The sequence below is a fragment of the Hyaena hyaena genome, unplaced genomic scaffold (genome assembly GCF_003009895.1).
Source record: "Hyaena hyaena isolate Hyena2069 unplaced genomic scaffold, ASM300989v1 scaffold_281, whole genome shotgun sequence".
NCBI lineage: Eukaryota > Metazoa > Chordata > Mammalia > Carnivora > Hyaenidae > Hyaena > Hyaena hyaena.
Genome location: NW_024080914.1, coordinates 1761925 through 1905337, shown reverse-complemented (window position 1 = coordinate 1905337; position 143413 = coordinate 1761925). Strand labels below are relative to the sequence as shown.

Here is a 143413-nt window from a genome sequence, read left to right as displayed (position 1 = left end):
AGTAGCAAAAAACCAACACTCACAATCCACCGTCCAGAAAGACAAGCATGCAATCCTTCCATGACGAGCCTTTCAGACCACGTTCCTCACTGGCTAGGGGTTCCTGTAGTCATGGGAAGAGTGGTGTTTTGTCACATATGTTTTCTAATCTAACGTAATATATTGAATCAATCTAATTCAAAGGGTGGAAAACTCTGGACTTCCCTGTGTCTTCTGCCTCCACATCCTATAGGATTTTTTTTTTAAATATGTTTATTTATTTCTAGGAGAGAGAGAGAGAGAGAGAGAGACAGCGTGAGCAGGGGAGGGTCAGAGAGAGAGGGAGTCACAGACTCTGAAACAGGCTCCAGGCTCTGAGCTGGCAGTCAGCACAGAGCCCGACACGGGGCTCTAACCCACGAACCGAGAGATCATGACCTAAGTGAAAGTCGGACGCTTAACCGACTAAGCCACCCAGGCGCCCCCACATCCTATAGGATTTGTAAAATAATCCCATTGTTTCCCAAACTAGGTCTTGGATGGAGAGCAGTGGTCCCTGTGAGGGTCCATGCCAATCAAATGGTGGCGGTTGCCTGTGCTCTGTTTTGCCTCAGCCTGTGGGGACGTAGCTGAGCCACGAGCTCTGTCTGTGCCCAGGGCTCTGAAGAGAGAGGCAGACAAGAGGGCTCAGGCCCTGCAGGCCACTGTCCACGCGATAGCTCCCTCTGTGTTCCCAGGCTCCACTATAAGCCTCACCTCATTTGTCCTCCTCCTTTATGGCTCATATCGAAAGGTACCTGGTTCCTCTGATGTCCAAAGTGTCTGTAACTCGAGCTTTCTAAGTACCACACTTGCGTTGACGTAGAAAGACCTACTCTTAAAATGTCATAATGGATGCCTGGAAATCTGTAATAGCGAGAAGGATTTAAAATTTTAATAACTTAATTGGCCACACTGTATACTGTACAATTCTCAAGAATTCCCAGGGGCGCCTGGGGGGCTCAGTCGGTTAAGCATCCAACTTCAACTCAGGTCATGATCTCACGGTTCAGGAGTTAAAGCCCCGCGTCGGGCTCTGTGCTGGCAACTCAGAGCCTGGAGCCTGTTTCGGATTCTGTGTCTCCCCCTCTCTCTCTGCCCCTCCCTGCTCAGGCTCTCTCTCTCTCAAAAATAAAGAAAGATTTAAAAAATTAATTAAAGAAAAGAATTACCGAAAAAAAAGGAGGTAAGAATATCAAAAAGGAAAATGCCACACCTTGGATTTGTCCTTCAACTGATGGCTATAGATGTTCATGTTCAAATCAGGGCTATTACAGTGATCGAATTGGCCAAACTGAGAAGAAACTGTGGAGAAAACAGAATTTGGACCAAGGTTTCACATATTAAATCTCAATAAAATACGAGCCATCACATCACACCTGTGCATGTTTGGAAACTCTCCTTCCATTAGCATTCACAACATTGGAACTTCTCTTGGTAGAATAGCTCTTGGCTCTAAGAAACCTCTACTACTGAAAGGGTGCTGGTCCCTGATACACCCTAAGCTGACTTGTGTACCTGGTGAGCCTTCTGCTGCTGTCCACCCCCAGTGTTACTGTGTGCTGGAGAGATCTCCCCAAACTGGTTACCCAAGGCTTCTCACCTGAGACTCAGGCAGGCAAGAGGGTGTGGAGGAAAGAGCAGGGACTCTACAACTTTCACATAACTTCACATCCTTCCAGGGGGCGCCTGGGTGGCTCAGTCTGTTAAGCTTCTGACTCTTGGTCTCAGCCCAAGTCTTGATCTCAGAGCGGTGAGTTCAAGCCCCACGTTGGGCTCTGAGCTAGGTGTGAAACCTACTGAAAACCAACAAAACACATCCTTCCAGCCACTAGCTCTGGGCTTTTGGTATATTTCTTAGCTTGAGTCTTATCTGTAAAGAAAGGTGTAATGCCCACTTTGCAGGAATGTTGTGAAGAGGAGTAGGGTAATGTGCCAACATCTCACAGCACAAAGGTAGCCCGCGGTGTGACCCTAATCATGGTCGGTTGTGCCACGTACAGCCAGGGAATACTCATCAGGATCTAATAAACTGTCATTTACTTTTCACTGCAAACGTTGTTTATGGATTTTATGGATTTTTATGGGTTTATGATTTTGACTTTTATGGATTTTGACGGAAAAGTGTCCTTTTCCAGCTTGAAGAGACATTTTAAAATTATTGCTCCGTAAGGCTGCCTCCCGCACTTGGCATCATGTCCATGACCTTCTAGCTCTTCCATGAGATGTGAGCACGACCAGAACAGCACGCAGCACGCTCAGGGAGACACACGGAGGGCCCCTCACTCGGGTCTTAGCTGGAATCTCAGCGGTGCGCATGCGCGATACAGACCCGGGACGCAGGTGCCTTCCATCTCCGGGACCGGCCCTGACTGGCTGCGCCGGCCTTTAGGGACATAAAAAAAAGTATCCCTTTCTTCTTGAATCTTTTTGCTGTTTGTAATCGGGGTCATTTCCCAGACGTTTGGTTGCTCTGATATTAGGACAACTCTAAGACAAAATCTGAAATTACAAGAAAGCCCTCAGGCCTCTCTTTCATGCTTGAAAAGGATGAATCCTTGAACTGCAGGATATAAAAAATTCAAAACTCTGCCCAAATCGTAGGTAAACCACTAAGTCCAGTAACCGAGATCTGGCATCCCTTAATGACCAGTGGGCCAGTATTTTAGATTCTTTGATATCCATCCTCTTCTATGCTTTATAAAGCCCATCTACATACATGTTTTATGCGGTCTCAATAACCAAATGAAATAAGTAATATTTCCCAACACTTCAGTAGTACGAAACCAGAGGCTCTAATTCCAAGGCGAATTCTTTCCCCCTTGACTTTAGTTCCGCTGGCCCGTGCCGTGTTCATCCAGCTCCTCGCCTGCAAGGTTGAGCACAAGTCCACCGTCTGCGAGAGGCTCACCCCGCATGCACACACACAATGTCACAGCCACGGCAAACCTCTTAGAGGTGGGCTCAGTAGAGGGAGAGAGAACCAGTGATTGTCCAGGAAACTGCAATGCCTGGTTCAAACCCCATTCCTGCACTTTGCTGCATCAGCTGTGACCTTGAACAAATCACTTATCTCATGTTTTAATTCCTTACCTGTAAAATGGAAATAATAGTGGAACTTCAGGGTCACACAAATGAATGCATATAAGTCACTTAGATTAGTGCTTGTTGTATGGCTCAAACCCCATTAGCTCACATCACTACATTGGAAAATACATTTTCTATTTCCTAAACGATAGGCACAAGAGCAAAAGACAAATAGAAGACATGTCCCCTCCCTCTGAGGTAGCAATCCATTCCAGAGAGGGACAGCCTTTGTTTTTCTGGGGTGCCTGGGTGGATCAGTTGGTTGAACATTTGACTTCGGCTCAGGTCATGATCTCACGGTTCGTGAGTTCGACCCCCACATCAGGCTCTGTGCTGACAGCTTGGAGCTTGGAGCCTGCTTCAGATTCTGTGTCTCCCTTTCTCTCTGCCCCTCCCCTGCTCACACTCTGTCTCTCAAAAATAAACATTAAAAACATTTTAATTAAAAAAACAAAGACCATCTCCTAATGTTCAGAGCAAAAGTAGAATAAGCATCTTCTATCAAGAATTCGCCTACCTGGGACCCTTGCAGCTTTGTGAGCTCACGTCTGAGGACCTTTTGCACACCCGGTAGTGACTGCATTCTCCTGAGCTCCTCAGCACAGATGCCCGAGTCCCATGAAATAGAAGTTTCTCATATTCAGCCCCCATCTCACCACAGAAGGGATCAACCACATATAGCTTGGGGGTGGGGGTCTACAGCAGAAGAGGGGCCATGGTCCCTCGCCTCGCAGAGCTCTGTGTGCCCTCCAGGGCAGGTGCCCCGACCATATGTGGCTGTTTGAACTTAAAACTGAGTAAGATCAAATCACAGTAAAATTAGCATTTCCTCAGTTATATGAGCCACACTCCAAGTGCTGGACAGCTCTCTCCACTCTCCTTGTTTTCTGCCCTCTTCGCTACAAAAAGGCAAGGACTTTCTCCCTAACACTGGATCGGAAAGGTGCCACATCTTCTTTTCCATTTCTTTCCAATCCTCTCTCTCTCCCAAATTCACCCGCACCGATGCTGAGAGGCTGTGCAGGAGTTTCGGTCATAATCAAAGGAGCTATTTTGGAGCCTCATTAAGCAGAGGCTCTGAAATGCAATCTAATCTAGCTATTATTTCCACCCTGGGCGGGTGAGAGACGGTCCCACCTCGTCCTGAATGCTCTTTTATGTTAAGCAGAGCTAACAGGGAAAACTGACATAGTTGTCTGTTAGTTTTATGATGTTGTTCAGTTTTCTCCAAGCATGATGTGAGGATATGTGACATTTCAGGATGTTTGATGTTAATGTTAAAGATAAAGTTGGGGATTCTGGGCCGAATGTCAGAAGATCTGAAAAGCTCAGGAAGAGAAGATTGTAGGAGCTGCTCAGGGATGGGGAAGTACGGGCTGAGCCACAGTGGCAAAGGGGGGGCTCTCCCAGAATTCAGAGCAGTCTGGCATCAGGGGTGCAGTCATGGGAGCCCGAAGTCCTGCACAGCAGCCACCAGCTACACGGGCAATGGAACCTTCCACATGTGCAGTAGGCAAGCTGAATTTTACACTGTATTTAATATTAATGTAAAAACCTGTACTTGATCTGGGAACTGGAATACTTGACATATGATGGAAATAACTTGAAAATGTAAACTACTTTTCAAACCATACATTTAATGAAATTTGAATATAGATTAAGTATTTCTGATTAAACTTTAGAATCCAACCTTGAGATGGGTTCAAAGAGTGAGATGCACACGATGCTTAGAAGACTTAGTACCAAAATGTGAACTATCATATGAATGATTTTAATGACTGTATGTCAAAGTATTAATATGTTGATATATTGGGTTAAATCAATCACATTATTAAAATTGGCTTCTTTTGTTTCTTTCTACATTGACTTATTTATTAGTGCAGCATGATTGACACACAATGTTACATTAGTCTCAAGGGTACAGCATAGCGATGGCACATCTCTATCCATTATGTCATGTTCCCCAGGAGTGTAGCCACCATCTGACACCATACATTGCTATTACAGCACCACTGACTATGTTCCCTATGCCGTGCCTTCCATCCCTGTGATGTATTCATTCCATAGCTGGAAGCCATACCTCCCACTTCCCTTCCCCTATTTTGCCCTTCTCTTCCCATCCCCCTCCTCTGGCCGCCACCAGTTTGTCCCCTGTACTGATGGGTCTGTTTCTGTTCTTGTCTGCTTGCTTTCTAGATTGCACTGGAGACTGATATCATGCAGTATTTGTCTTTCCCTGACTTATTTCACTCAGCAGAATAGCCCTTACATGTATAAATGGATGTTTCTTTTCACTTTTTAATGTAACTCCTAGAAAACTTAAAAGCTCACATGTGGTGGGGCGCCTGGGTGACTCAGTCAGTTAAGTGTCCAACTTCAGCTCAGGTCATTATCTCAGGGTTCGTGGGTTAGAGCCTCCTATCAGGCTCTGTGCTGACAGCTCAGAGCCTAGATCCTGTTTCATATTCTGTGTCTTCCTCTCTGTCTGCTCCTCCCATGCCTGTGCTCTGTCCCTCTCTCTCTCTCAAAAATAAACATGAAAAAATTTGTTTCAAAGAGCTACACATGCAGTTTGCATTATATTTCTATTGGACGGCAGGCACTTTTCTGGAGCATGCATGGGCCAAGTGGGTTGAAATTCCCTGTCTACCATGTCTACCAATTTCTAGCTGTGAGATGGGTTCCAGTGTGCTTTTTTTTTTTCTAGGAGAGAGAGAGAGACAGCATGAGCAGGGGAGGGTCAGAGAGAGAGGGAGACACAGACTCTGAAATAGGCTCCAGGCTCTGAGCTGGCAGTCAGCACAGAGCCTGATGCGGGGCTCGAACCCACGAATCGCGAGATCATGACCCAAGCGAAAGTCGGATGCTTAACTGACTAAGCCACCCAGGCACCCCAGCTCCAGTGTGCTTTTAAGACCTTTTATGAGAAATGGGCTAATAATCATACTACACAGAGTTGATGTAAGATATAAGTGAATTAACACATGCAGTGCACATAGGATAGTTCACAACACACAGTGCTTTACACCTGGTAACTCTTATTATTATTGTGTGTGTGGTTGTCATGGTTCTGAGAGTAGAAAGACATTGAGAGGGGCCTGCAAAATGTCATAAGAGTCTTCTTCTGTTTCTTGTGAAAATCTTGCATAAAACGTCCATTTGCATCTGGGTGGGAAATGCCCATGACCTCGCTCCCTTGGTGTCCATCCCAGAACCGGACGAAGTCCTCTCACACCCTGGGTTCATGACATACTGTGTGTCTTGTACACTTTCCCAAAGACCGCAGAAGGCACAATAATGCAGAGGTGTCCTGATAGAAGTTAGAAAGGGACCTCAGACAGTGTGGTACTAAACCAGGAGTGTGACGTCACTGTCACTTCACCACTCTGCCATTGAACTAGCCATATATCATACAGGAAGTCATTATTTTCTCTGGCTATTTTTCCACCTGAACTAAAGAGGGATAACAGGAAGTGGTCCGATGAGGGTTCAATTTGACAGTGGGATTGAGAGAGCTCCATAAACCTCATGGCATTATGCTGACATTGATACCTTTTTTTTTCCCTTACTTTTTAGTACCATTTCTGCTGGCTTTCCCTGTCTATTAGATAAAATAAGAGAGTTGCTTCTTTTTTTTTTTTAATATTTTTATTTATTTCTAGGAGAGAGAGAGAGACAGCGTGAGCAGAGGAAGGTCAGAGAGAGAGGGAGACACAGACTCTGAAATAGGCTCCAGGCTCTGGGCTGGCAGTCAGCACAGAGCCCGACGTGGGGCTCGAACCCATGAACCGCGAGATCATGACCCAAGCGAAAGTCAGACGCTCAACTGACTAAGCCACCCAGGCGCCCCTAAGAGAGTTGCTTCTGTGTGGTCATTTCTAGGGATCAGAAAGACCCGCCTCTCTTCCAAATTTCCCCTAAACTGGTCTGTGATAAAATGGCCAGGTCCTAGGCTGTGGAAAAGTTCAGCTCCTCTGGGAAGTAAAAATGAAAAGGTTATCCAGTTTAGAGACAAACTAACAAGTCATCCCCAGCTGGTAACACCTTGGATCTCCACAGATAGACTGTCACCTGGCAAGTCTTTGAACACATAGAACACAGACAACATAAGGTTTCATTCATTCCTTCACTCATTTGTTCAGCAAATATGTGCTAAACCTCACTCTGTGTGAGGCGTTCTGGTATCCTTCTGGGGAATGAAGGTCTCACCCTCATGGAGTTCATTTCCTAGTGGGAAGAGGAACAGTAGACATGAGGTACATGTAAGGCTCTAGTAACTTACTGAGGTAAGAAACACCAGAGCAGAATAGGGGATCAGCGATGTAGGAAGTGAGGGCTGCAATTTTACATTGGGTGGTCAGACTATGTCTAGGACTTAAACAAATTGATTATGCAGATACCCATGGAAGAGTGTTCCAGAAATAGAAACAGCTCCTGTGGAGACTCTGGAGCAGGGGGAGGACATTCAGGAGCTCAAGGAACAATGGGAGCTCAGTGTGGCCACAGCAGAGCAGGAAGCGGGGAAATAATAGGGAATAAGGACAAAGAAGTACATCGGGAGGGGTGGCAGATCATGCAGAGCCTTAGAGGAGGAAGAGACATAATTTCTTGTTGAAACTGGATCCACTTAAGAGTGAAAGAGGGGCTTTAATGATTGCACTGGGATATGGGGCCTCTGGGTGGCTCAGTCGGTTAAGCCTCCGACCTCAGCTCAGGTATGATCTCATGGTTCATCAGTTCAAGCCCCAAGTTGGGCTGTGTGCCCAGAGCCTGGAGCCTGCTTCGGATTCTGTGTCTCCCTCTCTCTCTGTCCCTCCCCTGCTGGTGCTTTCTCTCCACCCCCCTCCCCAAATAAATAAAGATTAAAAGCTTTTTTAAAAATTACACTGGAACAATAGTCACAAACCAGGATGATTGGGTGACCCTACTGATACACCACAGTCTGGCCTCTGGCTTTTAGTTTAAAGCAAGTGGGAAGTCACATGTAAACGAATTTCTCCCTGTGCTCAGAAACCACACCAAATGGTCAGAAAAATCCTCAGGAAATGGTATGTGCAAGAAAGCAGTGTGCCCTCAGGCAGGCCTGGGTAGACTTTAGGTTTTTTAAAAAGCCATTAAAAATGGAGGCTGCTTGGTATTCTGTGTCTCCCTCTTTCACTGTCCCTTCCCCACTCACACTGTCTTTCTCTCTCTAAAAAATAAACATTAAAAAATTTTTTTAAAGGTGGGGCACCCAGTAGCTCAGTCAGTTGAGTGTCTGGCTTTAGTTTAGGTCATGATCTCACAGCTCGTGAGATCCCCATGTCGGGCTCTGTGCTGACAGCTCAGAGCCTGGAGCTGCTTCGGGTCCTGTATCTCCCTCTCTCTCTGCCCCTCCTGCTCCTGCTCTGTTCTCTCTCTCTCTCAAAAATAAACATTAAAAATTTTTAAAATCCATCAAAAATGTAATGCTCCAGTTAATCCCAACTCCAAAGCCAAAAGCTGTTCCTCTGATACAGACTGTGTGCCAAGATGTATGAGTTGGGGGCAGGGCTGACTCTGCCTGACAAGCTCGGCAAGATGGCTCCTCAGAGCAGGAGAGAGAGCCCACAGGACGGCAAGCCTAGAAGAGTGCACTCTTCAGTCCTTCGGGGGAGGAGCTAGAGGGCTGGTTGTGGATGGACGTGGGGAGTCTTGACTTACGGCTCCCTCAACAGGTTCTCCCACCACTGCCAGCTAGTCCACCAGACAAAGACCTACCTTAATGCAATGAATATTAATTTTTTCATTATTAATTTATTTCACAGTATTCTCAGCAATAGTGATACAGTGCAGAAAAAGGCAAACTTGTATTTCAGTAGGAGAAACAAATAAAAATATGTGTCAGGTGGTGATAAGATCAGTGAAAAAATGTCAATGAAGTGAAGTAAAATGAACACGCTTATTAATTACATTCTGGTCATCGGAGCTGCCTCTCTTTTTTGGTCGCTTTGCCCACTTACCTCAGATAGACCTGCAAATACACAAGATCTGCTGGAGACCCCCCCCCCCACCGCCATGGAGAAGAAGGAGGGACACGTATTGCAGCAGCTGCAAAGAATAGAGAATTTCTAGAACCACTGGTGTTTCTCCTCCCAGGATGGCTGTGACCTTGCTAAGTCATGGGCCACGGCTGTGCAGTGACTGGGTCACAGGACAGAGGACATGGTGGTGACTGGGGCTCTCCCTTCAGTCTCTTCATTGATGTCTGACCAGGTGGCTGAGACCAAGATTGTGGCCCTTCCTCCACATAAAACACCCTTCAGAGTCACCCTACGACCCCTTATCCAATGGACGCTTTGGGAACAACAATATGAGTGCCACCAAACTTTCAAGCACCACTCATTCATGAAAGGCCCCAATTCTATGATCTTCCAGCCACCCCCACCACCACACTGTGCCCTTGGTACCAGGGTCTATGGGCCTCAAAGTATCATTAAAAAAAAAAAACAAAAAAACTATGCAGGTTTCCTGATGCAGCCTTCCCAACTTTCCAGTGGATTAAAAAGTTTATGATGAGAAAGCCAAATGTAAAAATCTGCAAAAATCAAACACAATCACAAAGCTCTCATGCTATCAGTCAGCCTATCACCAGAGCGTGAGCCCCTGACCAAAACACCTCGGTAAGAGCAGTCAGAAGCCCTAGTGTATCCCACCCACACCTGCCACCTACAATCAAAACCTTTGGGAGATATTTTGTCCCTCCCCCAATTCCTGCCCCTCCAAATTAGAGAAGTGGTGTCTGCACCAAACAGAAAACTGAAATGAAACCCTTCACTGCATGTGTGTCTGTATTTTAGTGACCAAAATGCCATCGTTTCACATCCACCTCCTTTCTACATACGCTCCAGAACTGCAATGTCTGTAGAGCAACAGGGGAAATGTGGGTGGAGGGGGAGCGGGATGGAACTGGATCCCAGCAGCGTCCCATCCCATGAGTGGGAATTACACACCCTCACTCTAACGCACGCAGCTGGGGAGTCAGTCAGCGCTCTGGCAACAACTTTAGTGGGCATTGTGGTTTTCTTGAAATCCAGCACTCAGCACCTCTAACAAACAGACAGTATTATTTATTTATGTATTTATTTGGGGAGAGAGAGCACAGCAGGGGAGGGGTAGAGAGTGAGGGAGAGACAGAATCCCAAGCAGGCTCCTCACTGTTAGTGCAGAGCCTTATACAGGGCTCAACCTCATGAACCATGAGATCATGACCTGGGCCAAAATCAAGAGGTAGATAGATGCTCAACCAGCTAAGTCACCAGGCCCCCTAATCATTTGTGAATTTTAAAAACCAAAATAAATTTAAAAATAAAGTCAGTGGAATAGGACTCCTCTTAGTTAGAAGAAGCCAAGTTGGTTAACCCTAGCTCATGACAACCACCACAACCAGATAAGGTAGGGCTGGAGACATTCATCTGCTGTTGGTCCTCAGATTCGATGTATGGTTATTCTAACATCAGAGTGGACAGGGAGTGAGGGCAAGGGCAGCCACACCTCCTTAAGAAGATGCCGGGTGTGCAAAGAGTTCTTCTTTTCGAACAAAATTAGAACCCAGCATGAGACCTAATAAAATACAGATATTTCTCGACTTACATTGGGGTTACGTCCTGATGCCCCCGTTGTAAATGGAAAACATCATAAGTTGAAAACGCATTATAACACCTAACCTACTGAACATCACAGCTTAGCCTCACCAACCTTACAAGTGCTCAGAACACTTAGATGAGTCAACAGTTGGGAAAAACCATCCACCATGAAGCCCAGTTTATAATAAAGTGTTGAATATCTCATGTGACTTCACTGCATCCTGTACTGAAAAAGTGGTTATATGGAGATAGAATGGTTGACACTGTGTTGATTGTTGACCCAGGATATCATGTGGCTACCTGGAAGCCACGGCCACTGCCCAGCATCATGAGAGAGTATCTCCAGCACATCGCTAGTCTGGGAAAAGGTCAAAATTCAAAATGCAAAGTTCAGTTTGTACTCAACATATAGTGCTTTTGCACCATCATAAAGTCAGAGACATTATAAGTCAAACCACCATAAGTTGGGAACCATCTGTACCTCAAAGAACAGAACAAGGGGAGAACTTGAAAGGAGACAGAAGTAATGGCTGCACAATGCTGTGAGTGTTTGACATACTATAGATTTACTTACTTCAAAATGGTTAATTTTATGGTGCATGAATTTCACCTCGATCTACAAAAGAGAAATAGCTTGATAAATATGTAGACAAAAAGACTGCCTCTGGAAACAGCTCAGTTGGACTTTAAGAATAATGGCACATCCCCACAGTCTCCGTGACATGAGATTTAGGAAACAAGGATCAGGGAAATGTATGAATACTGATCCTAGGAAGGGATTTATTTTAAAGAAAGTAAAGGGGCTCCTGGGTGGCTCAGTTGGTTAAGCTTCCTGCTTTGGCTCAGGTCATGATTTCATGGTTCTTGGGTTTGAGCCCTGCATTGGGCTCTGGGCTGACAGCTCAGAGCTTGGAGCCTGCTTCATATTCTGTGTCTCCCTCTTTCTCTGCCCCCTCCCCTGCTTGTGCTCTCTCTGTCTCAAAAATAAATAAACCTTTAAAAATAAAAAATAAGTAAGTGTAGAAAAGAAAATATATTAGGAAAACAAATCATAACACCAAATCCAAATATACCAATTATTCCAATGCACATAAATATTGAACTTGCCAGCTCAAGGGGATTGGATTGTAACACAGTCCGGTGATGAAGAGACACACCTAAAGCGAGAAAACACTGAAAGGTTGGAAGGGAGAGAATGAGAAGAGATACATCCTTGCAATAATAACCGGAGACAGCCAGTCTGGCCATGTTCATGTCAGCCACAGAAGACTTGAAGGCAAATAGCATCATTAAGGATAGAGCTTCTGCACAGTAATTAAAGGTTAAAGTTACCAGGGTGCCTAGATGACTCAGCTGGTTCAGCATCCGACTTCAGCTCAGGTCATGATCTCACAGTTTATGTCCAAGTCCCATGGTGGGCTCTGTGGTGACAGCTGGGAGCCTGTAGCCTGCTTCGGATTCTGTGTCTCCCTCTTTCTCTTCCCCTCCCCCACACATGTGTGCTCTCTCTCTCTCTCAAAAGTAAACATTAAAATAAAAAGTTAAAGTTACCAAAGCAATATAACAATTCTGAACACGGATGAACCTTATTAAAAAGACTCAGTACAGATACACACAAAAAGTGATGGACCTACAGGAATAAACTGGCAAATCTTGGTGAGAGCAGATTACAGCACACTGCTCTCATAAAATTACACACCAAGCAGCCAAAAACATTTGGCAAAGATACAGAAGAATCGAACAACACAATTAACAACTTTCTTAAAAATTTTTTTAATGTTTTATTTATTTCTAGGAGAGAGAGAGAGACAGCGTGAGCAGGGGAGGATCAGAGAGAGAGGGAGTCACAGACTGAAACAGGCTCCAGGCTCTGAGCTGGCAGTCAGCACAGAGCCCGACGCGGTGCTCGAACCCACGAACCGCGAGATCATGACCTAAGCGAAAGTCGGACGCTTAACCGACTAAGCCACCCAGGCGCCCCCACAATTAACAACTTTCATCTGGTGGCACATTTCCAAATATTTATTATATTTTCAATAGGGCTATACAAGATGTCTCAGCAAATTTTAGAGGATAGTTATCACACAGATCATATTTGTTCCCCAAACTCTAGGAACACAGCTGTGACTGTGGGTAAAATGGGGTCCAGTCTTAAACGGGCTACAGTGACATTTCGGCCATCGACAGACTACAGAAAATTGAAATTAAGATGTGTAATGGAAAGTATTTAAAAAGCCATACTTCTTGCCTGAGTTTGTGGCATGAAAATTCATCTACTAGGTATTTTTGTTTAATTGCAGGAATAACGTATAATTCAGTTTTGTGCCCTGAGGTTAACCTCATATTAATCTTATCGTGCTGTTGTTCTTATCTTTTCCCTGGGAACCGCTCTCAGCCCCAAGCTTCTCCCTCCTTCAGCCACAAATCAAAAGCCTCTAAATATACACTCATATCAATAAGACACCTGCAGGCCAGCACACCCAGAAAAATCAGAATTCCTTTCAGACCCAGTCTGGGTCAGCCCCCTCTACAACATATTCTAATCCTCCCCACCCCCAGCCAATGCATTTCCTTTGTGGAGGTCCCCATTGTGGTAAAATAAAAGGTGACATCTGTTCTCTCAGTCACCTGAAGGTTTTAAAGTCAGACAACCCACGGCTTTTCCTTTTCCGGAATATAGTTAATACCAGCTCTTCCTCCCACCACAGAAACCCATAACTAATTTTCTGATCAAAAACTGCGTCCCAGAGCTTTTTCCAGAAAATTGCACCCAGGCAATTAGATCTTGTTCTACAGCAGACTGGTCCTTGGGCCAAAGCTTTAGGGACGACTCTTTGTCTTGTTAGGGTAGAAAGACATACTCAGCAAAGCTTTACATTATTAACAATGGGACATGAGGAAAACTGTTTTGAAAGACGACAAGGAAAGGCACCACCTGCTCGCTTCACGTGGAAACCTGACCGGCTCCTGCAGGGCACCCAGGTGCTAAGCCCTAGAAGAAAGGGCCCCGTTAATGCAGGGGTTTAGGGCCCCTCCCATTGGGTTCTTCTGTTTCCTGTTTCAGTCAAGCCTGAACTGCTTTTCTCCTATTAACTTGAGACCCCAGCCAAAGATATTTTAGGTGCAGGGCAACGAAAGCAGAGAGCTCTTGCTTCATTTCATTTCCCCAGTTTCAAGGGAATTCACACTTACAATAGTGGTTCTCAAAGTGTGGTCCCCAGACCAGCAATATCAGCATCACCTAGAACCTTACTAGAAACACAACACCCCAGACACAATAAACCACAAACTCTTGGCCCTGGCAAGCTGATGTCATGTGTAAAGTCTGAAAACCACTGCTCAGAACATTCCAGTCTGTCCGCCACGTGGGCCAATAAATTCCTATAGCTTTGAATGAGGTCCAGGTTGCAATTGTGGTTACCCACATGGCCAGGCAGAGCTGGAAGTGAGCAGTGCTGCTGGAGAAACAGGGCAGTGAAGTGGCCGGAAGAGATACTGGTAACACTGGTTACTGTGTTAGTGTAACACCGAGGTCTTGGGGCTGACTAAGAAATCAAGATAATCTCGCAAGCCCAGGGCCCGCAGCACATAAAGTAAGGCCTTGGTTCTTCTGGAATCATGTCCCAAACCAAATGTGGGGCCTGCATGTGATACTGTCCAGCCCGGTGTTAGCTCAGATATAAGGTACAAGATAGCTCAGATATAAGGTACAAGATGATCTGACAGACCATGTTAGGAGCAGTAACATAATGTCGGTAGCTTACCAGGCTGATAGCTGGGAGAAATAGAGGACCTGCAGATTGGCTCTTATTCATTCATTCGTTCATTTGGCTCTTATTCATTCATTCATTTGGCTCTTATTAATTCATTCACTCATTCATTCATCTATGTATTTATTCAACAAGTTTTTGTTGAGCGTCTATGTGCTCAGTCTATTTTTATAAGTAGCCAAAGTGCTATAGAAAGTCTTCTGAACTCTCCACTTCTCCAGGAATATCTTGGAAGGAGTTATGGTTTCTTTTGATAGTGCTAAGTTAGCCAGTTCTTGGCATTGCCTCTGATTCAGTTCTACCAACTCCAGTGAGTGCAATAGGGTAGAAAGCTTGGTTATGCCCTGGACATGGAGGACTAGAATTTGGATTGGCATACCGCCATGGACTTAGATCTTTGGGCCACCCATTGTGCATATGATCTGGAATTCAAATCCCTGCAAGAAAAGAGCTCATCACATCTGTCAGGAACTTACTTTTTCTTGGCCACTACAGTGATCATACCTCAGGATTAGTAATGCAAACTGTGTCAAGGTAGAGTCTCTATGCAAATAAAACTAAGCAGCTATTTCCTCCATCCTGGGCAAATAACCCCAGCAAAACCAAATGAACAAGGAAGTTTGAGGTCAGAGGTTTCCCAGACACGTTTTCTTGAAACAGGATGGTCCCCACTATATGGTGTGATCTCTATCTCTAGGCATTACTGAGGCCACACTGTGCTAGGATAGGCTAAGATGCGGGCAGGAGCTTTTCTGGAAGGAAGCTGGAACTGTAGCCGAGTTTCAGGTAAAGTTGATCTTTCTTAAGGAAATTTGACAACAGACAATGAGGTTGTTAGTGAGGTATGATCTTCCAAGAGTGCCCTCAAACCCCAAAATGGGTTACATTCCTTTTAGCCTTAGAGGCTTACTGATGAATTCAGAGGGTGTGCTGTCTTCTGTTGTGAAGACAACCCTTTATGGAGAACATGTCATCCAGAAATCAGACTTCTAGACTCACCTACATGTATTCTTTAGTATTTGTGCTGGGTTAGTGCTACAGTAACTGGTCCCAAGCCAAAAAACCAGACTGTGTGGAACAAGGTCTGATAGATCCTCCATATGGCAGCCACTCTCAGACCTATGGATTATGAAGAACCACATTGCCTGCGAGTGTCCAGAAGGCTTTCCCTACTCACCACGATCCTGCTTTGGGCTTGCTGTTTCTCCCCCACAAGACTGAGCATCATGAACCAGCCTCATAGCTATATAAAATTCAGTGATGAGGGGTGCCTGGGTGGCTCAGTTGGTTAAGCATCCGACTTTGGCTCAGGTCATGATTTCATGATTCATGAGTTCAAGCCCCATGCCTGGCTCCATACGGACAGCTTGGAGCATGGAGCCTGCCTCCGGATTCTGTGTCTCCCTCTCTACTTCTTCCTCACTTGCACTCTCTCTCTCAAAAATAAACATTATTTTTTTATTTAAAAAATTCAGTGATGAGTGAGAATAAACAGTGGACACCTGTTGTTATAACACAGGGCTCTAACAATACTGGCAGAATTTGAATTTCCATTCTTCTTTTTCATGAGAAGTATAGAGATCCAAACAGGATAGTGTGAGGCACACAAACCTGTATTAAGATGGAAAATTCTATCTATATATCCCAGAAGAATAATCCCTGCTCTTCTGATTCCCAGAGTAAAATACCATGCATAGTCACAATTTGTGTCTCGTTGTGAGACCTTCCTCTGGACTAGCTGTGGGAGCACAACTGGGTGAAGTTCAGGAAAGATGAGCCACACAGTGTTAGGACTGTGATCTCACTTGGATGATCTCTGTATTGTATTGTTTCCAACAGTTTGCAATTCAACTTTACACGGATCTATACTTATGATCCAGTATCCCAAACCTGTGGTCTTAGGGAAGTAAGGAAGGAGGGGTGAGTAGGCTTGAACCTCATTCCTTCTCAAGAGCAGACATTTCTTACTTGGGATGCACATTATGAGTCACAAGGCTCTCAGAGTCCGAGAGCCCAGCCTGCAGGAGAGAGGCTTCTGTCTGACCAGTGCCAAAGGGAAATCCCTTTTCCCCTGCTCCACAACTGCATGGATGCCCTGTTCCCTTCCCATGGATTCATCCCTGCTGGGGGCACAGAAGAAGATGTCTGAGAGGTGCGACCTCAAGGATTAGTATGGATCCAGATTGATGGGACAAAGACGATCTTCACCAGATCACATATTAGCCCATTTGCCCTCATGGCTCCTGAGAGTAGTCACTCAGATTTCCCTGGGCAGGGGGGCACAATTTCATGCCAAGTCTTAGAAGAACAGACACCAGCCAATGTTACACCAGATGCCTGATCATTCTTTCCTGGTGGGCCCTGAGGGGTTGTGCTCACCACGTAGGACTGGGGAAGTGGCTTCATAAGCCCACATGGGGCATCCAGGACTCTGCATAACTTGTCCTGTTCATCCAGCTTCTTGTGCAGAGGTATGGCCTACTTTTCAGCTTCCTCTTTGAGGAAGGACAACAGGAATGCCATTTCTAAGCCTCTCCTCAAAATGTCAGTGCCTGTATCTCCATTGATACAGGCATTCCCTGTATCAGGATTCCCATCTTCTTCCTGGGAGTACAGAAGCTGGGTCTGCAAGCACGAGGTAAGCACCTCTAGCCTTGCACTAGCAGGACACAGAACCCTCGGACTACATTTGTCAGGAGAAAGCGCTGCTGTGTAGGTCTCTTTTATCAGAGAAGTGGATGTTCATTCTATCTGGCCCCATCTGAGGTGTGGGGTTCTGGGAACCTGAATACAATCAGAGGGTGAAACACCAGTGGACCTCAGGATGTGATGCATGAATCTGAGAGCAGAGAGAGATTCAAGAGACAGAGTCCTGGTTCGGACTCCAACCAAAGCTAAGAAAACACCCCAAAACACAGGGTGCCTACGTGGCTAAATTGGTTGAGAGTCTGAGTCTTGATTTCAGCTGAGGTCATGACCTCACGGATGTGAGTTCAAGGCCTGCATTGGGCTGTGCGCTGAGCATGGAGCCTGCTTGAGATTCTCTCTCTCTCTGCCCCTCTCCCCCACCCCTCACTCTTGCTCTCTCTCTCTCAAAAACAGAAGAAAAAAACAAACACCCCAAAGCAGACATTCACTATGAAGGACTGGTGAGAGGGAGCTCAGGTATCAGAGCGCAGAACGGGAGTGAGGGGACGCACGTGGCCACAAAGGCTGCACAGTGGAGACAGGAAACAGTCTGGAAGGACAGGGTCTGAGTTTACAGAACCCTGTGGCTATGGGCTAGACAGGTAATGGTCTGTGCCCCTCGGCTTTTCGATAGTCGCTTGGCATGAGGCGTTCTTCTTCTTTTTTTTTTTTAGTTCATTTACTTATTTTGAGAGAAAAAGAGAGTGTGAGTGGGCAAGGAGCTGAAAGAGGGAGAGACAGAATCCCAAGCAGGCTCTGTGCTGTCAGCACATAACCCATCATCCGGCTTCAATTCACAAACCATGAGATCATGACATGAGCCGAAATCAAGAGTCAGTCGCTTAACCCAGGTGCCCCTGGGCGTTCTTCTGAAACCACAGACAGGTCCCTGGGCGCTGCAGGGAAAAACTTAGGATGGAAGAGACAGAGTATTTAAGTTAGAGAAAGCGAATATAAAACAACAGAAAACTGGATTTGACTATTAAGTTGCTGTGTGTGTGTGTGTGTGTGTGTGTGTGTGTGTGTGTGTGTGTGACTTTAATAAGAACTGTTTCAGGAATAAATTAGAATAATGAGTAAGTGGCCAAAAATGGCAATACTGTAGTTAACGGAAATTTTCCCACAGAGGAAGAACAAATAGACCTTCAGTGGGTCAGAAAGGGCTAAAAACATAAATAATTTTTTTAATATTTTATTTAATTTGGAGAGAGAGAGAGATCATGAGCAGGAGATGGGCAGAGAGAGAGAGGGAGACAGAATCAGAAGGAGGCTCCAGGCTTTGAGCTGTCAGCACAGAGCCCAACATGGGCCTCGAACCCACGAGCTGTGAGATTATGACCTGAGCTGAAGTCAGATGCCCAACCAACTGAGCCACCCAGGTGCCCCAAAAACATAAATAATTTTTAAAATGGAGGTGACAGATGTGTGTGAGAGTCTGTGTATGTGCAAGTGTGTGTGTGAATGTGGGCACGTGTATGTGTGTGACTGCATGTGTGTGTGAGCATGTGTGAGTGATTGTATCTGCGTGAGTGTGAGCATGTGTGTGTATCTGTGTGTGAGCATGTGTATGTGTATCTGCATGAGTGTGTGAGCATGTGTATCTCCTTGAGTGTGAGCATGTGTGCGTGAGTATATCTGTGTGTGAGCATGTATGTGCCTGTGTGTGTGAGCATGTGTGAGTATCTGCATGAGTGTGTGAGCATGTGTATGTGAGTGCATTTGCATGAGTGTGAGCATGTGACTGTATATGCATGAGTATGAGCACGTGTGCATGAGTGTATTTGCATGAGTGTGTGAGCATATGGGTGAGTGTATCTGCGTGAGTGTATGAGCATGTGTATCTGCGTGAGTGTGAGCATTGTGTGAATGTACATGCGTGTGAGTGTATCTGCATGAGTGTGTGAGCATGTGTGTGAGTGTATTTGTGTATCTGCGTGAGTGTGAGCATGTGTCAGTGTATTTGCGTATGTGTGTATCTGTGTGAGTGTATGAGCATGTGTATGTGTACCTGCATGAGTGTGAGCATTGTGTGAGTGTATTTGTGTGTGTGTGAGTGTATCTGATGAGGGTGTGAGCATATGCATGTGAGTGTATCTGTGTGAGTGTGAGCATGTGTGTGTAAGTGTATGTGCATGAGTGCATGTGCATCTATGTGGGTGTGTGCCTGTGTGCATGTGTGCATGTATTATGTTGAAGGCAAAGAGTCAAAAGAGACTACAGGAAGTGTGAGGGTAGCAGAGGCCCAGATCAGAGGCTGAAGGCATTAGGGAAAGATGTGCTCTGGAGCAAAGGGGAAATTAACCTTAAAGAAGGCAAGAAACACTTAGTCCAATGAGGCAGAATAGGTGGGAATACAGGAAAAATAATAGCACATCAAGTTCAAGTACATGCATCTTATATATATAATGTTGCTCTTTCTAACACTAAGAAGCAGCAGACAAGCCAGTAAGATGTGGCTCCTCCAGATGGGCTGTAAGTCAAGTCAAGTGTGATTATTGATCTCTCTCCCTAATCAAGGGATGGTTCTTTGTAAAGAGAAAAAGATGGAGGACGCACAAGGTCAAGAGCAACTGTTCAGGCTCAGAATCCTTGAAATAAAATGTCCCAGAGCAAGGAAGAGAAAACAAATCATGGCTGCATTTACTTTGGGGACATTTGGACCAGATCAACATTTTGAGCAAAGATTTGAATTTCCCTGCCCTCTTCACATCTTGCTTTGTTTTGTTTCCAGCTTTTATATTATGGAAAATTTCAAATATAAATTTGACAAAACATAATGAACACTTGTATACTCATCACTTAGATTCAAGAAATGTTAACATTTTCCCTCAATTGCATATAATATATGGGTATGTGTTTACCTGTATGAATTTACTGCTGAACCATCTGAAACTAAGTTAGATATCATGATATTTAGCCACTAAATGCCTCAGCCTGCACCTCCTAAAATAGGAAAATAAATCTCCAAATAGCCTTGATACCTTTTTCATACCTAGGAATATTATCAAAAATACCTGTTATCTCCCAATTTCCAAGCTACAGTCAGATTTCCCAAACCAAGTAAGAGATGCTTTTGTAGTTTTTTCAAACTAGAATCTACTCAAGGCTTAAGCATGACATTTGTTTATATCTTTTGTAACTTTTTAATTTTTTCTAAGTTTATTTATTTTTGACAGAGAGAGCAAGTAGAGGAGGAGCAGAGAGAGGGAGAGAGTCACAACAAGGCTCTGCACTGTCAGTGCCCGATGTGGGGCTCGAACTCACGAACTGTGAGATCTTGAAATAATGACCCAAACCGAAACCAAGAGTTGGATGTTTAACTGACTAAGCCACCCAGGTGCCCCTGTTTATATCTTTTGTCACTTTTAAACCGGAACAGCCCCACACATACACACTGCTGTTGGATCCCATGACATGGCATTTTGAAGGGACTCAATTGCCTTATAAAATGACCACGTTCCCGGCGTGCTCTTGCTGGTAACGGGGTTTGCCATGCCCCTGGGACTCCTGCACGGCCTACATACTGGCACTGTGGACTGAAGTCTTGATTAAACACACAGGAAACACTTCGCAAGGGTGTTTCAAAGGCAGGGCTGTCACTTCACGCTGCACTCGGCAGGGGACACAAGGCCGCCAGCTGTCCACTATCAGTGGGTCTGACTTCGATGAGACGAGCTCTCTCTGCTTCAAAGGTACACTTAACCCTTTGCAAAGAGCCGGGAGTCCGCTATATGTAGCCTTCATCCAAATACTCTACTCCTTTATTTTAATGTTTTATTTGTTTTTGAGAGAGAGAGACAGAGTGTGAGTGGGGGAGGGGCAGAGAGAGAGGGAGATGCAGAATCTGAAGCAAGAGCCAGGCTCTGAGTTGTCAGCACAGAGCCCAATGCGGGGCTCAAACCCACGAACCATGAGATCATGACCTAAGTTGGAGGTGGGCGCTTAACCAACTGAGCCACCCAGGTGCCCCCAAATATTCTACTCCTAACGGCCTACAGCCTGCACTGTTGGCTAGTGCCAGCTTCTGCAGTGCTCACTGCAGCTCCTTCGTTAAGAGGCAGGCAGTGTGGTTGCCCACCCAAGGCACTGGGTGGCATCTGACTCTTGGTTTCGGCCCAGGTCATGATCTCGGTGTTCCTGAGTTCAAGCCCTGGGTCCAGCTCTGCACTGATGGTGTGGAGTCTACTTGGGATCCTCTCTCTGTCCCTCCCGCTCACTCTCAAATAAATAAATAAACTTTTTTTTTTTTTTTTTTTTTAAGAGCAGTCATTGTGGAAGCCACTTGGGCTCTTCAACAATATTCTGGCTTTTCCTTCCTTCCCAGTACCTGATAGGTGTATCAGTCAGCTTTAGTTTTGGTAACAAGCAATCCAAAATCATGGCGGCTTATCACAGCTAGCACGGCCTGCTCCCAGTGCCATGATTTAGCGCCGGCTCAGCTGCTGCTCTGCTGGGCTTGGCTCCAGGCTCTGCATCCGTGTCCGTGTCTCTCAAACCAGGCATCCAAATGAAGAAGCTGCGGCTCCTTGGGACCTGCTCTTCTTTCGCCGGAGGGTGGGAGTGTAAAGGAGGAAGTGAAAGCTGCACTTGTTTTAGAGCCTCTGATGGGGCCAGCATGCCGTCGCAGCCACCACACTCCTCAGCCACAGCAAGGCATACAATCAGCTACTCTGTTCCTGGCAGAGAGCAGAAAATTATTTCCTACAAAACTTACAGAATCTGCCACAATGGGACGGACCTTTTCCGCCCTCCTGTTTGGACGTGGCCGCATTGCGTGCATGGACCAGTGAAACATGAGCAGACATGTGGGTGTCCTTTACAGCACCTCCCTTCCCCCCGCCTCAGGGACCAGCAGTGTTCTGAATGACTGGGTCTCTGCCACTGAATCCCTGTGGAGGAGAATGTGGATCAGAACCCCTGCTAACCCAGGAGCAACACATAGTGAAGATGAAAATACACTCTTGTTTTAAGCCACTAAGATTGTGAGGTTGCTTATTACTGTGCTCTAAGCCACCTCTCCAGACTAATCTAAACAAGGGAAAGCTTACTTATCTCCTCTTGACTGCTAATTTTCAGTATAAGAGCTGCACACTAAGAATCTCCATGGTAGCAAATACACTTGTTTCCCCTTATCAGTTTTTGCGTTTTTCTTTTTCTTTTTTTTTTTTTTTGAGTATCATTAAAGGATGTTCTTATCAATAAAATCAATCACAAATATTCTTCTTTTTGATGCTTGTATCATTCCAAACTTGGCTGACGAGAGCCTTTCTTATGGGTCCTTGTAACAGGACCTGTTTGGCATTTCCTTGCTCTGATACTATAAGAGATCTTACACTGGCCTTACATATCCCCCTCCTCAACCCTATAACACACCATTCCTTGAGGGAGTCCTGGGTCCTCTAGTGAGAACAGTGTTTTGGAAAACAGAACCTCAGGTGTTTTCACTGCTCCCAGAACATAATGGCTTCTAAGCCCTTTCACTGGACAGAGCAAACTCCTGCACCATCTCTCTCTCTCTCTCTCTCTCTCTCTCTCTCCCCCTGCCCTGTTCTTTCCTCCCACTTCCATTTGTATGTATGTATAATACAGACTGAGAGCTTACACAGATTAGGTTGTATATAATGCATACTACAGTTTATGTGGATTAGGTGCAGATCATATTATATATAACTTTGTGCCTGTATTGATATCCTTAACTCAGATTTGATATTATAGCGCCCCTCCATTAAACTGCTTTGATTCCATATTTTTTCCTCTTTTCTCATATAACAAAAAGCTTGAGGAGTGCGCCTGGTGGTCTCCTGGATCTGTCTCTTGCTTCCACAGTGTTTGGATGGAAGAGACCCAGGGATGCCCCTCCTACCAGCCTTTGACCACCATCCAAACATTTCTCCAGTCATGACATTCAGAGCCACCCTGTGCCTCTGGGACCAATCAACACCTTATTTTTTAATGTTTATCATATTTTTGAGAGAGAGAGAGAGACAGAGAGCAAGTGGGGGAGGGGCAGAGAGAGGAAGACACAGAATCTGAAACAGGCTCCAGGCTCTGAGCTATCTGCACAGAGCCCAACACGGGGCTCAAACCCATGAACCACGAGATCATGACCTGAGCTGAAGTTGGATGCTTAACTGACTGAGCCCCCCAGGTGCCCCTAGCCAACACCCCATTTTGAGCTGAGCTCTACAGTGCGAATCAACCATGAACTCCCAGATTTGTCAGACTTACTCCACCTTGTCGAGGCCGCCGTCAGCACCTGGCCAACCTGCCCCTGCAGGCCTCCCACACCTAGGTGTCTGTGGGCTTCCATTTCCACGTGATGATGCGGCTCTGCGGTGCCACATCTGCGAGTTGGTAAGAAGAAGCACGTGGGTGCCAAGTGTCTCCTAGAGACGCAAACCCAGTGTGGCAGCCTTGCCCTCTTGCAGGACTTGCAGAGGCCATTGGAGGACAAGTGGACACCAAGGAAGGTGCCCTGCTTCTCGAGAAGAGCCTGGACCAAGCCCTCTTACATCTGCACGCAGGGGTCCTGCAGGCCAACCCCCAGCCCTGGGACTCCCTGGAGAACCACTTCCTGGATGAGGAGGTGAAACTCACCAAGAAGATGGGCGGCCCTCTGACTCCCGTCTGCAGGCCTCCTGGCCCCCAGGCTGGGCTGGGTGAGTATCTCCTCGAAAGCCTCCCCTCAGCCATGACCAGGAGCCTCTGAAGCCCCTCCAGCAGCCCCCTGGGGCCAAGGCTGGTGCCTCAGCCTCTCTCTGTAGCCACTGGGCAGCTTTATAAGCTTCCTGGGGCCCTCTCCCAAGCTGCAGACCAAATGGAAATAATAAAGCTTTTAGAAGAAAGAAAAATACACACACACACACACACACACACACACACACACACGTATGTCCAAGGTTTTATATCTGCGTGTATATATATAAATTTTATAAGGATATATATATATATGTATATATAATCTTGGATTCTAATATCACCAACAGCTTTGTGTCTTTGCTTTATCCCTCAATACACATAACAATAATCTCAAAATTACAACATCTACAATGAAATGGCTGAATAATTTCCTGGAGTTCTCTTTATCCTTTGAAAACATGCCTCTAAAACACGCTCAGAGTCCTGTGTGCAAAGGACACTCGAAATCATTCCTATGGCTGGGCAGTCACCCGTTATCTATCACAGAGGCAGCCCAGCCCGTCTGCTGTGGCTTGTACTAGAAGGACCAGGCACAGGCAGTCTGTCTACACTGCGGGCCCCCAGCAGCCTGCTCCGCCGGCTGGCCCGTAGTGTTATCAGAATTATTGTTCTGTAATTGGCTCCTGGACTAAACTAACTGCTGCCACAGAGCTGGCTGTGAAAAATGTTAGGTATTAGCATCCCCACACCAATTGTAAGTTATTTTTTTAAGTTTATTTATTTTGAGAGAGAAAGAGAGCGTGAGAAGGGGAGGGCAGAGAGAGCGAGAATCCCAAGCAGGGTCTGCAACCCGGGGCTTGATCTCACGAACCGTGAGATCATGACCTGAGCTGAAATCAACATTTGGATTCTTAACCAGCTGAGCCACCCAGGTGCCCCGCCCCCCAGCACCAATTGTAACAAGTTCCTTCATCATTATAACTGTTTTTTTGATGACTCAATGTTTATATATGTTGTGAAATGATCATAAGAAGTCTAGTTAACATCCATCACACAGTCACACACTTTTTTTCTTGTGACGAAACTTTTAAGGTCCACTGCCTTTAGTGCTTTCAAATATATAATACCACCTTATTACCAATAGCCTGTACGTGCTATATATTGTTCTAACTCTTGAACCAGATCTCCACACTGGACTGGTGTGTGCAAAACTTCCAGGGCGGTGAGGATGTGATTCCAGGGAAGGTGGAAAGAGCTTCAAGAGAAAAGGCTGGAAGCTGGCTGTGGCTAGTAATGGACATCCAGAACCTTAATGGCTGAGGGTGTGACATTTGCAACCACACGGATAGACCCACAGGGCATTATACTAAGTGAAATGTGTCAGACAGAGAAAGACGAATACTGTATGATCTCGTTTATATGTGGGATCTAAAAAATGAAACAAAGGAATAAACAAACAAACAAAAAGCAGAATCAGATTTATAAATACTGAGGGCAAACTGGTGGTGGCCAGAGGAGGGGGAGGGAAGATGGCAAAATGGGTGGAGGGAGAGGGAGAGTCCAGGCTTCTGGGTATGGAATGAATAAGTCATGGGGATGAAAGGCACAGCATAGAGAACACAGTCAACGGTGCTGTATAATAGCCTGTATGGTGACAGATGGTGGCTACCCTCGTGGGGAGCACGACATAAGGAATACACTTGTCGAATCGCTATGTTGTGTGCCTGAAACTAACATAACGCTGTGTATCAGCTAGAGTCAAATACAAATGTCTGAGGGCATGATCAACTGTGTTCCAGTTCAACAAAACTCAAAACTGGAGGAAAAGCATTTAACCTACAACAGAAATACAATAGCAACGGCCAATTGTAATTTAGCAGTTATTGCTCTGATGACTTACCTGTATTAGCTCATTTAACCCTTCCAATGACTACGTGGTTGGTCACAGGACGATCCCCATCATGATGAGGAAACCAAGGTGACTTGCCCAAAGTCCTAGAGAGAGTAAATGGCAGAGTCAGGCTCCAACCTGCATCTTGTCAGAATCCAGTGCATCAGGTAAGAGGCTCGTCCCCCAAGAGCCACGTGGTCAGCGGTGAGAAAGTGAAAGGATGATTCGAGACAGGCAGGATTCTCTATTTCTTGTATAAACTAGCCACAGGAGCCGTTGAGGAAGCCCTCACACCACGTTTTCAATTCCAGTTAAGCCACTTAATCACTTCTGTGACTGTGGAGTGATTTTCTTGCTGAGAAACCAGGCTTACCAAATTACTCAAGTTACAACCATTCTAAGGACAAACCACTTGATATTGCGAGTGTACCTGTGAGCACAATCCACTCAAGGGGGAAAATTGTGAGATCTCAGGGACAAGGTTGGTGTGCTTTCGTAGGCGCCTATTTTTGTTTGGTTTTGTTTTCTAGATTTTTATTTACTTGTTGCTTATGGGTGACTTTAGCCTCTTCCACACTTGGGCTCTCAGTTTCTCTTCTTGCCAAGTATTTAGACCCAGGCTCCGGGCACACAGCACGGTTTTAGGTGGGAACAACCCTCTGATCTTCCAGGCCAATTTTACAAACCAGGTAACGACCACAGGGTGCTCCACCGACAAAGCCTACATGTCCAGGGCAGTCTGCCAAATGGAACATAAGAAACAAAAAAAAAAGCAAATTCCATGGGCATAAAGCGGTGACAAAGCACTATTCTTCTTGGCTTTCAATGTCAAATCTACAATTGAAATGCACAGCCTTTCCTACCAGCCTAGCACAAGAGGTTAAACCAGGTGCCTACAAACACCTGACCCGGGCCCATCTGAATTCTGGGCTACAACCATGCAGTCAAGTCATGCAGAGAGAAAAAGGGAAATGGATGAATAAGTGAATGCATGAATGAAACAACCATCATTCTTCTGTCCCATTTGCTCTTTGTGGCTGCCGTTATTCAACCGAGGACAGGACGGCAAGGAGGGTGGAAAAATCCAGGGAGAGAAGGGAAAGGTCAAGTTTAATAGACGAGTCCAGCCAATCCCACTAGCAGAGAACAGAATAGTCTGAGAAGGTTTGCTAAGAGCAGCAGCCATATGAATCCAAGTGATAATAGCTGCTCTCCCAGAAAGCCCCAAAGCCAGCGGACCTGTGGCTCATTCCTGTCCCACGTAAGTGCTCCTGACCAGGCAGCTGTACTCTAGTGGCTCACATGCCCCATTTCCTTCCATTTTGGGGGCCATTTCATCTTCAAGACTTGGTTTCCAGCATTGCTATTGACATCCATATCTAGTAAGCAGCAGACAAGAAAAAAGAAAGTGGACAAAATGTATTTGCTTTTTAACCACCTCGGGCCATAAGAGATACACAACAGTCCACTCACGTGCCATTGGGACCCAGCCCCATCCAGATAGAAGGCTGTCTGGAAGGTGGCCCTTGGATGGGGAGCATGAATTTTTGGTGGAAACTTATCTGTCTATGTCATAATAGCTTCAAGAGGATTTGTCAGGATCCTGGCCTGAGAATCTGTGTTTGGTGAAACATGGCACAAGGAAGGGACCCAAAGGAAGAAATGTCATGCACTGCCGCTCTCAAAAGCCCTATGTCTAGGCAGAACAAATCAGCCTCTGTCACAACTGTAAAGTCAGGTGCAGGAGACCTTCCCTGTCTTCCTGAAAGCCTTGCTCTGCTCTGGCGTTCTCTTGACAGACATTTGCTGCTTCCATGGTGACCCCAAGCTCTCCAGATGCCTCTAGTGACAACTCTGCTTTGTTCCCTGAAGACATGGCTTTGTGACGAACTAGTCAGGAGCACAGGTTCCCCACAGGTGAGTGGGATCCTGTCCTTGATACATTTGGTTTAATGTTTCTTATCTTCACAACCTGAGAACCGTAGAGACTTCTGATCCCACAAAATGATTTAATCATGTCTTCATAGTCAAATCAGAAGTTTGACAAGCAGTCTTTGGGAAATCCCTCAATCACAGTACACAGCCTGCAATGTATGAGTAAAGCCAACCCCAATACTGAAACACTAGTCAATAATAATAAAATACTGAAACTAATAATACTCCTGCCATAAGCATAGTTCTTAATAATTTATAAAGTAAAATACTTTACAAAGTACAAAGTATCTTTAATATCCACATACGAATCTTAACAATGGCTTGAAATAGGAAAGAAACATATTATTTCCATTTCACTGATGAAGAAACAGACTCAGATAAGCTAAATAACTAAAAGTTGCAGCTGGTAAGGAGTCGGCAAAAGACGAAAGCCATGGCATTATAGCTCCTGGTACAGTGCTTTTCCAGAATTCTGGGGAAATGAGCCTTTCTTGTCAAGTCCAATATTTCCAGGGTATGTAGAATCTGTCTTTCAAATTATCTTCTAGCAAAAAAGTAGCCTGTTGACCTGTTTTCCAACCTCGTCTTGCATTAGACCTTCCTTCCTTGTTTTCTCTTGGACATATTACCTCTAGTTTATGTTCTGATTTTTCTCTTTCTCCACCTTCAATATTTATTGATGATCTGGGGGAGAAAATGGTTTGTATTTTTTATTAAAGTTACATGGCTGGTATTCCTTTTTTTAAATTTTTTAAATGTTTTATTTATTTTTGAGAGAGAAATAGGGAGAGAGAGAGAGAGAGAGAGAGAGAGAGAGATACAGAATCCAAAGACAGGCTCCAGGCTCCAAGCTGTCAGCACAGAGCCCAACGCGGGGCTCAAACTCACAAACCATGAGATCATGATCTGAGCCAAAGTCAGACGCTTAACCGACTGAGCCACCCAGGCGTCCCATATGGCTGGTATTCCTGCATTTACTTCTCCATCCACAGACAGCTGCCCACAGTTACTGCTGTCTTGCCCGCCCATCCATGCCAACCTACACCCCATGGCAATGATTCTCTCCTTCCCTCTTTTTTTTATCCTGAAAGCTGATTGGAGGCACACTAAGCCAACAGTGTTGAACAGGGCAGGAAGGTAAAATGAGGGCCCATGACCTGATGCAGTTGAAAGGGGACTGTACCTATATCCACAAGAAGGGAGCTAATCCCTTACATGATTTCCCATGCAGATCCGGTGAGCCACACAGCAAGGGCCCACATGAGTTTGCTTAGAACAGACTCTGCCTCATTCGTTCTCCTTCCCCAGATTCTCAACTGTGTTCCAGATACTCTGTTCAACCACATCCCACGTCCCTCCTCTTTTCCACATCCTTAACTCTTTAAACAACTTTCCCTCAATCTCTGTTCTTCCTTTCCTTTCCTTTGCTCATTCTGTTTCCTCGGGAATTATTTCCTAGCTAGTCATACTTGATCCTGATATTTCTGCTCATTGCTTCCTCTCAAGATGTACCACGTTAAGATTCTAGAAGTCTGTTTTCTATGATGTTTTGTGGTTACAGAAGGTGCACCTAGAGCACTGGGCTTGGCAAACTTTGGGCTGAATACAGCCTGTGGTCCAGCTCTGTAAGGATCCCAAGCTAAGGACAGTTTTCATATTTTTTATAAAAGGATTATAAATCCACACAATGGTTTACATTCCACAGAGACAGAAGAGCCCACAAAACCTAAAACACTTACAATCTGACTCTCCACTGGAAATGTTTGTTCTAGGCTCTGGAAAACTTCTGGTCTCTTGTCTATTGCCATCCTTGTTAACTCGATTATCTTCTGAGATTCTCTCCCCAGTTTTAAAGCAGAGGATACAGGATTACAGATCAACCAGTGTGCACAGGAACTTAAATCAAAGGCCCCTAATATTTTCCTCCACGCGGCATGACCATTATGAGAAGAGTTTAGGATTTCTTTTCATTTCAACATATTATCTGGGCATTGGTCATAGAGAACAAAGCCTCAGCATATCTGCAGTCCCCTGGAAAACCAGCAGAGGAAGAGAGGAACAGCGAGGCAGCAGGAAGGTTGTGCAGGACAAAGGTCTGAATCACTTCCCCTTGGCGCATCTCCCGAGCCTCACCAGGAGACACACTGATGTTCATATTCTGCCACTGGCGTGATGCGCCCTCGCTCTGCCCGACCCCCTGTTAGTGGGCTGGCGTGTCCCTGGAGGAGTACAGAGCCCGGGAGCTGTGTCTCCAGGAATTGGGAAGTGGGCAAGCTGGTCGTGCGGCCAAGCCTGACTGCTTCTCTGAGACAAACATCAGAGCCGGGGGCCGTGCGACTTCGTGACAGCACATCCCGGGAAAGCCTCCACTAAGAACCCTGAGCCTTAGGAGGGGAATGTGCCCTCTGCCAAACAGACACAAGCAAAACAGCAGGGGACCAACCATGCACGGAAGCAGGCTCGTAGCCAAGGCCTACTAACTGTGGGCACGTGCCAGCTATAGGCCAGGTAAGCCCACAGTTGGTAAGAGTAGACTCAGGACAGAAACACAAAAACAATGACTATAGGGGTGCCTGGGTGGCTCAGTTGGTTGAGGATCTGATTTCAGCTCATGTCATGATCTCACGGTTCATGAGTTCAGCCCCAAGTAGGGCTCTGCGCTCACAGCATGGAAACTGCTTGGGATTCTCCTGTTCTCCCTCTCTCTCTGTTCCTCCCCCATTCTCTCTCTCTTAAAATAAATCAACTTAAAAAAAAAACAACCATACTAATGTCAAGGAATAAAGACCCTCTGTGGCCCAGGATGTTGCTCTACTAGAATGTAAGAGATCCTTAAAGTGTTTTTCACCATTACATAAATGGTTATTAAGCCTCTGTGAGCTGAGGATCTTAAGCAGGCTCTCTGTTCAGTGCAGAGCCCGACGTGGGGCTCGATCCCACGACCCTGGGATCATGACCTGAGCTGAAATCAAGAGTCAGACACTCAACCGACTGAACCACCTTGACATCCCTGTTCCTCTTTAATCTAAAGCCCTTGTTGAGGGCCACATGGTGACAGAGGACCAGACAACAAAAGGACAGGGGCAGACACTGGGAGACAGAGCACGGATGAAACACGGCACCCAGGACCCTGATTCCGGGCAAGTTACCCACCTCTCTGTGTCTCAGTTTTGTCATCGTCAAAGTTAGAATAATCCCTGCTTTTCAGGGATCTTGTGAGGATTGGAGAAGCTTTTCCCTTTTTTTTTTTTTTCCTATATTTATTTTTGGGAGAGTACAAGTGGGGGAAGGGCAGAGAGAGGGAGACACAGAATCCGAAATAGGCTCCAGGCTCTGAGCTGTCAGCACAGGGCCCAACGCGAGACTCGAACTCAAGAACTGTGAGATCATGACCTGAGTCGAAGTTGGATGCTCAACCGACTGAGCCCCCCAGCTGCCCTGGAAGCTCTTCTCCTGACGTCGCTGACTGGCAGTGGACCATCTGGAAGAAAGGGGGAGGGTGTACAGGTGCCAGGCACTCATGCCCCAGGAAGCACGGCAGAACCTCAGCAGCGATTCCACACGTCTGTGTCCCTCGGGGATGACAGAGTCCCAAACTGGCACTTCCTGCATTGGTCCCACAGTGACTACGGCAGCTCCGGCTGCAAAACCCTTCACCTCTGGGCCAGGAAGTACCTGCAAAACTCATGCGAGTCAACTTCCTCCCCTGCACTGCTTGCCTGGCACTACCCAGCACCCCGTGCCTCTCCTGGCCCTGGCTGCAGACCTCCTGCTTGCCACATTCCCAGCCTCTGCGGAGCCTCCTAAACCCCTCCACCCACGTGGGAAGAGACACTCGGGTCTGAGAATGGGAGTCAGTGAAGGAAGAAATGGAACAGTGGGGAGAACGTGTGGCCCAGACCACAATGGCCTGAGAGTGTCCCCCCATTTCCCACCCTATGGCAGTCTCTGTGGGGGTGACCATGCAGGAGCTGTGCCCCCACCCCTGCAAAGCCTCTGACCCCAAAATTTGTAGAATAGCTTTGAAAGCAATGAAGTACACCTGGGTGAATGGAACACCACCTAGGACGGAGTCATCCGTTGCCAAGTGCACAGTCTGAAGACTCTTGCCTGAGGAGATACGAGAACATTCCAGCAGCATTGTCTGTAATAGAGAAAGCTTGGGAATGAAGCAGGTACCTGTTGAAGGCAGGATATATTAATAAATATATGGTATCTTTGTGCCATACATCAATGAATGTAAATAACTGTTGTGTCTCTAAGAACGTCGATAAATCTCAGAAAACACAATCATGATGGAACAAAGAGAATATGTGTCTGTGTACATTGAGTTTAAAAATAAGCAGGGCACCTGGGTGGCTCAGTGGCTTAAGTGTCATCCGACTTCAGCTCAGGTCATGATCTTGAGATTCGTGAGTTCAAGCCCCGTGTCGGGCTCTGTGCTGACAGCTCAGAGCCTGGAGCTGCTTTGGATTCTGTGTCTCCCTCTCTGTCTGCCCCTCCCCTGCTTATGCTCTGTCTCTGTCTCTCAAAAAATGATTAAAAATTTTAAAAAAATAAGCAAAACTAGGTAAAAGATGATTTAGGGCTAGCTGTGTTTAAGATAAAACATACAGAAAGCTAAGGGAATGAGGGTCACCCGCGGGGCCTGGGGACAAAACCCCGAGTTGTCAAAGGAACTGGTGGTGTTCCCATGATTAGCCAGCTGGTTGGGACTTGAGTGTTTATTTTATGATTGTAAGTACACGTTTTAAACTGCTTCTTGGGGCACCTGGGTGGTGCAGTTGGTGAAGCATCTGACTTCGGCTCAGGTCATGATCTTGTGATTCGTGGGTTCGAGCCCCGTGTCAGGCTCTGTGCTGACAGCTCAGAGCCTGGAGCCTGCTTTGGATTCTGTGTCTTCCTCTCTTTCTGCCCCTCCCCTGCTCATGCTCTGTCTCTCTGTGTCTCAAAAATAAATAAATGTTAAAAAAATAAAATTAAATAAATAAACTGTTTATTTATTTTACATAGATTTTGGGTGTGAATAATTTATTTCAAAGTAAAGAATTAATGTTACCCAGGGGGCACCTGGGTGGCTCAGTCGGTTAAGCATCTGACTTCGGCTCAGGTCATGATCTCACAGCTCATGAGTTCGAGCCCCACATCAGGCTCTGTGCTGACAGCTCGGAGCCTGGAGCCTGCTTTGGATTCGGTGTCTCCCTCTCTCTGCCGACTCACTCTCTCTCTGTCTCTCTCTCTCTCAAAAATAGTAAACGTTAAAAAAAATTAAAAACAGTAAAGAATTAATTTCACCCAAACGAGCACAGCCCCCACTCTGGTCCACACTGTCCCGTGTGCTGCAAGGGCACCCAGGCGGGCTCTATAGAAGCGACAATTTGACTACAAGTCTGTGGAAGATGGAAACGATGTGGAAGACGCACGTTTTGTGCAACACACAGCAAAACTTGCCCTCTGCCTGTGCTCGCCTCCTCTGTGCCTCCTTTTCTCTACACGGTGCAGACATGTACTCTCTCTTTCTCCAACCTCCATCTCTTCCGGAGCCTTCAGCGAGGCCCTCCGTCAACCCTTAGGAGCCATTCTCCCACTTCGCACAGCCCACCAACCCACCCGCTCATGTCCCCACACAGGACTGGCTGACACAGGCAGTGACACAGAACTGTATGTCTCATCCAATAAATAAATAGATAAAACCCCCAAACCAGTAACTGTCACAGCTAACAACTTCCAGAGAACACAAGCACAGAGGCGCCGGAAGCCGCTGGTGTCACAAAGTTGTCACAAAGTAGAAATCCAGGAAGCGCCGACACATTAGAGTCACTGCTCCGATCAGTGTCACTCGGAGGACAGAACCAACCGTGTCCTTGTTTGGTTAATGGTCTCACCTTGATTAGGGGGAAAATAGAACTGCAGATGCCCAGCCCCGCATCTTACCTATAAACCCACCTTTCAAGCCCATCTTTCTCCAAATCTCTGCAAATCAGTGCCCGGCCATCCACTAACTCCAGTTAGAGACGTGTTCCTTTCCTGTTTTACCCCCGGTCATACCCACGGACCTGATCACATCCTCAAAGCTGATCAGTCTGTGTCTTTAGAACACCTCAAAGCTACAAGCCATTATCCCCAGACAGTAGCACCCCCCCCCCATCCATGGTGCCTCTGTGGTACCGGGCCAGCCCCAGCCTCTCCACACAACCTCATCGGCCTCCCCAGCCTCCCCAGTGATGGCCATTTGTGTGGCTCCGGGGCCCCTGCGGCCATCTCTGCTGTTGAATTCCCCAGTCCCCTCCTGCGTCACCAGCTGACAAAGACTTTGCATTCATCTTAACCCAAGTAGGGAGACCTGTCAGTCTCTTATTTATCCCCTTATCACACACTAGTGAGCCACTCTGCTTCTTGTTTTCTAGCGCTTTCCGTTCTGTCTTGTCAGTCTCTGCTACTTGCACACACGCCTCACGAGGGTCAGGACCTCGTGGACCATGTGCATCATTATTCTCCCGGTTGCTGGCACCGTGAGTGGCATAAAAGAGCCACTAGATGTAGTGACAGGCAAGAAAAGACAAATTCATCATAAGCCACAATAAAATGACTTCAGCCTCAATTAATCCATCGCATCTTCTGTGTCAGTCATTGTGTGGGGGACCAAGAAATAAAGGACGAGCAATCCGTACAGAGAGCATTGGGCCGGGAACGCACAGGGTGAGGCAGGGGGGGCACCTGTCCTCACCGGCAGTGGGGAAGGAAGGCAGGAAGAGCCACACAGAGGAGCCTGGAGTCCAGATGGTGTTTTAAGTCACCCGGTGCAGAAGTGGGGGAAGGGTGTTCCAAGTGCCGGGAACATAAACTGTCCCGACCTGAGACACTGACCCTCATGGCTCTTCTCGTGGAACCCCCACCCCTGCTGGACCTGCGTGGGGCAAGGTCACGTGTGCTGCCCTGGGGACACTCTCCTGTCCCTAAGCCCAAACCAGACACCAGTACCACAATTAAAGGTGCCATTCACCCAGCCCTCGGGGTCAGGAGGCCTGTCTTTATCTCAGGCCACCTGCCTGTAGGACACAGGCCACCTTCCTATAGGACACAGGCCACCCCCCTGAAAGACACAGGCCACCTTCCTATAGGACACAGGCCACCTGCCTGTAGGACACAGGCCACCTTCCTGTAGGACACAGGCCACCCTCCCAGAAGACACAGACCACCTTCCCATAGGACACAGGCCACTTTCCTATTAGACACAGACCACCTTCCTGTAGGACACAAGCCACCTTCCCATAGGACACAAGCCACCCACCTGAAGGACACAGACCACCCCCCCGTAGGACACAGGCCACCTTCCTATAGGATACTAGCCACCCTCCTGAAGGACACAGGCCACCTTCCCGTAGGACACAGGCCACCCTCCTGTAAGACACAGGCCACCTTCCCATAGGACACAGGCCACCCTCCTGTAGGACACAGGCCACCTTCCCACAGGACACAGGCCACCTTCCCATAGGACACAAGCCACCCACCTAAAGGACACAGGCCACCCCCCCGTAGGACACAGGCCACCTTCCTGTAAAACACAAGCCACTCGCCTGTAAAAGGAAAAGACTTCAAGCAGCAGGTGTGACCTGGAATACGTTCCTGGAGTGCAAGTTTGCTACATGAACCTGAATGGGAAGCTCACCTCAGAGGTGACCTCTCCAGCATCACAGCATCACCAACGTCAGCAAAGCAGAGCAATCCAGGATCCTTCTGGAACTGTGTGTTAATGAGAGGCTCCTGTGGCTGTCCTGTTAACGTTATGCTATCAAAACCTTTATGACTCGGGTGGGGGTGTGTGTGGGGGAGGCACAGAAGTAGAGGGTAATCACCAGAACCTGAGTATCACCATCCGTTTCTAAGATCTGTGGATTCACAGGGACCATTTCTGAATTACACTCAGTTAAGAGGATGTTTTCCACACTGAGGGCTTGGAATTCTGCTTGAAAACCAAAAAAAAAAAAAAAAAAAAAATCATAATTAGAAGGACCTTTAGAAATAATATTGTTCACCCTTCATTTTATAATTGAGGAGACTAAGACCAATATATTAAGACTAAACATGTAATCAAGGCGTTTGTGATGGTTAATTTTATGGGTCAACTTGGCTGAGTCGTCGGTGCCCAGATATTTAGTCAAACATTATTCTGGTGTGTCTGGAAGAGACTAACGTTTGAAGGATGAGATCAGGATGGCAGACTGCCCTCCCCACCGTGGGCAGGCCTCACCGGGTCCCTCAAAGACCGAAGTAGGACAAAAGGCAGAGTAAGGCAGAATTATTCCTCTCTGCCTGCCTGTCTTGGAGCCAGGACATCAGTCCTCTGCCTTTTGAATTTGTGCTTGAGCTGGAACTTACATCACTGACCCCTGATTCTCACACCTTCAGACTCAGACTAGAATTCTCCTATTGGCTCTCCTTGGTCCCTACTCAGCCTCCATCACTGTGTGAGCCAATTCCTTATTATAAATCTCTTCCCCTTCCCTTCCCCCATCTCCTGTCTCTTCTCTCTCCCTCCCGTGCGTGCGCCCTCTCCCTTTCCCCTCCCTTCTCTCTCCCTTTCCAATTCCCCCTCCCCTCCCCTCCTCTCTATCTTCTTCCCTCTCCCTCTCCCCTTCCTTCTCTCCCCCTCCCCTCCCCTCCTGTCCTCTCTCTCTCTCTCTCTCTCACACACACACACACACACACACACACACACACTGTTTCTGTCTCTCTGGAGAGCCTACACTGTTGAACGGCATCCCAAGGGAACCACCACGCCCCCTGCAGTCTCTCCATCATCCAGCAGTCCTAGAGCGGGTCCCACACCGCACCCTTGGCAGCCTTCTCCACCCTGGCCTTGCCATTGTCCCGTGGGGCCCTGGGTCCACTCGGGAGGCCTGTCCATACTCCTGCCTTCTCTCTTCTCTGACTTCTCCCCTCTCTCTTAACCTTCGCTTTACTTCATGTGAAACAACACAGCCCAATACCCCATGCTCAGAGAATAACTGTATATCATTACAGCTGGCTCTCTGACTTACCTCTGGGTTTTGTCGGCTTGTGACCCAACCATTCACCCCTTCTGACCTCACTTCCATGCACATCCGGCTTCACATCTACGGCCGTCTGCACAGAACCACCACTGGCGAGTACCCTACATCTCCTGTGCTTCTGCCCTTCTTCTGCATCCACGCCCCCTCTCCCCAGACTATAACTCAGTCACGTCAATGGTCAGTGCTCCCCACGTTTGCCCAGGCTGCTCATTGCTGCTGGAGAAGGCCGCACAACTCTCCTTTGATGGCAGCCGACTCGCTCTGCACAAACACGTAGTGTTTCCTACTCAGCTGCCTCCAGATGTCAATAATAATTACTTTGAGATTTCTCCACTCTCCCAGATATTTGATCCCTCTTCATCTGAGTTCAGTCTCAGAAAATTATTTCTATTCCTACTTCACAGAAGATATGGAATCCAATTTTCTAAGCGCAGTGGGTCAAATAGTGGCCTCACAGTATACTGCCAGCTCTTCGAACCTGTCAACCGTGACCTTATTCGGAAAAATCACTTTTGCAGGTGCAATTAAGATAAGGATCTCAAGGTGAGCTCATCCTGGATTTAGGGTGAGCCTTAAATCCAATGGCAGGTGAGAGGTTTGGGACACGGAGAAGCCAGCCGAATGGAGACAGAGGCAGGGTTGGGGGTGTGCAGCCCCAAGCCAGGGAACCCCGTCTGGGAAAGTGACACCTTGATGATACGTTATCTGCAGACTTCCAGCCTCCGAAACCGTGAGAGAATAAATGTCTGTGGTTTGTAAGCCACCCCATTTGGGGTAATTTGTTACAGCATTTCTAGGAAACTAGTAACACCGGCCGAGTCAACACGTGCCTCCATCCCTGCCCTGAGCTCTTTCTTTCTCCTCAGTGACAAGGACAGAGGTGGATACGCCCTGTGTGGGCCTCCAGCTGGGCTGCGGATCCCACAACAAGGTCTTGGGGTTAATGGCACAACACAGATGACTGGCTCTGAATCCCAACGTGCCACGTGCTGCACGGCCTTGGTTGCTCCCAGAGCCCATCCGTGCCTCAGTTTCCTCGTCTCAGAAATGGGATGCTAGCAGCAGTACCCCTCAGAGACGCTTGGCAAATGCTACGATGCTCTTGGAATGGTTCCCGCATAAGGAAGGGCATGAAAACTCTTCTATTAACTCTGGCTGCCTCCTTAGGGACTCCACCACACACCAACTACGCCCTCCTGATCCTTCTTTGTGCCAGAACTTCCCCCGAGCAGTGAAACGTTCTCAGCCACCCCCTTTCCAACGACGAAACATCACTGCTTCATCACACCCGCCCCTTCAGCACCCACCTCCCTCACCCCCAGACTCCAGTTCGCAAGGGAGAGCTTAACTTTATAAACTCACTGCCTCCACCTCCTCACTCCTCCCCACTGTGAACTCCCAGAACCCTCTGCCTCTCCTGACAAGGCTGCCTGTCACTAAAACCCACAGAACACAGCAGTCCTTCTCAGCAACATTTGCACGGTGCCACATGCACCCTTTTGAGAAGCCTCTCTGGCCCCTCAGCAGCCCCCCGGTTTCCTTCCTCTCTGACGAGCCTCCCTTGCTGGCTTCTGCCTCCTGTAACGACTCCTTGAATGACGGGGTCCTCGGGCTCATTCCGTGAGCCACCGACCATACCTGGAGCATCAATATACTCTCAACAGGTGGGCGACTCCTAGCTTGTATCTCTGGCCCAGCTTTCTCTGAGGAGTGGTGGATGCTCACTGACATGCCTGGCCCCCACATGGCATGTCTCAAATTCAACGCATCCAAAGGGGGAACTCATCCCCCCACCCCTGCCCTTCTGAGAATCGGCGTCTTGTCCGGTACTTCCTATTTCACGAAATGAAATGTCCATTCAGCCCGCTGCTCAAGTCAGAGAGCTGGGCAGCATCCTGGGCCGTTCTCCTTCCCATTCCTCTTACAACCAATTTCCACCAAGTCTTATCCACCCATGCAGCCTCTCTTGGACCCATCCACTACTCTCGGGCTCCACTGCCTTAATAATATAAGCCAGGGCCACGTCGCACATACCTTTGCACTTATGTCTGATCAGACCACCTCTCTGTCCTGCTCCAAATGTCAGCTAGAATAACCTTTCCAAAATATAAATCTGAGCGTGGTAACACCACTTAAAATCTTTCATTGGTTGGTACTGGCTCTTTTTCAATATATTTTTTAACATTTATTTATTTTTTGAGACAGGGAGAGAGAGAGAGACTGAGCAGGGGAGGGGCAGAGGGAGAGGGAGATCCAGAATCTGAAGCAGGCTCCAGGCACCAAGGTGTCAGCACAGAGCCCAACGTGGGGCTTCAACTCGTGAACCATGAGATCATGACCTGAGCTGAAATCAGACACTTAACCGATCGAGCCATCCAGGTGCTCCTGGTATTTGCTCTTAATATAAAATCTTGAAATAAAATCCAGAGGTGAGGGCCAGGGTGGGTGAAAAATTGGTGAAGGCAGTCAAAAGGTATAAAATTCCAGGTATAAAGTAAATAAGTCTTGGGGGTGTAATGTACAACATGGTGAGTATAGTTAATAATTACTGTATTTTATATTTGAAAGTTGCTGAGAGAGTAGCTCTTAAAAGTTCTCATCACAAGAAAATAAAAATCATGAAGTATGAGTGGAGATGAATGTCAACTAGACTCATTGTTTAAAAAAAAGAATCTAAACACTTTAAGAAAGTTTATCAGCCTCACCACAATCTGACTCTCAGCATTAGGTGTCTGCCCCATAGCCCACCAGGCATCTTTTTATTCTCCCCTTCTGCCGTGGGTTAATACCTCTTCTTCCAGGAAGCCCTCCATAACTCTCTAGTTTCCAAGTACTCCATGATATTCTCCGAACTTCCCCTCGCAGAGAACTCACCAGAAGTCTTGTTGGGCTGATACTCTGTGTTTTCCACACTATACAGCAAGCTCTGTCTGCCAAGATCAGTCATGACAGTCTTGTTCCCCTGACGCCCCCACCGGCTTCCCAAACTCCTGACACAGAGCAGGCACTTAATGACGACCAGCTGAGCAAATGAACGAACACTGCTTTTCTGGTGAATGACTCACTACGTCACTCTGGCTGAATCCCCCATGAATCATGGCTGAATGTGTATATGTAAAATGACCATAATTAAGAGTTATTGACTGAATTAAAGGAGAGGAAGCAATTAGAGCCATTTGTCCCCGAATTCTCCCATAGTGTAAGTTAATTTGAAGGAGAGAAATTACAGAATGAAAACTTAGAAACCGGGAGCAGTTTTGCCGTGGGACCTAAGCGCCTCGGAGAAAAACCCTTAATGGACACGGCATTCCAGGCCAGTTAGGCTATAAAAGAAGACCACTCACAGCAGACCAGGAGGGCCCCGGACGCCCAGCTTGGAAATCATGAGGAAATGTGTACTCTAGTTAAGGAAACAGGGGGAGGAAAACAGAGGAGGAGACAAACTAATCCCAGATTTGAGAAACTCCAAAAAAGATATCTCATAGTCTGGGCAAAGTTAGTCTGTCCCCTGTACTTCGCACACCTTGAACCAATACTCTATTTCTTCCCAGTGCTCTTCCAGGTAAACCTGACGTTGCATCTGTTATCTTCCATAGGTGGATCATGGATGAGGCTTCCAGACAACAAATGCACTGAAACGGGTGACATGTGTCTTTGGCCAAAATCAAGTCAGAAAAGAACGCCTATGGGGCACCTGGGTGTCTCAGTCGGTTGAGCGTCCCACTTCGGCTCAGGTCATGATCTCACGGTTCGTGGGTTCGAGCCCCTTGTCAGACTCTGCGCTGACAGCTCAGAGCCTGGAGCTGCTTCAGATTCTGTGTCTCCCTCTCTCTCTGACCCTCCCCTGCTCACTCTGTCTCTCTCTCTCTCTCTCTCAGAAATAAATTTTAAAAAACATTTAAAAAAAAAAGAAAAGAAAAGAACGCCTACAAACGAGGAAAGTAGAGGAGCATCTAAGAAACGGCCCTCTCCTATCAGGGGGTACATGCCGGGGCGAACGTGGACTTTGCAGAGAAGGAAGGCTGGGGAAACCTGGCCGGCGATGTTGCGAGCGCTTTCCAGCAGGTGGAGCCCTGAAACAACTCATGCCAAGCACAGGCGCCTGTGTCCCTCAGTCACGTCTACACTTGAAGAATTAAAATCATCTCCCTTTTGAGATGTATACATTCTGATCACGCTCAGGAGACTGTGGAGTCCGTGTCCTCCGTAGAGCGCGTGCGCGCGCGCGCACACACACACACACACACACACACACGCACAGCAGAATTCCTCTGCTAGGGAATAGAGCGGCAACAACACTATATTATAAAGCAAACGTTAACAAGCCCAACGTACAAATGTGCGCACGGATGTACGCAAATTGTGTCTGTTTCTCTGGGCCAATCCAGCCCCTCTGAAGGAGCTTCTAAAACCGTCTAGTAAATATTCCACCTCCCTCTGCTGTGTTCTCACTCTCTGTTCACGACTAACCCGAAGACGTTCCACACTCTCTTCAAACATCCAACATCCTGGTCCCATCTTCTCCAACAACTTAATTTAAAAGGAGGAGGGCGTGGAACTAGCTCTGCCATCGGGAGGAATCTCTTTTCTTCCCGACGTCTGCACCTGCACAGCGTCCATTTCACCCCGTCTGTGCTGCAGCAGTAACAAAGGAGCACCTGCTCACTTCCCAGAGGTGACCTCCCCTCCACCTTCGCACAGACCTGGCTATGATCTGTGCTTGCCTTCTCCTTCCCCCCTGAATATTCCAACTCTCCTTCTCAACAATTTCCTTCCCTGTGGATTCCAAGGGGCTCAAGTCTCTGTCACAGGCTAAATGGGTGGAGGTCCAGGTAACAGGTTGGCCATGAGCTGATGGCTGTGGAGACTGAGAGACGGCTCTGTGACGCTCCAGAAAGGGTCGTCTTTGGACATCTTAAGGTAAGAAAGCAAAAATGGTTTCCTTCTTTGGCTCCCCCTGCCCTCCAGCTCACCAGCTTCTCAGCCAAACTTCTGGGAGCTGCCTTGACCTTCTGAGCGTCTTCCCCGCTGCCGTCCGCTCCGGTCTGATTTGTGTCCTGACGTTACACAGGCGCTGAGAGAGCTCCAACCACTAGCTTCCACTTAATCTAACGGTTATTTTAGTCTTGGCCACTCTGGACACGTCGGGAGCACGTGGCGCTCCACCAGGTGCCTCTGTGGGCACGTCCTCCCTGGGCTTTGGGGGCGGTGCCGTCCCCGTCCCCGCCCTGCCTCTCCTGAACCACTTCTGTTCCTCCCTCAATGTCGGACTCGTCTTAGCTCGTCCCCGGCCCCTCTCACTCTGCACTTCCCCCAGCTGACCTCATCACACTTTGGACCCCCAAGTCCATCCACATGCAAGTGACTCCCCAGATCAGATCCCCAGGTGAGACCCAACCTCATGCATTCCCGACATCTTGTGGACATCTCAGAAGTGCCTCAAAATGAGAAGCCCAAAGCTGAGCTCAGCATTCTCTACCCCACCCTGGTCATCTTCTCCCCATGTTTCTTATCTTGGTCAATGGGACGAAAGGCAGAAATCATGGAGCCACCCAGGACAACTCCTTCCTCTTTCTATCATTTCCAGTCTGTCACCAAATCCTGCATATTTCTGCTCATGTGTCTCTACAACCCATCATCTCCCTTTGTCTCCACTGTCACCACCACCGCCACCAGGGTCCCCAGGAGAGCTGTGCCAGCCAGCACTCAGCTCCATTCCTCGGCCCACAGGGGTAGTGACTCTCATCTCCCCTGGTCCCTTCCACTCCGTTCTCTGACCTGCAGCCAGAGCGACCTTCCTAAAAGGCAAATCTAATCATCCAATCGTGCAATTCTTTGACTTAAAACCTCCAGTGGTTTCCCTTTGTTTTTCAGAAAAAGACCAAACCTGCTACAGTTTTACTGGCCCTGTGGGGTCAGTCCCCTCTGCCTCTCTCTCCAGCTCTCCGACTCCACATCATGCCACCTTCCTTCCACCTCCCTCCCCCAGGCGAGACCCCTGTTCATCTGTCTGGGAAGCTCCTTCCTTCATTCTCTGCCTCATTGTTTCCTACTGATCTTTCAGACTCAACTCCAGAGTCACTGGTTGGAAGCCTTCTTGCCCCCTGGGAAGAGGTGGCTCCCCTGTCCCCCCATCACAGATGTGTTCTGCCCCAGGGATCACCCCTTCACTCACAGCAACAATTAAAAAAAATTTTTTTATTGTGTTTATTTTAGAGAGAGACGGAGCAGGGGAGAGGGGCAGAGGGAGAGAGACAGAAAGAAAGAAAGAGGAGAGAGAGAGAGAGAATCCCATGCAAGCTTGATACTCAGCTCAGAGCCCAACATGGGGCTTGATCCCATGACCATAGGACATCGACCTCAACCAAAATCAGGACTCAGATGCTCAACTGATTGTGCCACCCAAATGCTCCCAGAGCCACAATGTTGTGTGTGACAGTCTGTCTCTTCTGCTCATCAGGGTATCCCAGCAGTTGGCTCAATGCTTGGCACATAGTAGTTACTAAATAAATATTTTCTGAATGATTAAATGAATTAGTGTGTGTTCCCATCAGGTTTCTAGCCCCTTAACCTGTCTCTGGATTATTCTCCCCTTCATCTGAGTGAATGCTCAGTTCATAAGCTCATTTTTAATATGAATGTATTTCTTGTCTTTTATAACCAGGGTACGCCAGGCATCACTTGAAGTCCAACTAACTATTTTTTGTCCATCACAAGTGCAGATCTAAGAAAGTAGAGCCCAAAATCTGTACTAGGATGGAGCACAAAGCAGCAGACTTTGGGGAAAGGCCAAGCTTGGCCAAAGCCACTGTCAGCGCTGCTCCGGAGCCCTGGATGTAAGCCACCATTCTCCTCTACCGTCAGGAGCACGCTCAGGTACAAATATTTTGAAGACACTGTTCGAAGTTTGTGCATCAGTAGAAAAGAAAGAAAAGTTTATATTCCTTCAAAACACATACGCTTGGTCCCACATTGTGTGCTATTCTGGTCGGTACCATTTCTCTCCTCAAAAGCGGCCTGCAGACATAGCAAAGGAAAGAAAAGATAATGAGGGGCTGTGAGTGATTCCCAGGCGATGCTCCCCGGAGACCAGAGGTGGCTCTTCTGCAGGGAATGCTCCCAGGAAGGGCCCGGGCCAAGAGCCCAGTGGCCACACTCTGGTCCCCTCTCCCCGCACATGGGGAACGGACACACTAGCCTCTTACCTGGCTTTAAAGCCCTGCACTGCTCACTGGAGAGACTTCACAGGCCCATCCCCCGTGCTGGCCAATGACTGCTACAACGGTGGGCCCCTGCAGTGACCACAGGGGAAGACATGCTCTTGGAGGATAACTCTATGTATTTCTACCCCCGACCCTGCAACAATCCACTCTGCCTGGGCATTTCCAAGGGACAGCAACAGGTGGCCCAAGGCCGAGTCCTCCACATCCTCACCACGGTCTCCAGGAAACGAGCCTGGTGGTTGGGAACACCATCCACAAAGAAAGGAAGCTGGTATGTGTTTGTCTCCTAATGGGTATCTAACTATCCCGACACTTATACATTTTCCCTCATTTAATTCTAGGTGTTATTTGGCGCCTCTCTAGATGAGGAAGCCAGGGCTCAAGATGCTAAGTGCATGGTCAGGGTCACACAGACGGTAACTGAGCCAGAACTCAGGTGGGTCATCCTCAGGCGGGCGGGCGCCTCTGCCACTAGGCTCCTCTTCCAGCGCGCCTTGTATCATATCCACTTCCTCCCTCTGTTGTCTCCAGGGGGCCCTCCTCAGAGCTCTCAGAAAAACAGCATTATCATCACAGAAGCAGAGAGATCCAGCTGGTAAGGAGGACACTGAGAAGTTTAAAGACATCCCCTTCCACTGTAATTTATAGAAATCACCAAGGATGTAAACACCAGAATAATGTTTGGGGGAGGACGCTCCATTCGCTATGGCTTTTAAACACAAACAGAATGAACATTTTTGCTAGTGGGTGACAACCATTGTAATGGCAATAAATAAAGGTAATTAGTTCTCAAGCAAAATGTAAGGGATCCAGGCTCATTCAGCTCCCCAAAGCTGATAAATCACTTTGGTAGGTGGATGTTGTTGCACACCCTCCGCTCTGGTGGAGCCGGCACCAGCCGGTAGGAGCCCCAGTGCCACGCCTCCCTGCTTCTGGAAGGCTTTGCGTCCAGCAGACCTGCAGACACACTGCTGTCACCGACCACACTGGTCTCCATCAACAGCTAAAATTAGCCTTGTAACATATAGACCAGACCCCTGCACTCCTCTGCTCAAACCCACTGGTGATGTTCATTAACGCAAAGGAAAGCCTGAACTACAAGCCTTCCATCTGGAAGCGCCCCCGAGGAAGAGTTCTGGAGAGTCTGCTGTAACTTTTGCTAACAACTGGGCACCTCAATTAACTGGAGAGAGAGGGGCACCTGGGGCTCCCATGTCCTGTAAGGGGCAGGCACACCTCACACAATGGAGATTCACCTCCTCTCCTGAGCTTCTTTTGAAACACGTACTGAAAAGCTAGCTGATAGTAGTATCTGGGCCTAGAATCTAAGCTGCTTTTCCATATAAATGCAGAGAGCTTTCTGCACGGTTTAAAGCGTCCTAAAACACCCCTGAATGCAAAATGCTGCAATCTTTTCAAGGACACTCAATGTCTCTTGATCACCAATGTATCAGCAGTGCTCACCAGTTTGGAAAGCCTCAACACTGCCGGTACAGGACATCCCTCACGGCATTGAAGTCGGCCACGAGACGTGCCTGCATTGCTCTGCGCGTGCATTGTAGCTGCTCTATCACATGTGATCCTTCATATGGGTATAGGACTGCCAGTGTGCCTTACGTATAATTTATCACACATTTCTTTCCTTTTATTTTTGTCTTACATTACAAGGACATTACACGGACTTCAAACTGTGGACGGGAAGGTTACACTACCTATGAATTTCATCGCAGGAAAGTAAAGAAGTGAGCAAAGACTGGACTTTCTACACCAGGCAGCACTGGGTGTGACAGGCTGTGACGTGCCCGGTATTCATCTCTGAACCAGCCTCCCTGCTCTCCCTCCGCTCCGGCCACTGATCTTGGTGCTCTCCTCCAAAGCCATCCCGCTGGCGCCCCTAAGGGTCTCCGCTCTGGCTCTCTGTTTGGAATGCCTATTCTCTGGTCTAGGTGACCTCTCTGGTTTCACTCATTCTTCCTTCAAATGGCACCTCCAGCAACAGTCTTCTGCGGTCACCATGCCTCACATCACTCCACCTTCTATCATTGGCTAGGTTCTTCGAGCAGGCACATCTACCTACGATTCTATCACAGTGGAATTTGCCCAGCCCTCCCCGCTCGCTGCTGTGGGAACATGCACTCCATGCGGGAAGCAGGCAGTGTTACTGTGGGTCCTGGTGGATCATGGAAAGTGGCTCACCATGGGAGCCTGATGAGTATTTGTAAAGTGAATGAATTAATTCATGAAGATATTGCCTGTGCTCCTGATCCCTGAAGCTACATTTCTTTCTCTCCCATCTACATAATTTATAGCCAATCTAAGTCGGCATTAATTCTTTAAATATATCCATCAAATGCCTACCATATTTCAGGCACTGAGAATACAATAATAAATAAGACACATCTTGCCCACATAACCTTATAATTAATGACCAGCCTTAGCACCCCTGAAGTATTGGAGCCCTCCAGTGAAGTGACTTTACAAAAACCCACCAATTTCTATTGCATATTCTGAGTATCTTTACAATACAGTCACTATGATATTCATAAATCAGAAATCATCCCTCACATATTCAGAAGAAAGCTATTATCACATATAAAGAAATTTTTACTAAAGTGAAAAATCTTGCCCCTGGTTCTTATGATACCCTTCTTCAAGTTCCCAGGATACCCCTCCCTCAGAGACTGAGGGAGCTGAAGGCTGGGCGATGTGTGAGTAAGTGGAAGCTTCTAGTTCCCTTTAGTAGAAGTAGCAGGGACCTCTACCTACCCGGCTGAGATGAAGCTCCCGGCTAAAGCACAGAGGAAGCAGCTGCCTTCTGAAGGACCCCACCAGCACTAAAGTCCAATCTATCCTCTTTCTTGGGGAGCACAAGTCAACGTCAGCCCCAACTGATGGCTCAGAGCCACACTGAATGTTCTGGACAGGGACTGACCATTCAGACCCTGACCTTTCCCCACTTCGAAGCCAGACATACTTCTTGCATGCCGAGGAGAGACAGAGGGTGAGCCCAGAACTGACACAGCCTATGTATTTGTGCAGAGTCATACCATGGACTTTCTCATTCAGTTTGCCATCTGGAGGACACATAAAATAACCTTGTCATTATAAATAAGCAGTTCAAGTTCAGAGAGGTGTTCTTCAACCAAGGTTTTTGAATTCTAACGTAGGAAATGGAAATGGCTGGCTGAAATCAGGTTCGGGGGCTGTCCACGGGCTTCAGCCCTCACTGGTATCGAGCCTCACCTGAGGGACGGGCTACATGGCACCCTGATCCAACACCTGAACAAACCCCAATCCAGTGCCCACTTGGGCACACATCCCCTCCCCGTTCCCACTCCTAAGCCTTCACCCCCACGACTTCATGAAGCCTTTATTCCTAGAAAACTTCTAGAATTGAGCAAACCTTGGAACAGGCCATAATGCATGTGCACCATTGCCCATGCAACACTGTTCATGCCCGTTGAACAGCAATGGAGGGACAAACTTCCTACTTTTTATGGTGGGCCAGCCACGTTCCAACAGAGAGACGATGGGGCCCAGAATGACATAATATTCTGGACATGGATGAAAAAGCTGACATGCCCCTTTGCCAAACTCTCTCCCCACCTCATCCCCCACACCACAATTTTTCCTCTCAGGCCAGACCTTAGAGCAAAAATATCTAGGAGAGGCAGACCTAACAATAAAGAAAGACTCCAGAAGGGTCTGCCCAGGAAATTCTGGTCCACACCCGGTAGGCATCAAAGCGTGCATCTGTGGTGCTGGTGGGGGATAGTTATTATGTGAGTTGGTGTTTGACCAAAAGAACTCAGAAAGCTAAAGTTTGTGGGCTCTTGCTGTAAGAATCCTAAGTTCCTGTAAAACACCATCCCACTTCAAATGAAATTCGAGAGTTTCAATTTGCTGCAAACGTGCAGGTGTCCTAAAGGCTCCCGCCAGAGTCCTATGAGCCCTATCAGTTCCCGCCCCTTGGCATGGTTTGGTGGCACCCTGTGAGGACTGGCCCCCTCCCCCCGTGCCAGCTTCCTGGAGCCTGAGTGCAGGGCTGTGTCCGCTGGATGCCCGTGCGGAGCCCCATGTGGGAGCAATACTGACTTCCCAGCAGAGGGAGGAGAGGTGTGTGTCTCAGGTTTCCTGGGTTCACCTGGGGTGGAGGTCACCTCCAAGCATGGGCGGTTCGCTCTAGCTAATAGGCTGGAGCCGCAGTATGCCAGGGAGACAAAGCGAGCCCAGCCCAGAATAGAAACCCAAGCTCCCAATCTTGCTGAATGTGGCCGTTAGATGAGGCAGAGCAGGAGAGCAGAAGAGAAAGCGGGACGAGGAGGGGTGAGACGTCCCGATGGAAACGGGGAGTTATGAAAATACCACCTGCATGCCACCCTCAGAGTTTGCCCTGCAAACGGGAAAGGCTACCAACTTTTTCCCCAGGAGCATGAGACCTCGGAGTTTCCCGGACAAGTCCATCTGCCACGGATCATTCGTGTGCTGCTGTGCAGTTCATTCTGCGAAGACAAAGAGCAGTGACCACATCTCACTTTGTAGATGAGAAAGCAAGTGATGAGCTTTAGCATGAAAAGCCCCAGGAATGATCAAGAGGTGAATAAACTGTCCTCTGCTTGACCCCACCTGCCCCCTGACCCTCTCCGGTCAAGGGGACCCTTACCATAGAGGACAGCTGGGCGTTTAGACGTTTCCTCATGGGCATATGGGTCAGCCTGCCTGTTTGAGTTCTCAGAGGAGAAGGAGGGAACCATAGTGATCCCAGAACCCATACCCTGGCACCCGGGTCCCTGTGTGCTGGTGGACTGTCCTAGGAAGCAAAGGATTCAAAGGCTGTGTCAGTCTGTTGAGCAGGGAGGCAGCAGACACCCGAGCCTTTGCTAGACAATGAAAATCCGTAAGGGAGGAACAGAGAAAGCATGAAGAGGGAGGGAAGGGAAAAGGAGAGGAGGTCCAGGATTCCTAAGGAAAGAGGTTTCCTTTCTCTTCCTCGGAGCCTCCAGAGAGAGATAAATGCAATTACCAACCTAGCATGACAGCACACAAAATAAAAGAGGCACCTGCCAGGTGACCATCTCTGCCGGGACTCGAACCCGGAACCTCTGGATTAGAAGTCCAGCGCGCTCGTCCATTGCGCCACAGAGACCTCACCACACACACAGCATCAGCACCAGAACTGAAAAAGCACATACCTTCTGCATCACCAGCCATCTCGGCATCCTGCTCTCTCGAGCGGTGGGGGGGGCAGGGACAGCTGGAAAATCTGGAGTGGAGATCCACCCGCAGGCTCCGTCAAAGCTTTTCCCAATACTGTGGGTCCTGGGTCCTCAGGGGACTGGAGGATCGGGCTGGAGTCATTTTCAGTCCCAGAAGCTCTGATGGGGTAGGATGGAGCTAGAGCCTGGGCTCCTTCCTCTCCATCCCTGAGGGAGGATACAGGAAAGTCTCTCTATTCTCATGCTAATTAGGCACAACACTCACCCAGCCCAGCCAGAAAGCCACGGAGCCGGCTCTACCTCCACCCCTCTCCCTCACTATGGTTTCATCCCACCCTGATAGTCTCAGATAGGGGCTGGGCAAAGCTGGGGGATTCAGGAAAGCCCTCCTTCCCTGAGACAAAGGACCTGCTCCAGTAAAGAAACAGTGTGAAGGTGGCGGCAGCGCCAGGCGGGGAAGCCGGGCTCCAGGGGACTGGTCCAGCTCTCAGCCGTGAGAGCTCACCCGTCAAGCCTGGGGAAGAGATACCCGGAGTCTGATGGGATGTGCCTTCAGCATCTTCACTGGAATTATGGATGAGAAGGAGACGGAAGTGTGGTGAGTGTGTGTGTGTGTGTGTGTGTGTGTGTGTGTGTGTGTGTGTGTGAGAGAGAGAGAGAGAGAGAGAGAGAGAGAGGAGGGAGAACATATAGGGAGGAGGGTAAGAGAGGCAGCTTCCTAATGAAATACAGATGGTCCTCACACAGCCCTCCGTGATCACCTACCTGCTCCCCTCCCCCATCTTCCCTAGCTCCAAATCTGCCTTTCTCTCTTCCCAGGACTGCCTGATTTAAAGAATGAGGGCTTCTCGGCTGCTGGGCTTGTTAGAGGCATCCTAGGAGAATCCGATGGGCCAACTCCATCGCCAGATACAAAGACCTCCATGCCCACCCCAGATCCAGTAAAACAGTTCCTGTTTTTAAAAACCTCCTTGAGAAGATGCAGTTCCTAATCACTGTTGGTTATCGTTTCCACTGAGCTGGTTCTTCCGAATGTCTGATCCAAGCCCTCCCTACCTCAGCTTCAGCTCTTTTTCTCCTGTTTGATTGGCAGACATATTCAGGGGACAGTTGCCCTCTATGCTCCCAATGACAATGCAATGATTTAAAGACTGATCCAGTGTTCACCACCCCACTCCCACTTCAAAGGTTACAATAAAAGCAGAATGCTCCCCTCCTCTTCCCTCTCTGTGTTTGTGTCTGTTTCCAGCACTCTGGACACCACCGACTGACTCTAATCACAGTCCAAGGCCATTCTTTTTTTTTTTTTTTAATTTTTATTTATTTCTAGGAAAGAGAGAGAGACAGCGTGAGCAGGGGAGGGTCAGAGAGAGAGGGAGACACAGACTCTGAAATAGGCTCCAGGCTCTGAGCAGGCAGTCAGCACAGAGCCTGACACGGGGCTCGAACCCACGAACCACGAGATCATGACCTGAGCGAAAGTCGGACATCTAACCGACTAAGCCACCCAGGCGCCCNCCAGGCTCCGAGCTGGCAGTCAGCACAGAGCCCGACGCGGGGCTCGAACCCACGAACCGTGAGATCATGACCTAAGCGAAAGTCGGACGCTTAACTGACTAAGCCACCCAGGCGCCCCCAAGGCCATTCTTTCTAACCTGTGAGGCCAGCTGATGGTCAAGTGAAGGACAATGTGACAACACAACGTTCTTGGGCTGGAATATCTTGAAGGGCCCTTAGAAGTCGAAGACTCCACTTCTAATATCTCACACTCCCCTGGCCCTTCAGTTCACACAGCACCAAGAAGTAGATCTGGGCAAGAATGGGATGAAGGTGAGTCAGTCAGGTCAGGGGGCAAGGAGAAGACTAACACCTGGGGAAGCAGCCACCCCACCCAGGCTTGCCTCCCCCCCCCCCTCCCAGGACCTAGAGACAAGGAACAGGGAGAAGGGAAACTGATGGTGCATATATACTAACCATTAAGCAAAAGAGCAGAGAACAGGTCTTTCTTAATCCACCCTCCCTAGACTACTCCAAGAACCTGACACACAGAACTCAAAGCTGGCCAGCTATCATATTACTTGGGTTGACCAGTAACAAGATGCCAGTCAAAGGGCTAGTTGGGAAGTGCCATGTGCCTGTAGAGGGAAGCTCAACCCCACATACTGCCCAGGAGCCACACGAATGCAAAACGGGTTCTCAGGACACTTCCCACCAGGCTCCACCAAAGTTCCCTTAGACACGGACACACACTCCCAACTCTTCATAAAGATGGTGTACTGTACCCAAGAAATCTATCTGTCCCAAGCTTTGCCCAAAGCTTTGTTGCCTCTGAAGAGATCCTGTGTTCTCCACACCCTGAATGAAGAGTCCCAGCTCCCCAGAGCCTTCCAAGAGCCTCATTCATTGTGTGCAATGTTCTTGTTTGGCGCTGGGGATACGATGGTGAGGGAAAATAACGGCACGGTCCCCGCCTCAATGATCCTGTAGGAAAATTCCAGTGTAAGAACTACTCTGAAAGATGTACAGGAGAAAAGACAAAATCAATCTTATTGTCCACGAAATAAGGTGTTAAGTTTCCAAGTTCACATAAAGATCCAGCTGCAATAGCAAACTGCAGTGGACTTGCCTCAGATCCCTGTGAAAATGAACTTCACAGTCTTCTGTTTCCCCAGCGTAAGTTGGGGGCAATGATAAATGCCATGGATAAAGATTAGCTGAGACCTCAAGGAGCAAGGTGTTGTCCCTTCCTGCCTCTGTTCCATGAGTCACAAGTCTTGACTCTGGTGTCTGAGTTGTCTCCTGCCTCTTAAATAACCTTTTATCTTTCCCTCACCCCCACAGCAGTCTCCCCATTCTAGCAAAAACCCCTTTCCAGGACCCCTTCTCCCCATAATCTCTAACAACAAAATTCTTCTAGACTGTCCGAGGGCTTTTCTCAAATAAGAGATGTCTCTGACTTATCTTGCTTCTGACTTCTTCATCCATAAATCAGATAAGACTTTTTGATAAGTGTGAATAATGTCTCCAAAAGTGGTTTTTAATTTAAAAATGAGAAGGGAAACAATCAAAGAAAGCAGTCATTGTAACGAGGCAGGAAAGGTGAGGTTAGGTCATTGCAGGTGCTTGAAGATAGCACATCTTTTCCTTCTTTTAAACCGGGTCCACCATTTGTGTTTATGCAGACCCTTGAGAAGACGAGTCCATTCCCTTTCCAAAAAATGTTTGGCACTGATTTAATCCTCCAAAGATCCGTGACTCAAACATTACTCATGCCTCTAACTGAATACCACTCTTTGACCCCACAGACAAGTCGATGATGCTCATACATTATTTCATTCATAAAGTGTTGCTGGGATACAATATGATAAATGCCAAAAAAAAAAAAAATCCCCTGTTAGCCCAGGGGATTACTCATTCACATCCACTGTGGGCACATCTTCTAGAAGTGGTTTCCATATACCATCTTCCAGTGCCTCTGCTGTCAACAACCTCACTGTTTAGGCCCCCATATCCCTCTGCTAAGCACCTTCCAGGGAGGCTGAAAAGGAGCTCTGAGAAGTCAGGCCTCTGGAGTCAGGCCCACACTGCAGAACTAACAGATGTTCAGCTCAGACCTCCCTATCTATCCCTGAAAGAAGGGCAGCATAGACATACATCTAAAGCAAAGTCCTGTCGGTTCTTTTCCAGACTTTTCATCCCTGCGGGGTCTTGCCTTGTGCTCATTTGCCTCTTCCTCTCATGCATTTTTCTAACCCATCGTAATGAAGCATTTATGTTCCTAAAGCCTTCTGTATCCTTCCTTCCTCAGCCAAAGAACCTGGCTGAAGATTGCAGATACCCTCCCCATCCGTTTTCCCATTCTCTAAGAGGGAAGAAGTGAAATGATCCAGGTAATTAGTGGGCCTGAGAATCAAGCCAAAGGAGGACAAACAGGGGAAATTCTACCTGAATCATCACGTCCTGGATTCCGAGTCTAGCCCAGCACAAGGGGTTTCTCTCAAGGCTCCCCAAGGGTAGAGCTGGACCCAATCTGTCCTGACAATGGCCTGTACCTCCAAGGACTAGTCAAGGTCACAATGGAGTGCACACAGAGGTCCACTCCCAAGGGAGTCTGACACATGGTGAAGAATCTGGAGATGGAATCCAGGAAACTGTAGAGAATTCTAGAGAGTGTGTTCCAAGGACATAAATTCTCTCTTTGGTCAAGAAGCATGAGCAAGCCAGCAGCATTTAATGAACGAACAGGCAGTGGGCCATCAGGTGCCACCAGCTCTTTCTGGGAATTTGGAGGGAGACGTTCTCTCTGCTTCACCCCAATTTCCCAAAATTGAGTTAATTCTTGGTGCCACCCCTCACTCCTCCTCTTTAGGATCCAGGCTCTCTCTACGCCTGTGGTTCTGACCCTAAGCCACCATCCCTAGTCCTGTCTTCTTACTGTGTCTTCTTGCTGTCCCCTCAATTTCTCCTTCTTCAGGACATGTCACCCTTAGTCACGTCCTGACTTAAACACCTCTCCCGCTCTGTCCATACCTCTGCACGTTCCTGTCCATTTCCTTTCTCCCCACTTCCTGTGTGCACTTGGCACTCTCCAATCTTTCCCCACTGGGTCTACCTTGCCGTTTCTTGTCCGTTTCTTGGCCACACCCCCAATTGTTCTTGTCTGGGGTCCATCTGTTCCAAACACTTCTGTCCACACTCATGGGTCCTGGTCTCCAGCACACTCAGCCCGCTGCTGCTGTCCCTGCCCCCTGCGCCACCAGCCATGACTCTCTCTGTGTCCCAGGCCTCCAAGCTCCCCCACCCTTGCACTCAATCATTGTGCTCTTGTAGCTTGCTCCGAAGTCTTGATACACTCCCTCCTTCACCATCAGACCCTCTCTTCCCTTCCTCTGGATTTCAGTCTCCAGTCCTCTTCATGTCTCCCCCACTGCCCAGATCTCTGCTGCTTCCTGAATCTTCAGTTTACAGCACCTGTTCTTCTGAGTCTCCTTCCACCCTGTCCATACAGCGCCGGATTCCTGTCCACAATGACCTGCTGGTCCTTCCCTCCACCATGATCACCTCCAGAAGTCCAAGGAGTGTCCTGCCCTCCCACACACCTGTGTCTGCTTTCTTCCTTACATGGGACTCTGTGCGCTACTGGCTCTAAAAGTGGGGGGCCTGGATTGGGCCCTGCCAATCCCCCGGCACTGAGTGACCACAGGGGATGGGCTGGCAACCAGGATCCTTAATGTTCAGTTACCACAATGACCCTATAAGGGCAGATATTCTAGGCCAGAGGCCAAAGAGTCAGAAGACAGACCCTTAAGGCATCAATGACTCTGGTAACAGGCCCAGGGGCCGGAGAACATCGGTTATGCCCACTGTTAGGAGTAAAGGGCTCTCTTTGTCTCTGGCCTGCCTCAGGCCCACTCCCCATTCAGCCTGGAAGGAGCCTTGAGGTGAACATCATAAACAGACTCTTCAGTAGCAAGAGAACAAAGGTGTTCAATCTTCCACCAGGCATCAGTTTACCCGAAACGTGTGGCCGTGAACATTTCAATCTCAGGGACTAAACCTGCCCTTGCACAGGGGCTTCTGTCTGACGAATCAGATGGGCGTCTGCAGTTTGTTCTCACCCAGCAGCCAGTCACTGCCCACGTGGCATGCAGGACTGGCCCTTCTCAGGACTGCCCTGACACCAAAGACGAGGTGCAGGACAAGCATTTTGCTCTGAGTAACCCAGTCAATTGCCCTTAGGCTCCTCTAAAAGGAAATAGGTGGATTTCTATGGTTCTCCCTCCTACTGTCTGTTGAGAGTCTAAGAAACAGTATTAGCAGGAGGTACAATGATGATAAATTTTTTAAAATTATTTATCTCATTTTATCATCAGAACTCTCCCAGGTTGTGGAAAGAGTGGTGACTGTTATCTTCCTTTTACAAAAGAAAAACCTTGATCAAGGGCAGTCAATGGCTTGCTTGCCCAGAGCCATCAGCTGGGAAGTAGTGGGCTGGGCTGTGTCCCAGGCAGGCTGGTGTCCACAGACCCTGCCCACTGAGGCAGGGCTCCCCATGACACTGGTCTGAGACCTTCCACACCGGTCTCCTCCCTGCCCTTACGATGTGGGGAGAGGGTACCCCAGGGACAGGACAGGACAGGATGGTAGATGGGTGTGGGAAGGGGCTGCAGGTTTATACGGAGGGCTGCACCTAGTGAGGGTGACGGAGCTCCCCATTCGGTGGTCTCCCCCAAGTGGCTCATTCTCCCTTCAGTCACTAAAGGTCAAAGCAGAGAAAACCAATGTCCAGATAAACAAGATGCTTTGCTCAAGGCTGTCCAGCCAGTCATTCACAGTGCTGCAGCTAGCCCCAGGCTTGCTGACCTCTGCTTCAGGGCTGTTTATGCCACCATGGGGTCACCCCAGCGGGGTCTCTATGCAGAGCATGGGGAAGGGGACGGTGTGCTAGCCTTCTGTCGTCACTGGAAATGAGAAGATCTGAAGGACCAAGGAGCCTCGTCCTGAAATCACCGAATGCTCAAAATGGAAAAAAACTTTTAAATAATTAAGTTTCATTTTTAACCTTACACATTAGCTGAATTTTTGCTGTACGATCTTATTACTTTTATAAATTAAAAAAAAAGCTAGTTTGAAGATTAAATTGATAATGCTAAGTGGGTGAATGTTTGCTCTTTATTTTGTGTATTTCTGTAGTCTATAATTTTTGTCAACCCTCTCCATCTGTAATTACATAGATTGGTAAACTCATGCCCATAGAAATTAAATTACTTATCCAATATTACAAAAATAGACTAACTGCTGCGGCCCAATTGGAAAAACACAGACTTTAAAGTCAGGATCGAGCAAGGTTTAAATCCCAGTGTCACAACTTACTGTGTGGTGGTGAGCACCTAAATGAACCTCTCTGAGACTCTCTGAGACTCAGACTGCCTGTTTATTTCAAAATTTGCACAGGTAATAATGTCTGCCTGCGGAGACCATTACAAGGAATAAAGGAGACAAAGGAGGCGAGAACCCCTGGCAGCCTGATGCCTGCAGTCTCTGTTTTTCCAGAGACCAGGCTGTAGGCTCACGCTCTTCTCCCTTCCTCAGGCGATTTCAGCCTCACTTCTGCTGAAACGGTCTAGCTCAGGTCACTAACCACTTCCTAATCATCAGGTTCAAGAGCGTCACTTCACCTTCCTGCAGCGTTTCATGCCAAACACGTCTGTGTTCTTGAGAATATTCACTCCCCTGCTTTCCAAGGCACACAGGGCTCTCTTCCTATATGCTGGTTCCTCCTTCTCCGTCCCCTCACCGGGCCCTCCTCCTCCCTCTTAAATACCAGTGTCCCGAAGAGCAGAGGTTATCAGACCGCTGGTCCAAATGCCAGCAACATTTTTATATCATTAAATAGAAATAGTAGCATAAGGCAGGGCAGGATAGGACAGAACAGAGCAAGAAAGAAGACATCGGAGTGTATCTGCCTCTAATAAGACCACGTATTCTTGCCTGAAATGTTCGTCCTAGTTACAGGTACAGGTATTTGTTCTAAGTCATAAGAAAATACGGGGCGCCTGGGTGGCTTAGTCGGTTGGGCGTCCGACTTTCGCTTAGGTCATGATCTCGCGGTTCGTGGGTTCGAGCCCCGCGTCGGGCTCTGTGCTGACTGCCGGCTCAGAGCCTGGAGCCTGTTTCAGCCTGTGACTCCCTCTCTCTCTGACCCTCCCCTGCTCACGCTGTCTCTCTCTCTCTTTCCTAGAAATAAATAAAACATTAAAAAAAATTAAAAAAAAAAAGAAAATAAATTAATTGATTTCTTCATGGGTTGGGACCAAAAACACTGCCCGAAAAAGTATGCATGGCCTCTCTTCTCTTCTACTTTCTCCTCAAATTATCTGCAAAAGCACTGACTATGTGGTGACAGTGCCCATATTTGCACCTTACAGCCAGACTGGAATGTTCTGCTGCCTTGACATAATATTCCCTACCTAACTCACGGGCATTTCGATGGTAAAACGTACAAATCTGAACTTACATCTCCTCATAAATCCTCTGTTCTTCGTGACCTCCTAATTTACTTAACGGTAGCACCATCCACCTACTCGTTTATTAATTAATGTATTCTGTAAATCCACGGACATGTGCTACATGCCAAGACCTTGGGACCTATATATGCTAGGCCCTGGGAACACAAAGATACTGAAGACTTCACATCTGTTCTCAGTACAGACACAGTCAGAGATGGAAAACAAACAGAATCACAAAACAAAGTTGCCCAACAGTGGAGACATGTCAAGCATGCTACAGAAATAGAGAATGTGGGTCCGAGCATCTAAGGAGGTTTGCCAGAGCCACGGACATAAGCTGTACAAAGTCAGAACAGTTGCTCACCTGAGCGAAAGAGAGCTGGTCAGGGAGTGTGTGCATGCACTTGCATATGTGTGCGCGTGTGTGCATGCATGTGTGTCGGGGAAAGGGAGGAAGAAAGGCGCTCTAGGAAGAGAGGATGGTATGATAAAGCTACAGCTCGCCCCTCATTCCTGAATGAGAAACTACAAGAAATGAAGAGTCACTGAAGCCCGGAGTCCCAGGCAGGGGGTGACAGCCTGTGGCTGGAAGACCAGATTGGAGAAACCTTCATATGTCATGTTAAAGGACTTCAATTATAATCCTGCAAGAGCTGCAGAGGCCGTGAAGGGTTTTACGTAAGGGAGAACTGTGATTTGATGTGCATTTCAGATAGATCACCCCGGATGCCGTGTGGTAGATAATTCGAGAGGGTCCAGCGAGCAGGCTTCAGGCTCTCGTCAAGGTAAGTTATCACAGAGGTCTGCGCCCCAGCGATAGAACTGGCTACACACAGTAAATTGAAGGGAGGAGATGGATTTGATAGAAAACAGGATGGGGGACACAGGGCTGGGCATCCAGGGCGCGGTCCACCATGACGCCGTCCCTCAACTGCACACTCAGGACTTCAGCAGTGGCTGTGATGGGTCTGTCCCGTCTCTGCAGCCCGGAGATCCACCCCCACCTCACTCCCACCCCCTCCCCCACCCCCGTCTCCTTTGCTGCTGCTCCTAGCTCAGTGCGGACAGTGCCTCCTTCAAAGGCAGGGTTATTTGAATATTTTATTTTTTATTTTTTTCATATTTATTTAGAGAGAGAGAGAGAGAGAGCAAGCAGGAGAGGAGGAGAAAGAGACAGACAGACATTAAGAATCTGAAGCAGGCTCCAGGTTCCCAGCTGTCAGCACAGAGTCGGACACATGGCTAGAATCCACAAACTGTGCAACCATGACCTGGGCCACCCAGGCTCCCCTGTTTGAGTCTTTTAATAACCCCTCACTTGTCTGTCTGCAAGTGGACCTTCTCCTTCCACCCATCTGCCACATGGCCGACAGAGCAATGGTGATTTTTCTGGAAGGAAAAACCCCTTGATGATTCTCTGGAGCCCTGAGAAGTCCCTGAAGGCCATCTACAGATCTGACTCCTGCCCCGTCCCAACCTCACTTATGATCATGCCCCACCCACCTCCGGCCTCATGTTGCACAATGCCAAAATACTTACAATTCCGTAAAATTAAAAACCCCAAAACCCAACACTGTTCTGGATCCACACTGACGTGCCCTGGAAAGGACTGTTTCCTCTTTCTGAAATGCCCTTCCCTTCTCCCCACTCTCACATCTGCCTGGGGAACCGTCCACCCCCTCCTTGAAGACTGAGCACCCACTTCCTTTCCTGTAATGTCTTCCTGATGTCCAGCACCACCCTAGCCGATTGGAGCGCACCCACCTTGACACCGTTCCCGCCCCTGCCCACGTGGCTCCTGGAGCACGGAGCACCCAGGGCTGTGTCCTGTTGGGCGGTGAGGACCTTGAGCCCCTTCTACCTTGTCAGTCTGAGCAGTGTCTAGCACATAGTAGCTGCTCAATATGTTTGCCAGCGAAAAAATAAACAACTGATAGAACAGGTCTCTGTCCTCCTGACCCAGAGACTGTTCCAGAATACCACATTTCTTTATTTTCATAATGGGAAAATTAGAAGGGAACTCTTAAAAGGAGACCTGGGGACTTGAGACTGTTTCTGCTGCTCTACCTCGAAGTGGTGTTGAAACAGTGCACTTTCTGCAGGGCTCCAGTGTCTACATGCAGTCTACCGAATATTCCCTGGGAGATGGGTCCCAGAAGCTTAACCTCAATGCAGGTTAAGTAAAACTAATCTTCCTCCGTCCCAATGCACTACACCCCATGAAGACGGTCTTTATGCCGCAATTTCTTTCCGTGGTTCAGTGCTTTCCAGATCAATCACTCAAACCCCCAAACTGAGAGCAGGTCTTGCGTTTCCCCTTTCTTGTTCCCCACAACCAACACCGACCACGGCACCTCCGTTCTGTCCCCGGAGCCACCAACCCAGCTCAGAGCTGCTTGATTTCATTCCTGGGTTTCCATAAACATCTTTTCACAGATTTCCTTAGAATAATCTTTCAAAATAAACTGTTTAAGTCTTGTTGACTTCAGCCATCTCTACATCCCACGTGGGGCTCGAACTCATGGCCCTGAGATCAAGAGTTGCTTGCACACTCTTCTAAGCCAGCTGGCTGCCCCTAAAATCGTTGTTTAATCGCTCACCACAAAAGCACATGATCACTGTAAAAAAGTTAACTCTATCATGTAAATAATTATAGTCTGCTCCCCACCCCCACCCCTTATGCCTTGAACCTCACTCCCACTGCAGAAATCATAATTTTTCAAGCTGGATATGTATCTGAATGATAGGAGCACTCACCAAGTGCTGACCATGTGGCAGGCTCTATTCAAAGCACTTCAAATAGATTAATTAATTTACACCTCACATTATACAACCCTAAGGGATACATACTATTATTATCATCTCTACTGTCCACACATGGAAAATAAAATACTGAGAGCTTAAGCACCTTGTCCAAAGTCACATAGCCTAGGTAGCAATTCATATCCTTAAACACACATTTACGCGTAGATGAAATATAACATAGGCACATATGCTGTTTGAGGCTTCTTTCCTGTTACACAAATGGGGTGAAAGCATGCGTATTTTCTTTGTATTTTCCCCTAACAATACATCTTGGTTATCTCTCCATGTTGGTATACATAAATGTACCTCATTCTTTTTAACTGCTATGTGTTATTACAGAGTCCAGGTATAGTATAATTTATTTAACCAATTCACTATTGATGGGTACTTACGATGTTTACCATTTTTCACTACTGGAAACAATGACATGATTCACATCCAGGCACATAAATTACGGTGCTCATGTGTGACTACACACACAGCACAGATCTGTGGAAACAACACCACCGGTATTTTAATTTTTAATTTTGATACATTTTGCCAAAACATCTCCAAGACAACTGTACCAATTTACATTGTCACTAACAATAAATGAATTTTCCTATTTCCCCGAACACTTGCCAACACTGGATAGGATCCATCATTTTAATTTTTAACAATCTGATGGGCCTTTGACACTTTCTAACAATCTCAGGTCTCTCTGTTGCTTTAACTTGTATTTCTCCAAATCCAAATGCAGCTGACCATGTGCTCAGACGTCTACTGGATAACTCTATTTCTTCTGAAAATTCCTACTCGTATCCTTTGTCAATTTTCTATAGGATTGTTTGCCTTTCCATGCATATTGATTAGACATTTTGCATGTTACCCATGTAATAGTTTGCTATGTGTGTTGTGAATAAAATGTTCCCAGCTGTAATTTACTTTTAAATTTTGTCAATGGTATCTACAATCATCTCATGTTTTTAGGAAAGTCTAAGCAGTAAAACTTGTCAGTCCTTTTTTTTAAGGATTCTGGGTTTTTTATCTGGCTGTGGAATGTCTTTGCCACTTTGAATTAAACTCATTTTTCTAGTGTTTAACAATGTCTTTTGGTTTGCACTGTTTATAAAATTTAGTACTTCCGTCCAGGAGAAATTTATCTTTGTATACGGTGTGAGGAAGGGCCCAACCTATCCCATCCCAACTTACAAATAGATAACTGATTATCCTAAAGTTATTAAAATAGTCCAGCCTTAGTCATTGATTAGAAGTGTAGTATATGATGTACTGAATCATCTTCATAGACTAAATTCATACACTAAATTCCCACATTAGTTTTTGACCATGCTCTCTCTCCTATGCTGTCAAACTGTATATTCCTGGGCAATACTTCAATGTTTTCATTGCTATATTTTAAAGTAACTTAGGAGAGCTAGAAAACCCTCTCCCCAACCTCCTCAACTTCCCGAACACTATGTGTTAAAAAAAAAAAAAAAAAAGTGGCTATTCTTGGTTTTCTTTTCTTTTCTTTTAGTTTTTTTAATGTTTGTTTACTTTTTAGAGACAGCGTGAGTGGGGTTAGGGCAGAGAGAGAGAGGGAGACACAGAATCCAAAGCAGACTCCAGGCTCTGAGCTGTCAGCACAGAGCCCGATGCAGGGCTCGAATCCACGAACTGGGAGATCATGACCTGAGCTGAAATCGGACGCTTAACCTACTGAGCCCCTCAGGCGCCCCTCTCGATTTTCTTTTCTTAGGGAATGTTAGGATCAACTGGTCCAGCTCCATAAAAATAAAATTTTGGGATTTAGCATGGGATTGCACTGAATTTACAGAGTAAGAGGGAGAAAGAATTAACCCCTTTGTTGTTCTGAATCTGAGGATTAATCTCTAAATACCAATTCCATCATGTAACATCCTGCTACAAAATTTTTCTCACGGACATTGGGATAAAGATAGAACTCTTCAGTATCTGGTATTCAAGTCCTACCCTCTCAAATTTAGCTTAAAACCACCTCACCCACTGTATTTCCCATCCACAAAGGTTTTCAAACAGAACAGTGCACTGACTGTATCCTGAATAACCCTTCGTCCCTCTTGTCACACAAGCTTCGCTGTTAGGAGCAGGCGGTTGCAGACGGGCCCTTTGTGTCCACGCTCTCACTCCACAGACCCGGCGCTCTGAGTCTATCCGAAGTCCACCATTACCCCCTGCAAGGCAAGAATAGTCGTATTTCCCTTCATTAACTTAAAGAGATCTGAATTTAAGGGCAAAAAGAGGGGAACTCTATGACTGAACACCCGCTGGCGACATACTGTTCTCTTTGCATTCGTGAGTCAGAGAACCTGGGGTTGTACAAAGCAACAGATTGGGGGGCTGGAAACCTGAAGACACCTTCCTCACTGCAAACCCTCACTCAGTCTCCTGAGTCTCTTACAGGTGGGATGCATATTAGAAGGGAAGAGGAAACAAGAACCGAGATGATATCGCCTGACCAGAGAAGACTGAGATTAGACTCAGATGTGCGTTACGGGTTGTGTTTGAAACACAGAGGCCTTACGGGCCACTTTGGCCAAGAAGCTGGAAGAGGCTGCATTACAGCAAAGCAGCCACACTGAGGGAGCAAAGGACCGGGAATGGCGAGGGCGTCAGGATGGCCTCACAGGGGCAGCAGAGAGCAGGCTAAACAGATGCGCTCCGGAAGCGTGATCAAGGAACTGGAAAGGGAAAAATCTAGCTCCAAATAGCACTTTATATTGAGGCAGTGGGCACAGAGCAAGAGTCCACGGTCCAGCCAGGCAGGTGGAGAACGTCCCTCACACACCTGCTCCGAGGTGAAGGGGGCACAGGGAAAGGTAACTTACATGTACTGAGTTCCTAGGGCCTATATGTGAATGCCCTCACCCTTCCCCACAAGCCTACAGGACAGTCCATGGTAACGTCTAATGGTCAACAAATGAAAATGCTGATCTCAGAGAAAGGGGGTGGCCCACCTGGCACAGGGGAGCCCGGCTTCAAAATCCATGCTTTCTCCCTTCCTGCGCTCTCTTGGGTGAGCCAGGGCCGGCTCCTAGAACTTGAGCGGGACACACAGTCATTCCTGGCCCATCTTAGTCTGTGCCGACACTAGCCGAGGCTCACAGGAATGGAGCGAAAATATACCCGAAGTGTATCTGCCCCCGGTTCTGGCTCAGCCACGGGACAAACAGCAGCAGTGATCAGCCTAACACGTATCCATACGTGCACCTGAGGACACCAGCCCACAAGGAATCTGGCGGCAAATCTGGTGTCACTCGGCGAGGGAATATTGCTCTAACCAGAGCAAGCTCTGGAATTTGAGGGCTTTCAAGGAAATGGGGACCAAAATGGACCACAAGTGACCATGAATGAGCCAAAGAGACAGTCTGAAATCGAGAACAGCAGAAAAACCCAGAACACAGCTAGAAATAGCCTCTCAGGTTCAGCTCCCAGCCATCAGAGCAGGCAAGGCTTCATTCGCCTACTACCTGTTCTGAATCCACCTACCTAAGAAAAAAGGACTGGAGAAGAGGTTGCAATGAAAAAAGAACTCGCAGGAGGTTAGGAGTCATAACATGTTCATACCTGACACCCAGGAGGTTGAGGGGCCATTTACTAGCAGTCTCTGAGCCTCCAGAGGCTACACAGAGGCTGGTGAAAAGAAAGATGCCTTCTTCCATGAACCAGAAGGAAGAAGGAAGCACTTTAAGTGGCAGAGAGAGATTCACTCTGGGCCTAAGAAAAAAGTTCTTGATTGCAAAATCTGAGTGCAACACCAAAGACTCAGTGTGGTGAGTGAGAGTGTTCTCTTTCGTCCATTTATTCACACATTTATTAAGCACCTACTGCATGCCAGCCATTGTCATGTGCGATATCCCTTGGCTCCGGGCAACACAACTTTGCTCCAAGCTGACAGAGCCTCCTTTCTCCTGAAGCTTCTGTCTCCAGAAGCAGCAGCACTGGGAATAGATACCCAAACCAAAGATGCATTATTAAGATGGAAGCGGAAGGCGATAGGTTATCGCAAGGCAGAGGGAAGGCCCCTCTGGGGAGGGGACACTGAGGCTGAGATCTGCAAGCAAGAGCAGTTTGTACAGAGCAGAGAGGCAAGGCTCCAGCTTGGGAGGGGCCAGACAGCGCAAAGGTCTGGGTGCATTGGAGATAGATACTCCAGGGGGAACCGGTGTGGCCATGAGGCTACGGGGGTCAGAAAGCTAGGAAAGGGCCAGACCACACAGGGCTCTATAAACCAGGTTAGCAATCACTGCAGAGGAAGGGTCAAGAAAACGACCTATTGAAAAACTCGGGTATTTTCTCGTTTTAACACAACTGTATTCTAATAAGCCACTTACACATAGGGTCCTCTCACAAGTCAGGGAGGAGACACGGGCTGTGGTGTGTGGTTTCTCAGGGCTGTCGGGGTCTAGGCATCATCTGGGGACACTTGGTAACAGTAAGGCTGGCATTCTTTACTATGAAGATGCAGATCCAGAATCTCCTGGGCATCTGTAAGATTTGCAACAGGTGGTGGTACTGCTTTGCTGGAATGAATGAGTGGGCACTTTGGAGACACACCCTAATTAAGATCTCAGCTCTACCTGTTAATGTGTGACTCAAAGGGAGTTAGCACATTTCCTGAGCCTCATTTTTCTCATCTGTAAAATGGGGGTGATATAATCTACAAGTCATACGTGAAAACTAAATGACCTAACTTAAGCCCAGTGTTGGACACTAGTAAGCTCTGCGTGAACATTGAATGAATAAGTGTATGCATGAATATATAAACCCCATGCATGAGTTAAAAGCTAAATATACATGTTCACTCTTTGCAATGCTTGCTCTTTTGAGTCTGCAATGTTCTCTACCGCCAGCAGAGAGCCCAGGATCTCAGGGAGCGGAGGTGGGGTCCTGGGCAGAAACCAGCCTCCACTCAGTCTCCTACTTAGCCTTTCTTCTCTCTTTTCTGTTTAACTGGCCAAGCTATTCTGAATCATGACTACCCCCAACTCCTTCTCCCCCTGCCCTCCCCTAAAACATAAAATAACTCACTCAGCTTTTCTTCCCTTCCAGTCTGCCTTGAAGATGACCCCAGCTGGTTGCCAAGGAGATAGTCTCAGTAACAGGTGCCATTGAGGTTGGTCTGTTGACCAACCATCACTCTTTGGTCCCTGACTTTCCCAATCTTGACACGGCAAGTTCTGGAAAGTGCCTCATTCCCTGGCAAGCCAAGACCGTTATTCACGGTACTTACCCCCTTCCTCTACACAACTTCAGGTTGCCGTGCCCCACAGCACTGGCCACACACTGTACTGACGGCTGAGTCCTGTAACCGTGTTCTGGGTGTTGTGTCCACCCTGCTCACAGGACCAGACAAGCCCACACTCAGTGGGTCCTCTTCAATGTCATGGTCCCAGAAGGGTCAGGCTTCTGAGTCAAATGATGTGTACCCTCCAGTCCATCCATCACTGTTGCCAGAGTTATCGCTCTAAAATGCAAATCCTGCCCTGACATTTCCCTGCTTAAAACCCTCCCATGGCTCCTAGTTTGCAGAAGTAGGAACAATCTCTGGCACAAACTTCTTGAACAATCCGGTGACAACTGGGTATGCTACTTCTTGCTTTCCTGCTTTGCATACACCGTCCCCTCTTTTTCTAATTCCTCCATCTTTTTTATACCTGGTCAACTCCTCCTCATTCCTTAGGGTTTCCCACAGTGTAATCTCTGCCTCTTCTGGGATTCTACAGGGCCATATATGGTATTTATCACAGGCTGTAGCAGTTATGTGTTTACATGCCCATCTTCCCTACTGGACTCTGAGTTCCTTAAAGGTTAGCTTCATACTTGCTCATCTCGAGAGCCCAGCACCAGACACTGACATTTTGTTATAGCATTTTTTAACATTCACTCCTATCTTATGATTCTAAGAAGCAAACCATTACTGTCAGACTGGTCTTAATTACCACGTATTTTGCATCCCTGGATATTTTCTTTTCCCTGACTTTTGCATTTTTCACCCACAGATAAAACGAGGCTCAAAAACGGGGTGGAAATTGGAGATGGGGTGAGAACATCCACTGATCGTTTTATTTGGCAGTTGAAAAAAATAAAACTTGGGGGTTTACAGATTTTTTTTGTAGCCTGCACAAAACAGCTGGGTCAAAATACCCGATTTCAATCAGCATTGTGCATTGCACATAAAAAACCAAGAAAGTACAAATCAAGGCAGGAAGGAAGGATGTATCTTCTTGGACACATGGTTTTTTGTGTTCTTAACATCTAAGCATGTATGTCCACCAGGGGTGAGTACAAATTGACAACACTCTTGTTTCATTTTGTTTGTATTAACAAATAGACCAGAGCGCCACTGCTCAGAAATTTTCTAGAACTCCTCTTTGAAGAATCAACGTATTAGGCAACCTGGAAGTCATTTATTCTTACTTCCCAGCCAAGTCTTGTTTGTGTATTACCCAATGTGAACCACCTCTTATCCATAAGATTTGGATCCTAAGACATTTGGCTATTTTCAGAATTAAAAGCCATCCTCCAAGGACAAAAATTTTCCACAACTGAATATACCCCCAAAGGATGTGGCAAGCTCTCAAGTCAATTCCAAGAATTACAAAAATGCATCTTGAATAGGTGGATGGAAATATGTTGCATATATATTAGAATCCTTCACCTTCTTTTGGACACGTTGTGTCTACATGAACACATACATTAACTGCAGGGAATATGCCAGTGAAATGTGGTTATTTACATGCATGTCCGCCTGGAGAAAAAAATGGTTCATCAAGCCTGTGTGTTTATAAATACATCATTTCAGCTAAATTCAGTAGAATCAACTGAGAAGCTTACTATTTTCCTGTTTCTATGCTAAGCACTGAGAATAACAAGATTCATGAAGTATCATTCCTGCCCTCAAAGAGCTCACAGTTAGTGGAGAAAAACATATTGACAAACACATGACATATCAGTGGGGGCTGGGGGGTGAGAGGCAGCTGATAGTCCACATACTGGTAGCACCTAGCAAGGAGTGATTATCTCAGGCTAGAAAACTTCACAGAGGTGGTGGCACCTAATCAAAGTTTGAATAGATAACACAAGCACTTAATGAGATAGGCAATCCAGGTATAGGAAATAGTATGTGCAAAGACACTGAGGCATGAAACAACATAGTGTGTTTGGGAAATTACAAGCCATTTAATATTGCTGGAGCACAGAACACAAGGCGAAGGAGGCTGAGATAGTCGTCGGAGAGGCTGCAGATACCTATGTAGCCGAAAATATGTATTTTTGTTTGCAGACGATTATGTGTCTACTGTTTTTCTGAAATACATCAATCAGCCCGTCGCTGAAGGAATAGTGGCACACGCATTTATGGCTTGATTTTATTTTTGCCTGAATGTATCACAGACACTGTCCCCAGCTTCAGTTCCTATTTTTCCGTCCCCAATTATGCGCACCTGGCACTGATTCCTCCCCTCTGTGCTCTGGGTGTCCTGCTCCGTCTCCCCTCGCACTGCCTCCTCCCAGATCGATCTGCGTCTTCCTAGAGCCTCTCAGGTCAGCCTTCTCTCTAATATCAAGCAATGCCTCCTCCCTCCTGCAAAGCAAATCTCAAACGACCTCCCCTCTAACAAGCCTCCTGGCAAAGTCCAGGAGCTAAACACAGAGGCTCTGGAGTCAGACAAATCTGTGTCTAAAACCTGGGTCTCTCAGCCAAGTCTCTGTGCTCCTGGGCCAGTCACTTGGCTTCTCCAAGCTTTATCTACACCTGAGGCTCAGACACGACTATACTTGTACAGGTGGGGTAATGCTTGCTGCCCAAGAAAGCTCGAGAACACCAAAAGGAATACTAAATAGAAAGAACTTCGTGTAGCACCTGGAACGTCGTTGGCCTTTTAACAGTCACTGTTAATCATAAATTCAAATTGTCTAGTGATTCTTATGCCTAAGTCATATGCATGCATAGGGTGATTTCATGGGTAGGTATTGACCTTGACGTTGTGTGCTGTTCTGATATGCTGTGGGAGGCAGGGCTGCTGGACAAATTCAATGCCAACAATGTCCCCCCCGCCTGAGGTTGGGGGGGGGGGCGGTTGGAATTCAGCAAGTTTGGGAAGGAAAAGGAGGCTTTTCTTTTCAGTTTGTTTCTTTCTATAGTTTGATTATTTTAACTTTATAAATACATTAATGTTTTAAGTGTCAGTGGGGTTTCTGGGCAGGGAGATTTGGGCTTTTTGTTGGTTTATTTGTTTGGTTTCTATTTTGTATCACTATATATATTTATATACTGGTGTATTATATATACACTATATATATTTATATGTTATATATACCACTATATATAAACTAATAATCCAAGAAACTCTGTATTTTAGAAGTCATTCAAGGGGCACCTAGGTGGCTCAGTTGGTTAAGCGTCTGACTTCGGCTCAGGTCATGATCTCATGGTTCATGGGTTTGAGTCTGCATTGGGCTCCGTGTTGACAGCTCTCGGAACCCACTTCAGATTCTGTGTCTCCCTCTCTCTCTGCCCCTCCCTTGCTTGTGCTTTGTGACTCTCTCCCTCAAAAATAAATAAACATTAAAAAAATGTTTAAAAAAAGAAAGTATTTGTTGGTAGAAAAAGGAATGAGCATAGGTTTTAAGGGCAAGCTGACCTTAAATAGTGAATTTGGACCCACTATTAACAAATGACAGACTCTCGTCACACCTTTGTTTCCTCTTGTGTGTGAGGCAGCTAATAATTCCAACCACATGGTTGGAATTTCCAGTACCTTGGTATTTCCAGTACCTTGGTCAGATACTGCGCGTGTCAAGTGCCCAGTGCAAAATGTGGCCAACAGTGGGTTCTCCAGTGGCACCTGTGATCATGTCTACTATGTGCGTGATGCTTTCCTAGGTGCTGGGCTCTTAACAGGCAGAGTAAATATACTGGTTCAAACTGACAATTAACTCAGGGTTGGTATTAGGATTAATAGTTAGAGTCTGTAATAGATTAGGGTTAGGATGAAATTAGAATTCAATTAAGGTTAGAATTAAAATGTACACGAAGGTTATTATTGAGGATGGGGTTAATTAAAACTGGATAATGGAAGTAGGGAACAGTATGAGGAACACTGGTTTAGTTGGGTGGAAAATTAAGGAGAAGAGCAATGTGGAAACCCACGTAGGATGTACTGATAAAGAAGACGTAGAGACAAGAAGGACTCACAGAGCAGAACCGAGCCCAGTCTTCCGAGCTGTTTCCCACAGGTGTGGCCACCCCACTCCTGGTGATTACCTAGTATTCACCCCACTCGGCTCAGGCCCCCTCCCCGCCCAGAGCAGGAGCAGCAGCGTGGGGAAAGGAATGCCCGGGGCCCACACAGCTGCGGCCAGCCCAGCACCGGTGCCAGCGCCGCATTCCACACCCCCAGCTCCCCAGGCTGTTGCTGAGTGGACAGGGCATCGGAAGCCAGAACCCGCCTTCTCTCCACCCTCCTTCTCTGCTGCCCCCCAGTCTCTGCTGTAGCCACCAGCCCTTTCATCCCACAGACAACCTAGTCCACACTTTGTGCGAGTCTCTTAGAGATGCATGGTGTATGTCACAGCATTTCAGAGTGGAACGTAACCATGCGATCACAGTCCAACGTGGATACTTTTATTATTACCTATTTACATGACGGGGGTCGTTCCAGTAGGTCAGTCTTGCTTTGTAAAACTCTGCTCCTAGTGAACGGGAGCCTGTGAGCTGCAGGGCTATGCAAGCACAGAGGACACTAAAATGATTGTAGGCAAGGAGTGATTCCCAATGGAGACATCCGCATCTGCAGGAGAAACTACCCTTCCACTCAGATACACAGGACTGAGCAACTCCTCACTTGGTACACGGCTCAGAAGTACTGGCAATGATACTCCTCGGTCCTCTGGGCCCCCAGGATACTCTCTGCCTCCTCTGTCCAACTGGGTAACCCCCTTTCTGCACCGCCGTGTGGACGTAGGAAGTCACTTAACTTCTCGGAGTCTTCTCTTCCTCATCCGTTCAACAAGGGGCATGAATTAGGTAATCTCGAAGGTCGCTTACAACTCTAATACTCTTTCATTCTAAGATTCTAAAAGCCAATGACTGCTTCGTATTCCCAGGGCCTAACGTGCTGCCAAACTGATACTGATGATGCAGAAAAGGGAAAAGGAGCCAGTAGGAAAAGAGCGTTGCAGTCTCGTTCGCTAGCTCTTCGGACTGTCTCCAAAAGGGCTCTCCTCCCACACGGTTACAGTAGAGGGTGGGGCCAGGGCAGCAGCCGTTAGAGAATTAAGTGAGAACAGGCAGACAGGGATCACGGTGGAGGAACAGATGGAAAAGATGATTAGTTGGAGGAGCTTGGGAACTAATCCCCTATCCCGCTGTCCCCATCCCGTCCATCCCGTCCCTCCTGCGACACTAACCTGTCCTCTCTTAAGACCACTCAGATGATCTCTAAGGCTTCTTCTAGCTGCAAAGATAATACTCTTTAGCCATCAAGACCCTTTAACCAGGAGAGCCTGATCCTTCCCCTCTGAAGCCCCATTCTCTCTGAAAACACAGCCACTCCTTCTTTTTTTCTGTATGACTAAACTTACGCTAACCTGGTCCCCCCACTATCTGAAATACCAATCTTCCTTTCTGGTCTCCCCTCCCTCTGGAGAGAGTCTGGTCTGCCCAGGCTTCAACTACTCTACTCTCTCCATCTTCATCTTGTAGAGATTTTTAAGATGTCAGGGAGTCACTGAGATATGGGAAAGCAAACATGACAGCCCAAGGTAGCCCCAAACTTCTGCAAGTAAGTCTAACGAACTCAGGAAACATGAAGAAGCAGGCAGAGGTCTTCTCCCAGAGACCACTGATAGATTCTAGAAACAGAGAGAAACAGTGGAGCAACATCTCTGGGATCTTCCCAGAGAAGAGTCACTGGCCTCTCTATCATCAACTAACATTTATATGCAGCTTTACCAACTACACAGTACTTCCCACATCCTTGTCCTTGAATTACTAGATGACAGGCATTTAAGTCCATCAGAGAGGGCTGGGAGTGCCTGTCTGAGAGGAGGAAAGATTGCCCAAACATTAAGGATTAGCGTGGCGAGGCGCAGTCACCAGTGCAGAAAGGGGACTGACCTGGGGGCTAGAGGACAAGCACCCAGGGTCTCTCAGGACTGGAAGACACTTTAGAGACCATATCGTCCCTTGGCCTAACCACCACGTGTGTTTTCTACTGATAACTGTCAGTGTAACCTTGGGAGGGCAGTTAATCCACCTTGGACCTCAGCTGCACCTGTATAATAAGGAGTGGGACCAAATAGTTTTAAAGAATCCTTATATACATAAAACTCTTCGATTCAGAGAGTCTAAAATTTAGGAATATCCCCAAAAGCTACGGTTAAGCAAAGCTACCTTCGAGGGGTCTCTGAGATGCAGCAAGACCCTTCCAGAGATACTCAGATCACGAAGCATGGCAAACCCAAGGACTCGGCACTCTTCACCAGGCATCAACCCCCTGCCTCTCTCATCCACTCTGGCCATCGAGGCATTGCTCCTAAAGGCGGAGTCTTCCTGAGGGTCTGCAGATGAGACCATTCACCCAAGAATCTTACTAAAACTTGAGAAGGAAGGACAGGATCCTCTGAAAGATTGAGAAAAAATATTGGGAGGAAGGTCTGGATGGAAGGGGAGGGTAGAGAGGATTAAGCGGGGACGCTTCGGAGTTGCTTTGTAGTCGGCTTGGTTGGGCAAGAGTCTGAAGTGAAATCAGGGGTCACAGGGGGAGTCCTTTCTTGGACGGGGGATCGAGGGAACGTGGATCCCCACGGCCTGGAGGTTTGCTGGAAGAAACCTTTCAAGGGAAATTGCCTGGGGCCACACATTGTTGCTGGACAGAGGACTGGGGGCTCCTGGGTCAGGGGAACTAGGGAGGTGTGTGTTTAGGTCAGGGTAACTGGCTGCCCGCAGGGAGATGTCGCTGGGCACACTGTTGATAGGGGGCCCCGGGGCGGCTCCTGGGGATCCCCGCTTGCCAAAGGAGGGAGGGCGGGGCTGGAGGATCTCGGGCTGGTGGGCACGCCCTTGCCCAGGCCTGCAGTGGCCGCTCTCGCCAGCTGGCCCCAGGCCCTGCCCGGCTCCCCTCCCTCCACCCCAAGCCTAAGGGGGGTGCGTGCAGGGTCCCACTGCTGAGCCAGCTCCCTCCCTCGGCTCCACACCCGCGCCCGGCTGGCGGAGCTCCCGGGGGAGAAGGTGGAAGGCACCACGAGGGCGCGGAGGGGGTGTGGGAGGCGGGGGGAGTGGGGAATGCGGCAGCTAGGCCCCCCCGCGACCAGCCCAACCCCCCGCCGCCCCCCCTCCACCTCCAACCGAATGGTTTGCTCCGAGCGCCCTATTTAATCCCCGCGACTGCAGCAGCGCCGGCTCCCTCCCGGTCCCCGCCTCGGCCCCGGGCTCCGAGCGGCTCGGGGGCGCCCTGTCGGTCAGCGTCGCTGCCCACCCCCTGCCCAGCCCCCCGCCCCCGGGGACCCAGGCTCGCCAGCGCGCAGCGGGGAGCCGGCCGGGACGCGCCATGGGGGGCCCCTCCGTCCTGCCCCTGCTGCTGCTCCTCGCCAGCTGCGGGGCGCCCGGCGGGGCCAACCTCTCCCAGGACGGTGAGTCGGGGGTGGCGGGGCGGCGCCGGGGGGGGGGGGGCCGGGGCGGGGCGGGGGGGGGGCCGTGGGCTTTGTCTGCAGGCGGGGGGGCTCGGGTCGCCGCCGCCGCCGTGGTACCCGGGCGGGTCTGTCCGGGCACGCGTGTCGGGCGGGTCTGGGCTGCGCCGCTGTGCACCTGCCGCTCCCTCGCGTGTGCGTGCGCCCGGGGCTCGGTCAGCTCGCGGCCGCCCCGGGTCTGGCGGCGCCGCTGTCCGTGTGCGTGTGTCTGGGTGTGCGCGTCTGTGTTGGTGTCTGCCGCTGCGTTTCTGTGTCAGTATCTGTGTGTATGTCTGTGTCAGTGTGTGTTGGGGGCGGAGTGAGAGCTGTCGCCGTTTCAGTCGGGGCGTGTGTCGGGGTTTGTGTATGTGTCTGGAGGGGTTGGATAGCCGGTGCACCCCCCCAACTGCTGTATGCAAACATCGCTGCCCCCCCGCCCGCCCCCACCCGCGGCGCAGCTCCGAGCGGCAGGGAAGGGGGCCTGGGTGAGGCTGCCGAGGGGGGCGTGGGCACGGAATGGGGGGGGCTTCTCCTTGGAGCAAAACAACAACACAGGGCGGGGGGGGGGGGGCAGGATGGCAGGATCCCTAGCGGTGGCAGCAGCTGGTAAAAGAAACCCAGACAGGAGCGGAGGAGGTGGGGGAAGGTTGGGCAAAAGGAAGCATCAAGATATTTGGGAAGGAGAATGCCCAGAAAACCCAAGGCTGTCCTGGGCTGAGCATGGATTTTCCCAGATTTGGGGTGGGGTAGCTCGCCTTTTGCCCCAGGTGGGAACTCAAGCCCTCTCGGGTTTGTAAGGCTAAGACCCAGGGAAGAGTGGGGGGAAGCAGGGAGGCGGGGCCAGGGCGAGGGGACTTGGGGAAGAGCCCCTCCCGCCCGGACCGGCTATGTAGGTCAGCGCTGTGGGGGCCCCTCAGTTTTCTTAAAGGCTGCTGACGGTTCATGGGGTGGCAGGGGACAGTTTGTAGGGAGCCCAGGAAGGGAGCCAGGCTCAGAGCCTCAGGTCCCCGGAGGAGGGAGGGCAGGCAGTGGAGGGACTAACGGAATGCATCCTCCGCCCAGTCAGAGGAGGGCTGGGCTGCCTTAGGGGGAGAGGGGACGGCCAGGACCTCTGCGGAGCAAAGGGATGTGGGGAGAGTGAGGGGGAGGGTGGTGGCTATGCCCGGCCAGATGCCAACGAAAAACAGAAAGAACCGCAGGGGAGGAGAAAGGGGAGGCGGCTCCTGGGCTATGGACCCAGTGGCCAGCAGGGATGGGCACAGGGCCAGGGCGGGGCGGGGGTGGAGAGGGGAGGGGTTGAAACTGGGGAGGATGATGTAAAGAATTTCATCTGAAGAAAACAGGCGAGGAGCCAGGGTGCTGGAGGAATAATCGCTCCATCTCCCCTGACCTCCTCTCTCAGCCCCGTCTCTGTCATGATAAAGGAGCTTCAGCTGGTGTGAGGTTCCTGGGGGTCCCTTCCCTACAGCTGGCTGACTCCTTCCACCCGGTACCCAGCAACACCCCAAAGGGAGTCCCTCCCGGCAGCGTTGGGAGTCACCACTGTGACAGCAGCTCCTCCCCTGGGCGGAATCCCCCTTCCCCAGAGGACCACACTGATGACCCTACTCACCATGGGGGTGAGAGGGGAGTCCCAAGGGCCAGCCAGGTGCAAGGCAAGGACAGGCTGCTGGGTGTATGTGCCCCAATAATCATCCTCTACTAGGCCTTGACTTTCAGCTGCAGACCCTGGCCTTTTCATGCCGCTAGCTGCGTTCACCATAGACAGTGTGACCCAAGCTGCACCTGTTTGGCAGTGGGGACTGACAGCCCCAGGCTAGTACCTAAACAGAAAGAAGTCACCCCAGAAAGCTGGGAGCTCTCCAGCTCTAGGATGTAAACACTGGAGAAGGGAGTAAATCTATCCACTAGCCAAGGCTTTCTTCACCAACCACACAATTCCGTCTTGGCCCTCAATTTGGGGGCCCAGCCCTCACTCAGGTGTAAGGTTGAGAGGAAGAGAAACCCTCTGTCTTTGTATTTATAAACATTTCCCAGCAGTGCTGGAGGGAAGGAGTGGAAGGCACTAACTCTTTAATGGAGAATTTCCAGACAAGAGGTCGGGAAGTCTGGGATGGGTGGGGAGGGAGGTGTGTTCCTGAGGAATATTCAAATCAAGCCTCATTTTCCTCTAAAGCATTATCTGTCTAGATAATGGACACACATTTGGTGTGCAATGTCCCAGGATTTACTGAGGTAGAAGACACACAGCCACATGCAATCTTTATCTAAATTAATTCTACCTCTCAGTTACTGGACCTACGAAGGCCAGCTCTGATGTGGGAGGTGGTCACACAGATTTGAGGTCCATGGATGGTGGTCTTGATGGCCATTCTGACCAGGGCCATGCAAAAGGTGTGTCCAGTGCCCCCAGTGTGGCCTGGGTCCCCCTGGCAGGGAGCGAGGCAGTACATAGCTTACCTGGTAATGTTTACCCCAAACAAGGGGATAAGGTGTGAAAGTTTATGGACAAGATGCCCTAATACACTAATGCCTGAGTAGTCAAGGGTGTGTGTCGGGCTCTTTCCATTCAGAAGGAAAACAAACCTCATGTGTGGCTGGGGTATGGAGCTCCCTGGGGTATAACGGCAGTTTTTTTAGGGTTCATAAGGCTGAACAGGGACTGAGAGGCTGGAGAAGGGCAGCAGATGATCTCTGAACATGCATGCTGTGGCTGGAGGCCGAGGACAAGTTGGGACATTCAGTTTGCCACCTGCTCCTTCCTTCTCACATTCTTCTACCAGCACTGGTAGAGGCTGGCACTCCCAGGCTTGGCGGATACGAGGCCTGTGAATGTGTCCTGTGTGGAGCCCTGGTAAGCTCAACATTCAGTACCGTGCCCAGCCTTCCTTGGATTCTCCCTGGTCAGGTTATTTCCAGCACCCTGTGAGTTGACCTAGTGTAGAGCAGGTGGCTGGACAGCCTGCTTTGCTTCAGCTTATAGCATCTCAACCTTGTCCCTCACTGCCCCATACGTGAACATCTTTCCCTTTCCAATGACCTTCTGTCCACTGCCGTCCATTCGTCGGCCCCCTGGCCAGGTGCCCAGTTTAGAGCTCATGCCCAATGTGCCAAGAAGTCCAGCAGGCATTCACTCTAGAGCTGCCCACGGGTCTGCCTGGCAGATCTCTACCATCTCTCTTCTTCCTTCTTGCAGCTGTAACTGTTCTGTTCCCGTGTTCTTCCTGGTTCCATTTCTAGCCCTCGGGAAGGATAGATGTGCTCTTCATGGCACAAAGAAGTTGAGGCCTTCAGAGAGACTTCAGTACAGCAGAGCTTAGTTAACTCCACGTAGAACCAGTCTGTCTGACGGGGGACCCAAGCTGTGGCTCGCCCACTGGTCATCCAGAGCCACACACAGGGCTCTGCCCTGAGCCCAAGCTCTCCCTGGGGCTAGGCAGCACTGCTGGTTTACATGGTTTCTTCCAGGACAGTGGTTTTCCCACTTTTATTTTTAAAGATGTGAAATTCCTTTGTCGCATAAGTAAAACAGATCAAAGGAGAACTACTCTTGCTGAAAGACATAAGACAGACCTGTAGCCCTTTCACCCCTCTTCCTGGCTCCCTAAAATCCCTATGCTCTGGGGGTGGGGGGAGCTCTGCTACACCCAGACTGGGGTCCTAGACTCTAACATGACAGCAAGGGAGCCAGCTCGCTGCCCTCAGGTGCTCTCTCTCTCTCTCTTTCCTCTTCCAACTGAGGAAGACTGGAGACCCAAGTTTAATTTCGAGAATGCCTTCTTGGAGACATTCCCTGTTCACTTGGAGAATGACTCACAGTTCTGCAGCCATAAAATTCCACAGATGGCATTTCGTGTTCTGGTCACTTTCAAACAGCAGACTGGGTAGTTGTGTCGTTGCTCTGTAAACCCCTAGATCTGATTTTGGGACTCCTTGCTCATACAACTTGCTTATAGTCCACGTAATATGCAGAATGGGATCAAAGGCTGCTTGTCCTTCCTTAAGTCACATGCTAGGAATAATATCTTCATAGTTATCAGCAGAGAGCTAAAGCCCCAGGGGGGCTGTGAGTAGTCACATTCTTTGTTGTTTCCAGCTCCAGTAGACTGTGCACTGGTGCTGCAATCTCTGTTTGGTCATCTGCTTCTCAGTAACAGAATGTCACCTAAGGACAGTAACCTGGGTTCCAGATTCTCCATGAAAGCAACTGGTGGTCTGGACTACCTTCTTACAGACTACTGAATGAAAAATCTCCAGGGCGTTAGAAAGTTTGGGTAATCCTATCTTCTCCTTTCATCCCTCATGTTAAAATGTAACATTTCCTGTTTCACCCTTGGCTATAGGCCCATATACTGGAACATTTTGTTTCCTGGATGAAGTCATGTCCTAAAGGTCTATGCATAAACTCTGAGAATAGCAATCCCCCTGGGAATGCGCATAAGCGATAGAGAGAAACAGACCATCAGGAAAAGAGCCTGGAGAGGCAAGCCATCAGAGAAAGATTCAGGTCTCTACAAACTCAAATTAAGAATAAACACTCCATGTATAACTGTAAAGCGAAAAAGAATAAGTCTCCGGAGCCAAAGAGCAGCCTCTTCCTGCAAGATAAGCAGCAGTGATGACTCTTTACAGAGTCAGAACCACCTACTGTTCAGGGTACCTATAACCCAGTGAAAACCCAACCTTTTGGACTGAGAAACCAAGCTTTCCAGAGTCTTGAGCACATGAAGCTGTTGCGATCTTTTGCAGAATAGAGGCTTAGTAAAGCTACATCTTCACTGAAGGAACAAGTACTGAGGAGAGAACTGTGTGCCCCTTTACCAAAATGTCTCTAAGTGTAAAGAGACTGACTGAATGTCCCAACTAATGTCCTGAAGACAAATGCCTTCGTAAGAGGAGTGATCCACCCTTCTTTTCCATGCATGATGAAGACTGGACTATTCACAGCAACTGTGGGTGCCTCAAGGCACGCTGACTCTGAAACACCTTATGCTCCATCTGGTGATTAGCACACTTTGGTTTTCTCATGCCCTGGTGTCTCTGAGGGGACACAGACTTAGTGGCACTGTTGTCCTCATTAGACTAGATACTGGTTGTAGCAAATTAAAACCCCCTCCACCACCCCTAATACCTATGTAATTGTCCTAATTACTAAGGCGCATGTTGACAAACTCAATCTCATGGAGGTCCTCACTGTTTATATAATTTGGGGTGTATATGTGACAGGTCCAAACAAAGTACTTAAGGAGGGCTTTTAGAGCAAGTGATGGGTATAGCATGACCCTAACAGAAGTCCTGATGTCTGTTCTTTCAGTTTGACTTCTGGAGAGCTGGTGCCTTATCCCATGTCCCTGTTCCCTGGTTCTTTACAGAACAAACTGGAGCCTTGAGCTCTCCATGGTGCTACCCCCGACAAGCCTCTCCAGGCTCTTGCTGCTCTCCGTGGTCCTGCTCTCCCTCCAAACGTCATGCTCGCCACTCTCCAAGGTGCAGCTCCCTCCCTCCCCCACCAGGAACACACACATGATCTTGGCTATGACCCCCGACCTACTCAGCTAGAAAGAGGGGAACAAGCCTTGCAATATAGATACGAAAAGTCCTCACAACCATCTATACAACAGTAGGAAGAGTAATACTTAGGTTGAGAAGATGCGTTGTCTGAAATGCTCAGGAGACTAGGGCCTATAGTGACCTCAGATGGCCTCCCAAGAACCGGATGTTTTGCCATAAATGGAGTCACAAGGGTGAAGTATTGGTGGTTCAGTGGTATAATTCTCATCTCCCTCCCATACGTGGAGTCACAAATTAAAAACAGAACTACATATAGTCATGTTTTAGATTGAGACGGTATTGTTTATATACAGGTGTCCCACACATACATTATAAAGGTGGAATGCAAAATGAGCCCTACTCAATTTGTTAAGTAGGCCCCGCTTAGCCCGATGAGCAACACAAACTGTCCTTTCATGGTGCTTATTTTCTCTTTTCCCTCAACCTCAGCAGTAAATACAAAGATAATACACGTGGATGGGTTATCTGAATAGATAACAGAGGGAATTTAATACAGGAGACACATAGAAAACAAATATCAAAACCCTGACTCACGTCCCCCATCTTTATCACCATATTGTACAGAACTAGGTGGCCTTAAATACAACCATCCTATCCGAGAGTCCAAGTCCTTGGCTAAATCTCAGAAAGCACATCTTTAAACTGGATTCTGCTACTCTTTGGGGTATCTGCCAATAAGCTGATGATGTCAAGTCCAGCAATGAGCCGAGAATGCTCAGCCCCTGCCAGTCTGAGACTAGATGGCCTATTCCTCCCCTAACATCAGGACTATACAAGCTTATCTTCCCCTAAATGCTGATTTCCCCATATCCAATTCTTAGTTATAGTTCATAAAAGAGTTAACACTTATGAATGACCTCCAGTAGAATCCAGTTGGGAGGCAGGCTTCCAGGATGAATCTCCAGTGCCCTTCTTCCATTTCCTCATGTGAAACAAGGAGAAACTTCATTCCTCAAGGACAGGTAATGGAAGTGATTTATCTCCATGAGCGAGCCTTCAGGAAGACAGACTTTGGGTTACAGTAACAGCTGGAGTATCTCCTATCTACTCATCTCCCTGAGCCCCCTGTGCTCATGAACAGCAGACGTGTTTCAGAAAGGATTCTAATGCAGGTCTCCCAAACTTTTGTTTTTTCCCAAAATGCATATCCTTCTTCTATGTGAGCTCTTACTTCTGGGATTCCTTAACCCTCTCATCTCTCTGCCTCCTGGAGATCTCCAGGAGAATGATAAGAAAGCTAAATAATATAAGGAACTAAAATGTAGACTTCTCTAAGGATTTATTTCCCCTTACCCCAGCTAGACCTGCACTAATGTGTATTGATTGCTAATTATAAGCACCTTTGGCTCATCTGCTTCCAGTTCAGGGTCAGGAAGGTCAGAAGCATCGCCTTGCCCTACAGAAAAAAAGAAAAAGAAATGTAGGCTGCTATCTCAGCCATTCATCTCAAAGCTAACCAGGACCTAGCTCTGTACTTCCTTCATATACTCTCAGATATTAGCAAGGCAGACTAGAGAACTAGTACTTCCAATGCCAGATTTCCTTGGAATATGCAGATCCTAGCTTCCTACATTTATTTGTCTTCTTCTGTTGCTTGGATCCTTTGCTTCCAATTCTGATTCTAGACTTCCAGCCAAACACTCAGGGTACAAAAAAGCTCCAGAGGGTGAACTGAGTTCTTGAGTCTCTGACTAAAATACCTGATACTTCTTAGAAACCCAGCAAGACTCTAATAAATACATCGATGACAAGTAACCCGAGACTCAGCACGACCTAGATCAACCTCTGAAGAGCCCAAGGCCAAGTTCTCTTGTTATTATGAAACGAGGGGCCAGTTTTGCCATCTGCTCCTAATCATTTGTCCTTCAGCAAACTCAAAAATGACAGGACAATTGTACTCATTCTTACTAACTCTTAACTCTAATTCCTAAAGATGAAATCTTTCCAAACACATATTATATGTTTCCTCCTCTAATCTCTATCCTATCATCTCAAACAAATATAAAAACCACCACCACTAAGCCCCTGGGCCTCACATATTCTCATTTATCCTCCACGGCTGCTTCATGCCAACTCTCTTCTGGTTTCCAAGCCCTGGAGTCCAGTGTCAGTGACAGATGGCCTGAGCCTCAGCCCTGGGGAGAAGAGGATTCTGTCCCTCTCCTGGTGAGTCTGAGCAGAAGAGGGAGCCTGAATTCTGCTTTGGGGAGAATCTCTGAGTTTAAGCCATATGGTTTTCTGGAAGTCAGGGGTTCTGATTAATAATGGGCTTATGAAAAGGGCTCTGTATCTGGGTCATAAGAAAAGCAGTGTATTTGTGTCAGAAAAAAAGAATAAAAACAGAGATATGAATAGTGAAAGTTGTAGCATGTCCTGTGTGTTGAGAGGCACATGCTGAATGAGAAAGAGAGTAACTAGGTTGGGATGTGTGTGCATCTTGGAGAACAAAAGTTGAGCATACAACCTCACCAGAGAGAAGATATTCAGTGAAGGTTTAAGAAAAGAACAGATCAGTGGGTCCCCATTCTAGGGACTGTGAAGAAAGTATGTTCCACAGAAGCGTTCAGGTCCTCAGGAAGGCACAAAGTAAGACTAATCGGACAATGTGCCACCCTCTGGAAAATACATTTTTTAAGTGAGAAACGGAAAAGGAAGAGACTACATCTGTTAGGACTGAGGGAGGGGCTGGAGCAGTGTGGGTGTGTGGAGTGGAACACAGTTTTCTTTATGTCACCATGCTCCTCGCTCCTCACTACTGCCCCAATGCCCCGAACCTGCCATCCACGCCTCAATTCGGATCCCCCAGTGAAGGGAAACGGTAAAAACAAGTGCGTAAAATCAGAGCCAGCAGAGATGAATGCTTTCCTGCCTGACTTCTAACAAATTAAAACTTTTTCACAGCACTGATACCCCCCACACCAAGCCATCAGCCTGAAATGTCCTAAGTAGGACACAAAGAGCAAGGCAGATAAGTAAGTAGAGCCTGTGGAGAAAGGGGGTCCGTGCACGCCCTCCAGCAGCCCGGCCTGAGGTCTCTCCTCCCCGGGGCATCCACTCTCCATTTCTCCCCCCCGTCCCTGGGCTCCTTCGCTCCTTCCCAGTTGACGGGAAAGTCCCTTACTTTCCCATAAACATATTTTCCAACGAGCTAGACAGAATTCTGCCTTCATTTACTCCACACTGCCTCTGTTACTTTTCCTTTCCCAAGTGTTTCCTAAGGTGGGAGAATTTTTCCCAGTTCTATTCCGTACTTGTGAAAGCAGCAAGGTAAATTTAGGGAAGGAGCATGAAGCGCCTGCGCTTGGTTCAGGGAGACATCTAGGAGTTCAGAGGAAGTCCGGCTTCCTGGCGGCTACACTGTCAGGCAGACCCCAGGCGGCACCTGTCTTGATTTCTTTGTGTGTGAGCAGGAATGAGGAGGTGGGGTAAATGGACACTCCGAAAATGGCTCAGAGCTACTGTCCACCGGATGACGTCATTCCCCGCCCCCGAGCTGCACAGACCCCGCCCCCCGAGCTGCACGGCCCCGCCCCCTGCGCAGACCCAGGCCACTCTCCCAAAAGCTCTTAGTGAGACATCCTCTGGGCTCTGCCCCACCCCCTCCCAGCCTCTGGGTGCAGAACACTAGACGCTTGTCCAGAGAACAGCCCAGTCCCTGAAGGACAGAACTGAGGCCGGGAAGGGGCTCTTTGGGGATCATATCCCCTTCCTCTCTGCCTCCCAACTGCAGTTCTTGCTACAGCGCCGGTATTGGCTACAGAGGGGCTTGTTTTGGTTGGGGGCCAGCCCGGGGCTCCCTCCCAGTGCTAATGCACCGAGAACACTGACTCAATAGCAAATCAAAGCAACAGCTGTCCCCACCTCCTTCTCTGCCACCCACTTCTCAGTCTCCACTCCTTGGAATCTTAACTAAGCCTCTGAGGGGCCCCCCAGCCTACCACAAGCCCACTTCTGCCTCCAGATTTTTCTCTCTCCTGAGCTCCAGAATAGGACACGCTCCTCTGCTTTCTCCTCTCTTGTAGCTGTCTCCCTGCTCACGGTCAGCTCGGCATCCCGCGGCCGGCCACCACCAGATGCCAGCACACGCATGCGCACACAGCCTGTCCCCAGGCAGCCTTTCTACCAGCGAAGGGCCTGGCGTTTAGGAGCGTTCCCTCCCTTGAGGTCTGGGGTCCTGGGAGGCCTCACTGCCATGGGGAGCAGCGACGGTAGATGTCACTGAAAGTAGAGTCACCCTAGCTGGCAACTTAACCTCTGAATTCACTGGCCCACAGGGCTGCTATCAGATAACAAGAACCACAGGAGATGGGCTTCTTAACCACAGCTCCCAGACACTGGGTGTGTGACCTTGCGCAAGTTCCTTAACCTCTCTGAGCCTTGGTGTTTCTTCTGTATTTGTTTTAAAGTTTATTAATTAATTAATTAATTTATTTATTTATTTTGAGGGGTTGGGGGGAGGAGCAGAGAGAGAAGGACAGTAAGAGAGAGAATCCCAAGCAGGCTCCTCGCTGTCAGCGCGCCCAGAGTTTAACGCAGGGCCGGATCTCACTATACTGTGCGATCATGACCTGAGCTGAAATCAAGACTCAGATGCTCAAACCACTGACGTGTCCTTGGTTTTTCTTCTTTAAAATGAGATTTGCGGGGCACGTGGGTGGCTCAGTCAGTTAAGCATCTGACTTCAGCTCAGGTCATGATCTCACAGTTCGTGGGTTTGAGCCCCACATCGGGCTCTGTGCTGTCAGTGGAGAGCCCACATGGGATTTTCTGTCTCCCACTCTCTACCCCTCCCCTGCTCTCTCTCTCTCTCAAAAATAAACAGACATTTAAAAAATGAGATTTGCACTGGATGATACCTCACATTCTTGTCAACTGTAAAACTCTGTGCTTCTAAGAATGATAGAGGGGAAATATTTGGGGGAGAATTAGGCATAGCAGAAGGAGGAGAGGAATTACTGAAGTTTGGTAACAGGGGGTCAGAAAGGATATCAATTCCAACCTCTGGTGGAATCAAAAAGATCTTAGGATTAACCATCTCTGGCCATTAGGGGTCAGTAGAAAATGACCAGACATGCAGATTGATGGCTGGGTTCTCGGAAATATACAAAATATATTTATTCATGACATATCAAAGTTTGATACTTTTTTCCTAACATTTGGATACTGCAAGACACTTGGAATAACTAACTTTGTTTTGGGTGGGTTTTTTGTTTTGCTGTTTTGGTTTTGGTTTTGGTTTTAGTGAAAAGAGGGTTAACATACAGATAAGCTTTTTGTTTTAACCCCACCCTTACGCCCACCACAGGCCAGCTAGCCAGCTAACCCAAAGATTCCCTCCTCCTCATTCAGCCTGGAAAAGCTTAGCCACACACCATTCCAAGCCCAGGAAACAAAAGCCTTTCATTTTCAACGACCTGGTTAGGAATGAACCAAAAGGCATCTGTCTGCCAACCTTCAGTAATAAACCTACTGGAGCCTGGATCGGCCCCTTCCAGACCCGAATCTCTTGGATTATCTAATAGCGCAGGATTCCCGGTTCTGTATGTCTGAACCTCTGTATGTCTGAACCTCTTGGCCACGCTTCCGCAAGCTTCGGGGCAAATCAGCATAACAGGCCCTCCTTCTAGTGAAGCTTCGGTTCCCCACCTCCGGTTACCGTCTATTTCCACATAGGTCCTGCTGGCCTCCCGGGACAGTAAAGCAAAGCTGAGAGAATAATGCCTTCCAGGCCCAGGAGGCTGCCGGGAGCCAGAGGGAACAGAGATAAACAAGACTCCAGGAGGAAAAGCCAGACAGCAACAGAAAGAACGGGGGAGGGAACAAGGAGCGAGGTCTCCTGGGCCCCGCGGGAGAGAGGGTGGAGGGGGGGCCCAGGTGAGGGAGGCAGCCGCCCTGCAGCGCTGAGCTCGGAAGTTCTGAAGCAGATGTGAGCTGGAGCGTATCTGAGCTGAGCTGGGGCACCTCTCGGGAGGTCCTGCAGCCTGTGAGGGGGCAGAGGCCCGTCCCCAAGGAGCAACAGAATGAGCAGGATGTACACCTGAAAAGACAGATAATCTCACACGACAGAGTAATTCCCACCTCTCGCGGCCCCAGCTTTTGCCTGACTGTGCCGTGGTACGGAGGGTGGTGGGGAACCGGGCACTCACGCTCCACGGGCAGGACGAAGTTAGAAAGGGGTGGAAGGCGGAAGCGAGAGAGCAGAATCCCCAGCCGCCCTGAGAGCAAGTGTAAAAATTAAGTACTAAAAGAGTCCTTTTTTGATCAAGGTATTGTGTTCTAAAGTCTCGCGGGTCAAAGCACCGATCCCCAGATCTTAGCACCTAAGTCAGGGCTCAGCCGGGATTGGCCCACCTTCCTCCAAGCACAGAATCAGACATTCACAGTTAAGGAAAAATGTGGCTCTGGGCAAAAAGAAAAGTTCCAGGGGCCAGTTCTGATTCTGATTCTGCCACACCCACTCTCTTCCGTGTGCGTGTGCGATCCAACACACACAGGGATTCACCATGGAGCTCAGGTCAGGGAGGGTCAGAGCAAGATCACCTGGCCGGCCAGGGAGCCCAGCGAAGGGTGTGGGAAACCGATCCTAAAAGTGGGTCCCCTCAGTATTTTGGGCCACAGCCCCCAGCCGTGTTTTTCCCTTGGAGATAACACTCCTCCACCCACCTGTCATGGTGTCGTGAGGAATAACAAGTAGGCTGGGACGATGAGTATTTTTAACTATGGAGTTACAGAAATGCTGACTCATCATCATCATCATCACCATCACCATCATCATCAACTCCTACTCAGGGAGCTGGATTTCTCTTGTCAGGGAAGTGCAGCTCCGGACCCAGTCACCGGCTAGGCCAGCAGCGGTCCCATGAGACAGCTCTGTCCCCATCCCAGCACCCCACATAGGCACCAGTGACCATGTTCATTGCCAAAGGGCAATGTACAGTAGGCTCCCAGAACGGACGGTGCAGGGAAGACATGAGCCAAGCAATCGGGAATATACTGGCACCTTTTCAGAGACTTCCCTCCCAGAGTTACTTGGAGTCGAGACATTCTACATTTTCATTCATTTGTGTCACTCATCTATTCAATAAATATTTATTGAGCACTTACTATATGCGAGGCATGTGGTATGAGCAAACATGAGTCACGGGTGTTTTCAAGGGCATATTGGTAAGTCTCCAACACCTACCCCGCTGCTCTTACTGGGAACAATCAATCAGAAGGACACGGGTGGGTGAAAGGGCTACTTTGTCCTTTAAAATACCAGGAGTCTTAAAGATACTGGACCGCATGAGTAAATAAACCAAGAATTAAGGAATCCCCCCAAGGCAATGGAGGGCAAACAAGACACTCTTTCTGTTTTCAGCCCAGACGTTAGAGTGCGAGAAGAACGTGAGGGGATTCTGTTAGCTTTAACTAAACACATCTGCTGCTTGGTTAGCTAGGAAGTCCCCCACTGTAAGGCTCGTGGGGGTGAATGAAGGATCCCCCAAATGTATAGATGAAGACACATGAAGAGATCCAATTAACAGTGAAATTCAGTGGGTACAAATCATTCCATCACCACATCCATTGAGCATCCATCTCACTACACTTATTCTGATCGATTGCAGTGAGCAGTGTGACTATTGTTTAGGTGACCCGCCCCTGGCCAGACTATTGTTTAGGCCCCTTGACCCCTGTAACTCCTGCACCACCAGCACCACCACACACACACACACACACACACACACACACAATACACGCTTCTGGAGAGGGAAGGGGAGCAGCAAGGCTGTGCAAAAAGTCTGGGCTCTGCAGTCAGAGGGTCTAAGTCAGACAGCCATCCCATCCCCACACTCACAGGCTCCATCATATGGACAAGTTACTTAACTTTTCTGAGTCTTAGTCAACTCATCCTTAACGTGTGCATCACAACACCTGTTAAAAGAGTTCTTCTGGATCATGAATACAGAGCACCTAACCTGGATTCTGATGTACACAGGTGATCGGTGAATATCGATTCCCACCATAGCACAACATTATAGGCTCCTAGAGCTTCAGCTTTGGACGACCTACCCTCTTTCTTCCTATCCTGTTTGGTTTGCTGTTTCCTCTCCACTGGCAGATGTTGAGCCTAGTTCTCACAATAAAGGGTGTATTTATTAAGTAATTGGCCAGTACTGGATACAGAGATGAACAGATGTCAACCCTACCTGCAAATCTTCATAATTTAAGAGGGAAACCAAACTTGGAGTACAAATAGAGTGATGCATAATTTAAGAAAAGTAGATAAAGTGTTGTAACTCAGAGAAACAACACTTGGTTTGTTTTCCATTTGGGGCAATCAGGGAAGACTTCTTGAAAGAGGTGCCACATAAAGTAGATTTTAAGCATGCGTAGGGATTAGCGTAAAGAAGGGTGAGGGCATTATCAGCAGCGCTACGGCAGGAAAGGAAAGCCAGGAAAGCCAAGGGTTTTTAGAAAGACCTCAGAATGGCATCATGTCTGGGATATGGGAGGGATAAAGAAAAGACAAAGCCAAAAGGCATGGTGGCAGCACGGCTGCCCAGGATCTTGAGGACCAAGCTAACATATCTGGATTTGACCTGCAGACAATGGGAAGGCTTTATAAGCAAGGAAACAATAATGCGCATTTGGCTGGAATGTTCCTACTGCTTTTCCCTATGAGTAGCCCGGGCGCCCCTCACTGGTGGCTCTGTGGTCCAATGTCTGCACTCCCTTCCAATGACCCTGTCTGAACAGAATGTTCATAAATTCCACTGCAAAGCCCATGCCACCCTTTCAGAGAGCTCTGAGTTCTCCCTTCCAGTGGGGAGTCCATTGAAGGAATTTATGCTGATGTCATAAATGACCAGCACAATCTGAACCCAGAGGCACAAGGCTTTTGCAGCCCGGGTTGTAATTTCTGCTACTTACCCATGTTTCTGTTAATAGCATCGTAATTGCTGGTCCGCCGTCAGCGGAGTGGCCATTCAGAATTTATCATTACAGGTGTACAGTGTTATAAAAAACAGTGAGAAAACTTGCAGGCATACCACCAGATAGGTTTCAAGAGGAGACATGAGATCATAAGCCCCTTTCAGAATTAGAGGGAGAAATATTATCCCAGCAGGGAAAGAAAAGGAAAAAAAAAAAAAAAAAACCCCACCTAAAACAGCTATCTCTTCATCAGGTTCTTAAAACACACTACAAACCAAACCAGAGTGAGTTCCATGGAAATCTACAGGCGATAGATGCCATTTATTGGAGACTATTCGTTTTAATGATCAGTCCCCTCATCTGAACAATTGAGTCTGATGTGAATGCCTTACCTTACCATTTCAAGTATTCATCCTAGACAGGGCGAAGGATGCCAGCAAAACGCAGGAGGAGGGGAGAGATGAAAGACATATACGCAGGGAGAAAAGCAAGTGAGGAGAAGGCAGCCAGAGAGTACAGATGAAAGGAGGAAGAGCCGAGTGGAGACCAAGTCCAGGCTGCTGGCAGTTCTGTCCTCTGCCTGGCGCAGAACACGCAGAGCACAGCCCCAGCAGCGACTGACTGAAGGACGAGGGCCAATCGAAGGCACAGAGAAGGCCGCTCTGCACTAAGAGCTGAAGATACAAAGGTGAATAAGGTCAGGCCGCAAAGTTTAGAGGGGGAGACGGATATGCCAACAAGCGATTGGCAATACAATGGGCGGAAATGCCACACGAAGGAAAGGGCGCTGATGAGAAAGCTTTGAGAGCCCCAGGGGAGAGAGAAAGAGCTTTCTGGAGAGGTGTGTCTTAGGTAAGTCCCTGGACCCTTCACGACCTCACCTCTACAAAGCGATTCGGTCGAGGTGCCTGTGCCTCAAGGTTGTTTGGACATTAAATGAACTCGTGGCTGAAGATTCTCCCAGCAGACGGAAGGGCCTGTGCCAAATTAGGAGATGGCTCACCCCCGACGCACACCCCCTGCCCACCCCCCACGTTCATGTGCGCCAAGCCCTGGCTAGTGCTTCCTTTGCGCGCGGAGTACAGGTCCTGGGGGGCTGAGCACTGCCCCCTCCCCGGCTTCTCCCTGACCCTCCACCATCCCAAGCTTTGGCGCAGCCCATCCACCGTGCGTCCAAGCGCCCACAAACACGCAACCTGGAAAACAAGAGGAAACACTCACCAGCGTCAGGCTGCCTGCAGCCTTGAGGTCCACAGAAGGCGGGGGCGTCCCTCCTGGCTCGCAGGGGCCCCGAGCTAGCCCGGTCACCTCTCCTTCGGGCATCCTCAGCCTTCTTGCCTCTCTCGCCCAAAGCCCTGCGCGCCCCCTTTCCTGCCCACCTCTCGTCTGTATCCCCGTCCCTCCCCATCGGGGCACGAGCGCTTCTCGTGCTGGAGAAGTCTTTTCTCAAATCTGCCGGAGGACGTGTGTGGGGACCAGTGGCGGCCGGGGCGACCCTCGGAAGGCCTCTCCCGGGTCCCAGCGCAGCCTCTCCCCCGCGCCCACCCCTCCCCTCTCCTCCCCTACAGCCCGTCTCCTCCCTCCCCAGTCCCTTCGCCCCTCGCCTTCGGATCCCGCAGTTCCCCACCTCGTCCCGTCCCCGTCCTTCAGGGGCTGGGCCCCATTTCTCAGGCTGGGCCCCAACCCGCGAACAGCACCCACCCCCATCCCCGGGCCGCGGTGCCCGGTCCGGCTCCAGCGCGCCCGCGCCGCCCGCTAACTTCCCGCGACTCCAGGCCCGGGACGCGCCGCCGCTCCGGACTCTGCTCAGCAGCCGGTGACGTCACCGCGCCTTGCGCCCCTGATTGGCTGCTTGTGGCTTGTGGCGGGAGACTCGGGCCGGTTCGCGCGGCGGGTTCCTTTGTCCGTCCAGGCGGAGCTGGGGACCCGGGCCCTGGGCTCTGCAGCGCTGGCCCGGCGGGCCCCAGGGCCACCGGCCGGGGGAGAGGCGGCGACTCGGGCCCTGGGGCTTGCTGTGGCGGGCAGGGAGCGGGGCCCGGGAAGCCCAGCGGGCCGGGCCGGACGCAGGAGGAACACCCCGAGCTGTGCGCCTGCTATCAGGCGGCAGCCCCAGCCCACCGCCCCCACCGCGTCTGTCGCACCGCTAGGGGCCTCAGCTAGAAAGGAACAGAGCTTCGGACTTGGCATCAGGCATTTCACTTCCAGTCTGTGTTCTTCTGCTCGTGCGACCTTGGTCGAGTCACTGCCTTCTGCTCCCGCGCGGCATCACAGGAAGGCTAACACCAGCGAGTGTATTGCACAGGTTTATTAAAAGGATGAAGAGTGGACGTATTTCCTAATTATTAAATCTGCTGTGATTTTAGTACATGCTATGGTGTCGCAGAAAGAATAATCCTGGCTGAGGAATGAACAATCGTTGCGTATCCTTCATGTGCTGGAGTGACCTTCCCCAAGTGACTTTTCACTTTTCTCTGGGCTCCATTGTCCTCATCTGTAAAATGGGAGAACTGGACTAGAGGATCTTTAAGGATCCTTTAAGGATCTCTGACATTATACGACAGATTGGTGACACTCAGCACCCTCCTTGCAACTTGCAATCCTCCCCCCCCCCCCCCAGGAAAAGCCCTCACTTCTTCCCTCAGAAAGGACCCCGGAGAAGCTGCTTTTCAGAGGCGCCTGTCCTCTCCCCGCCCCCAGCAGCCAAAGTGTCCCAAAGGGCAGCAGCGAGTAGGTAGGGCTCATCCTTGATGGAGACTCTCTCCCCAGGCTACTGGCAGGACCAGGATCTGGAGCTGGGGACTCTGGCCCCCCTCGGCGAGGCCATCAGCTCCACAGTCTGGAGCAGCCCTGACATGCTGGCCAGTCAAGGTGAGGATCCAGGCCCCTCGTCACTGTGTCCCTCGGTTCCCTCCACCATCCTCACATCATCTCCTGCTCATGGTGCCGCTGCCCTGTCCCCACTCCCCTCATTACCACACAGCTCCTTCTCCGCTCCATCTGACATTTTAGTTCTTAGTTCCACCCCACCGGCTCCTCCCGGACTTACGCCTCTTCCCTCGCTCCAGTAGAGACCTCTGCATCCCTACACCTTCTTCCAAAAATAAAATGATGCCAGGAGGAGTGTATTACTCAGAATGAAGAGGTTCTGGAAGACACAATTGAGGCAGAATTCTTCAAAGGGACCCAGGGAGGGCAGGATTACTCGTCAAAACTTGGTATACGGCTGGCAATAAATGAAAGGTTTCCCAGCCCTTTCGTTCAGACATTTCAGGGATAAATCATGTCCCAGTTTACTCCGCCAGCTCCGTCTCTGGCTCACTAATCTTAAAATCACAGTTTTAAGATTCAAGTTAGATGGTTACTTGAGGAGCATTCCAATGAAAAGGCCACTTGCACCGAGGGTCAAACAGAGTTCCAGGCCCAACTGGAATCACTGACACTAGAATGATCTTAGGCAATCACCCCACCTCCATTGCCTCATTGTCCACATCTGTAAAAAATGAGGGAATCGGATTCCGTGATCCCGTAAGATCCCCCTCAGTTCTGTTATGATTCCAGACAGTAAAACCAGCGGCCAGACTTTGTGCTCCAGTGTGGAGACAGGCCCCCCACCCCCACCCCCCGCCGCAGCCACAGAGCAGGGGTTTCTGTTATCAGCCCCAGCACGCGCCACCTTCATTCCTCGGGGGCCCCTTCTCTGCTAGGAGTATTCATTATGCATTTCTCGGAAATGGAGCTCCAGTGGCCAAAGAAGAAAGGAATACCAGACAAGGCAGGGGTAAGGTCAGTGCCATAGGGATCATGAGGACTGTTTAAAATCACTCAGTGAGGGACCGTGGGAAGCAAGTTTCTCAGCTTCCTATTCAGAGAAGCCTGATGCTGGTTAAGTAGGTGAGCGCCACAGAAGAAATGATGCGAAGGCTTGGGAATCAGAGCCGGAAGGTGTTGTTTATTCTAGTTCTGGGAAGGTCGCTACCATGGGGTCACAGAAAGTCCTGGAGATGAGGGAATCCGCGCTGGGAGCAGAACCCATGTGGGGGGAGGAGGAAGCGAGTGTCACACAGTGAGGGGGGCCCAGCTAGGCCATCGAGAAGGCACATTTGGGAGTCAAATGGCTTATCCACCCGATACCTTATTCGTGCTTTTGTTGCTATTGTTGTTTAATTTGACTAGAGAGGGGGTGAGAGAGCATGTCCAACGCATGGAAGGGAAAATTTTAATCCTTTACTCTTTAAAATAACAGGAGGGCTGGGGGGTGACTTGGGTTTGTGTGTTGAGAGGCAGGCTGCCCCGATCCTGGAAGGATGTGAGCTGACGATAAAGGGAAGCCAACTGTGGGAGGAAGTCACAAAGTCTGTGCCAAAATGTTTCGGTTCTTCTGTTTCATTGAATCGTTTTTGTTACTTATCGCACAGTTTTCCCGGCTCCCTCTTATGTCAACGAATGGGGGGGACCCGAGGCTGGCCTGGCCTCTCCTCACTTTTAGTTTCGGGGCTGCTAGTGTCACGCGCCTCTCCCGCCCTCGCTCGCACATGCAGCTGGAGGCAGGGAAGGAGAGCTTGGAGTGGCAGGTGCGTGTGCGTGCTTTCAAAGTGCTGTGTGTAGATTTGGGCGCCTCTGTTCCCCTAAATGTCCGCGGCCCTGTCAGTGCACCCAGCAAACATTCAACAAGTGACTGTTTCTCTGTGGAGTCCAAGCAAGAGGAAATAAGGTCTGTCTCCCCTTCCCCACCACCTCTGTTCCTGCCCCCACGACGCCTTCAGAGAACACAGACACCTGGGCCTTGGGCGGTCTGGGTTAGATGAGGTGGTACTTTGGCCCAGAAGTGGGTGGAGGGGCAGGGCTTCCCCACAAAGCTAACCCTCTTGTGATCCTGCAGATAGCCAGCCCTGGACATCCGATGAGACAGTGGTGGCTGGTGGCACCGTGGTGCTCAAGTGCCAAGTGAAAGATCACGAGGACTCGTCCCTGCAGTGGTCTAACCCGGCCCAGCAGACTCTCTACTTTGGGGAGAAGAGAGGTAGCGTCCCAAGTTTCCTGTCTCTGGGGAGGCGGGTGGGGACTGTGGGCTGGGGCAGCGCCCACCAAGCAGGGGTCAGGTGCGCCTGGGGTCCAGAGGCTGAGCACCGGGAAGGTACCCTAGGCTCCTCACCTGGCTCCAGAAAAATCTCGGTGTTACAGCTCTGACCTGAGCCATGCACAGTCCTACAGTGTCCCCAAGTGGCTACACCCTAGGGGAGCCCTAAGATTTAGGGCTGGCACAGTCTGGCACAGTCTCCCCTGCCCTATACCCCACTAGACCCCTTCTCCCAAAGATGCCAGCCTGGTATTGGAAGATGAACGTGAATGAGCCAGTGAAAGCCCCGCCTCCCATTCTCCCACTCCAGCCCTTCGTGATAATCGGATCCAGCTGGTTAGATCCACTCCCCACGAGCTCAGCATCAGCATCAGCAACGTGGCTCTGGCAGACGAAGGCGAGTACACCTGCTCCATCTTCACCATGCCTGTGAGGACCGCCAAGTCCCTCGTCACCGTGCTCGGTGAGGCTCCCCACCCCAGGGGCTCCGCAGCACGCCTCCTTGCAAACACAGCTCCTAGGTGAGCCCCTGAGGCAGACAGGGGCCAGGCAGGTCTCCAAGCGCTTGGGAAAAGCCCAGTCTGTGCTTCCTTTGTGATGGAATGAAATGCAAAGAGCACTGGGTTCTAATCCTCTCTCCTCTACTTACTGTTTGCTCTGGAGGAAATCCCTTACCCTCTCTGAGCCTGAACCTCCTAACTTATGACAGAAAGATGCTCACATCTGTTCCACATACCTCCCAAGACCTCAGGAGGGAAACACGAGAAGTGCTTGCTGTGCGTGATGATAATGTCCGAGTACCCCAGCTGTTTACGTGCTCTTGTCTGGGTCCTACATTTCTGTCTCCTTCTTTCCCCCCTGAAGCGTTGCACCAATTCTTTAGCTACCCAGCTGTGCTGTGGGGTGTCAGTTCACGTACCAGATCTTCCCTACTGGTCCTTAGGGAGGAGGTCAGGGAGAAAGATGATTACTTTAGCCTTCTCTGCATTGTAAAGCAAAGCAGGACCCAGGTGTCCTGACCCCCAGAGAGGCCATCTCTGTAGGGAGAGCTGAGGTCACCTGAGGGAGCCTCTCCTTCCTATCTTGGCCATCCGCCCCTCCCCCCTGCATGGCAGGAATCCCACAGAAGCCCATAATCTCTGGCTACAAGTCGTCATTACGGGAAAAAGAAACAACCACCCTTAACTGTCAGTCTTCTGGAAGCAAACCTGCAGCCCAGCTCACCTGGAGGAAGGGAGACCAAGAACTCCACGGTAAGTTCCCCCTGCTTTGGGGTTCAGGAGGAGGGGGTGGGAGTGGAGGAGAGGCGTGCATGTCCACATGTCTGTGTATGTGCACATCAGCAAGGCGCAGAAGGAGAAGGACAGATATTCTGTGCACACTCGTGTGTGTGTGTGTGTGTGTGTGTGTGTGTTAGGGCTACGTTCTCCCTGTGTGTACATAACCATTTCACAACTCTCTAAGTGTGTCTAAGTTGAGACTCGCCATCTGTATGTCTGCCGTGGGGCCCACACTGTATCTGTGCGTTAGGGCTCACTTTGTGCTTGCGTGTGTGCACTCCAGGGGAACCAACCCGCGTGCAGGAAGATCCCAACGGTAAAACCTTCACCGTGAGCAGCTCAGTGACGTTCCAGGTTTCCCGGGACGATGACGGGGCCGACATCGTATGCTCTGTGAACCATGAATCTCTAAAGGGAGCTGACAGATCCACCTCTCAGCGCATCGAGGTTCTATGTATGTCGTGGGCTTGTGGGTGAAGCAGGACCAGGTATGAGTTGGGGGCGGGGAAAGGAAAGGGTTGTGGGCACAGGTAAGTGAGGGGATGAGAAGTGACAGCACCAGGCCAAGGGTCGGCAAGCTGTCCTGTAAAGGGCCCAACAGCAAACATGTTAGGTTCTGGGGGCCGCATGGTCTCAACTAATTAACTCTGCTGTTGCTGTAGGAAAATGTCCATAAATGGTATGTACACAAATTAGCGTGGGTGTGTTCCAGTAAAAGTTTATTTACAAAAAAACAAGTTGCTGGCAGGATTTGGCCCGAAGGGCAAGGTTACCCTGAGCTAGGCCAGGCTTATGCAGCCTGATGTAAACTGGGATGGTACCTGTAGCAAGTCAACAGTCAGAAAATGCAGGTTCTAATCTACCCCTCCACCCCCGCCACTTACGGGCCATGTGGGTTAGGGAAATAGCTTTTCCCCGTTGAGCTGACTCTTTCATTGTAATATGAGAAGATGAACATGGTGGTCGCGGAGGCTTCTTCTTAGACCAACATACTGTGACCTCCCAGATTTTCCCTGTGGTCCTCCCCGTCTGCCCCAGCTGTGCGAGTGTTCTTGGGATTCACGGTCACTATCCTGAACCTTTCCACAGATCCCCATCTCTCTGTGGAATCTGCCTTGAATACAGACAGGGGACGTCTGCCCTCGCTTGAGGAAATTTGGAACTTTTCTGAGTGGAGGAACTAAGATGAAAGGAAGTACTAAAGCAGAAGATAGAGAATTATACAAGAATGCATTTCTTGTCCTGGCTTGTCTAAAGGCTGGCCATTTTCCTAAAGTAATTGCAGTGCTGCATCTGGGACGGGCATTAGAGCTCCTCAAACCAATTGCTAGACCCATCGTGGAAACCCACTGCTGAACGTGAGGCAGGTTTGGGGTGGCATCACTTTCCACTGGGAAGACTGGCAAGCTGGACGCAGCCGGCCCGGATCCCAGCTGTGGTGCCACCAGCGACTAGCTGTGTGTCTTCCACCAAAGCGTGCCACCTCTCAGTGGCTTCTGCTTACTTCCCGGAATTAGCGTGAGGGTCAAGGGGGAAGTATAGAAAATAACTTTGTAAACGTCTATATTGCTTTCAGGTGCTTCTCTGCTCGTGAGTTACAAGTGGGGGCGCCCCTGGCCTTGGGGCCGTTCCCCCAGGCCTTGGTCCTTGTCCAGGGCTCCGGAGGGCCCTCCCCTGTCTGAACTCCATAGACTGCTCTGTTAGGTACCAGACCATCTGGCACTGACTCCCTCTAGACCCAACTGTGATCAGCAGTCAGTCAACAAATTCTATACCCCAGGCACTGTGCTAGATGTTTCTATGGTTGCAGGACCCTGGGACACTCATTGTCTCACCTGGCCTGATTCTCTGTCTCCTGTTTGATCTGACATTAACACGTCCATTCACTGGTTGTTAAGTTTGGCTCTGTCCTTGGGGGAAGCTCGGCCTCTTTATCTTTATCTGTCTTCTCAACCAGCATCTGGTTCTATTGTTCTCTGCAGCCATCTGGACCTAGCGTTTGAGCAGCCCTACGGTGCCCGTGGCAGATGCCATTTTTCCATCACAGAGCCCATCTATATTGTGTCAGTGCCTTCTTGCAGCCAAAATATGACCCTGATCTCTTGTTGTTGCAAAGCTCTTACTTCACTTTTGGACTGACCACTAAAAAAATGATGCTCTGTGTTCAAGAGTCGCTCCCAGTTTAAACTCCCTTGCAGAGCAGAGAGGACCGAGTGATTGTGAGCTCAATAAACGATCAAGCTCAAGTTCACTGATTCCATCAGAAATGTGTATTAAGTCCCGTTGATGTGCTGGGCACAAGGGCACCAGGGATCGCTCCTCAGCTCCAGGTTAGGATGTCCCTTAGGGCCCCACCAAGCACAGATCTTCAGAAATCCTACCTCTATGAGTTTGCAGCACGAATCTCACGTGTGTTCAGTAGCAACAGTGAACTGCTTGCAAGAGGCCAAGGGCAGAGGTCTCTGTCCCTGGTCCTCCAGGCCCCTGGGGCATCCGGGCGTAGAGGCTGTAATACACATACACAGCTGGATGACATTGGGTGAGCCGCCCTCTCCTGGACGTGGGGGCAGTTTTGCACTGACATCACTTCCTTCTCCACAGACACACCAACGGCGAAGATTAGGCCGGACCCTCCCCACCCCCGCGAGGGCCAAAAGCTGCTGCTTCACTGTGAGGGTCGTGGAAATCCCGTGTAAGAAGATCTGCTTGCTTCCTGCCCCTGACACACCTCCGTACCTCAGGCTGTGATCCGCCCGTAGGGTGTCCCCATCTCCCTCCTGCTCTTGACTCCCTGGCCCTGTCCAGCACCATCCATCCTCTGACCGTTTCTCCTACAAAGCAGCAGAAGGGGGCCCCTTCTGGCCACCCCCAAGGCCCCAAGGTCCCCATGGGCGCCAAGCCACAGCAAGACTCAAGTTAGGAAATCTCCCTCATCCTCAAATTGCACCCCAAGGGGTTGCCCCTCCCTCCAAGCAGCTCCTGTCTGTAGCCCCTGTAATTCCTTGAGCCTTCATCAAACTGTCCTTGACTTCCTGTGCCCAGTTATTGTTTTTGTCTCCCGTCAGCCCCCTGGCCTGCTCTCTCCCTAACACGTGTGATTTCTCTGCCTCCACAGCCCCCAGCAGTACCTGTGGGAGAAGGAGGGCAGTGTGCCCCCACTAAAGATGACCCAGGAGAGTGCCCTGATCTTCCCCTTCCTCAACAAGAGTGACAGCGGGACCTACGGCTGCACGGCCACCAGCAACATGGGAAGCTACAAGGCCTACTACACACTCAACGTGAATGGTGAGCCCCCCTCCGCCCACCCTGCACTGCCTCTCCATCTCCTGAGAGCACCCCTTGCTGTGCTTGGGGCCAAGTGAGGGGACAAGAGCCCCCCATGAAAGGGCCTGCGCCTTGGTCTCTGGGTCCACTCTGGAATGTGTCATATGGGAACATCAGTACAGTGGTAGGTTCCGGTCTGCCTCTGGTTAGCGCTGGTGGCCCACATGATGCCACCATTGTACCCCTGCACTCCCCCTCCCTGCACCCTTGCACCCACTCTGGCAGAGGCCTCTCCAGGGCAGGGGTGGGTGTTTCCCATTCCAGTGAGCTGTCTCAGGGCTGCTTCTCCTGTGACCAGTATGGGATGCATGCTGCAGTACCCCTTCCTGCAGACCTTGGACACAACAAAGTGGGTCCAGGCAGAACCCAGAGATGCTAGACGCCAAGACACAGGGCATTCCTCTGACATCTGTCATGCAGAGATACTGGTGATGCTTGTTCTCTGAAGTTCTCCCCGAAGGTGTGCCCACAGAACCCAGCTTCGGGAGAAGTGACAGGCTAGCACAGAGGTCCCTTTATTAGAGAGTTGGCAGAAGTCTCGAAGATCCCAATGGCAGTGGAGTCCCTCCAGAAAACCTTACAAACCTTTCCTCGGAAAAGGGAAAACCTATTGTTGGGAGAACAGCAGAGGCTTCCATATTGGAAATGCCATTAACTCAGGGAGGTGATGGCAGTTGAGACTCCTATAGATAAGAGACCTGAGATCTTGGGACCTCGATGTTTGTATAGATGGGGTGATTCTGACTCCAGGGGCAGACCTCAGCATGTGGGAGCTGCCTCAGCACGACAGACAGAGCTATTGTAGGATGCCAGCAGCAAGGAGGGTGCGCTGAGGTCCAGTGTCAGCCCCCGACCAACTCTGATGGCGCTGGCAGTGAGAGAAAGTTCTGGCGCCCCGCGGTTGGTCTCGGGCTGGTCCCACCCCCACCAGCGGGTCCTGTCTGACTGGTCTGCTTCAGTGCTGACGCCTGGTGGTAGGAGGGGGTCCTGCATCTTCCTCCAGGAGTATCCTAAGCAGTCCTGACGCTACCAGCCTGGAAGGAATGAAATGGAATTCTACCTAGAGACAGGGACCTGTAACTGATGGCCATGGGAAGCTATGTTTTTCTAAGGGATTTCCATTTCCATAGCCCCTGGAACAATTATCCAGGATTAGTATTTTTGTAATGTGGACTGTGTATCACCTACTGCTCGGGAGAAAGATGGGGGTAACCTCCCCCTGCTTCTTCCACCTCACACCTCACACCTACCCCATCATGTCATGCAGCCCCCAGGCCCTTCCTCTCCCTCCCTCCCTCCCAAGCAGAGCATAAAAAAACTAGAGCGTAAATGTTTTCTTTTCAAATTAGGCGTAGACAGGCAAGGAACCAAAAAGCTGGCCCAGTCAAGCCTGAGGAGACATAAGGTAGGAAAGACGAAATATGTAAGGAGTCAGTGAGGCATCGAGACTCAAGCTGAGTCTGCGGGAAAACAGCGGCTCTCCCATGGGCGGAGGAGTTATATCTACGGCTGATGCAATTTTGGACACATCCAGACGACGTCCTGGGCCTGGGCACTGTCTCCTCAGATATTTGGGACTCAAGCTAGGCTGGTGCTATCCTTGGCATGCCTGGCCCAGTCTGTGCTCTGAGGATCTGTCCCTTGTAGATGCTGCTGTGGAGGGTGGTGTCTCTAACCTGATGGTGGGGACATTGGCCACCATGGGGACCATCCAGGAATGAAGCCTTTGCTTTTCCCACAATCCTCTGGATGGTGGGATGTGAGGCTGGAGTCCCAGGCCTCCCGGTTGGAACACGCCGGAGGACTGGATGTAGCTGGAACCCTGATCTCTTCACCAAGAGGGAGCACTACTCTTTACACAGCATCAGCTTCTGTGAGGTGCTGTCTGAGTTCCCAGTTCTTGGCTTTGTCACTGCCCCTCATCTCTCTGGTCTCGGGGCAATGGGTGAACAGGTTGGGAAGCCCCCCGAGAGAAGCCATCTCTGGATCTCAAGTAGACAGGAGGGTAAGAGGGCTTGATGACATGGAAGGAATTCTCTGATACCTGCTGAAAGTCAAAGCAAGAGAGAGAACAAGAGATGAGTTTAGATGGTAAAGCTACCTGGCACCTCAGTGCCACAGATACAATTTAAAGGGTTGAATGTTAGCAGGTTTATCCACTTATTCATGAATACATGATTTTTTAATAATTACTACATTCCAGACACTGTGTAAGAAAGAAAGGAACAAAATAAGGCATATCTCCTCTGCTGTAGGATCCACTCCCTTCTCCTGAGGTTGGCCCATGCTCTGCGCTGTGTACAATACCCACGGCATGGCCACGGCCGGAGGCGCTGTAAGACAAGGGCCCCTCCCGGGTCTGACTGTGTGTGTCCCCTCCCCACAGACCCCAGCCCGGTGCCATCATCCTCCAGCACCTACCACGCCATCATTGGTGGGATCGTGGCTTTCATCGTCTTCCTGCTTCTCATCCTGCTGATCTTCCTGGGCCACTACCTGATCCGGCACAAAGGTCAGAGGCAGCGTGGAGCTTGAGGGAAGGCTGGGGAGGGAGGGGGGCCAGGACTTGGAGGCTCAGTGGCCTCTTGGAGTGTGAGAGGAAGGAAGAAGGCAGCCAGCCCTGCGAGGACTGAGCACCACCAACCCTTGGTGACCATCCAAGTGAAGTGGAGCCCTCCCCTTGGCCAGCTGCCGCCCCCATGCCACTCCGCCTCCAGGGTCCCTGCTTGAAGGCTGGGACCTGCCCGAACTGCCTCTCTGTCCCACCCTGTCCTGCCCTTTCTTCCCTCCTCATCTAGTCGTCCTCGGATCCCCTGGCCCCTTGTCCCCACACCATCTCTTCTCTCTTCCCCTTTATCCATGGCGGCCCACTCTCCTCCCAGGCTTTCCCCTCTGGAAGTGCTTTAGCCAGCAGCCCAGTGCCTGGGCTGACCCAGATCTCAGCTGCCTGCTCATGGGCTGACCTGCAGTTTCCCTGTCCCCATGTAGGGTGTGCATGCACACACACGTGTACTCACATGTGCACATATACCCATGCACACACACATACACATATGGATGCACATGCATATATATACGCTCACATGTACACACACACACACAGGTATATGCCTGTATTCACATGTCCACCCACACACATGCCCATACACACACGTACACATACACATCAAAGGGTGCACACATGTACATGCGTATGCTCACATGTACACACATACACACAGGTACATACATTCACATATACACAGAGATATATGTACATACACGCTTATGTGCACACATGCAGACACAAAGACACATGCACACACACATACACACAGGCACACAATACACATGCAGGTACACACATGCACAAAGGTACGCACATGCATGCTTATACACACACGCACACACGGGTATGCACATACATATACACAGGTACATACTCACACGCTTGTACACACAAGTGCCGACATGCATACACATGTGCACGCATACTCACACGTACACATGCAGGCAGGCAGGCACACACAAACACACGCACCTATACACATGTACACACACAAACTCACACGCACACACATGTGTACACACATACACATGCATGCACAAACACACACACTTTTTTGCCTGTATTATAAATGAGATTCTAATTAAGGGCAGCATTCATTAATTCAAGGGGGTGTGGTCAGGTGATGGATGTTGACAGCAAGATGCAAACTGAGTCAAGGGGGGTAGAAGGCTCTAGGCAGGAGAAATGTGGCAGGAGCCGGCGCGGTGGGCGGACGAGCGAGGCTGGGGCAGGGGGCTTCAGAGGTGTGGAAACTGCCTCTCCCCAGGAACCTACCTGACACACGAAGCCAAAGGCTCGGATGACGCCCCGGATGCAGACACGGCCATCATCAACGCAGAAGGCGGGCAGTCGGGCGGCGACGACAAGAAGGAGTATTTCATCTAGAGGCGCCCAGCCACCTCCTCTGCCCCCAGGGGCCCCATGGGGACTGCCAGGGCCACCGCCAACCTGGACTTGTACAGAGCGACCCCAGGGCCGCCCCTCCCGCTTGCTCCCCGGCCCCCCCACCCCCCTGTACAGAATGTCTGCTTTGGGTGCGGTTTTGTACTCGGTTTGGAATGGGGAGGGAGGAGGGCGGGGGGGAGGGAGGGTTGCCCTCAGCCCTTTCCGTGGCTTCTCTGCGTTTGGGTTATTATTATTTTTATAACAATCCCAAATCAAATCCGTCTCCAGGCTGGAGGGGCAGGGGCCCTGGGGTGAGGAGAGCTATACCCCCTGGAGTGTTAGGAGGAGGGCGAAGGCTGAGGGTAAGGACTGGGCGGGGTGTGCGCCGGAGGCCTCTCCGCCCTCCACCCTACCTGGCTTTCTCGGGGAATGGGGAGGTGGTGAGCAGAAGCCGTGGGGGGGGGGGCGCACACCTGGAGCTGGGGACAGGGAAGTGGGTGCCCCCCATCACCCCTCCTCCACCACCGCGGGAGAGGGGCGAGGGGGGTCCCGGGGAGGCGTGGCCTGCAGTGGCGGCCCCCAGGGACCCAGGGCCCCCACTCCGGCCCCTCCAGGAGGCGTGGGTCTGCAGAGGAAGAAAGGCAGAGATGGCGGTGGACCCCCTGCCCCATCCCCCAAAAGCGAATGAAGCCGGGCCCTGGGGGTGGGGGGGTGGGGAACGCAGGGCAAGGCTGCCCCCTCTCGCTCTGGCAGCCGTGGGCTGTTCCAGAGGCGCTGCTCCGGGCCCCTCGCTCGACCCGAGCCCCGAGCCCTGACTGTCGCTCGGCAACCGCTGCTCCATGGCATCGCTCGGCAACCACTCCGCCCCGTCTTGTGCCGCCTGCGCCCCCTTCCCGTTCCCTCAGCAGCCAGGCAGGCGTAACAACAAAAATACTAAAAGGAGCTTCTCTGCACTGAGCTGTTTCCTGCCCAAACGAAGGGAGCAATGTGAACTCTGCGAGCGTGTGCCTGTGGTGTCTGTGCTTGTGTTGTGTGTCTGTGCACGTGTGTGAGCGTGCGTTGTGTGTGTGTGTGTGTGTGTGTGTGTTTGTGCAAGAGAGACAGAGAGGGGCCCCCGGGCAGGTGGGCAGGGGGGAGGCTGCGATGCGCTGGAAGGAAGGGCTGTGTTCCCCGCCTGGGCTGTCGCTCCATCCCCGTGCATCCCAGGCCGCCCTGGTGCCCCTTGGTCATGGAGAAAACAGTCCCAGGATGTGTTTTGCTCAGCTGTCCATCTCGTCTCTCCTTCAGATACAGAGCATCCAAACCCTGCCTCGGTTTCCCTTCTCTGAGCCGTGGAGTCAGTGCCACAGCCTTTGCTATGCACCCCTCAGGCCTGTCCCCGGCACTGACCCTGGAATGAACACGGTCACTTCTCTTCCCCGTACGTAGTCTGTACCCTGCTCACCGAGGGCTGGGGGTGAAGCCTGTCTCCTTCCCATCTCCACCCTTGCATTTGATTTTCTGTCTTCCTCTGTTGCTGTGGAGATGAGGTTGCTCACCCTCCCTGTCCCGGTGGAGAGGGCGCCCTGCCTCAGAGCCAGGAGCCCCTTGGCACCACTCCCCCCTCCAGCACGTCCTCCCTGCTGCGTCTGTCCGCAGGCCTGCCCACACCCCTCTCAGTTCAGGTAATACCCTCGTGAATCTTCCAGCCGCTGGTCAGGGCCCTTGGGCACCGCAGGCACACCCCCACGCCTAAGCCAGGGCGCCCCCTCACCTCACAGCAGCAAGGCAGCCCAGGGCCCCAGCCTGTGGGCTCCCTGTCTCCCAGCACCCGCTTTTGGGAAAATGACCTTTCCTCTTGGAGCTGAACCACTCTGTCCATATTACACAGAAGCCATATTTGTACGGGGGGCGGGGGGGACGGGCCGTTGTGTTGTGTGTGTCTGTCTGTGGGGTGGGGGGAAGGGAGCAGGGAGGGGATCGTGTATCTTTATAATCTTTCTAACTCTCCTGTGCTAATCTCAGAGGGGCCACCCTCAATATATCTGGATTATCCGTGTCGTGCGGCTGCCTCCTTCTTGCTGCTCTTGCTCCCGTTGGGATGTGTGCGTGTGAGGGCTCCTGCTGGTGTCCCCTGCACCCGCACCTGCCATGCCATGCCGCTCTCCCAAGGGACATCTCTGATGGAGACAACAGAACTCTCCAAGGGAGAGAAGGGTGTTCACCCCCTTTGGCTGGGTACCTGCTTTCCAGAGTGTTTGGGGAGGGGCACTGGACCGCTCCCCCTGCCCTCTGCCAGGCGGTGCCAGAGAAGGTTAAAGTGGAGTCACAAGCGCTGTCAACCCGGCTGCAGGACAGAGCCCCCAGCCCCGCCAGAGCCCCCGTCTAACCCGCTCACACTGAACCTGAAACGAGCTGGCACCCTGGGAGGACAGGGGACCCTCTGTGTAAGGGACGCGCCCTGTGAGTCTTTGTGTCCCTCCTCTGGCCGCATGCACCCCAATATAGATGAGAAAGAGCTACCTGGTGGAACTGGAGTTAAAACACCCCGTGCTTTCTTGGAATGGAAGAGTGTCGTCTAACAGGCTCTCATCCTTCTGACTCCAATACTCCATGACTCACCCCTCCCCATATCCGGGCCAGCCCTTTCCCCACCCAAGAGACAGAGTCAAATGCAGGGTGGGGAATGACCCAGGAGAGACCCGGAGACGCAGCACAGGGAAAGGGGCTGCGGAGGAGCAGAGGCGTTGGCTCACAGGGGTGAATGCTTTCTCTCTGCGAGCCCCAGAGATGTCGAAGACCCCAGCCCTGCGAGGAGCTTCACGTTTGGTAGGATGCCAGGCCAGTGTAGCGGCTCCAGAGCCGTTTTGATCCCCAAGAGAAATACGAATAGAGATTACTCCATAGGCGACATTCCAAAACCTGCTGTCCCATTGTCCCCCAAAGGCTGCTCTCACTTGTCACACCGTGTGTGGTGCTTGGTATGGAAAATGCATTCACTGCGCCCATAGGTGGTTAGACAGACACCCAGTCCCTCCCTGAAGTAGCTTCATTATGCAGGCTGGGCAGGTAGCTGCCCCCCAGCCTTTCTCTTACTCCCACTGGGCCAGCCAGACACCTGCGTAACACCCCCAATGCAGATCTGTGTACACGGCGGGCAGTGCGCAGCCACACACACTGGCCCTCAGGCTGTGAGCACCCCCAGGATCCAACCCCGGGCCCCACTAACACGCCCCCCCCAACATGTCACCCTGGAGCTATGTTTCCTTTGGATCCAGTTCAAGGGGATGGAGAAGCAGTGAGAGTCATCCTCGGCCCTTTCCCTCCACTTTCCCAGAATGCCTCTTATCTCTGTCTTACACGTAACCCCTGGCCCCTCTTCCTTCCTTGTGCTTGAAGGATCCGTCCCTTCTGGAAAGCCCCCTGGCTCCTCTGCCTCCCTTTCCCCCTTTGGGAAAATACCCACTTTCTGGTTCCCACCTTTTCCCTTTCCCGAGTGCGGGTCATGCAGGTCCGCACTAAAGGAATCCAACCTCAAAACAGGAAGCCCTGGGTTGGTGCCCACCGTGGGCCCAAGGCCGAGGCAGGCAATGGGCGTGGGGCAAAGGCTTCCTGAATTCCCCGCTCCCCCCGCCGCCTGTCCCAGGGCCCTGCCCAGAACTGATGGCCTTCATTAGCCCCTGGTACTTATCTTGGAGCCGCAGTCAACGACAGGACGTCCCCGGCCCTTGCCTCTGCGTGCTCTGAGCCCGGCAGCACCATGGGGAACTGTCTGCGGCACCAGGTGAGTGTGGGGGCCAGGCCCGCAGCCCCCTGCCTCTCGGCACATGCCCTCTTTCTGTCTGCCCCTTGCTGGTCTTCATACGCCTTCCCTTCTCTCCTCGTCCCTTGTCTCTTACTCTTCCCTCTTCTCTCCTTCTCACTCTGGTCTCCTAGGCGCCCCCATCATTGTCCTCAGTGACCTCCCCCTTTCCAGCCAGGCCCCTGGTGCCCTCGCCCTGACGTTGTCCGGCCCCCTCCCCTGCCCCTCTCTCCCAGGCTCCGGGCTTCCCTGGGCCTTCCTCTCCTGCCGTCCCCCCTGCCTCGACTCCCCCTGCCCCTCTCCCGGCCTTCATTCCCCGAGGACTCCTCAGTGCGGCGAGCAGATGATCTGATTGTCCCCTTTGGGGATGTCCTCTAGGTGGCCGGTGAGGACTCTACGAAGGTCTCCCTTGGAGAAGATATTTGGGCTGAGTTCAATGAGTCCTACGAAATGAACTATAACTATAGCGATGTGGAGGCCGCTGCCCCCTGCCGCTCCTGCCACCTGCTCGATGACTCCTCGCTGCCCTTCTTCGTCGTCGCCAGTGTCCTGGGCATCCTTTTGGGGGGCGCTTTTCTCTTGGCGCTTCTCAGACCTCTCCTCTACTGCCGGGTCTTCCCCGGGCGGCCGGTCCTCATCCAGCTGGCCGTGGGCAGCACCCTCTTCAGTATTGTGGTGCCCATCCTGGCACCAGGGCTGAACGGTTTCCTGAGCACGGTCCTGTGCCACCTGGCCCAGTTGCTCTGGTACGGCTCAGCCTTTGCCCAGGCTCTGCTGATCGGGTGCCACGCCTGCCTGGGCCCCAAACTGGGTGAGGGCCACGTCTCCGGCATCGCCCTGTGGCTCCCTGTGGGACTCTGGGGAGCGGCTCTTCTCCTGGGGCTGCCTGTCACACTGGCCAGTGACACTTCCAGTGGACTCTGCTCCCTGACGTTCAACAAGAGCCCCAGGTTTCTTCCACTCTTGCACGTGGCCACCTGCTTTATGACCTTCACCTTGCTGCCACTGGGCCTGCTGGGAGCCAAGGCACTGACAAAAGCTTTGGGCAGGCGGCCAGGCCCCCGGGCTAGTGTCCTGTGGCTCTGGTTTGTTTTCTGGTGGCCTCACGGGGTGGCTCTGGGATTGGACTTTCTTGTGAGGTCCAAGTCCATGGCGCTGTCGACATGTCTGGCCCAGCAGGCTCTGGATCTGCTGCTGCACCTGGCGGAGGCCCTGGCCATACTGCACTGTGTGGCAATGCCCCTGCTCCTGGCCCTGTTCTACCACCAGACCACCCATGCGTGCCTGCCCTCCCTGCCTCTCTCAGTAAGGCAGCCTTCTCATCTGGACCCCCCAGGAGGCAAGTCCTAGCTCTCTTTGCACCTGTCAACCTGAATTAAAGTCTATGCTACTTTTGTGAAACTAGTGGTTTCTTGTTTTATCCAGGGATGGAGAGGAAAGGAAGGAGAATGGAGAGAGAGAGAGAGAGAGAGAGAGAGAGAGAGATTTCATGCCAGACTTTGCTGCCAGCATCTGTTTCTCTCATTGGCCTGGGGAGAAAGTGAATGGTGAACAGACATCCTCAGGGCACACAGATGTTCTCTCTAGGGGTGTGGGGTTACTGCCATCTCAAAGGGAAAGAGAAGAGACACCAGAGTGTGAGGGGACAGCTATACCTGAATAACTAGAAGAGATGGCTTAGCAGATGAGGAAGGAAGAGAAGCTGCTATGGAAAGCAAACGAAACAGGAATAGAAACCATAGGAACCAGAGAGAGAAGAACAGAGAAGAGTGAAGATGAGCTGAGAACGTGACTCCCCACTCTGTCTGGCGTGTCCAGCCTTCCTCTCTGCCTTCTATGTCCCTGACACCTGTTGGCTTGGCTTAGAGATCTGGGGGCGGGGCGGGGGAAGGAGGAGAGAAGCATCCTGGGGGACCTCACTTAGTCTGGGAACATATCAAGATAATTCCCACAGCCACTTCCTAGGAGTCATCCCTCTAAGGTTTATTTCTCAGCAGGACCCTAATCCTAATCCCCGTGTGTGTGTGTGTGTGAGTGTGTGTGTGCTCACATGTGTGTGTGCATCTATCTGTCTCCATCTGTTGAGACCCACATCCATGCTGGGTGCGGTGCATGCATGAAATACCAGTTGTCAGTGTGGGGTCTGCCTGTCCATCAGTGTCTACACCGGACACAACTGTGTGCCACCTCTGACCTCTGTCGGACCCTCCTTCCACTTCGCTCCACTCTCCGTCCTTGCTTTCAGGATGTGGAATCAGGATTTATGACTCACTCCTTGCCCAAATGAGTTCTCTTCCCTCCCCACCCCCCGGCTTCTGTGCTGAGTCTTCTCTGTGTGGGATGCGTAGAGGGAACGAAAAATCAAGAAGTCCAGAAGGTTGAGGCACTTCAAGGGAAGGGGCCTGATCTGACTCATCTGCTGCTTAGAAACTCCCAAATTTCCCTTTCTAACCCCAGGCTACTGAAATAAAACTTTCTTGCCCCACAAGTCTTTCCTTCCACCTCCCACACCAGACCCCCATGCCCTGGGAGCCTCTTTCCCAGATATGCCCCGACCCCCTGGCTGCATAATCCTGATCCTGGGGGCTTTGTTTCTCCAAGGTTGGGCATTGGTTGGAAGGACAATGGATAAGCCTCTCTTTGTAGGAGGAACAACTTCTGCCCCCAACAAAGTCACTCTCTACCCAAGATGTTGCACACAAACATGAGTTACTCCCTCCAACCCAAGTCAAAGCTGAGGAAACTTGAGAGGGTACCTTCCATCTGTCTGAATCTGGATGCCGCCTTTCTGTTCTCTAAAGATGCTTGCTAACCTGGCTTTCCCCCTACACCGTTTCTGCCGGACTCTCTGGGCTCCAAGATAAATAGGAGAGCGCAGGAGAGGAGCAGGTGGGAGCTAGAACATCCTAGGCAGGCAGCGGAGAAGCTCCGGAATTTTCCTGAGTGGGTGCGTGACAAAGCCTCAACATCCCCCCTCCCCACCTCCCGTCTCCTAGCAACCACCAGGGTAGCTGCTAATTGGTGCATCCTAAATTGAAAGGCGGGTCTTAGGGCTGATGGAGCCCCGGGAGCCGTTCTGAGACAGAAAGGAGAGAGGAGAAAAATGCAGAAAAACGAGAGAATTTACAAACCAAGATTATAATACGGCCTCCAACACCGTTCCTGAAGGCCTCACAGGGTTTCCTCTCACCCCCTTGGCAGCGGCTCCTCGGAACCTGGCAGCCCTGCCTTCTCTCCATCATTCATACCGGACACCACCCGGCCCCTCGCGGCGCCCTGGATGCCAGGCTGACCTAGTTGAGGGGCAGGGGAGGGTGTTTTCCTTTTTGAGCCTTCCAGGGTCAACCTGATGCACGTGAGGGCTGTATTTAAGCCCCTGGGGCCTGTGCACTCCAGCCCCAGCCCGGCCTCTAGACAGAAATCGCTCCTACTGGGTCGGGCTGGAGAGAAACCCAGGCGGCCCCCCCACCACATCTCTCACCAACCAAAGGCGGAGGCAGAAGCCGGTGGCTGATAAGAGGTCTGGGAGGTTGGAGCCGCCTCCGCACACTTATCTCCTGCCCGTCCCAACCCAGTCCTTCTGGGCGGCCCTTCCCGGCAGTGTCTACTGCACTGGGAAGCTCCTTCTGTGAGCCTGGTCCTGGCCTTGGCCATTTCTACAAGGCTTTCCTGAGGCACCGGCACCCCGGGCCATTTAACCCATTGCATGCCACCAACCTCCCCCAAAACGGTTCTGAATGTGGGATCTTTTCAGCAACCCCTCAGATCCTGTTTCCTTAGAACCCTTCAGAATTTAACTTGAGGGTTGGCGGGGACGTTAGCTGTGTATGGTTTATTGGGCCTCTCGGCTAAAGGAACAATCTTCTCAGAAAGATGAGAGCAGGGAGCAAGCTCTAGGAGCATGCCAGGCCCCGGGGAGGGTCCGTCCGCGCTGCCTCCGGAAGGAACACAGAGGGTCACAGTGATGCTCACCCTTCACTTACACTGGGCTCGCCCCTCCCCCCCCCCCAGAAGATGTAGGAAACAGATACCTGTCTTCACAGTCTTTTTCCCACCCCACTTCCAAACCCCACAGCCCCATCGTCACCTTCCCTCAGGGGCAGCCCGCAGAGGAATTCTGATGGAAAACTTCACCGGGATTTCAAACCCAGTTCCTCGCCAGCTCTAATTGCCAGGGATTTGCATGAAAACCATCGTATGCTATCTAATTATTCTGACAACAGCAGCGCCGTCTGGGCACATGGAGAAACTCAGCTTTAATTAACAATAATGCACCTTGCAGACGAATGTGGCTGTTCAGGTTAATTAACAAGTCCAAGTCCTTCCAACTTGAATCTGCACGTCTTCGGGGTGATTTGGGTGGGAGGGATGTAGGGCACGCAGGGGGCGGGGTGGCTGAGAAATGAGGTCAGCCAAAGAGGGGGGCGACATCTCCCTGCCCACCTGATGTGGGGAAGAGGGCATCTCCAGGACAGACAGCCCCTTGCAAAACCGGTTTAGGGAAATTGGGGGCACAGTTGGAGGGGATTTCAGCCTTCTTTGTGGAACGCTTAGACTCAGGAAACTTTCTAGACACATTTGTGTAGACCAGAGGAAGACGTCATCACAAGCCTTAAACGTGTCTAATTCTCCGCCCAGGGGTTTGGGAACTGGGTTTTGTAGCAGGAGAGTGTCCCAACACGGACACATCTTTCCACGTTTCTTTGTTTTTCTTGGTACCGTATTTTGGGGACACTTAATGTTGCCCACTACTCCCTAAGATTCAGGGATAATGCTCCAAGGTCCCCACCTTGTCCTCCTCAAGATTTATGGTTTGTACTTTTGTCCTGAGTCGTTTCCTGTATCCTGGCAGACTCCTACACTGTGTGCGGCTGCAAACTGCATCTTTCTGAAGGACCCTGGGCCGCCTTCTCTCCCTTGAAGTCGGGTATCACTAGTGCTCGGAGAAGGGGGAATCATAGGTCTCTTGGGAAACCCGATGAAAGTTACCAAATCTCTTTTTAGGGAAATAGAATACAATACCCACAATTTGGCATGGAGTCCTTGGAGTTTAACTCCGTGCTTTCACACAAGCAGTTCTTTTGTGAGGGACCATGGCTTCACCTCCCCCTTGCTCCCCAAGCTTGAGGCCCAGTGACCTAAAGAATGTTCTGTTCCTTGAATGGGCAAATCCGGTTTCTATTCTGAGCTTTGCACACGACGACATTTCTTCTGCTGGGCTGTTCGTCCCCGTGAACTTTACGTGACTGGTCCCTTCTCATCCTTGGGGTCTCAGTGCAAATGTCTCCTCTTCCCGGACTGACCTTTCCTGACGTGCAGTGAGATGTAGCCCCACCGCCACCCCCAGCACCCAGTCATTCTCCACCGGTTCGCTAGGATGCTCCCAACACGGTGTGTGTCATACACCGCAATTGTCCCTTTCCTTCATTTGTTTGCTGACCGCTTTACTGCCGATCTGCCCCCGCCCCCACCACAAAAAAGCACTTGTCAGGAGTGCAGGCGCTTTTTCTCTGTTGTGACTGGAACATAGAGCTCAGCTAAATATGTGAATTAATTAGAATCAAGTGTGGAGTCCCACCCTGGAGGGTTTACAAGCCCCTGTGAAAGAGGAACAAGGAAACAGCCGCCAGCGCCTCCCCCTCCTCTCCAGAAGCCCCTCCCCCGGGCCCACGGCCAGGTTTGGGGCTGAAGAGACTCCAGGCCTGTCGCACAAAATTTCTGGCCTGGGAGCCTGTTTTCTCTGTCAGCTTTGGGCCAGTGGCAGCCAGGGGACTCACCACAGTCCCTGAGCCTCAGGTTGGAGCGACGCTTGCTTTCCCTTGAGAAGGTGCAGCTTGGACAGAGGGGGCAAGCTGAGAGGACTGTCATCCTTCATACTTACCTGAGGAGAAGTGAGTCCCCAGAGACGCCCCCGAGTTCAAGGAGACAGTCTTCCACCAGCTCGGAATCAAATTTGGAGTCTGGCCACCTCCTCAGATTTGATCAGACTCGGGGGGTGGGGGGGGGCTCACTCTCCCTGGGCATCAGAGACGTTTTGGTCTCCTGACACTTGTTCCTTTATCGGTCCTTCTCCTTGGCTTCAGGTGCAGCCCCTCATCCCCTCTGAACTCTGGCTCCTTCTCTCACCTCTCTAGGAGAGAGGGAGAGAGAGAGACAGCGTGAGCAGGGGAGCGTCAGAGAGAGAGGGAGTCACAGACTGAAACAGGCTCCAGGCTCTGAGCTGGCAGTCAGCACAGAGCCCGACGCGGGGTTCGAGCCCAGGAACCGCGAGATCATGACCTAAGCGAAAGTCGGACGCTTAACCAACTAAGCCACCCAGGCGCCCCAGTCAGGTTAACTTTTTAAGGCACTTAGGAGTGTGTATCTCATTTCATTTAAATAATATATTATTGAGTGCCTACTAAGTTCAGGACCCGTGGAGAGGTACCAGCAGACATAGAAATGACTCACAATTCTAGACATCCATCTCCATGGACCCATCTGGTCCCGTCCAGTCCCCTTCCTTCCTTGCTTCTCAGTATTTCCCAGCCCTCTCCGTAATAATCCTAAACATGCTTGGACCCCAGGATACACGGAAACCCCACAAAGCCTTGGTCACCTCAGCTGCTCAGTCCAGGCTTCTATTTCACAGCCAAAGTCCCTTAGCAAATCCCAAACCCCTCATCAGGTGCGGTCCTGCCTCAGTGTCACAGCTGAGAACAATCTTTATGTACAGATGCAGAGAAGATACAAGAATGAAGGGCATTTTCCCTTATATACCCTTACGTGGTGGGGGCGGTGGACTGTGGAAGCCTGTACAGCAAAGGCAGTTACCCAGAGGACAGGGAACGGGTGTGGAGCGCTGGGGAGGAGAGCGCCTTACAAATCAGTTGGCCCTTTTCTGTCAATGACCTGACAAAGGGGTGAGATGGAGTGGATGGTCTGTGCTAGCAGCCCGGAGGCTCCAAAAACACTGTCATGTACCCCCTCCCTACATCCACTCCTTCACTCTCCAGGACAGGGCCACGCACTCCACCTTCACCTTCCGCCTTCCTGATTGGTGACAGAGGGCGGTCCCTGGCCATCTCTGGGAGTGCGAGTGGGTTGCAGGAAAGGCCACTGGATAGCAGAACCTGCAGGGATTAAATACAATTTAATAGAAATTAAGGCAAAACTATGCTTAAAAAAATCAATTGCACAAAAACAGGGTGGAAAAGACCCGGCTCGAGAGAAGTTCTTATTAAGAAAGAAAGAAAGAAAGAAAGAAAGAAAGAAAGAAAGAAAGAAAGAAAGAAAGAAAGGAAGGAAGGAAGGAAGGAAGGAAGGAAGGAAGGAAGGAAGGAAGGAAGGAAGGAAGGAAGGAAGGAAGGAAAGAAGAAAGAAAAGATAAACAAAACAAAACAAAAAAACCCTTAGAGGTTTCCTTGGCCACAGGCTAAAGATGATTCAATAATGTGTGTGGCGGCCAAAAAGCAAATGCAGACTCACTCTGCACTAAGAACCGCAGTGCACAGGACAAGGCAGGGCCGTGCCTTCCGGCCCTGCCCAGGCCAGGTTTGGAATAGAAACTCAGTCTGGGGGCCACGCTAACAAATTAGAGCTCTTTAAAGAGGAGTGGGGGCACCTGGATGGCTCAGTCCATTAAGCATATGACTTTTAGTTTCAGCTCAGGTCATGATCTCACCCTTGGTGGGTTCTAGCGCTTCATCAGGCTCTGTGCTGGTGGGCTCACTGGTGGTGAGCCTGCTTGGGATTCTCTCTCTCTTCCTCTCTCTCTCTCTCTTCCTCTCTCTCTCTCTCTTCCTCTCTCTCTCTGCCCCTCTCCTGCTCACATGCTCTCTCTCTCTCTCTCACTTGCTCTCAAAACAAATAAATAAATAAACTTAAAAAAATAAAGGGGAGTGGTTAAAATGGTGGCAATGTGGCTACTTCTCTATGGAGGGGCTGAAAGAGCTGGGGAGGTGGGTGGGACCCCAACTCTGGGAAAATGTAGAAAACACACAGCTATCTTCATAGGGCTGAATGGCTGTCCTGCAAAAAGAGCATCGGGCCAGCGTGCAGCTGTAGACTTAGAACTAGGAACACTGGATGGGGAGAAGTGACCCAGATTGACCTTGAATGGATGTTAAGAAAAACTTTCCACAAGGTGATTACAGCTGATAGGGGTGGACTGTGGCATTCCTATTACTGTAAAATACACACACACACAGCTCTGCACTGCTCTGTGCTCTTGTTTTACAATGGTGAACATATGCGAGCTCGGCTTTACCCTTGTGGGGTTTAGAGACAAGCGTGAGAGGCAGAGATGAGGCAGGACACACAGAGATACATTGTACGTGCGTTTAGTGCTGTTACGGGAGAACAGAGCTGGTACCCTGCGAGAGAATAAGTGGGCAGATCTGATTTGAGTTATGGGTTCATGGTTCCAGAAAGGAATCAGGCTGAGGCTGAAGAGCGACAAATCCTCAAACACAGTGGAGGGATGTCCCCTGTACTGGGACAGAGCCAGAACCAGTCAGGCAGCTTTCCCCCAAATGGGCAGTGCATCAAATTTGCTTGGGAAGAGGCATTCAGTGGTCCGTGACTCAATTTGAGATATTCTGAACCAGAATATTGGGTAGCAGAAGACTCTGAAAATCCCCTAACGGTAGGTTAAATGAAGGAACTAGACCAGAATGCATACTCTTTGATTCTGGTGGCTGGGATCCCCCTTGTGATGATTTTAATCTCTTTGCTTGGATCCTTGAATTAAAGTCCTCTGGTTCAGAGCTGGGATACTTTGGTCTTTTCCGAATCTGATCTATAGAACAATGAAGGGATTCTTAGCCAGATTCCCGCCTGACCTGAATCCTTCCAGGAGGTGGGTACCATTCTGGGCACCATTGTTGCAGAAAACTGTAGCTGGTGCCTGGGGTCCCTCTAGTGGTCAAAAGTTGTCACTTCAGCTCCCCTTTCTCTTCAGACCAGGGTTGGGCCCTTAATTCTTAGCTGTTGTCTGCTCTATGAGGTCCAAGGGGCACTTTGAAAGGAAAGCAGAGAAGCTGAAATACAGATTTTAGAAAGCTCTTCCCTAGGATTGGCATTAAGAAATAGAGCTAAGAACTAAGTAGAACTTAGAACTAAGGAAATGCTTACCAATTACTTGCCCCTACCCTTTGTTGCCATGTTTGGATGTGTTTTGTTTTGTTTTGTTTTGTTTTGTTTTGTTTGAGATTATTCAGGGGCACCTGGGTGGCTCAGTTAAGCGTCCGACTGTGGCTCAGGTCATGGTCTCACTGTTTGTGAGTTCGAGCCCCACATTGGCTCTGTGCTGACAGCACAGAGCCTGGAGCCTGCTTTGGATTGTGTCTCCTTCTCTCTCTGCCCCTCTCCTGCTCACAGGTGATCTTTCCCTCTCTCTCTGAAATAAATAGACATTAAAAATTTTAATAAAATAAAATAAAGCTTATTTATTTATTTTAAGAGAGAGAGAAAGAGCACAAGCAGAGGAGGGGCAGAGAGAGAGAAAATCCCAAGCAGGCTCCGCACATCAGCACAGAGCCCGATTCCTGGTTTGAACTCACGAACCACAAGATCATGACCTGCGCTGAAGTCGAGAGCTAGACACTTAACCGACTGAGCCACCCAGATGCTCCTGGATGATCTTAATTCATATACCTTCCGCTAACTGGAGTAGATGGCTCAGCAGGACGCCTAGTCATTGGCCAGGGATTCCAAGGTCCTCTCTGTTCCCTGGGAAAGTGCACAGTGTATGAGAACTGGGTGTCTGGACAGAGCACTGGGTTGAGCTCAGACAGGTAGGCCATGACGTTCCGAGCTCAGCCACTTATCCTTCTGAGCTTCAGTTTTTCCACTTGAGAAGAAGCAGGTAATGATGCCACTCCTGCCTAGCTCATGGCTCTGACTTAAAGATGAAATGAACAGACAGATGTGGAAGCTGTAAAATGAGTTACAGTGAGGACGAAAAGCACCACAATTAGCATTAAAGGAGAGTCTGCCCTGTAGGCGGCTGGGAAAGTGTCCATTGTGTTTTGGGCCATCCGCTCACCCTGAACGTGAATTCCTGGAAAGGTGGTGGTCCACCAGCTCCACTGACGAGTGCCCTCCCTCCGGCTCCGTTCCTGTGTCTCCACTCAGCCCTGGGACCAAAAGGCTAACAGAACGTGCTAGAGACAGTGTAACAGGAAGCTCCAAGGAAGGGCTCCTTTAAAAGAGAGGCTGGCCCAGTGGGCGTGAGAATGGGGGCTGGTGCAGGCACCTTGCTGGCATTTGGGCTGGCGTTGGCTGCAGTACAGTATTATGTAGGGCTGAGCCTAAAATGTTCTTGGACTGCCAAAGGGCAGCGATGCCTCTGCCATGCTGTTTATTATACTGAACCTCGCCCCAGGGACCCTAAAATGACCATATTCCAGCTCTTTGCACAGGGCTGCCTATGGTTTCAGTCCCTTGGAATACAGTGTCCTTTGGAGGCTCCTTGTGGGGAGAACTTAAGTCCTCAGCAGGCACTGGGCATCCCTCCGCAATTTGGGGATAGATTAACGCCACTTAGTCTACACCCTTGCCACTAAAATATGGGTTACGAATCATAGTATTGGGGTGACCCGGGAGCTTGCAGGAAATACAGGCTCTCAGGCCCCACCCCCATGACTGCGGCTCAGTCAGAAAGTGTACTTTATTTTTTTAAATATATTTTTTCAATGTTTATTTATTTTTGAGAGAGAGAGAGAGTAAGAGAGAGAGAGAGAATGAGTGGGGCAGGAGCAGAGAGAGAGGAAGACACAGAATCTGAAGCAGGCTCCAGGCTCTGAGCTGTCAGCACAGAGCCCAGCACAGGGCTCGAACTCACAAACTGTGAGATCATGACCTGAGCTGCAGTCAGACGCTCAACCGACTGACCCATCCAGGAGCCCCATGCACTTTATTATTTTTTTAAGTTTATTTATTTTGGTGGGGGACAGAGAGAGGGTGAGAGAGAATCCCTAGCAGGTTCTGTGTTGTCAGTGCAGAGCCTAATGTGGGGCTTGAACTCACAAACTGCGAGATCATGACCTGAGCCGAAATCAAGAGTTGGATTCCTAACCGACTCTGCTCCCCAGGCGCCCCCAGGAACTGCACTTTAACAGGATCCGTGGCTCCCTGAACCTTTCTCTTTTCCAGTCTCCTTGCCTTCCAGACTCGACTTCAACATTCAGGGCTTACCATGCACTGGGGGGCAGGCCCTTCCCACACTGAGCTCCCATGCTTTAGATCGACTGAGAAAAAAACCACATTCCCACTCCTTCCCTGGTCCCCTTAGCCCCAGAGATATAGACCTTCCTCAAGTGTCTCCCACAGGGCACAAGTCTGAGGGCAGGGTGACAGGGAGCACAACCTTTCTTTCTTTCTGTCCTTCTCTGCTCAGGTGGAGCGGGGTCCCTAGGAAGGCGGCTGTGGGAAACTGTCAGAAGGTCAGGTGAGACGTGAGCACAGGCTCAGGCACAACTGAGCATCCAGGGCTTGCCATGAGCTGCAGGAAGGGTAAGCATCTCTCCCTCCAGGTAGCAAAGAGACCACAGAGCATCACACGGCACAAGGGTCTGACTCGGCGCACCACAGACACGGGGCAGGCGGGCACACTCACGTGCGTGAGTGTGCATGTGTGTGTGTGGGGGGGGTTTCTCTAACTTCTACTCTGTATCTGGGCCCTGTGTCCTTAATGCAGAGGCCATTCTGCCTTCTTCCCAGGGGCCAGGCCTTATCTGCATTTGAGGGAGCAGACCCAACCCCAACGGTCTGTCTCAGGGCCGCAGGAGGCAACCTCACCCTGTGGTCCAAGCAGGGGTGGGGGCTGCGGAATAGCCTGTACCCCACTCTCCGCTCCCCATCCCCACCTCCCACCGATTTCTGAAATGCCTGCCATTAGACCTCTCATTGGCAAACATTACCCTCACCCTGTGTTCCTCTCTTAATATAGAATTCCTCTAAGAGGGGCCATGAATTAAATAACAGACCACAAGTGCAAGTTCATTTATCAGAAATATTGCTGCAAGGAGATCAAGGGTCATAGAAGACAATCAGGCAGCTGAGGAGGAAGAAGGAATCGAATGGGAGAAGGAGCAGAGACGGGGGTGGGGGCCCAGGCTAGCCTTTCCCTGCCTCACAATCGTGCCGAGGAGCAGCTCTGGTTCACAGTGCAGGATGGCGGCTGGGATGGCACAGATCCCCTTCTCTGGGGCGAGAGGGGTAGGGGTGGCCCTTCCAGCCTCCCGATGGGCCTCTCAGGCTCCAGCCTGGCTCATCCTGACACAACTCCACCTGCAGCCAGGAAGACTCTGGAAACATGCCCATCTGTCCACATCGATCTTCTGAGAGTCACTGGCTTCCCACCATCCCGGAGTAAAGGCAGGCCTTAGCATGGCACGACCGGCGCTCCCTACCTTCCCCCGAACCTGCCTCTCCCAGCTCACCAGTCATGCTAAGGTCCAGACACGATGCATGACAAGATCTCCCCAAAGCAAGCCGCCTCCTGTCAGGCCTCTGTCCCTTCGCCTGGGGCTGCTGTGCTGGCCTGGGAAGCTCTCTGCTCCTCCCCTTTGTCTGGCTGGTGCCTACTTGTTCCCCCAGACTTGGCTCGGTGTCCCCTCACCTGCAGCTGTGCCCTGTGTCCCTGTGGGCTGGGTTTCTGAGTTAGAAACACCTGCTCTCAAAGCATCTTGGGTACAATGGTTATCGCCCTGTGTTACTGTACCTCTGTCGTTGTGCGTTGTCCCCCTGAGGCTAGATATCTGAAGGACAGAGCCCAGGACTTCCTTTTCTTTCAGTTGCTAGAGCCTGGCCCAGAGCTGGGCACAAAGTTTGCATGTGAATCACCTGTTGTGTCTATTAATGCACGTCCACAGGACAGAGGTTAAGTACCAAAAGGGAAAAGATGGGGCCCTTTAATCAGACATGAGGCAATTTGTCCAAGTATGAATTGTTAGGAACCAGAAAAATCCAAGATTCGAACCCAGGCCCGTGTTCCAGAATGACCTCGAAGTGTGTGTGCTCTCCCTTCCCTTACATCCAGCCACGCAGCCTTGTGGCTACATTTTCCATCAGAGATTCCATTCAGATCCGAGCTTCTGGGAGGGACCTAGAAGTGAATCGGGCTCAGCCCTCTGTTTCCCAGCTGGTGGCTGAGCCTCAGGGACGCGGAGGCTTTCCCGGTTCCTTGGATCCTCATGATCCTCGTGGGATTGTGATAGTGCCATTGTGTTACCATCTCACAGACTGGGCTGTGGATGAGGAAGGTTGCAGAGAAAGAAAGCCTACCTTGTGCAGGTCAGACCCGCTGAATCAAGGCAACAGATATTTATTGCACATGAGCCAGGGTGCCCTGCCCCCTCCCGAAATGCAGCCAGAGAGGGGGGAAAGGTGGCCTACAGAACGAAGGAGATGTTTCTCCAGCCACCCCCTCAGCCCACAGGGAGAACTGACACACTCCATCTCTTAGAGCCCACATCTTTCTGGCCTCCAAGCAAGGGCCACATCCAGGTGGAGAAAGTACTTAGGAGGGTCGCATATTTACATATATTTGCATGTGTTTGCATAGCCATTTCAAGACCCAGCAGTTCATTCTCAGGCAATTTTCAAGTAGATTTGACTGTTGCCACCTTCAGGTTGTCACAGAGAGATTTTGCTCTTCTCACTTTCCTTCTCACCCGCAGCCCCCAGGCCCCGAGCCCCAACACTGCACGTGTGTGTGCGAGTGTCCTGTGGTGGTCAGGACAGTGTGGCAGCACCCAGGGGTGCGTGGTGAGAGAGGGGAGGTGAGGGCAGCTCCTGAGGCTCCAGACCAGCTGCGCAGGCTGCTTCGTCACATCTGCGGTGCTCACACCAAGTGACAACCTCACTGCTTGGACGCTCAGCCGGTGGGACGCTCAACCCTGTTGCCGGAGCAGTGTGATACCTCGGTCCCTGGGTGTGCAGGACAGTGGCCAGGGATGCACACTGAGTGCACAGAAGCTGGGAAGTCAAGTGCCAGGCGGCCAGTCCCCAGGAATCTTGCCCTCTCACCTACTCAGAACCGGTTTTTCCTGCTGTTTGGCTCACATCGCACTACTTTTAATGGTGCTAAGGCTCGAGGACACCCAGAGGGGAGCCCTGTTTGGTCTTTCAGGCTGTAAAACCATTGGCAGGCCTGGCTGGGTGGATGGAGAATACAGGAAAGAAAGGGCAGACTGGGTCCTCGCTGTGCTTCCTGGCACCAAGAGGGGTCTGAGATGCAATAAAACATCAGGACTTTTCTTCTTCGGGTTGTTAAGTTAGAGAAAAGACAATCTTTGCTGATGAATCCTGTGAGTTTGAAGACTTGGCATATAACTTAAACAAGAGTACTGTTTTACCAATTCCATAGATGCATCATTCTTCTATACAAATTTGCTGATCAACCAATCAACAAATATCTTCTGTGTGTCTTCTGTTAAGTCCTGAACTTACTGGCTGATCCAGAGCAGGGATTCAATGAATACTTGCTGATTTTGTTGACTGCAGTGGACATACTGCATTCATGACTACCACGGGACTCAGGAATCAACAACATATGGACCCTGCCTTCTAGGCACTTGCGGTCTACAGAAACACTCAGAGTATTGTGTGAGTATTTAATAATAGAAGGGGTACAATCCAGTTGTTGACAGTGAAGTCACTGAAGGCAGAGACCAAAGCTGGATTCCCAGTGGTATGACCTGGGAAAAGCCCCAGAGCGCCTCTGAGTCTCAGTTTCCCCCAAAAATGGACTAGCAAGCACCTGTCACAGAGGGTTATTTGGAGGATTAGATCGGCTGACACATAAAGGACTTAACATATTGCTTGGCACCGAGTGCACTTTCCAGATGTTTGACGAGATAGAAGAAAGGTGTAATTAGGTACCGACATAAGTGATTGGGAGTTGGGTAATTTTTAGAATTAGAAAGAACCTTAGAAACCCTCTAGTCCAATGTTTCCCAAATAATGGTCTATGGATTCTTGCCAGTTTGTGACAAAATTTTTACCGGTCTATAGTAAAGTGTAAAAACAAAAGGCAATGCAGTAGTAGACGGTCTTCCTTTGGCATTGTTTTCTTTTATTAATGGGCTGATATGGGCAGAGGGTAAGCTTGTTACTCCCACATCCGTCCTCCATTTATTATTATTATTGCTGTTATTGTTCTCTTCAGGGAGTGTAAATCTGAAAGCTGTCACTCTATCAGACCAGCCTCGAAGCAGTGGGTGCCTCAGCTGCACCTAGACATTCCCAGCATCAGGCGCTGTGCCTGTTGGGACATCCCACCCCTGTGTAGACATGTCTACCTCTTCTTTTGCACTACTGCCCTTCAGATGGTTGAGACAGCAGAGCCCGTGGTTTAACTCAGTTCCAGGTCTGCAAGCATGTTGTGTTCTTCTAGAAACTTCTGGTAGATAGGCTAGGAGCATCTACTGAGGAACAATATTATGGGGACTGAGGAAGGTGATACGTGTGGAAGCGCGAAATGCCATTGAGTGTCACATGCATAGTTACAGGGGAGCCTTGCGGCCATCAGGACACCTTCATACAACGTCCACCCTTCACCATCAGCTTTTACTCTTCTGGACATGGATGGAATAGTGGGAATGCTTCCTGCAGAGCATCATACCCAGAACTGAGCCTGATCTAACCAGCCACGTGGAGTAAAATGAGACAACGGTAGCACAGAGCAGCCTTCAGATCTTGCCTTCTGTGTTCTGTGACTGGCCACCCTTGCCCCTCCTGAGTGGGGGACTTTTATGCTGTAATCACCCCACAAGTGGGTCTGGCTTCCTTTCTGGCCAACTAACATCCCCAGAATCCTAGAATAGCTATTATTTTGGAGGAACTAGAAGCTCTTTTTTTTTTTTTTTTTTCCTTTTTACTCTGGCTTCAACATTACGGCACAGTTTAATCCACCTTCTCCAACTTAAAAGTCTTTTGCTCTGGAGAAAATGGCAACAAAATAAGCATTTAACAAGACTGCCTTTCCTCTGACATCTGTTCCCTCAGTAAGGGGAACATGGCCATTAAGCCCATTATTTTCTTTTTCACCCCGTTACATGGAATATCCCCTTTCAAAGCCATATTGAATTGCTATTTTGCCAAAGACCTACGCATTCTGTCCTTTTATGTGTTCACGATGTCCAGAGAGATGCTATACAGCAGAAGTCGCAAGAGTGAACCCTTGCTAGGGTACTCTTGCTATGTCTTGGTTTTTCACCTGAAGCCAGGGACTTCTCCACTTTGTTTCTTAGATTCCTCATCTGTGAAAACAAGATAAAGTTGACACCTGCTTCATCACCTGCCTCCGAGGAATCAGTGAGTTGATATATATAAAGTGCTGAGAACAGTATCAGAAACACAGGAAGTCATCAGTAAACATTGGGCACTAATGTTCTTACTGTCCTTCTAGACCATGTGAACTTGTGGATTTGTTATGAGGTAGGCTTTCTTTCTTACATCCTTTGTGCAAGTCTTTATTCAATCTGAACTCATCAAAGAGCTCTTTATGAAGCCCCGTGGGTTTTGTTAGCTGCCTTCTCCCTTTTTTATCAGGATGACTCATGATTATTTTATTTGAATTTCATGTCTTAGAAGTGCCCATCCCATTAAAGGGCAGAGCTCCCTTACTATTTTGCATTATGGGTCACAAGATCACGATCCTTTGCTCTGAACTTTTAGAAATCTGCTCTCCTGGTGTCTGGGGTACACTGATCTGAATATCTTAATTAATTTATTCATCCATTGCCTGTTTCCCAAAAGGAACTGAGGTGGTTGCCATATTTTATTGCAAGAGGCTATCCTGTCCTACCATTTATTATGAGTTTTCAGAAATGCCAGTCACTTTCTTCCCAGCTTCCTATAACAGGCGCATCATTATCTAGGTCTTCCTTACTGGTCATAATTAAGTCCTGAGTACCAGTTCCCCCTCATTGCTTTTTCTACCTACAGAGAGATGAAGTTGTCAGCAGGGCAAGGCAAGAACTCATCAGATGTTCTGCATGAGACTTTCAGCAGATGTCCTGCTCGTTGAAGTCTCTCATCACCACTAGATCTTGCCTCTCTGCCAAATTTTTGCAATTCGGAGAAAAGAGATTAGAGCGATATCTATATGCCAATTGTGCATGTGCCTGTCTCCTCTCCTCTAGAAGAATGAAAGTTCCCAAAAGTCTCCCTTTTCTAACCAAACTCCATGCATTCCTTACACTCTGCTAGATTTTTTTTTTTTTTAATCAATTCTTTTCTAGACCTTAGGATTTTTCCTTGATGTGGAGCTGCTTTAAAAGGAGCATCTGTTAAAAACCCCTTTGGTATCTGACTCTGCTCTGTGGGTCAGAGTACCTACTGCCCCTCGGCAGTGTAGACCTCATCTGGAACCCTGGAGACAATGGAAAACACCTGGGCTCCTGCTGGTCTTACATAAGCCCCTGACACTGAGTCATGACAGCTGGCCATTCAGCTGATCTGAGCTATTAGTTGGTGGTTAGCTAAATATAATTCTATGTGTCCCCCATCTGCATAGTAATTCTTGGTGTCTCATCTACCCTTATATCAGGAAAGTATCATTATTTATAGTAGCAGTAATTAATGTTAAGTGGATGTAAGATTCAGCCCTCTCCTGAATCCCAGATATCAAAGGAGGTCAGTGAAATGCAATAAAACAACAACAATCATTTGTTGAATATCTACTATGTACTGGGTACTGTTGTTGGGATAAAGAACACAAAAGTGAATGAGGCATAGCCCCTGCTCTTAAAAACTCATAGGCATATAAACAGATCTTGCAATATAGTGTGGTGAGTGCAGGCACAGAGCTATGGCTCCGCCAATGACAAGTCACAGAGGAGAGGTGCTCCGCCCAGCTGGGGTGGGGGGAGGGGATGCTGCTGGTCAGCGGGGCTTCTGGTCAGTGGTGATGCAGAACTAAGTCTTCAAGCTCAACAAAATGCCCTGTTGTAAATAAGTGTCATCAACTTCTTTTGAATTAGAGAGATACCATTGAGGCACAAAACTCACCACTTCTTCCCCTCATTGGGAAAATGATTAGTCTTTGGGTTTGAAGGCTGGACATGAGAAATTGCCCAGTAGCTGTGGATGGCACAGACCATAACCTCCTTAATAAGCTTTTAGGCAAATGTATGGGCCTTGACAGGCCAACACCCCCTCTGTGTATGGAGCATGGAATCAGTCCTGGCTGGAGATGTGGAAAAGGGCTGAGGGAGACACGAGAGAAGTGTCAGGGCCCCAAGTCCCTGAGAAAGCAGTTTATGGAGCCAGCATACGGGGCGAGGAGAGGCCAGGGCTGGGGGATAAGAGTGCAGGTTTCCTGTAAATAGCATCTATGCTACAGAATCATTCCAGCAAGGCCTGCTCGGGTCAGTCCCGAAGGCCTTCCCGAAGGCCGGGAAGCCAACCACATCTGGAACCCTGATCATTCTTGTTATCTGGGGATGCAGAGTCACTGCGTGCAATCTGGCCTTTGCCTCTGGGATGTCATCACATTGCCAATGCAACGGATTCAGCAATATTGCAGATTCCCTAATTTGACTCACCCAGCAAATGCTCCTGGTCACCTAATAAAGTGATGGAATAATTGCTTTGAATTTTCTTCTATCACCACCCCTGGGGTAAGGAGCTCAAGAGCCTGTACTTGGAATGGACTGAAAGAACGTGGAGGCAGAGCAAAGTGGACCTCTGTTACCAAGAGCGGGCAGGCACTGGCCAGGTGAGGGGGAGCTGCTCTATGCAGACGGGGGAGTGCTTGCGGTCTGAGCACAGCGTGGCCAGCAGATGTGCACTGTAGTGGCACACGGTGACAGGCAGAGGAGACAGGAGGAAGGGAGGAGTTAGATCATGGAGGAAGTTTGCAGAGCAATGTTAGGGAGCATGCATTTTATCCAGGAGGTGACACAGACTCATGGGACGATTTTTGGCAAAAAAAAAAAAAAAGGATGATCTGGTTTTGTTTTTTAGAAGTTGTAGATAAATCACTTTGGAGGTTGTACAGGAAGCTTTCAAATCAGCCAGATGAGGAAGAGATGGCCTGAGCTGGGAACATGATGGAAGGGGAGCCAGATCTGAGAAACACCTACACAGGGAAACCAAGCAGGGTGTGATCAGAGCAGGGGGCAGCGGAAGAGATGAGGCCGTCAAGGAGGATGCGTGGGTCTGCTGCTTGCATGAAAAGGCATGTTCACAGAGTCTAGCACTTGATGTGTGTGCAATCAGTGTTTACATAAATAGAGTTTACTGTCATGATGATTGCCTTTTCCATCATTAGTACTATTACTAAAATGAACACTTCACAGGAGGTCAAGAGATTCAGATTCTAGTCTCAGGTCACTCACTGACCTTGAGAAAGTCACACTGCATCTTCCATTAAGACAATGTTAGACCAGCCTTTTCATCTTTGATTTTTCTGGCAAAATATTTTGGCTGAATATTGGGAACAGACCACAATTTATGACAATGTTTCCATAGATAAATGAACTCCAAATTTCAAACAACTAACTTAAAATGAATTTTTGGAAGAGGCTTCTAATTCAAGGACTGCCAGTACTCTCTTTTATCATCTCCCTTTTCCCCCTCAGGTATAATTTCTTCATGAATATAGGTCTTGCCTGTCCAAAAAAAATTTTTTTAAAGACGATGACATATGTTCTGGATCCCTTAAAATATCTGGTACAGTGCCAGGTACATTCTCACCACTCATAATTTAATTGAGCTGAATTAAGTTGTGGGGCCTGATTCTGACCTTAAATATTTCGACACTTCAAGAATGCATCCATGATTCCATCCATCCATCCATCCATCCATCCAAGCAGCAAATATTTTCCAGCACATGATGAGGTATGAAGAGAGCAAGACAGTTTACTCAAGGAGCGAGCAGTGTAGCCAAGCAGGTTGGACTTGTGTGCAGGACTCCCGCACTGTGTGCTGGGAGGTACGCGCTGTGTACAGAAGAGTACAGAGGAAGTGACACTGGCTCTCGAACAAGGGAATGGTTACTTTCAGTGAAAAGGGCAGAAAGGTGGCTCTCTTTCGAGGCACTACCCTGGTTTGTACCTCCCACAACCATAGAGCTTAATAACCCTACTTGCACAGTCTTAAGCTGAGAACTTCAACATGGCTGATAAGATACTGGGGTGCGCTGTTTGACCAGGGGACAGATTCTGATGGTGTGAAGCTCATCCGACCTGCCAATGGCCAAAGCCCAGCCCTTGGTTGGACAGGGGAAGCCCAGTGTGTGGAGAGAGCATCACTGGAAACAAAAATGCTCACCGGTAGACACTCTAGATCGGGTGATGTCTGGCAATTAGTCTGACTTATCTTCCCCTCCAGTTGCTGCATCTGATCTGATGTGTCACTGGGAAGGCCTGTTTGGTCTTGCAAAGATCAATGGACATGATGATCATGATTATCATTGTAGCTGATGGTTACAATGTGCTGTATGGCTGTCCAAAGCACTTCAGTGTATTAATCCATTTAATCCTCACAAAGAAGGTACTTTTGTATTCTTTTTTGTTTGGGGGACACCACAGAGCCACCACTAACTGTCCAAAGATCATGCCTCTAGGAAGTGGGGAAGGTATCACATCCAAGCAATATAGCTCCTGATCCCACACCTTTTGATCATTATGCCATATCAGCTTCTCTTCCAGCATGACAGTGCTATGCAAACAGCAAATGAAACTTAATGTGAGCCATAATGCTGTTCTAATGAAGTAGGCTAATCAGTCCAGACTAAAGCAAATAGAGGGAGTAGCAACACAGTTAAAGAGGAAAAGATACACATGCCGTAAATCTTAAGAATTAGAACCAATCCTCTTATACTAGCTTCTTAGTGGGTTGCTCTGCTCAGGAGATAACGTTACAAATGATATTCATTTATTCAAACTCTTAACACTTGAAAGTCCCATAGGGTTTGATCCAGCCCAGCCTTTTCACTGAGTATTGAAAGATAGGTCCAGAAATTTAAGTGACTTGACTAATGTCACACAGTCGGCCAAGCAGAGAACACAAAACTATCTGGTGATTGTGGACTTCAGAAGTGAAAGACTGAGATGGTCCTCAGAACGAATGCTACAAAGTTTCTGCTGGTTGGTGAACTGATACCCTCCCCTCCAGCTCTGTCTCTCAGTAACTGAATAAGTGAACTGCTTCTCTGAGTTGATGCTGGAGGTACATATTCTTCACGTGTAATGCTTCTTGTAGACGCTAACTCAGGGCAGAGCCTGATTGCTCCCTTTGTACGAGGTCACTCACCTTATGATATAGATAGTCTATGAATTTATCTTCTTTGACAGTGACAGCATTTAAAGGTGGCTACTTCCTCTAAGTATATGAGAAGAGGCTTCATCTACTGTGGGTGGGTCGCTGTTTTCCTGACAGTTGATCAGTGCATTTGTCTTTTTTCTTGGACTAGGGGACTTGAACCCCTTTCAAGCTTTGGCTTTGAGTGCTCTTCTCTTTGGGGATCGGAGAGACGCTACTGACCAGTTTCTGAGGTTTCTGTTAAGTGACTGAAGCCAATCTGATAAACTAATTTAAGCTGTGTTCCCAGCTGATAACTGCTTTCTGTATAATTCAGTTGTGGGTCTGTTGAGTGACAACAGACACTCCCACTAAAGTACTTTAGGGTTCCAGGACAGCACCCCAGTAGTGCTGGGGGCATGGGGAGGGGGTTGTAAAATAAAGCAATAAATGAAAACCAATAATAAAACTGTAAGCGAAACTATCCTTTATGAAACGCTTCGTCTGTGGATCCTGAGTGGGATTTCCTTAAGTGTTCTTTGAGTCACATAAAGATTAGATGATTTTTTTTTTCTGACTTTATTTTCTCTTTTTGGGGTGTCTTTAAATGCAACCTGGAGATAAGACTGGATCACATAAGGGCTTTTGTGATATATATATATATCACAAAAATATATATATTTGTTTGATATATATAATATTCTATTTCCTCAAGGAGTTTGAGTTTGGGAGAAAGAAAGACTTTATCTTTGGGTGGGCCAGGACAGACATAGTCCTAAATCTTTCTTCCAGGAGCCAAAAATTAAGTTCAGAAGCAATTTAAATTTTTTAAAAAATGTTTATTTACTTCTTTTGAGAGAGAGAGAGAGAGAGAGAGAGAGGAGAAGGGCAGAGAGAGAGGAGAGAATCCCAAGCAGGCTTTGCGCTGACTGGCGGGGCCCCATCTCTTGAACCATGAGACCATGACCCAAGCTGAAATCAAGAGTCCAATGCTTAACTGACTGAGCCACCCGGGCGCCCTTAGAAGCAATGTTTTAGTTAATTAATCAGTGAATCAACTCTTTATACAAGTAATGACGGCATATTTAAAGATGCCATGCTCTGGGAAGGGTTCGTTTGGAAGCAGACCGACCCCCTTCTGCCCCAGAGGTCACGCTGCTCCGTCCCAGGAACCCCGCAGAGCAGGGCAGCGCTGGTTTTGCACCGAGCGTCGGGCTCTGGGGCCTTTCCACCCAGAGCGCAGAATCGAGAGCGTGAAGCAACGCTCTCCGCTCAGGGGCGGACACCCCCTGGCCGCTGCTCGGGGCCCACGAGTTCGAGTGTTGGCGCAGAAAGAGGTGGCGTCCATCTGGGCCCGAGGGAGCACACGATTCTCTCTGACCGTGTCGTAAAGCCGATGCCCAGGGCAGCCCCAGACAGCAGGCTCCGTGGCCACTTGTGCCGCCGAGTTCGGCATCCAGGTGGTGCCCTCCCGGGAGCGGGGGACCGCCAGGCTGCCTCAGGAGGGGTGAACCGGCCCAGGTCGGACACGGAGCGTGTCAAAGATCATGCCCCAGACCCCCATCCTTCCCCCACAGCTGTTTTCAGAGGACAAGGACGCTTTACCACCGCGTGCAAAGCTCTCAGGGTACAAACTCTCTCTGGGCGAATAATTATGAGCACAGTTTTATGGCTTCAGTTCGGCATTTGCTGACACAGAAAGCTGGTCTCTGCGGTCAGCGCCAGCCTCCTTCCTGGTGTTAACTTTTGTTCTCGCTCCCAACCGCCCCCAGCCTCAAATCCAGGGCTATTTTCTTTGCTTCCTTGGGTTGCTGAGGAGACGATGTCTTTCCTCTCCTGTCCTCGGGTCCATACCTTATTCTAAAGCCAAACCCATCACCCTGTTAGATTCCAACCTGGTAAGTCCATCATTTCTACCCCTAGATTTCCCTGGAAATGCGGATAAATAACATGTTTGAAAAAGCATAAGCTATCTGGCAGGCACAATATCCGTCAAGTCCGGATGGGATGAGAGAGAGAACCTGCAGAAGGGAGGTGGCCGTTGGTCACATTACCAAGGTGGTATGTACGGAGAGGGGTCTGGAACAGCGAGGGGCTGGAGCCTCAGAACGAATTCAGTTACTTCCTTTTTATTTTTTTTTAAATGTTTTATTTATTTCTGAGAGAGAGAGAGAGACAGCATGAGTAGGGGAGGGTCAGAGAGAGAGGGAAACACAGAATCTGAAACAGGCTCCAGGCTCTGAGCTGTCAGCGCAGAGCCTGACGTGGGACTTAAACCTACAAACCGTGAGATCATGACCTGAGCTGAAGTCGGACGCTCAACCGACTGAGCCACCCAGGTGCCCCGAGAATGAATTTATTTAAAAACACTGAGCTTTGCTATATTAATAACACTAGCAACAAGCATTTGCTTCCTATGTGCTAGTCATTATAAACACTATCTATGGATTATTTAACTTGATATAAAAATTCTAAGAGGCATGAAAGGCAAATATGCGAACTGTTCATTATTTTTTTAATGTTTATTTTTGAGAGAGAGTGTGGGCCAGGGAGGGGCAAAGAGAGAAGGAGACACAAGATCCAAAACAGGCTCTGCACTGACAGCAGTGAGCCCGACATGGGGTTCGAACTCATGAACCATGAGACTAAGTGTTAAGTCAGATGCTCAACTGACTGAGCCACTCAGGTGCCCCACAAACTGTTCATTATTAAACCAACTAGGAAAATGACACTGATCTCCTTGAGAGAAGTAACTGGGGGACACATAGTGAACAGGATCATGGACTCATGAAGGGAAGGGGGAAGGGCAACTGAGAAATCACTGGATGGAAGGCATCCAGACAAACAGTGTTTTTGGGTTTTGTTTTAATTTTTGTTTGGAGAGTGAGCGAGGGGAGGAGGGAAAGTGTGGGTTTTAGAGTCAGTGTTTCCAGGCTCCAAATCTTTTTTTTTAATTTTTATTTTTTTACATTTATTTATTTTTGAGAGACAGAGTAAGACAGAGCATGAGTGGGGGAGGGGCAGAGAGAAGGAGACACAGAATCCAAAACAGTCTCCAGGCTCTGAGCAAGCATTCAGCACAGAGCCCGACACGGGGCTTGAACCCATGAACTGTGAGATCATGACCTGAGCCAAAGTAGGACGCTCAACCGACTGAGCCACTCAGGTGCCCCACCAGGCTCCAAATCTTGTCTGTTGCCCACTAGCTGTGTGATCTTAGACAAGATGTTTGAACTGTGTGAGCAGATGTTTCCACACTTGTAACCGTGAGAATAACACACATCTCAAATAATTAAACAGCGGAGGGTCTGATAAATGCTTCCATACATGGGGGAAAAACAGTAAGTCATTGTTAGCTTCATTCACTCTTTCATTCAATATCACAGAGATCTGAACGGGGAAGTCACATTGAAAATGGTACCGTGAAGTACATAAAGAACAAAATCAGAAGTCAGGTGGAAGGAAGATTGTGTATTATTTCGAACACTTTGGTTAGAAATGCAAAACTTTGACCTGGATTAGATGAGAAAAAAGATGAGAATAAAAGAATGTACTTGATTATGTAACTCCAGTAGGTGAGGCTGGATCCAGGGTCTCAAATGATGTCACCAGTTGTCTTTGTCTTAATCTCTTGGCTCTTCTTCTTCTGGGTTGGCTTCTTTTCTGGGAGGCATTCTCTAGTTTGCAGCAAAAACATATGGGGGCATCTCTAGGCTTCCATGGTTCTTCGTGCTTACAATTTTGAAGTAGAGAAGTCTCAGAGACCATGTCAGCTTCTGAAAACCCCTGTCCCTCCTGGGCCGTGTGCCCATCTCTGAAGGAATCCTCACATCTGGGGTATGAAAGGCACCTGTGATGGACCAACGTATATCACGTGTCCAGTATGGTTGTGGGACCCCCTTTCTTCCAAGACTGTCCTGAGCAGATAACCAGGTTGGCTGACCAGAACATTCCATCTCCTCGAACACAGCCCAGAGCTGGGGAGGTGCAGATGCTGGAGAAGCCAAGCAGAAGAAAATGAGGAAGGGGAAAGAATTACAACCAATGTAGACACAGGAAGGGGGATTGAAATTCAAAGTATATGAGGCTGTTGATGTTACAGTTGACAATGGAGGTAAAGCCAGAAGGAGACTATGGCTTCTCGTCTCCTTGTAAAGATGCTAAACCAAATATATAAGACAATTGCTAGTGTCGGTAACACTTTTTGATTCTGGTGAAGGGATCCTGCCCAAGGCCCCATGTCTTAGAGGGATTCATGTTATGAACACAACCAAGAGCGAATTTATTAAAAAAACATTCTAGTGCTTCTGCGAATTTATTAAAAAAACATTCTAGTGCTTCTGCCCCAGGGATTCAGTGTCCAGCAATGGCCAAAGGACAGATAATCCCGACATCTGCTCTTATAACTAACCCCTTTCACTCCCCCAGAGAAGCACTTCTCCACAGCTCTTGTCCTTTGTCTTCAAAATAAAAAGTGATTGTGTCTAAATACCATTAAGTTGGTAGGTTGTGGCAGTAAGAGATGAATACTTCCACCGTGAAAAGAGGTTTGAATGGAGGAAGCTCTTAGGACAGAACAAAACAAATTAATTAACTTGTCACATTTGTGCTCTCCGATAACACGAATGCAGCGAGTTCTTGTATAAAAGATGATCATTTCCCCATAGTGCCAATTGTCCATTTTCTTGCTTCTCTTTGCATTTCAATTTGTAATTTCCTCAGAGACTCACTAACTAGCACAGGTGACACGTGGCACATAAGAAATGTTTCCCAATGTTAAACAGTCCACGTTGCTCTGAAGTTGAGACCTTGGTAGCCACCACAATATCCAAAAAACATGGCAGAGTTTTGACATTGGCAGGTAAACACACAGTACACTCTAGCATCATGAACATCTTTGTTTTTATAAATACACTCAATATGATTCCAATAAAGTTTCTAATATAGACTAAAACCTTCAGCTTGAAATGATTTTTATTTTTATATTTTTTAATTATGACTCGTATTTGCCTTTTAACACATGGAAATTTTTTTGAGTGACCAAGTAAACAGTTGTAACTTTTTTCAAAAAAATTTTTAATGTTTTTTTTTAATTTATTTCTGAGAGAGAGAGAGAGACAGTGTGAGCAGGGGAGGGCCAGAGAGAGAGGGAGACACAGTATCTGAAGCAGGCCCTAGGCTCTGAGCTGTCAGCACAGAGCCCGATGTGGGGCTCGAACCCACGAACCGCGAGATCATGACCTAAGTGAAAGTCGGACGCTTAACCGACTAAGCCACCCAGGCGCCCCTACCCCTGCAAATTTTTAAAAGATATAGTTTCTTGTCCACCTGGCTAACATACAGTGTATACAGTGTGCTCTTGGTTTTGGAGGTAGATTCCCACAGAGAAATATTTTAGAAGAAAGATAACTTTTTGGAAAAGAGATATTATGTTGTTTGTAAAATCCTTTACATTTACTTTAATTTGAATTTCTAATGAACATATGTTCAAATTTTATTCAGTTGTAAGGAAGATATTTTTAAATTTCTTAGGTCAATGAGTCAAGAATATGATAGGAAAAAACATTAAGAAATTTGCAAGTTTCTATCAATGGATGAATGGAGAAAGAAGATGTGTGATGTTTGTGTATACACACACACACACACACAGAATATTATTCAGTTATGAGAAGAAGGGAATCCTGCCATTTGCAACAACGTGGATGAACCTTGAGATTCAGTGAAATAAGTAGAGAAAGATAAATACTGTATAATATCACATACATGTGGGATATTAAAAAAAAAAAAAAAACCTCAGAGAATAGATTATTGGTTGCCAGGGCCTAGGGGTGGGAGAAATGGGGAGATCTTGGTCAAAGAGTACAAACTTCCAGTTATAATGTTATTCACATTATTCGTTCTGGGGATCTAATGTACAGCATGGTGATGATAGCTAGTAATACTGTATTCTATATTTGAAATTGCTAATAGAGTAGATCTTAAGTATTCTCACCACAAAAGGTAAATTATGTGACAGGTTGGAGCTGGTTGCTAAAGCTAGGCTGGTGATCATTTTGCAACATGTTGATGTATCAAATCAACATGGTGCACACCTGAAATTTAAACCATGTTATATTATGTCAATTATATCTCAACAAAGGTAGAGGAAATGGGGAATATGAGCTCATGAATAAAAAAGAAAAAGCTAAAAAAAAGATGCTGAACTATTTAGAACTGTAAACAATTAAGGTGAACACATTACTGACATGTGTGACCAATGTAAGATTTGTGATTTAGATATTACAATTTCTAATGAAAGATTTAGTTATTTGTGAAACAACATACCTGAGTAAAAAAACTATTTTCATCCAATCTGCAACTTGAACAGGTAATATGAAATGCCTACAACTTTATATCCCTTACTAAGTGAAAATCAAATTACTGGTAAAAACAATGATAATGAAAAAGAGAATTTAGTCAAACTTAACAATTTGGAAACATCCAATGTAATTTTGACCTGCCCATGTGAAGATGAAGAAAATTAGATTAATGACATTGGCAAATTTCATAGCTGAGGGAAAGACTACACCTCTTGCACTTTATTGGATGAAGATCTTAGAAAGTGGCCATTACATTATTTTGACACTCTATGAATATTCTGAACAAAACAGGATCTAATTCAAATTAATGTGTCTATCACAGAATTTTAGGCAAAAATTCAGAAGATTTCCTTAGTGCCATACAAATTGCATAATGTAAATTTGCCACTGTAAGACATGCACTCAACTGTGCCAAAAGAAATGACATTTTTTTGGAACAAATCAAAGATTACATACAATATTTTCTGGATCTATCAAAGATGGAAGATCTTGATGACATATCTACCAAATTGATCTTAAAACCACTGCTGGACACATGATGGGAATGTTACTAATCATTGTTAAAATAATTACATTTAGGTCAAGCAAAGAAAGGAGCTGAAAGAATGAAGAGAAAGAAATGAAGTTCCTGAAATAAATAGTAAATTATGATCTTTAAAAAATTTTTTTAATGTTTTATTTATTTCTAAGAGAGAGAGAGAGACAGTGTAAGCAGGGGAGGGTCAGAAAGAGGGAGACACAGATTCCAAAACAGGCTCCAGGCTCTGAGCTGTCAGCACAGATCCCGACGCGGGGCTCGAACCCACAAACCGCGAGATCATGACCCGAGCTGAAGTTGGATGTTCAACCGACTGAGCCACCCAGGCGCCCCAGTAAATTATGATCTTATGCAAAACATAAAATTAAATTTAATTTCTGTTATACATCGTTATTGTTAAGAGCCATTGCTTCCTATTAATAGTGTTAGCAGAAGCTTATGAATGACATCATCAACTAACAAAACAACAAATAAATTAACTACTTAATAAAAATTAGTAAAAAGTGGGGCGCCTGGGTGGCTTAGTTGGTTAAGCGTCCGACTTTCTCTTAGGTCATGATCTCGCGGTTCTTGGGTTCGAGCCCCGCGTCGGGCTCTGTGCTGACTGCCAGCTCAGAGCCTGGAGCCTGTTTCAGTCTGTGACTCCCTCTCTCTCTGACCCTCCCCTGCTCACACTGTCTCTATCTCTCCTAGAAATAAAAAAAAAAATTTTAAAAAAATTAGTAAAAAGTAATTTTTACAGGGTAAAGAAGGACTTTCCAAAATTGTAGAGGAAATGTTTTTCTAAGTCAAAAGAAACTGTATAAGTGATATTCCAACAACAGAAAAGAAATTAGAAAAAGAAAATAAAAGCATTTCCATAACTCTGAAGGGAAAGATATAATAAAAAATTCTGGTATTAGTGCCTATAAAAGACTATTTTAAGTCCATTGGTGATAATGATATAGTTTCAACTAAAGAGAAATAGCTACATATTGCCATTTTTGTTTTCTTAAATAATATTCCAGCACTGACATTTTTGAAAGAACTAAGTATGATATGGATCCAGCTATTGCTTTAAAGGATAGCAAAAAAAAAAAAAATTATGATGTAAGTGATAGTAATTTACATGATAAAATTTAAACATTTGGTAACATACTCTGCAGTAATTTATTATATTTGACCCCATCACAATGTTCAAACATAATATATAAATTTTATAGCTCATTTTCAGTGAAATATTGCTTTACGCATTTTCTTGTTGGTTTCACTTGCGAATTTTCTACAAGTCCAAATTAATAAAAACTATCTATGACCCACAACAACTCAGGGAAAATTATCTAATTTGGCACAATTATTGTGCTTTGAACAGGACAAATATTACATGAAAATTTTGATAAGAGAACATAATTAGAGACTTTTCTGAAATCAAGGCAAAAAAATACATTTCTTGAAATAAACATATTTTATGAATTCTGTGTTTATGTCATTTCTCATCCAGCTTTATACATATTTTTAGTTTTGACATTATGAAGACATGTTTGTCTAGGTAAAAGTTTAGAACTTTTTAGGGCCCATGGGGGGCTCAGTTGGTTGAGTGACTGGTTCTTGATTTCAGCTCTGGTCATGATCCCAGGACTGTGGGATTGAGCCCCTACTCAGGCTCTGTGCTGGGCTAGGTGTGGAGCCTACTTGGGATTCTCTCTCTCTCTCTCTCTCTCTCTCTCTCTCCCCTGCCCCCTTCTGCCTTTCCCCTGCTCAGGTGCACACCTGTCCTATCTCTTTAAATTAAAAATATTAGAACATTTTATTTGCTATTTTTTCCACTTGATTCATAAGACATCGACTTAGATGATGTGGGATTCCATTCGTACTTTTCCACAGCTCACACACTAGGGGCAGTCATGGATGGGAGAACCCAGTTTTAACCAGGGTCATCCTTGTTTCAAAAATATTTTCTCAACCCCTGATTCATAACTTACAGAAGGTGTGATGTCTGCCCCATCATTGCTGTGAATTCTCAGAGGTTTATGTTCTCATATTTATGTCTGGTCTCCGGTGCCTTAGCTGAGTCTCTAGATGGCTTCCTGTCCACAGCATTCTGCCTCATTCGTGTGTTCACCTTCATGCGGAATCCCCTTTATTTCCGCTCACAGCTCCTCACACATGATGGTATCAGGCTTTACTGAGAAGCTTAGGACGATGGGGGAGGGCTCTGGCTCACAGAAGTCGCTGCGCAGATGGTACCTACACATGGATTCTGGTCATCCCTGCCTTGAAGGTTGTATCAGCCACACTTCCACTGAAAGCCATCAGGTTTGCAGCACTTCTGGGGGTTTACTGGCTTCTCACCAACTGTGGACTCCCTCTCCCTCCCATCTTCCTGTCTTGTCCTCAGCCATTTCTCCCATATCCACATTCCCTGCTTGGAACTCTCAATTTTTTCCTACAGAATGCAGAAGAAAGCTCCTTCTAATTTTCACTCTCAAAGTTAATTTCTGGGCTCATATTTCTTGCATCAAAACCCATTAAAGTGCTTGGCAAAGGGGCCATCTACGACATGAGGGGCACAAAAGACAAGCAGTCCTTGGGATTATTTTTAACAAAATCCATCACCCTCCCAAAGGCAGCTGTTGTTTAAAATAGTAGTACTCTTTCTTTTCCTTTCCTCTTTCTTTTTTTTTCCTCTTTTTTAGTTCACCAGAAATAATTTCATAATAGCTCAAGAATATATGCCTGTAACCCATCAGGACATAAACACAACAGCATGGATACTGCTGGTGGGTGTTGCATTCATTCAGAATTACACAATAATTAGACAGCACAATGTTATTTTGAGTGAAACCTCCTTGCACAGAAGAATGAATAAGGTGCAAATCTGATCCAAAATTGTGGATCTGAAAGTCAGCTTTCAAGGGTCGGTCCTACTGAGGAATCGCCCCAGGATGAGAGCCACGTACTTAAGTGTCAGGATGCTGGTCTGGAGAGACCCATGTGACTCTCATGTCCTCCCAAGGAGCTGCTGGAGGTTAGGACTTGGGAGAGTGGAAAGCTAACCGCCTCAACTTACCAACTGGGTCTCCATGAAGGAACATCTGTCTTCTGGTGGACAAGAGTATCTGGGAGGCATTAGATGCTCCCTGCTCATCGATACCATCTTTAGAAACACAAGAATTAGCCCCTTTGGTTTCCTGCTACCCCTTCCATCCTCAACAAGACTCTCGCTTGGCCTCATATTAAAATCCTCCCTTGTTCTTGGTTCCTGGTTTTGATTGATCCAACAATCCTTGTCATGATTGTGTCCCACCCTCAAGAACTTGAAGTCAGGGGCTCTTTGGTAGAGATGCAGGAGCTCAGAATGGCACTGTGTTGTGGGCCCCCAACTTCCCACGGTGAGCAAGCTGACCGGCCCCCAGAAGTGGTATGCTGAGGCAAATGTGGCATCCAAAGGCTGCCCAGTTCCTACTTCATGTAGGAAGTCCTGGGCCTCACCATTCTACTTCCAAAATATTTCTCCCTCCCTTCTGTTCACTTCTCTCATCACACTCAGCATCTCTTCCTCAGATGACTGGAAAAGCTCAGTAACTAGTCTCTTTGTGTCAAGCCTTGCTTGGCTTTTCCCAACAGTGAACAGAATGGTATTTCCAAAATGCCACTTGGATTGTGTCATCTTCATGGCTGAAAGTATCCAGTGTCTTCTCTGCAGGGGCATTTAGGATAAAAAGTTCATACTTATTAACATGATGAAAATGTCCTAATAATCTGACCCTGTGTATCTTTAAGACACTATCTTTCTATATTCCCACCAGATCCCGCCTTGCTTCCCATCCCATCCTCCACTCTGCAGGCACTCTAAACCTCTTTCTGTTTCACAAACACCATGGTATTTCCCGAGGCATTCGGGCAAACTGTCCCCTTTGCCTGTAATAAAGACTCGCCACAATCACCCAGCTGGTAGATTCTCTCTCCATTTACTTCTCACTTTGGGTGGCACTTGCTGCAAGAAGATCTTCTTGACTTCCTCAACTGGATGAAATTCTCCTTCTGCTTGCTCCCATTATATGCCCAGGGTCCCCATCACAGCACTCACGGTGCTACAATGACCAGTCTACTTGTCCTTTTCTCTGGACTGTACGTTCTGTGCGCAGGAACTCTGTTTCTTCTCCTCATTATTTCCAAAGCCTTGCAGGGTCCCTGGCACATGGAGAGTGCTGACCGAGTCTTCCTTAAATCAATCAATTGGTGACACATATGGACAGAGTAGGAGAAGGGACCATCAACCAGAACGTGGGCAGAGAGGGGGAAGCCGAGGTACAGGGCTGGTCCCCACACAGGTGACTGCTCTTGGATCACTGCACCTGCTTTGAAATGAACTCATTTGTTGTTGTATCTCAAACTGGTAATGGGCGATGTGCCAGTCACCTGTGGGATCTGCTGGGTTGGCTGTTTTGTCCTCCCCTCCTTACCCTCCCATCTATCCTGACAATAAGCCTCTATTAACTATAGTGACCTGTGCATATTTCTGTTCTGAAAGTCTGAGGAAGCCTCACCAACAGCAGAATCAAAGAGAAGTAAGCAACCCCCATACTGCCCTAAACACTTAATTCAGTATTTCTCAATGCCTAATGTATATGTATGGAAGGTACACCTAGGAGTATAATAGTTACATAAAATATTCTTTCTCCCATAAATGAGCTGAAGAGGCAGTTCATCGTCCAAAACCAAATGTTACTAAGTAGTATTCAATTAAGTGCACATCAATATTAAAAGACAAGAAAGAAAGGGATTTAAACTCAGATGAAGGTGAGTTCAGTGTGAGATGAAGGCTTTGCAGAAAGCTTCAAGGAGGAGGTGATATTAAGAGAAAACTCCAAAATAACTTGTGCTATTTGTATAGACTTAATATTTCTGCCTGAGAATAAGCCAGAGGGTTCCCTTAAAAAACAAAATCCAGTCTTTAAAATTAGAGTAGATGCTTCTCCTTTCCAACATGTGAAGAAATTAGAAGTCGCTCCCATTTTTACAACCACAATAAAAATGAGAGAAAAACAAAATCAACATGTTTACGTGGATGCTTCAAGAAACTCAAGTTGCAGAGCGAAGTGTCCTTGGCAAACTAGACACAGATCTGCTTACTGCTGGAGAAGCTGCTGGAACCATAAACGGGAACACTTAAAAGATGACTTGGATGAATTGCTGTAGGCTGAGTGTGGAGTGTCCTGAGAGACAAATACCTGGGGGATGTTGTCTTCATGGACCCCTCGTACCTTCGTGAGTCTTGCCTCCGGACGCCCTGCAGGGCTCTCATCGTGAGGAGCTACGAAAGGACCGCAGGGCTGTGGTAGAAGTGCAGGATGCACAGCTGTAGTGAAGCACAGAGTGCGTATTCTCCATAAAAATACCTCCTCTCATGGGGTAAATATTTACCGAGAGCCTTCTCCCACATGGGGAAGAACATTTCTGTCACTCTGGCCCATTTAGCATGGCTCTCACACCCAGGAATGGGGAAGGAGGGTAAGATACACTCATGAAGGTCACATTTCATGGACACAGGCTCATTAAAGGACTGAAAATTAATGATAAAATTAGAGAATTGTCCCTGCCCCATACCCTGCCCCCACCACATCAACAGGGCTCCAGTGTAATCACTATGGTTCACAGTTAAAAGTTGTAAGATTTAAACTCTCCCTAAGGAGAGAATTCCTAAGTCAATAGAGAAGACAAAATCAAGGACAGCAGAGGAACTTGAAGTCTCTGGTACCTGCAGCTACAGCAAATATTAAACATAGCCCAACTCCTAGCCCTGTTAATACAAAGCCTCACTTTAAATGCCCATTTGCCTCAGTTTTTATCCTAATACAGAAGGTCCAAATTTCAACAAAAATTACAAAGATCACAATAAGGTAAGAAAAAAAGCACAATCTGAAAAGACAAAGAATGAAGAGACAAACATCAGAACTGTGGACAACTTGCAAAAGGATTGGAATGCCAGAAGAGAAAGAGACAGGCAGAAGAAATATTTGAAATAAGAATGGAGAGAATTTTTCAAAATTCATGAAGGACAGCAAACCACAGATTCATTAAGTTCAGTGAACACCAAACAAAATAAAGATCAAAAAGTCTACAACCAGTCATATCATTTGAACTCCAGAAAACCAAAGACAAAGACAAAATCTTGGAGAAAAAATATGGGGGGCAGCGGGGGGGGGGGATACTTTCTCTTTAGAGGAACGCCAATCAGAATTAAAGCAGACTTCTCATCAGAAACCATGAAAGCAAGAACTAAGCAGAAGGGAAATACTTAAAGCTTTGAAAGAAAAAAGCTACCTACCTAGAATTCTGCATTCAGAGAATTCTCTTCAAAGATGAAGGAGAAATACTTTTTTCAAACAAATGAAAACTGAAGGAATTCATTGTCAAGAGATTGGTCTTGCAAGTAATTTTTAAATTTTTTTTTGTTTTTATTTATTTCTGAGAGAGAGAGAGAGAGACAGTGTGAGCAGGGGAGGGTCAGAGAAAGAGAGAGGGAGACACAGAATCTGAAACAGTCTCCAGGCTCTGAGCTAGCTGTCAGCACAGAGCCCGACATGGGGCTTGAACCCACGAACCGTGAGATCATGACCTGAGCTGAAGTCGGATGCTTAACCGACTAGCCACCCAGGTGCCCCATAGCAAACTCTATTTTTAATAGATATAGTAAGAGTAGAGATAAAATAGAATCACATAAAATGCTGTTGAAACCAGAAAAGCTAGACATATAGGGGAAAAAGCAGAAACAAAACAAATACAGTGAGTAGAAAATAGACACAGACATGGTAGATGTGAACTTAACTTTATCATTAATCACTTTAATTGTGAATGGTTTAAATATACCAATGAAAAGACAGAGATTGTAGTTTAATATTGGTAAGATATCAATTCTTCCACCTGGCCCTACAGATTCATCTCAATTCCAGTCAAAATTCCAGCAAAGTGTTTTGTAGCAAACTGACTTTTGACAAAGGAGCAAATGTATATCAAAAAAAAAAGATAGTCTTTGGGGTGCCTGGGTGGCTTAGTCGGTTAAGCGTCCGACTTTCGCTTAGGTCATGATCTCGCGGTTCGTGGGTTCGAGCCCCGCGTCGGGCTCTGTGCTGACTGCCAGCTCAGAGCCTGGAGCCTACTTCAGAGTCTGTATCTCCCTCTCTCTCTGACCCTCCCCTGCTCACGCTCTCTCTCTCTCTCTCTCCTAGAAATAAATAAAAAATATATATATTAAAAAAGAAAAAAGTCTTTTCAACAAATAGTGCTGGGAATACTGGATGTTCATAATGACAAAATGAATTTAGGCCAAGACCTTATGTCATTCATCAGAAGTAATTCAAAGTGGATTATGACCTAAATGTAAAATGTGAAAGTATAAAACTTCTAGAAGAAAACATAGATAGAAAACCAACAAGACCTTGGGTTTGGTGATGAGTTTATACATACAGCACCAAAAGCATGATCATTGAAAGAAAATGTTGATATTGGACTTTATTAAAATTAAAAACTGCTCGGGGCACCTGGGTGGCTCAGTCAGTTAAGCATCCCACTTCGGCTCAGGTCATGATCTCACGGTTCATAGGTTCAAGCCCTGTGTTGGGCTCTGTGCTGACAGCTCAGAGCCTGGAGCCTGTTTCAGATTCTGTGTCTCCCTCTCTCTCTGCCCTCTCCTGCTCATGCTGTCTCTCTCTCTCTCTCTCAGAAATAAATAAAAAAAAAATCTAAAAACTCCTCTCTGAAAAGCTTTATTAAAGGAATAGAGGGAAAAGTCACAGACTGGGAGAAAATATTTTTGAAGCACATATGTGTTAAAAAAAAAAAAAAGATTGTATGCAAAATACTTAAAGAATCCTTAAAACTCATCAATAATTTTTAAAAAACACAATTTAAAAATGAGCAAAAAGATCTTTCACCAAAGGAAGTGGAACATAAGTCCCCAGTTGTTAAGTATGGGCTATGCCTGGTGACTTACCTCGGAAGGTTAGGATATGGTACAATGGTTCAAAGGGGAACTTTGCAGTGGAGAAACCTGATGAATGCTACCTCATCCACATGTTCAAGGTCAACACCAAAAGTGATAGTGTGTACCCTTGATATAATGTCATGATAAGGGCACTTTTCCTTGGTGGTCTTCCTCTCCAAAACTCATCTCTAGTCTAAGCCTGAGAAAAACATCAGACAAATCCAAACTGAGAAACAGGTTGTGAAATACATGACCTGTAGTCCTCACAACTGTCAAAGTCATCAGAAACAAGAGTCTGAGAAAATGTCATAGCCAAGATGAACCTAAGGAGACATGACAACTAAATATCATGAGGTGTCCTGAATGGGGTACTTTAAAAGATAAAGAACAGTAGGTAAAATCCAAGGAAATCTGAATGAATATGGCCTTTGTTAATAACAATGGATCACTATTGGTTCATCAATTGTGACAAATGTACTATACAAATATAGAATGTTAATAATAGAAACTGGATTCAGGGTATATGGAAACTCATTGTACTATCTTTCCAATTTTTCTGTAAATGTATAACTGCTCCAAAAATTTTAAATTACTGAAAAAAAAAAGAAAGAAAAAGCAGAAGAATCAGAGTGGCTTTGAGGCTGGGAGTTTATTAGAGTAAACTTTACCATTGTGTTAATTCCATAGGATTAACTTCCTGGTGTGCATATCCCTGGGAAATTTCTGGTTGTCACCAGGGCTCAGGGCCTGGCATGCTTATTGAGAAGTGGGAACATTAAGAGTCTAAGCAGCCAAACCTGCAGGTAAGATCATACCATATGAGGCCCGTCTTAAACAAGTCTCTCTGGAAATACCTATCTTATTGAAAAATCTCACAATTAGTATTATGGTCCTTGTTTTCTCAGAAATCTCTGCATGAAACCCTTTAAGTTTGGCTGGTGTCTCTCAGTTGTGCTGAGAAAGGTATGGGAGAGTCATGACTGGAAAATAATGGTCTTGGCCAACCGCACCCAGCTCCCTGTGCATCCCAATCCAAGAAGAAACCCTCCCCTGATCCTTTATGTTTGGAATCCGTCCCAGCCAACCTCAACTCCTCAATGTAGTTCTGGATTCCTTAGTCATATTTTTCCCAGTTTGCTACCCTCTAAAGCTCTTAGTAGAATATCCCAGCAAGGTAATTATATTAGTTTTCTAAATCTGCTGTAATACATTACCACACTCTTGGTGGCTTAAAACAACAGAGATATTGTCTCCTACAGTTGTGGAGGCTAGGAGTCTGAAATCAAGGTGCTGGCAATGCCACATTCCACAGAAGGCTCTGGGTAGTCCTTGATTGTGGCTGCATAAATCTCACTTTTGTCTTCATATGGCCTTCTTCTTCTGTGCCTATGACTTCTCCTTCTCTGTCTCTTGTAAGGACACTTGTCATTAGATTTAGAGCCTGCCTTAATGCAGGATATATCTCATTCTGAGATCCTTACCTTAATTATATCTGCAAAAACCTTTATTCCAAATAAGGCACACTCTGAAGTTCTGGATGATCATATCTTTTGGGAGAACACCATTCAGCCCTCTAGCTCTGTCTCTGACCTAGTGTCCAAAGGTTGTGCCTGGTGAAGACCAATACATTCTTTCCTGTATCTTAAATGTCCTAAAAGAATTGTATTTTTACTTTCTGTAAGGTAGTATAGGTTAACCACATGTCAACTTCCATTGCTTTTGCTTGAATTGCTTCAATTAACTTTGGTAGCACATGTCCAGAAGCCTTTGATTTTCAGAGGTCTTTTTTTTTTTTAATGAAAATGTGAATATTTGGGAAACACAATTCATTTGGCAAAAAACCCAAAACCTTTAAAAATATGCAGGACCAGCAGTATATAATAAAAAGGGTTCTTTCTAAAGGCAATAACCCTAAGATCCTAAACTGATAAGCATGCTATCTGTATTACATGATCAGAACTTAACGTCTATTTATAAGCATACCATCTATAGTATATTCTTCTTCTTCTTTTTTTTTTTATTTCTAGGAGAGAGAGAGACAGCGTGAGCAGGGGAGGGTCAGAGAGAGAGGGAGACACAGACTCCGAAATAGGCTCCAGGCTCTGAGCTGGCAGTCAGCACAGAGCCCGACGCGGGGCTCGAACCCATGAACCGCGAGATCATGACCTAAGCGAAAGTCGGACGCTTAACCGACTAAGCCACTCAGGCGCCCCTATAGTATACTCTTCTGATAAGCATTAATTAATGTATTCTTCTTATAAGCATGTTATTGATAGTATATTCTTCTGATAAACATGCTATATTATACTGCCAACACTTAGTCTCTAACTCTTTTGATCAATATAAACAAAGAGAAGGGAACTCCCCCTAAAATAAAACCAGTCAACTCACACAATTGAAGCTCCTTCATCTTAACTGCTTGGGAAAATATTTATTTAATCGACACTTCCTATGGGTTTTGTTCTAATACAAATACACCAACCTCATTTTGAATAGTTCCTGATCTTTACCCCCTCAAAAGCCAATAAACTCATCTGAAATGAAAAAAGGGGGGGTAGCAGTTTCTGGATAATCAAGAGAAGTAGTTAAGCTTGGGATGGCTCTCTGCCAGTGGGAGTTAGTGGCAATAGGCATCACTGATTAGGACTTAATTAGGGTGAAGAGTCAGGAAGACCTTGAAGAATGATTATCCTGTCTGGATAGAGAAGAAAGTCATACTGAGGGCAATCAAGGAGAATTCTTTAGGGAAAGGGGCAAAAGGCAATATGTTGTGAATGACACTGGAAACCAGGGTATTAGGTA

General features: G+C 48.6%; 2 protein-coding genes, 1 long non-coding RNA gene and 1 other non-coding gene across 5 annotated transcripts; 3 read left to right on the top strand and 1 right to left on the bottom strand.

Annotated features, from left to right (window-relative positions):
* Positions 1-48980: 48980 nt before the first annotated feature.
* TRNAR-UCU lies at positions 48981-49054 on the bottom strand. Its single transcript has one exon. It is a non-coding gene; the product is annotated as a tRNA-Arg (tRNA).
* A 410-nt stretch (positions 49055-49464) lies between these two features.
* Positions 49465-50345, top strand: LOC120241342. The gene is made up of 2 exons (XR_005530874.1): positions 49465-49722; positions 49944-50345. It is a non-coding gene; the product is annotated as an uncharacterized LOC120241342 (long non-coding RNA).
* Positions 50346-72381: 22036 nt separating this feature from the next.
* Positions 72382-101727, top strand: CADM3 (cell adhesion molecule 3). Of its 2 annotated transcripts, XM_039246393.1 has the most exons (10): positions 72382-72592; positions 89882-89983; positions 91995-92135; positions 92503-92655; positions 93308-93445; positions 93756-93926; positions 96074-96164; positions 96588-96757; positions 99183-99308; positions 100612-101727. In XM_039246393.1, exons 1-10 carry the CDS (start codon positions 72511-72513, stop codon positions 100728-100730), a joined length of 1293 nt encoding a protein of 430 aa, XP_039102324.1. In that variant the 5' UTR covers positions 72382-72510; the 3' UTR covers positions 100731-101727. The 2 variants fall into 2 exon arrangements, with proteins under 2 accessions (XP_039102324.1, XP_039102325.1); XM_039246394.1 differs by lacking the exon at positions 89882-89983.
* A 945-nt stretch (positions 101728-102672) lies between these two features.
* Positions 102673-105912, top strand: ACKR1 (atypical chemokine receptor 1 (Duffy blood group)). The gene is made up of 2 exons (XM_039246401.1): positions 102673-104493; positions 104890-105912. The coding sequence occupies exons 1-2, from the start codon at positions 104470-104472 to the stop codon at positions 105859-105861; spliced, it is 996 nt and encodes a 331-aa protein (XP_039102332.1). The 5' UTR covers positions 102673-104469; the 3' UTR covers positions 105862-105912.
* The last annotated feature ends 37501 nt before the right edge of the window (positions 105913-143413 follow it).

Coding starts and splice junctions, on each gene's coding strand:
- ACKR1 (XM_039246401.1), top strand. CDS start 104,470: ATGGGGAACTGTCTGCGGCACCAG. Junction 104,494..104,889: donor GGAACTGTCTGCGGCACCAG/GTGAGTGTGGGG, acceptor GATGTCCTCTAG/GTGGCCGGTGAGGACTCTAC.
- CADM3 (XM_039246393.1), top strand. CDS start 72,511: ATGGGGGGCCCCTCCGTCCTGCCCCTGCTGCTGCTCCTCGCCAGCTGC. Junction 92,136..92,502: donor CTACTTTGGGGAGAAGAGAG/GTAGCGTCCCAA, acceptor CTCCCACTCCAG/CCCTTCGTGATAATCGGATC. Junction 93,927..96,073: donor TCAGCGCATCGAGGTTCTAT/GTATGTCGTGGG, acceptor CCTTCTCCACAG/ACACACCAACGGCGAAGATT.